Source organism: Lynx rufus, unplaced genomic scaffold, assembly GCF_022079265.1.
Source record: "Lynx rufus isolate CCGP_SWC_20201006 ecotype Redwood Valley unplaced genomic scaffold, mLynRuf1.p SCAF_7, whole genome shotgun sequence".
Classification (NCBI taxonomy): Eukaryota; Metazoa; Chordata; class Mammalia; order Carnivora; family Felidae; genus Lynx; species Lynx rufus.
In genome coordinates this window covers 126354668-126498846 of record NW_025814889.1, presented here as the reverse complement: position 1 = coordinate 126498846, position 144179 = coordinate 126354668, and the positions used below count along the sequence as shown (strand labels likewise).

The window sequence follows — 144179 nt, the reverse complement described above, 5'->3', positions numbered from 1 at the left end:
GACCAGGTTTTATATTGCTCACAGCAGAGGTAATGGGCAGTGGAATGTTCAGGTAGAGCATTTGCCACCGAAAATTCATCAGACATTTTCCTAGCAAGAGCTTAACTCCTCTTCATACTTGAGTGTGTGCTTGGCTTCCAAAGAGTAGGGTATGTAAGGGGGAGGGAAAATGTAAGTTTACTGCAGAGAAACCTTGCAAACTCTACTTCAGCCAGATAATCAAGGTTAACATCATCAATGATAAATCATGTTGATATCCTATACTCTTAATATGATGTGATGAGAATGACACTCTACTTCTGTGGTCTTCCAGTAGCTCCAAACTCCAATCTACAATGAGAAAAACACCAGACAAGCCCCAATGGAGGGATATTCTACACAATACCTGAGCAGTACTTCTGTAATCAAGGTCATCAAAAACAAGGAAAGTCTGAGAAACTGTCACAATCTGGAAGTACCTAAAGAGGCACAACAAGTAAGTGGTGTGTTATCCTGCATGAGATCCTGGAACAGAAGAGGAAACATTAGAAGGAATCTAATGAAATCCAAATAGAGTGTGAAGTTGAGTTAATAGCACTGTATCAACATTGGTTCCTTAGTTTTGTCAAATATATTATGGTAATATAAGATGGTAACAGCAGGGTAAACTGGGTGAGGGGTATACAAGAATGCTTTCTGCTATCTTTAACTTTTCTGTACACCTAAAACTTCTAAAATTAAATCGTTATGGGGGAAATGAAATGATGCAAATATTAGGGAAAAAGTGAGGGTGAATTTCTCTGTTGGGAGTGGGAGACATTTGCTAACTATGCCTCAAAACTTAGACACACTAAAGAAAAAGACATACATCTGGCAAGGTTTTTAAAAACTTTGGTGTATTAATTTGCTAGGGCTGCCATAACAAAGTTCAACTTGGTGGTTTAAACAACAGAAACTTATTTTCTCACAATTCTGCAGGTTAGAGGTATGAGATCCAGATGTCAGCAGGGTTGGTTTCTTCTGAGATCTTCCTCCTTAGTTTGTAGATTGCCATCTTCTCTTTGTCTTCGGATATTCCTCCCTGGTGTCTGTATAAAGACATCCCTCTTTATAAAGACATCAGTCATACTGAATTAGGGCCCATCAATATGATCTCATTTTACCTTAATAACCTCTTTTTAAAAGGTCCTATCTCTAAAAACAGTCACATTCTGGGGGTACTGGGGGTTAGGACCTAACATTAGAATTTGGGGAAATTTGGGGGAAAAAATTAAGCCCATAATAAATTGCATGACAAAAAACACTGTAAGTAAAAATACAAATGGCAAACTGAGAAAAAAATTTGCAGCTTACATCACAAAGGGCTAATGTCCTGGGGTGCCTGGATGGCACAGCTGGTTAAGTGTCCGACTCTTGATCTTGGCTAGAGTCATGATCTCATAGTTTGTGTGTTCCAGCCCCAAGTTGAGTTCTGTGCAGATGGCATGGAGCCTGCTTGGGATTCTGTCCTTCTCTGCCCCTACCCTGCTTGTATGCACTCTCTCTCTCTCTCTCTCGCTCTCTCAAAGTAAATAAATAAACAAAAAAAATTTTTTTAATTAAAAAAACACACACAAAAAAACAAAGGGCTACTGTCTTTAATATATAAATAATTTCTACAAGTAAAAAAGATAAAGATTAAGAATCATACAGAAAAATGAACAAGAGATATTGAATAGATCGTTCACAGAAAAAAATACAAAGGCATTTGAAAATATATCACCCTGGCTCATAATAAAATCTCATTTTCCTATCAGATTGGCAAAACTCCAATTTTTAGATAGTGTTGTGACAACTGGGTAATCATTTGGGGGAAGAACGGATCCTTTCTTCACAGAAGTACTAAAGGGAAACATGAGTGAAAATTTTTTTTATCATCTTGGATTTAAGGAGTTCTTTCTAACATCTAAATTCAGATGCCATTTAAAATTTTATAAGTATGGCTATATAAAAATCTAAAACCTCTTCAAGTAAAAAAGTCATAATCAAGGATAAATAGTAAATGGAAAAATATTTGCAGTCTATATTATAGACAAATGGGGTTAATCGCTCTATTTATAAACCTACTATGTAAAGAGCTGCTGGAAATTATGATGAAATGAAACATCAACACAATACGAATGGGAAAAAATGGGTAAAATGTAAGAACAGAGTTCGAAAGAAAGACACAAGAAAGGAAGAAGATGTGAAGTTTTAAGAGTGTGGGAGAAGGAAACCAATAACAGTTTTAAATGTTATTGAAATACCTAAACTGACACAGCTGTCAGCTTACTTTGCATACTGATAGCTTAAAACAAAACAAAACAAACAAACAAACAAACAAAAATCCCAGAGACCCAGGCACTGGCCCTGGACCACTTAAATCAGTCTCTGGGGCTGAGGACCAAAACTCAGGTGATTTTAATGTGTGGTTAGGATTGAGAGTCAGTGGTGCAATTGTTAAGCTGGCCTTTTCCTGTCACCTAGGAAGTGACACTAGGACCTCAGCTGAAAACTGTAAACTCTAGCTCTCTCCCAAGCGAGGCACTAACAATTGGGGCTAGATCCTAGATTCCTTCAGTGGTGAAAGTGGAAATGCGGTGTTTGTGGGGAGAAGCTTTCCTCTCTCTGAAGCCAAGAGAGAGGAGGTCCCCAAAAATCACTTGTAAATATCGGGGTGCCTAGAGTAAGAGGATAATATCTTATTCCCACTCTTTCATCTGCTTAGAGAAGAGCTTATCCATTGTCTGTCCCTGAGCCTACTTGAGCAGTAAGAAGAGAATGGACAGGGAAAGTTTCCCCCTCTGTGAAGCCAAGAATTGCTTGGAAAGTTGGTTGTGGGACTATGTGTGTATATGGGGAGAAGAGGGGAGTATCAAGAAGTACATGAATTGCACATATCTTTTTTTATATTGTTTATTTATTTATTTTGAGAGAGAGAGCATGAGCAGCGTAGGGAAAGAGAATCCCAATCATGCTCCACACAGAGCAGAGCCCAATGCAGGGCTCGAACCCCCGAAACTGTGAGATCATGATCTGACCTGAAATAAAGTCAGACGCTTAACTGACTGAGCCACCCAGGTGCCCCTGTCCAGATCTTTCAAAACATCACCTCCTCAAGAAAGCTTTCTGTAGTCTCCCAGTGTAGACTAGCTTTCCTTGTCACCTGTTGTCCTGGAATAATTTCAGAACAGAATACTTTGGAGTATTTATTTTATTGTGATTATTTGTCCCCTTCTTCAAGACTGTCAGCTTTACAAGTGTGGTGATCATATTTTTGTTTTTGTTTTTAAATTTCCTCCATTGTATCTCTCCCTGGCACAAAGTAAGCATTTGCTAAATTTAATTGGATAAAGGAATGAATTTTTAAAAGTAAAAGGAGATCTTTTCACAAAAATTATATATTAAAGTACAACTATATATGCAAGAGAAGCATTAAAACTACTAGATAGATGCACCTGGCTGGTTCAGTCAGGAGAGCATGTGACTCTTAATCTTGGAGTCATGAGTTCTAGCTGCACACTGGGTGTAGAGATTACTTTAAAATAAATAAATAACCTTTAAAAATTACTGGATAGATATACACAAAATGTTAACATTGATCTCATTTTACTCATAGGATTTCAAGTTATTTTCATTTTCTTTGTAATTTATAAAATGTCTACAAAGATGTTTAGTACTTTTCTAATCAGAAGCAAGGAAGTCAATACTATAAAATACACCTGCTAGGGGCATATGTTAATATTGGGCCCTGGGCTCAGTCAGAAAGGGCGGGGCTTGAGCTCTGTCTCTGCTACTTACCACCCTTGTAACCTGGGGCAAGTTATTGGCGATTGACTGTCTCTTTCCTCATCTGTAAAGCGGGGATAATCAAAGAATCCCTGCATAAAGGTGGCTATGAGGATTTAAGTGGGCGAATACATGTAGCATTTGGTACTGGATGGTTTTTAGGAGTGGACTATTATTATTATTACTTGGGGAGTGATATCTCTTTCCCTTGGCACTGTAATGAGTTTATACTGTAGATATGTGTGTGAATTCATTAGGTTGTAGTTAATAATATTTAAATACTAAACTTCATCTTTGGCAAAAAATTAAAAGAAATTTAATGCATCACCAACAGGTGGCAGCATATCACAGTTTTCCCACAACATTGGGCCTGCTGTGGTGTTCTTGGGGGACAACTGTGTCTGTTACAATCTGTTTTAAAAGGAAGAGACTTTAGAACTTACCTAATTCATCTCCTTCAATTTGTATATATGGAAATCTGGAAATGAAGTAAAAATAAAGAGCACAACCTATTCATTTGCTAGGAAATAGTGAGATTGGGAGAAGAGGTGGGAAGAACTGTATTCCACTTTGAGTTTGGGATGTTTCCACAATATCCTTTAAGCTAATCAGTAAAATTTAGAATACACAGCAGAAAAAAATTTCTAGTTCTCAAATAGAAATATCACTTTGGGGGTGCGCCTGGGTGGCTTGGTCGGTTGAGCCTCCGACTTCGGCTCAGGTCATGATCTCACGGTCCGTGAGTTCGAGCCCCGCGTCGGGCTCTGTGCTGACAGCTCAGAGCCTGGAGCCTGTTTCAGATTCTGTGTCTCCCTCTCTCTCTGCCCCTCCCCTGTTCATGCTCTGTCTCTCTCTGTCTCAAAACTAAATAAACGTTAAAAAAAATTGAAAAAAAAAAAGAAATATCACTTTGGGGAGTAAATATATTTCTTAGTTATGCAAAGTAAATTATTAGTGAGCCTTAAAATATAGAGAGATTTCCATAGCCCACCTCCTTTTTTTTTTTTTTTTTTTTTTTTTTTTTTTTTTTTTTTTTTAGTGTTTTCCAGTTGACAGAGGCATCACCCTTTGTTATATCAATAGATCCTCATAATCAGGGGTAAGGATTATCATTTCTATTTTACAAATTACGAATTAGGAAAAAGAGGTTCAGAAAAGAAAATACCCTCTTAAGCTGGGAACCATGAATTCAAATCCAGGCCATTCATTCATTTTCTTTGTTCATTCACTGAAAGCAAGAATTTATGAAGTTCCTGGTATGTGCCAGTTCAATGCTACCTGTTGGAGATGCATAGGCTAACCAGGAATATAATTCCAAAAGATCTTCATCCTATTAGGGCTAATGGTGTCTAAACTGCATAAAACCAAATTCCTGCCTTTTCCCACCACATGTTCACAGTGGTCTACACACATAGCAGGTACTCAACAAATATCTGTTACATTGAACAGCGGGGAACATCCCCAAAGGCCCTTGAGGCCCCTGAATTGCAATGGGGTTTTATTGTTGCCAAATATTAACAGGCTCAGAATTATTTTTAAAAAGTTTTATTCAGTTTATTTAGACCTAAAAAACAACAGTTCACCCATTTCTCCCATCTCCTACCTTCCACCTCTGGTAACCACCAATCTGTATCTATGAGCTTGGTGTTTTGTTTTGTTTTTTAGATTCTACATGTAAGAGAAATCATACAGTATTTGTTCTTTCTCTGACTTACTTCACTTAGCATAATGCCCTCGAGGTCTATCCATGTTGTCACAAATGGCAAGACTTCGTTCCTTTTTATGGCCGAATAATATTCCTTTGTATACATATCACAATTTCCTTATCCATTCATCCATCTGTGGAGTTGGGTTGTTGTCACACATATCTTGGTTATTGTAAATAATGCTGCAGTGAATGTAGGGGTGCATGTATCTTTTCAAATTAGTGTTTTCATTTTCTTTGGATAAATACCCAGAAGCTGAATCAATGGTAGTTCTGGTTTTAATTTTTGAGTTACCTCTATACTGTTTCACATAATGAGTGCACCAATCTATATTCCCACCATCAGTGCATGAGGGTTCTCTTTTCTTCATATCCTTGCCAACACTTGTTACTCCTTGTCTTCCTGATTACAGCCATACTAACAGATGAGAGGTGGTATCTTATTGTGGTTTTGATTTGCATTTCCCTGATGATTAATGATGTTGAGTATCTTTTCATGTTGGCCATCTCTATGTCTTCTTTGGATGAATGTCTGTTCAGATCTTCTGTCCATTTTTTAATCAGATTGGGTTTTTTTGCTGTGAGTTGTATGAATTCTTTATATATTTTGGATATTAGCCCCTTATGAGCATATGATTAGCAATTATTTTCTCCCATTTAGTAGGTTGCCTTTTCATTTTGTTGATAGTTTCCTTGGCTACACAGTAGTTTTTTAGTTTTATGTAGTCCCACTTGTTTATTCTTGCTTTTGTTGCCTTTGCTTTTGGAGTCAAATTTTATTTTTTTTAATTTTTTTTAAAAAAGTTTTTTTTTTTTTCTTTTGAGAAAGAGAGTGTGAACAGGGAAGGGGCAGAGATGTGGGTGGGGAGAGAATCCCAAACAGGTTCCGTGTTTGTTAGCAGCATGCTAATAGCACAGAGCCCACTGTGGGGCTTCATCTCACGAACCATGAGATAATGACCTGAGCCGAAATCAAGAGTCAGACACTTAACAGACTAAGCCAACCAGATTCCCCTGGAGTCAAATTTTAAAAGTCATCATCAAGACCTAGGTCAAGGAGCTTACCATCTGTGTTTTCCTCTAGGGATTTTATGGTTTCAGATCTTATATTCAAGTCTTTAACCCAATTTGAGTTAATTTTTGTGTATGGTGTGAGATAGTGATCCAATTCCATTTTTTTGCATGTGTCCAATTTTCCCCAACACCATCTATTGAAGATACTATCCTTTCCCCATTGTATATTCTTGGCTCTTTTGTAGTAAATTAACTGTCTATATATGCATGGATTTATTTCTGGACTCTATTCTGTTCCACTGATCTATGTGGCTGCTTTTATGCCAATACCATACTGTTTTATTTACTATAGCTTTGTAGTATAGTTTAAAAACAAGGAGTGTGGGGCGCCTGGGTGGCGCAATCGGTTAAGCGTCCGACTTCAGCCAGGTCACGATCTCGCGGTCCGTGAGTTCGAGCCCCGCGTCAGGCTCTGGGCTGATGGCTCGGAGCCTGGAGCCTGTTTCCGATTCTGTGTCTCCCTCTCTCTCTGCCCCTCACCCGTTCGTGCTCTGTCTCTCTCTGTCCCAAAAATAAATAAACATTGAAAAAAAAATTAAAAAAAAAAAAACAAACAAAAAAACAAGGAGTGTGAGGCCTCCAGTTTTGTTCTTTTTTCTCAAGATTGTTTTGGCTATTTGGGTCTTTTGTGGTTCCATACAAATTTTAAGATTGTTGGGGCACCTAGGTGGCTCAGTCGGTTAAGTGCCTGACTTCGGCTCAGGTCATGATCTTGCGATTTGTGGGTTTGGCCCCTGCATTGGGCTTTGTGCTGACAGCTCAAGCCTGGAGCCTACTTCAGATTCTGTGTCTCCCTCTCTCTCAGCCCCTCCCTCACTCATGCTATCTCTCTCTCTCTCTCTCTCTCTCTCTCTCTCCCCTCCCCCCCTTCTCTCTCTCAAATATAAATAAACATTAAAAATAATTTTCTTTAAGAAATTTTAGGATTATTTGTTCTATTTCTGTGAAAAACACCATTGGAGTTTTGATAAGGATTGCACTGAATCTGTAGATTGCTTTGTGTAGTATGGACATTTTTAACAATATTAGTTTTTCCAGTTCATGAGCATGGAATAGCTTTTCATTTATTTACATCTTTTTCAATTTCTTTCACCAGTGTCTTATAGTTTTTAGTGTACAGGTCTTTCACCTCCTTGGTTAAATATATTCCTAGGTATTTTATTCTTTTTGATTCACAAATAAATGAGATTGTTTTCTAATTTACTTTTCTGATAGTTTGTTATTAGTGTACAGAAACACAACAGATTTTTGTGTACTATCTTACAATTTTACTGAATTCATTTATTAGTTCTAATAGTTTTTTTTTGATGGAGAACTATTTCTTAAATGTGTAAGGATTTGTTTATATATTTATACTCTCTCATGCTCCAGAAAGCACTTAGGGGCTGCAAGATGTCTGCATATCCAATGAAGTCTTTGTGTTTTAAATAATAGCCCACAGACCTCTTTTTAAATGCTGAAGAAAAGCTGGACCCACATGGTCCCAGTTGGATTGCTAGATGGCAGTAGCAGCACACACTGTTTTTAGATTCTGGTTAATAAATCTCACAAGAGAGAAAGAGGCCTTCGGGAGTAGCTGGTCCATTTTCTTCCATTGTATAAATAGGAGAGCTGAGGCCCCAAAGAGAAAGATACCTACAAGGCTAGGTAGGTAGTTAACCAAATAATCAAAATTGTATTGAGATTGCTGACTTCTGTGTATTTGCAGGGAAAATGTCCTTCTAGATTCATTGGAAAACTATTTTAAATGTTTGGTATAAAAATGTTTTGGGGGAAAAAAGCAGTAGTACATAAGAATAGGAATGAGGTGGGGCACCTGGGTGGCTTAGTCCCTTAAGTGTCTGACATCGGGTTAGGTCATGATCTCGAGGTTTGTGGGTTTGAGTCCCGCACAGGGCTCTGTGCTGACAGCTCAGAGCCTGGAGCCTGCTTCGGATTCTGTGTCTCCCTCTCTCTCTGCCCCTCCCCCAATCACACTCTGTCTCTCCTTCAAAAATAAATAAACATTAAAAAAAAAAAAAAGAATAGGAATGCGGTTAAAAGTAAGTATACCTGTTACTCCAACCCCCTATTCCCCCCCCAGGTGTCCTCCCTGGAAGCCCCACTGCTGCCAAGTTCTTGAATAACTATCCAGAGATATATTTAATTAAACACATGTACACATGCACACACACATGCATACACGCTTGCATGTACCACACACGGCTGTCATGTATTTATAACATCTAAATTTCTGTGTGTGTGTGTGTGTGTGTGTGTTCAGATGAATATAAGGTGTGCATGGAGTATAAAATAATGTGAACAAAAGTGGGAAAACTGTGGACTTCAGGAAAATGTCTCCTTCACCCTCCCAACCTCCCCTAAAAAAAAGGCAGGGGAGGTGGGAGTCCATGAAGTGGTTTCCAAACTCTGGAGTGGCTTTATTTTTACCATTTCTCTGTTGATTTAACAGATTAAAACTCTGCCGGGGACACCTATGGTACAGATCTTGGTAAACCCTGTCTTCTGAAGCTCTCCCTGCTGTAATTAAATTATTGTAAATACAATTAGAAGGCCCCTCTAGGTGGTCTGCATGACACCAGCCCAGAAGGAATTGTCTTGAGATATTTGAACCAAGAGTAAAGAGCAAAGTGGCGGAATCCCCTTAATCTTTAGGGGCCCATCCTTTGAGGATTTGTGGCCATGATGTAACAGGCAGTCGGTTTTATTGCAAGCGGCACTTTTAGCAGTTGTTTTCCTCAACCATCACTGGCCTTCAGGGTCAGTGTGGGGGCTCCAGCCTCTGCTGCCAACTTCCTCCCCCACTTCCCAAAACCCTCCCCCGGTCTCCACCGTGATTTGAAAATTTGCTTCAATCTAGAAGTGGAGAGTCTGGGTAGTTAGTACTTTGCATCCTACACCTTTTTGCATAGGGTTGGGAGCTGTTGCTATGTGGTCCACGTGTGTCTCCCAACAAGCTTAAACTTTGCATAGCCCGTGCTAAACTAATTTGCGTCAATTTGTCTACATCATGCCAACAATCGTTCTGAGAGTCTTGAATAGAACATACAAGGCTGCTGATAAAGGCGCTAGGAGCAGATGCCACTGGCCATTCTGTGGGGCCTCGCTGTCGCTAGTTCTTCACCATGGTTTCTTCATATCCTAGTGACAATGTTAGTTTTTCCACCCTGGGGTTAAAACTTTTTTTTTTTTTTTTTTGAACAATGGACAGCCCTATACAACTGGCACTCCAACTGACTTTTTTTTTTTTTTTTTAAGAAAGACATGGCTGTGACTGCATTCTAGCCCCAGTGTTTCCTAACCATTTTTCCTCCCTCCCAAGTTTCAGAGAAAGCAAGTGGAGTTAAGTTTTTTGGAAAGGGTTTGTGCAACTGTGACACAGTGTTTTTCTAATCTGTCATTGTGTTGGGCTAAAATTTTAAGCCTGAAATCCAATCATTTTTTATGGAAAGATATATTTCTGGTAAATAAGAAATTAACATTCAGACTAAGGACTGTAGAAACAAATACAAGACAACCAAAGTATTTGTACCATATGAACACTAGGAAATAATTTCACATTTAGGAGAAACTTTTGTTTTTTGTTTTTTGTTTTTCAAAGCCAGACCTGGAAATATATTGATTTGGTCAGTTTGGGGAAGGCACCAGAGACCCTGGGAGCTAATTGAATCTCTATAGGAAATCCACTCTGTTCATGGTTTATTCACCTATTTGTGGATTTTGTCATTCTATAATGGCTCTTCCTACATTAACCCATTAAATATGATCTAAAAACTACCCTGAGAAAACTGATAAATGTACAAATGTTTCCACTTAAATATCGTATCGGGAGGACATATAGTGTAGAAGGAAGTAGTAAGAATTTATGCAATTCAGTAAGTCATCACCTAGTGCCTACTATGTGCCAGGCCACCTTCCAGGCACCTGGGATATAGCAGTGACATGGTCTTTACTACTGAGGCACCTAGGAAACAGATACTATATAAACAGACCAGTAAATATGTACCATAACAGGCAATCGGAATGCCAGGTGGTGGAAGGTGCTAAGAAGAAAACTTAAGTGGCGGGGGGCGGAGTGAGGGGCGTGCCTGGCTGGTCCAGTTGGAAGAGCACAGGACTCTTGATCTGAGAGTCTTGAGTTCAAGTCCCACGTTGGGTGTAGAGATTACTTAAAATAAATGAACTTTTAAAAAATAAAAAAAAAAAAACAACTTCGGGGGAGTAAAGTATTCAAAGAGCTACTTTAGATACAAAGAACAGAGAAGATGTCATCGATGAGCTGACATTTGAACAGAAACTCACAGGAGGGAGGGGAACAAGCCTTGAGAATGGCAGTGATCCAGGCAGAGGAAACAGTGGGAGCGAAAGTCCCTTATATGGGAATGGCTTTGCATGTTCATGGCCAGTGAAGCTGGAGACCAGGGAGCCAGGAGAGCAGGAAAGTAGATGAAGTCCCCGAGAGTTGAAAATAAACAGGAATGGCAAATGCTATAGCATCATGGGCATATCTATTATTTAGTGTCTCCGTGAATCTAGACATCAGCAGACTGATTCCTGACCTCTCAAACTATTTTTGCAGAGAATGATAGAGAAAGGTGGCTGGCTGATAGGTCAGTGGGAGAATTTGGAGCTGATTGAAGCTAATAGGCACATGATGAGCTGCTCAAAATCATTAGTAATTGTTATGGACTGAAATATGTCCCTTCAAAATTCCTATGTTAAAATCCTAATTTCCAATGTGATGATATTCAAAGAGGTGGGGCCTTTGGGAGGTAATTCGATCATGAGGGTAAAGCCTTCATGAATTGGATTAGTGCCCTTATAAAATGGACCCTAGAGAGCTTTTTTGCTATCTCTGCCATGTGAGGACACAATGAGAAAATGGCCACTTGCAATCTAGAAGAGGGGCCTCACCAGAACCCCACCATGCTGGCACCCTGATCTCAGACTTGCAATCTCCAAAATTGTGAGAAATTCCTGTTGTTTATAAGCACCCAGTCTATGGTATTCTGTTATGGCAGCCCAAACAGAACAAGACAAAAATGTTTTTAATTTGTAGATTAGAGCAACAGTGAGATATTACTTTTCTACCAATGATCTGGCAAAACCTAGAAAGCTGAATAATGCCAAGTTGGCAGAGACACAGAGACAGTAGAACCCTCATGTACAGCTGGCTGATAGTAGCAGGTTCAGCCATTCTAAGAACAGTCTGGAAATGCTTAAGCAAATTAAATATCTGAGATATCTTATAACCTAGCAGCCCTCTTCCTACTATTCACATGCTCCATGGAAATTCTATTGTGAGAAAAACACCACTACCTAGGAATTTAAAGACAGGACTTTGTGAGAACTGTACTACAGGAAGAAAGGGAGGAAGTGCTCACCAAACAAGGCCAGGGGACACCACATTCCAGATCACTTCCACAGCCTGTAATCCCTCCAAGAATTGCCAGTACAGATCTTATACCTACTGAAGGTCTGGGGCACTTACCTTCTAACAGCAAAGTTGACCACTACTCCTTCAGGAATCAACTCTGTTCCCCAACATGTACAGGGACAACACAAGGGTACAAATGGAGGCCTACATACCATGTAAATATTTAAAATTTATAAATCAAACCATTTAATATGTTCTATCCTTCTACCTTGACATATATACCTTTGTGACAATCTAGAAGGCAATATTTGAAATTCAAATTCTTAGATTCCCCAGAGCACAGAGGAGCCAGGTTCTGGCCTAGAACCTATTCCTCTGCTCTTCCCACTCTGGACTCCAGCCTGTACAAGGAGGAGACTTGAATGTACATGTGTGGATGCTCAACCTGCATTTCCAAGCCTTAATGGGCAGCTGCTGTGGGGCCATCTCTGAGACCAGCAACACTTTTTTTTTCCCCAGAAAGACCTAAAGAACTTGGGCTATCTGAGGTCCAGAGAACCCAGGTGATCATGTCTCCTTGACTCCATGGACTCTGTTCCATGATGTGTGACACAGTCAGAAAAAAAGCTGGAGTGGAGCCCTCTAAAGTGAGGGGACCAGGACACAGGCCCCTCTTGGTTGGGTATGAAGGTAGTACTTTTAGAGAGGTGAGCAGGGCCAAGTTGTGATGGGGCCTTGAATTACATGCTATGGAAAGCAGACTTTATTTCTTGAGCAGTAGGAAACAAAAATAAGTTTAAAGCAGAGTTTGTGATAATAAAACTAGACATGATAGAAGTAGAACCATTCTGACACAATTAAAAGTTAAGCCACCCATGGTACTAAAATACCACTTACTTGCTGTGGAGCCTTCGTGGTTCTGTTCAACCTTTCGTGGGCCTCAGTTTCCCCACCGTAAAACTGGTGGATTAGACAAGATTAACAATCTCAAAAAATCCCACTGTCAGGGCCTCAGTTTTTCTTATGTGTATAACAAGTGGGTTGAGCCAGATCAGGATTCTCAATATTCTCAGGGCTCCACTGAGGGGACCTCTCCCTACCCCCACCGCAAACCATCTAAGTCAGGATCTCATTTTTTTAAAGTTCCCCAGGCGATTCTAACTGCAGCCAGTGTTGAGAACGCTTGGACTTGATGATACTCTCCAAGGTCCTTCTCCTGCCTCAATCTGAATTGCTCCATCTGGAAAAGAGCACTTTGGGCAATGTTATCCATCTCCCAGCCTCTCTTATTTCCTGCTGGGACTTGAGACCTTGGTGAGATCCAGTGATTCAAACAAACAGGGCTTCATCAGAGGAGGAACCACGGCTCTGAGGGAGGCCTTGGTTATGGGGTCACCTGCGTTTGTGTGAAGCAGCAAGCAGGAGCTGGAGTTTGAGGCCTAAGCAGACAGGTGCTGCTCATGAGAACAGGCCCTGCAGACAGGGCTGCCAAGGTTGGAACTTGGCAGAGAGGAGGCCACTTCTCAACCAGCATGAATGGCCTGATGCCTCCTGGCAGCTCCTCAGTCCCACCAGGCACCTGCAGGCCAGGGCTTCTTGGCAGGTGAGGAAGAGCGAGGAGAATAGGGCTTTTCTCAAGCTGTTCCCCAGAACAACATCTCTTGACATCTGGGGAGATGAGGAGTGGAAAAGACAAGCCACTGCGTGTTCCTCTTGGCCTGTGAAAGCCTTGTGGGTGGGGAGGCAGGAAAGGGCATTTGTGCTGAAGTGCCACTTTCCAGCCCTACGTCCGGAGCTTAGCATGTTCCAGGCACCATGAATGAGACCGGCTGACGCTTTGTATCAAATGTAAAGTGGCCTCTTTTCACACGGCTGGCACTGGAGGCCGATGACCACTCGGGTAGGATCCAGCGCTCTCCGGGAGCTTGGCAGGGCTAAGTGTGGGGCCTGAATTGCTGCTCTGTGGGGCAGCAAGGACAATGCCGTCACCGTTGAGCAGGATTCCCAAGCTTCGAAGGAATAACGTTCTTCTGTTAGGGACCAGCAAGTTGCCTCCGCCACTGTCTACGCCTCCTGGAGCCCAGGTCTCAAGTGCAAAGACCACAAATTCCATCTGAGGTGGGAGGTCTCAGATCTGGAGATTGGCTACCAAAATATCAGAATGTCCACGATAATCAGTTTACGTGAACAACAGGAGAGAATCTTGTAATAAGGATTATCTCTGAAAATTTGAGGTTCAAGTTAAAGTAAGACTTACCACTTTTAAAAAAACAAATTAAGCAGAAATTTTACTTCCAAGCTCTTCAAAAATTGTTACAGGGACGTCTGGGTGGCCCAGTCAGATAAGCCTCCGACTTCAGCTCAGGTCGTGATCTCATGGTTCGTAAGTTCGAGCCCCATGTCAGGCTCTGTGCAGACAGCTCAGAGCCTGGAGCCTGCTTCAGGATTCTGTGTCTCCCTCCTTCTGCCCCTCCCCTGCTCGTGCTCTGTCTCTGTCTCTCTCTCAAAAATAAACATTTAAAAAAATGGTTACAAACACAAAGTATCCTTTTCAGAATGACCCAAATTAAATCAAAGACACATCATCAAAGTAAAATATTGTGACATTAAGAATTCTTTTAGGTTGGGACACCTGGGTAGCTCAGTTGGTTAAGCATTTGCCTTTGGCTCAGGTCATGATCTCACGGCTCACAGGGCTTGTGAGTTCAAGCCCCACGTCAGGCTCTGTGCTGACAGCTCAGAGCTTGGAGCCTGCTTCAGGTTGTGACACCTTCTCTCTCTTCCCCTCCCCCACTCACGCACTGTCTCTCTCTCTCACAAATATAAATAAACATTTAAAAAGTTATATAAAAAAAGAATTCTTTTAGATTGTAATATTTTCACATTATTCTGTTTTTAGCCATTTGCAATGTTCTGTAGGTCGTATTTTAAGTATGTTTTATTATTTATTTTTTTTTAAGTTTATTTTGAAAGAGGCAGAGATGGCAGAGAAAGAGAGAGAGAGAGAGAGAGAGAGAGAATTCCAATCAGGTTCTGCATCATCAGCTCAGAGCCCAATGCAGGGCGCGAAGTCACGAAACCATGAGATCAAGACCTGAGCCAAAACCAACTGAGCCACCCAGGCACCCCTAAGCATTTTTTAAAGACATGAAATGATTATTATTTTTTTTTAAAGTACAACCACAGCTATAAAAGAGAGGAACTTAAGACAAGATCACATCTGTTTCATATACTGTGTGAGATAATCTAATACACATCACAGCATTAATCTTCCCAAACAAGTTTGCTAAGAAACAGCTCCCATGTTTAGTGTTTAAAAATAAAATAATCTCATTTAGAAAAACCAAGATGTAATTTGATTAGTAAAGCATATTCTTCCTCCAATTTTATACTAGTCTCCACTTATAAATCCATGAGAAAAGAACAAATTTTGTTATAGTATAAAAATCTTAGGAACAGCAAATTGCAAATATTCAATTAAAAAAAAAAATGTTTTCCTTCCTAAAATGTAAACGTCCAGTAAATAAAACATACATATATTCCAGGTGTAGAAACACCACTAATTGACTTATGAAAGAAATATATTTTCATATGTTTGATGATAAGGCTTTTATTTGTTGAGTATAAAGCACTTCACTGGGGGCGCCTGGGTGGCTCAGTTGGTTAATCATCTGACTTCGGTTCGGGTCATGATCTCACAGTTTGAGAGTTTGAGCCCCGCATCAGGGTCTGTGCTAATAGCTCAGAGCCTGGAGCCTGCTTCAGATTCTCTCTCTCTCTCTCTCTCTCTCTCTCTCTCTCTCTCTGCTCCTCCCCCACTCACTCTCTCTCTCTCTCTCAAAAATAAACAATTAAAAAAAAAAAAAAGATTTAAAGCACTTCACTAAAAGAACCAGACCATTTTTATTTAAAAGTTTACTCCTGGGACCCCTGGGTGGCTCAGTCAGTTAAGCATCCAACTTCAGCTTCAGGTCATAATCTCACAGTTTGTGGGTTTGAGCCCCACATCAGGCTCTGTGCTGACAGCTCAGAACCTGCTTTGGATTCTGTATCTCCCTCTCTCTCTACTCCTCCCCTGCTCATGCTTTGTCTCTGTCTCTCAAAAATAAATAAATGTTAAAAAAAAATTTTTTTAAAGTTTACTCCTTTGCCCAGTTTCCATCTTTGAATGACTCACCAATTTCTGTAGAATTTTGGCTATCATACCAGACCATGGGAAACGTCTGAAATATCTTAAAGTCATTTGGCAAGAGAAAAGTGTTTTCTTGAGTCATGGAGGCAGTCATTCATCACTTTGTGCTAGAGTATTTCTTAGTGAACTTCTTCACTGACCTCAAAACAAAGCCCAAGACCTAAGCTCCTAGAAGGTGTTGCTTCTGGATGGAGCTCTGACCAACAGGGCACCCTTCACGGCAATCTGCATGCAGTACTGTTGTGGCTCTGCAGCAGCTGAGACCTTGAACCTATCCACACTGGTCTCCAGTTTGAGCTGCTCCACCAGTGGTTGCTGGTCTCCCAAGGTGGGTGAGCAAGGCTGGACTGAGCCTTGAAGGCTTCACCCTTTATACCTTTTCTGTGCTGGTTCATCTTCTAAGATCCTTAAAAAAATAGCCTGCAACAGTGTTACGGGTTGAATTGTGTGCGCTCTCAATTTTTAACCCCAACACCTCAGGATGTGACTATATTTGGAAATAGGGCCTTTCAAGAGGTAATGAAGTAAAAATGAGGTCATTAGAGTGGGCCCTAATCCAATACAACTGGTGTCCTTGTAAGAAGACAAGATTAGGACACGGACAATACAGACAGAGAGAGAACCGTGTGGAGACACAGGGAGAAGATGACCATCTCTACAAGCCAAGGAGAGAGGCCTAGGAGAAATCAACCCTGCCAACACCTTGCTCTTGGACTTCTAGCCTCCAGAACTATGAGAAAATAAATTTCTGTTGTGAAAGCTGCACAGTCTGTGGTGTTTATTACAACAGCCCTAACAAATTAAGATATTATTTCCATTTGGTAGTGGAGGAAATGCTGAGGTTTGGGTATGTGAAGCTGCTTGCTCAAGTGTAGAGAGCCATGATTCAAACTCTGCTCTAACACTAAAACCCAAGATTCTCCCACTAAGCTGTGCCTCCTGTAAATCCAGGAAGCAGCTGGGAGAAGGTGTGGTGTGTGCACAGAGAGCTTGTTACTAGAGGAAGACAAGGGTAGGAGAACTTGTTTTGGCTTCTCAAATTGACCAGCTATGGTGACATTTTTGGTGTCTGAGACTTTGTAAATATTGCCGAGGCTTACTGGAAAGTTTTGGAAAAGTAAGAGAAATTGATTTATTTCTGTCTTAATCAGGATGCATGTGATTGCCAGAAATAAAAACTTATTCTCCCAGTTTCATCAAAAAAGGTCAATGTATGGGAAGGAGGTTGGTGCATCTCATGGTTTCTAAGGGCAAGAAATGTAGTCTAGCCTCAGAAAGAATCAGAACTAGAAACTGTGTTAGCCCCTCCCCTTCCCTGCATTGGATAGATGCATAGGGCTTTCATGGGAAGATTCTCCAATTCACCATTGACTGAGGACTCTGTGAACTTTCCTTTGTAGAGACTCCTGGTCTGGCAGGACAGAATCAAGAAAGTGTAGTTCCAACACACAGCTAGAGAGGAAGGCCTATGGCTTTTGGAGCCAGACCAGACTTAGGTTTGCCAGCAGACTCTGCAGCCTACTTACTGGCTAAATTATCTTGGGAAAACTTTGTTGCTCTGAGACTCACTCTGAGACTCACTTTCCCCCATTGGAAAATAAAGATAATAAAGCTTGTTTCAAAGGTGCCAAAGAGGCACAGTGCCCAGCTTAGTATTGAGTGTGCTTTGCTTCCTCCCCCTATCACTTAACCAAGATAGAGGTGGCATCTGCTAGAGAACTCCTGTGGGGTCATCATCACATAGGAGTGTGGCACTGCAGGGGTGACACTGCAGGGATGACCCACCAGCCAAAACTAGGGAATGCAAACTGTTAGGTGGAATTGGTGATGTGAACCACTTTTCTTTGGGTATCAACACTTGTTCAGGGTAGGAATCTACCTTATCTTCTCTTCACCAAAATGGCTTTCTTGCTATGCTTGAAGCCCTAGAGTCTCTGGCTGGACTCTTTGGAGAACTACAAAGTAAAACACCCATCATACAATTTTTAGACATAGGAGGAAAAAAAAGGAGAAGAGGTGGTTTTGTATATTACTCTAATCAGCAAAATCAAGAAGTAATGAAAACCGTAATCTTTTCTAGTGGCCTTCTTCTCTATCATTTTGTGATGCCCAGAAGTGTCCTTATCTGAGCCAAGTGTTACTGGGGTTTTTTTCCCCAGAGGAAGAAATGGGTGCATGGAGAGGCTAACAGGTATGCCCCAAAATAGAGCTAATCAACGGCTATGCAGAGAGAGGGTACATGGGTCCTAAATGCTGGTCCAGTTTCCTGAGTCTACCAATTCTACTTTCTGCTGCCCTCACTCCCTGTACAAGTGGGTCAGCCCGAGCTCTCCAGACTGCTCCCTTCACTCTCAGTCTTCAGGAAGGGACTGATGCTAGTCAGGAAGCAGAGTTACAGAGCTCACAGCCCTGTGAGCACTAAAGGAGCTATCAGGAGCTCAGGGATTTGGTCCAAGAGCTGCCACCCAGGACTTTGCTTTCTGCATCATCTGAAATGAAGTCCGGGTACATCAATGACCAAAACTGGAAGCTCTAGAAAACAGATGAAGGAGAGGGAATGTGAACAACAAGAACTTGCAAACACTGCTATAAAGAGTATAAGTTTATAGATCCACTTTGGAAAACCATTTGCTGTTATGTACACTGTTGAAAATATTCATATGCTATGGTTCGGCATTTCCACTCACAGGTATATAGCCTACAAATTGAGCCCCAAAGTATCAGGAGACCGGTACAAGTATGTTCATAGGAGCATTATTTGTAATACTCCCAATCTGGAAAGAATCTAAATGTCCATCAACTGTGGAAAGGATAAGTTGTTGTAGTCTTGGACTGGAATACTACATGGTGATGAAAATGAACACCCCACAGATACATGCAACACCAAGGATAAATCACACACACACAACATTAAAGGAAAGAAGCAAGACCCAAAAGAATTCCTACTTATATAAAGTTCAAAAATAAGCAAAAGTAAATCACTCTGTTTAGGGATGTACACTGGGATAGCAAAATTATAAAGAAAAGGCTGGAGATGATTATGGTCAAAGTCAGTGATTACCCTTAGGTAAGGGGTGAAAGGTTTACAATTGGAAAAGGTATGAAGGAGGTGTCTGGAGTGTGGGTAATATTCTCATCTTTCGATTTGCAGTTTCACAGGCATGCACTTAATGATAATTCATTGAGCTGTACCTTTGGGTTTTATGACTGTATGCTGTTATACCTCCATCCCTGCCTTGCTGCCCCCACTCTCGCCTCCCCAGCACACAGATTCTTGTACATGACTATGACCAGGACTGGAATTTGAATTTGATTCTTCCACCACACCAGATCTGTTTCTTCCATGGTCTTGGAACCCTCTGTCCAGCCTTCTTGGCCTAAATTTCCTGGCCCCTAGTCTAGGGGTTCTTAACCTGAGGTTCGTGATCCATTTCAGGAGTCTGCAACTCCCCTGATGCTGTTTGTCAAATTGTGTGTACATGTGCCTTTTCCTGGGGAGTGGTTCTTTTTTTTTTTTTTTTAACATTTCTTTATTTGTTTGAGAGAGACAAAGTACGAGTTGGGGAGGGGCAGAGAGAGAGGAAGACACAGAATCCAAAGCAGGCTCCAGGCTCTGAGCTGTCAGCAGAGAGCCCAGTGCAGGGTTTGAACTCATGAACAGTGAGATCATGACCTGAGCCGAAGTCTGACACTCAACCAACTGAGACACCCAGGTGCCTGTCTGGGGAGTGGTTCTAATGTCTTCTTTGGATTCCTAGAGTGATCTGTGACCCACAAAAGGTTAAAAACCATTGCTAGAGCCTACTCATTGGGCTTAAACAAACAAATGGATAGAAGTACACCAGGCCTTGAACAAAGTCCTGAAAAGTCCAGGGTTTTGCAGTGGCTCCCTGGGACACTCCAGAGCCACGGGATCTTTGCTCTCCATCCCATACTGTGTCTGTGCTTCCTCTCTGTGCCACCTGGTTGGGACCAGGGCTGGCAGGCACAGGTGTAAGAGGAAAGGCTCTGAGTGGGGGGGGGGGGGGGGAGGGGGTGGGAGCAGCTCCCCAAGAAGCCAGCATGGGCTAGGCAGGTGCCCGAAAAGTGTCAGCTGCAGCTGCAAGTGGAAGAATGAAGAGCCCCAAAAGCCTGGGATTTAAGGAGATTGTCCTTTGAGCTGGGGTTTTCCCAGCCAATCCCGAGGTTTCCGTCTCAGCTCAATTCCAGTTTTGTAATGAGTCAAATGAGGATCCAGAAGCCCAGGGTGACCGGTGTAGACCTTGAAAGCTTGAACCTTGAACTCTCAGGCCATTCCCACGTGCTCGCTCTCCTTTGGCTTGGCGCTCATTTGCATATGGTTTTGGCAGCAACTTTCCTTTGTTCCACCTCACTGAGGGCTGGAGAGCTGCTTTCCCAACACACAGAGCCCACGCTTCCACTGCACTCTCCCCAGTCCTTCAACATAAAAATGTCTTTCTGGTTTGTTTACACTCACTCTCCTGAGACCTTCATAATTAGGAGAGCCTGAACTAGAGATTCAGAAATGGAGTTTTTACTAGCTAGTTTCCCAACATGAGCTCATCAGGTAGAACCAGAGCTGTGGCACAGGTCGCTGGGCATTGATTGCATCATGTTTGATGATTTTTTTCCTAACTGGCTATGTGCAGATCACTTCTCTGTCACAGGACTGGGTCTTTGAGATTTGTTTCAGTTTGATTCTGTTTTTAATGTTTTTCTGGAACTCAGTACATTGTAGTTTGGCTATGTTATGTACTATTCCCTCAGAGAATATCCTCAGCCCAGGATTTTATAGGTTCACAGTAACTGTGGGAAACCAGTCCAGCTGGACGTCAGAACCACGCAGAACCATGGACCTCTGCTTATCAACACACTTTCTCCATCCCTGCCTCTCTTTGTTGGTCTCATTTTCTCAGATCAGCTTTCTCTACCAGACTGGAAATATGGCTGTTAGCAATCTGCGTGGCTCCTCTCTTTTCTGCCAGAGAAAGATTGAGTCTCTCTTCTTCTCACGTCCACTAAAGAAGTTTTAGGAGTGTATCAGTAGGGCCAAACTAGGATATGCTACAAAAACAAACATCCTCCACAATCTCAGTGCCTTAAAACAACAAGGTTTATCGCAACACATATTGCATGTTCCATGTCTTTTGTGATACTTGTGGTCACGTGGCAGAGAGGGCTCAGTGAGCCTGCTCTTACACTGCAGCCTGCCTGGGGCTGATCCGATGGAGATAAGCACAAGATATACTATGGGGAAAAGACACCTGCCTTGAAGAGTGAGAAGAGAGTGACAAGGATGCTTTCTTAGGGGAGCTGATGCTTGTTTTGAGCTTTATAAGACAGAAGGAATGAGCAAGGTGGAGGTGGGAGGGTGGGTTCTGGCTCAGGTAAATGAAAAGGCACCTGGAAAGGTTTGTATGCATGACAGATATAGAACATCTTGGGGAGAGAAAATTCATTCAGGCTTCCCCAGGCCCTCTGCTGAGGAGATGTGTTATTTTGGACAAGCCTCAGTTTCCCGTTCTAGAAATTAGGGACAGTAATAGTACCTATCTCCCCAGGTTGTTATGAGATTTAATAGTAATGTCTGTATGTCTCTAGCACTATTACTCATAAGCTCTTGAGATATGGTACAGATATGACCAATATTGAGAGGCAGTCAAGTGCCATGGTTAGGACCATGGATGTTGGAACCCGTTCTTAGTTCCTCGGGGTAGTAGTTCCTCAGAGTACAGATAGTACCCAGCTGAAAGGGTTTGTGTGGAGATTCCTTGAGATAACCTATGTGCACCACTGGGTTTGTCTGTGTGGTTGGGGAACGAGTGAGTGATGGATAGAAGATGTCAGCAGGGGCCAATCATGTCATTCATGGAGACAGATCCAAGTTTGTGAGCCCTCATGCTTAGACAGTTCTTGTTACTCACTCTAAGAAAAGGATGTAAAATTATGAATACAAAGTTAGACATGAAAGGAAATGTTTGGTCAGAAGGATGAAAGGAATCACAACAAATATAAAATTTTAGCAGCTGTCCAGTACTGCAAATATCACAAAATTCAGAAAAATACACTATTTTTTGTATTAGTTACTTGCTATCCTCTACTTATAATCATTTTCCTACATTGGCTGCATGCTCTTTAATCACCTCTTCATATTCACAATGCTTTTGTTATATTTTCTATAGACAGAATAGGCAGAGAGATAATCTAGCCCTCTTGTAGTGTGGTTGATCAAAATTTGTTTTTTTTTTTATATGGATAGTATGGAAATATTTATTTCAACCCCACAACAAATGTCGTATACCAGCAATGTTATATACGTTTTTTAGGATTGTTGTCACATTTGAGGAAATATCAAATTCCTGTCATGAAGGAACTATAAGATTTCAGGGCACTTATTCCTGTGGGAGTGTACATCACTTTATCTTCATGGTTGTCTGTATTTCTTGACAAATTAGTAAGAAATTCAGATCTATTTCCAGTAGATCTCTGTGATTCACTTTTCTTCATTAATTAGATCAGTAATCTAAAAGCCTAATTGTTATTTCTACTTGAAATGTGTCTCTTCTTCTAAACAAGGGTATTTCAGATTTTATCTGAAATTGATTTTTTTATTCTTCTCGGTGTCAGAATAATTTCCTTTGATTTCATTGCTCATCTTTATTTTTGTTTCACATGTCATTTTTATATGACTTTTCTCTAGAGGATTTCATAAATATATTTAAATACATTTAAAGATGCATGCGCCTGGGTGGCTCAGTCGGTTAAGCGTCCGACTTCGGTTCAGGTCATGATCTCGCGGTCCGTGAGTTCAAGCCCCGCGTCGGGTTCTGTGCTGACAGCTCAGAGCCTGGAGCCTGTTTCAGATTCTGTGTCTCCCTCTCTCTCTCTCTGACCCTCCCCCCGTTCATGCTCTGTCTCTCTCTGTCTCAAAAATAAATAAACGTTAAAAAAATAAATAAATAAAGATGCATCTACCTTGGGAGTCTGGAAATTTCTCATTTTTTTTAAGTTCTCAAAGCATCTTTCCAAATTGTGGTTAGACAGAGTATTCCCAAATCAATCTCCTCTTAGGAAGACCCCAGAATGCCCTCAGCCAGGACAATGCCACCCGATGGAAGAGAAGTATGATGAAAGATGGAGTGAAAAGAAACAGTGATCTTAACAAATGGCCGTTAAAAATATCTTAATTTTTAAATTTGTTAAAAATATATGATCATGTGACCCATTGCTAGGGTTTTTCCCAGGGCCTTAAAGGGGCTCACAAGCTTAATCTTGATTGAGTTCAAAGTAAGCCGGCCTCTCTCGGGTATCCGCTACATCTCCACTTCCTCCAAGAAGCCCTCTCTGAATGGTCTGGTGAACTCACTGTCATAAATATAGGAGTTGCTTTTATCTTAATGTTTAAATATTTTTAGAAAATACTACAAGGCAATAATAAGTTGATTTGAAACAACACTGAATAAAGGTGCTTCTAATCTTGCATTTATGATTCGGATTTTACTCTGAAGGCAAGAAAGAGCCACTACAACGGTTAGAATGTACATTTTTGAACGCTCTGCGTCCCTATGGTGGAAGATGGCCCAGTTAAGGGGACTGCCTGTCGCACGGACTGTTCGCCACCCGCCACCCGAGTGTCTTAGCCCCTCATTGAATCTCTGGGCGGAGTACTGGGAGGAGACACCTGCCCACACCTGCACCTCACTAGGCCCCGCCTGCTTTCCATGGCCCCGCCCTCTTGCCATCAGGCCCCGCCCAGTCCTCTGCTGGGCCAGGCGCTCCTCTGTTCCTCTGTTAATCTGGGCCCACCAGATTTGGCGGATTTGTGGAAAGCACCAAGACCTGGTAGTTAAGAAAGCCGTGAGCTCTGTCGTCTCCGCTCCTTAATCTCTGTCGGCAACTCCGGAGGGCGGTCATCAAACAGAAGGCTGCCTTCCCGCCCTTGCTGTCTGACGGACCCTTTTGCTTGGAAGATGCTTAGGTGGTGGCTGTTGCCTCGTTTTGGCCGGGATTGGGTTTCTTTCTCTGCCCTGAAAGGGGATGAGCCCAGGAGAGCCACCTGGGGTCAGAAGAGGTTTGCAGAGTTGACCAAGATCCCCGGGCGGCCATAGCGGACCTCCAGTTCTTCCCAGACCGCAGGCGCCAAGACTGGCCCCTCCATGGCCAGCAGGTGGCAGAAGGGGGCCGGCCTGGGACAGGTACGGCGACGGCGAGAGGGCTGGGGCAGCCTGGCCCAGGTGGCTGGGCCTTGTGCGCTCTGGGTTCCCGCACCTGCAGTTCCACTAAGGCAAGCTGGGGGTGGGCCTGGTGGGGCGGGGCGGGGCCTTCCGGTGGGTGGGCGGGGCTCACGTGCAGGACTCTGGAAACTGAACAGTAAACCTTTGCTGAACCCTTCCTGAGAGCCAAGTCCTAAGAATACAGTGGTGAGTAAAAACGCTGACAGCCAGGGAGACAGACAGTAAACATACTCACAAGCATATAATCATGTAATTACAAGTTGTGAGAAGAGTTGTGAAAGGAAAAAACAGGGAGCTTTGTCTCTTGGGGGCTTGGGTAGACTTCCTTCCAGAAGCTTCTTGGATATAGACCCAAATTCTGGCTTTTCCACTTAAAAGGTGGGTGGGCCAGCTGGGCCATGGACTCTTGGGTCAGAAATGAGGCTTGACTCTAAAGCCTTTTGTAAACTGCTCTCAAAGAGTAGTCCAGAAAGCCTGGGAACCTTGGCAATTTCTGGGAATATGTGTTTATTTATATCGCTCCATTCTGTGCCCCCTATGCTATGGTCTGAATGTGTCCCCCACCAAATTCATAGATTGAAATCCTAGTGCACAGTGTGATGGTCTCAGGAGGTGGGGCCTTTGGGAAGTGATTAGGTCACGAGGATAGAACTCTCATGAATGAGGTTAGTGCCCTTATAAAGGAGGCCTGAGAGAGCTCCCTTGCCCCTTCTACCAGGTGAGGATACAAGGAGAAGTCTGCAACCCGGAAGCGGGCCCTCCCCTGCACATGCTGCCATCCTGACTTTAGACTCTCAGCCTCCACAACTGTGAGAAATAAATGGCTGTTGTTTATAAGCCGCCCAGTGTGTGGCATTTTGTTATAGCAGCCTGAACAGACTAAGACTTCCTCCTTGGAGGTGTTTTCTAACCTCTCTTAGAAGCTGAACTGGATTGGAATGCTGTCTCGGTGACTGCACAGTGCTGTGCATTAGTACAAAGTATTTGTTGCACTGTCTCATAACTTCTTGTGGGCCTTTCTCAGAAACTCTAGGCTTCTTGAGTCATGGATTGCGGTATCATCATCTCTGACATCCAGCAGCAGTGGCGTCTTTTCCATCATCATTGTCATCATCACAGGGAACACTGGGACAGTGCTTTCAGTGTGCTCTGCTCCGTTCTAACCTCTTTACGTACAGTCATTCATTTCTGGCCCATTGTAACCACTGTATAAACAAGTATCAAGTGAATAAATAAGCACAATGGAAGGAGAAAAATCACTGATTTTTTTTCCCTAAGAGTTCTTGGAAAGCTTCACAGAGGAGGTGACTTTGGGGTGGATTTTGAAAGCCGAATTCACCAAGCAGAGAAGTGGGGAGTCATCATTCCAGGGTGGCTTGGGCAAGTATGAAGGCACACATCAGGCATTCAAGGAATGGTAATTAGGTAAGTGTGGCTGGATGTTGAGCATAGGGGGTGAGAACGAGGATAGAGCAATATTAGGATTGGAACACTTACTTGGATATAAGACGTACTTGTTAAGAAGGCAGTTTTTGGCTTTGTTTTTTGCTTTTGCCTTTTTAATCCACTATATACATCAGACATCTAGAGCAGTAATTTCTAATGAAGGGGTGGTTTGCATGACTCCCAGGGATGTGCTAGGTGATCTCAGGAGGTGTGGGAAGAAAAATATTGGAATTTCTATTTTAGTTTTTTATCTTACCCTTTAAACATTTCTATTTTGGTATAAAGTTTAGAACAGCACTATCCAGTAGAACTTTTTGTGATGATGGAAATATTTTATATCAGCACTTGAAATGTAGTTAATACAATTGAGGAACTGAATTTTTAATTTTTTTCATCTAAATTAATTTAAGTGTAAATAGCCACATGTGGCTAATGACTACTCTATTGAATAGCACAGCTTTATAGTGTGCATTAATACTATAGTTTATGTGCACAAATTAATACATAAATGAGAAAACACATATGTGCAGCTCAGGTTGTTACCGATGGCATATGCAATCCAAAATGTTTACAGACCACTGGTCCAGAGACCAAAATTAAAGTATGGAGCTGGAACAGAAGTACTGAAAAATTGCAAAGATGGGATAGCCCTAAGGGATTAGTCAGAGATGTCTTAGAATTTAAACATCTGAAAATTGAAAGGGATCTTACAGCTCCTTAGTTTTCCTGAAGACAGTAAGCCTTGGGCCAAGAGGGGAGGGACTCAAACTCACAGTTTCAATCCTACTTCTGCCTGTGACAGGCCGTCTCATAAAACCTTTCTATGTTCACTGCTACCCCTTCACCCGATTCTTCTCTCTCTCTAGCACTTTTCTAATTTGTGACTACACAGTTGTTAACTTATCATTTTTTTATCGTCCGTCTCCTTCCAACAACTAGACTGTAAGTTCCATGGAGACAGTGCCGCGTCTCCTGTTTACCACTGTATGCCCAGGACCTGTCATACAATAAGCGCTCAAAATGCATTTGCTCAATAAATGGTTCGGGAGGTGGGTGGAGGGAGACCCACACTGGGAATGAGAGATCAGGCTAAACAGATATTGGGAGATGGGGACAGAGATTGATGAAGGGCCTTGAAGCCTCTCTGAGCAGTTAGTGCCACTGGCCCAGCCTGGCAGCCCCCACATGTGGCTGGTAACTGTTGCCTAGTGGTGGAAAGTCAATTTGCTTTGAATCCAAGGGACCTGGGTTTGAATTCCAGTTCTATCATGGTAGTATGACATTAGATGATTTACTCTACTTCTCTAAATATTTAGTTTCTTCAGCTATAAAATGAGGAAAATGGCAATACTATTTCTTAGCAGTTATTAGTTGGATTAAAGAATGTAATGTGCATATATATATGTATATATATATTATATGTATGTTTTATATATACACATATATATAAGCAATAGTACATAGACTGTATGTACATAGACTATCTACTGCATACTACAGATACTATATAGAGAGCTTTGTCCAATGTTTTTTTTTACATTTTTTTTTAATGTTTATTCATTTTTGAGAGACAGAAAGAGACAGAGCATGAGCAGGGAAGGGGCAGAGAGAGAGAGAGACACCGAATCTGAAGCAGGCTCCAGCCTCTAAGCTGTCAGCACTGAGCCCAATGCGGGGCTCGAACTCACAAACTGCGAGATCATGACCTGAGCCAAAGTTGGACGCTCAACCGATTGAGCCACCCAGGCGCCCCAGCTTTTGTTGAATGTTAACTGAATGAATGAATGACCTAAATGATACCGTGTATAAACACAGAGTGGGAAAACAGACATGGAATCAAAGGATTGCTATTCTTTGATGAAACAAATTGTCAGAGCCTCAAATGTAACTAGTCACAGAGAAATGTGATGCACTGCACTGTCCCTTGAAAATATAGGGTTCCTTACTGGAAAGCAGTTGGCTGGATGTAACAAAAGCCTTAAGAATGTTTATTCCTTGTTTAGAGTAACTCCATCTCTATGAATCTACACTAAGCAAGTAATAAGAGATACAAAGATTTTCTTACAGAGCCGTTCACTGATGCCATTCCAGGAAGGCCCAAATAATAAAAACTTAAATAGTAAGCAACCTAATCAGCCAGTAATGGAAGAATGCTTATGGACAGTATAGCCCTGTGAAGCAATACCATGTAAGTGACTAAAAACCAAGTGTTTTCAGAATACAATGTTACTGGGAAGATGTTCATGCTATTTTTTTTTTTTAACATTTATTCCTTTTTTAAGAGAGAAAATGTGAGCAGGGAAAGGACAGAGAGAAAGGGAGACACAGAATCCGAAGCAGGCTCCAGGCTCCGAGCTGTCAGCACAGAGCCCGATGCGGGGCTCAAGCTCACAAACCATGAAATCATGACCTGAGTGTCGGACGCTTAACCGACTGAGCCACCCAGGTGCCCCAGATGTTCATGTTATGAATAATAAGTGAAAAGGAGTATATAAAATTCTATACTATATGATCACAATTGTAAAATATGTTAAAAAAAAAAGATGAGAAAGACACAGTAAACTCAGCTGTGATTATCTCTCGTTGCTAGGTTAGTGGCACTCAGGTCAGCCCACTGATGTTCCCATCACTGGTCTTGGCTCCTTGGTGGGGTTCAGCCACCAACGGCTTCAAAGGTCACTTCCTCCATGAGCTCCATGAGGATATCCCGAGTGTCAGCTCTTGGATGCACTCTTGAGACTAGAAGGGACTTCTGCCAAACCTCAGTGTGATTCTTTGAGAAGGCTCATGCTGAGGATGGTAGCCTGGGGGAGAAGGCACAGCACTTGGCAGTTAGAGAATCTAAGTTTAACTCCTGGCTTGGCCACAAAATAGCAGTGGACTTTGGGCAACTTCCTGTGGCTCTCTGCACCTTGGTTTCATCGTCTGTAAAATAAGGGAAGTGGACTGAGGTGATCTCCGAGGTACCTCTGGGCTTCAGTAGTCTGCTCTCCTTTCACTTACCAAGTATTTGTTGAACACTTTCTCTGTGCCAAAAACTATTCCATATACTGGGGATAAATAGGGAACAAGGCAAAGGTCTGTCCTCTTTCTAGTAAACTGTGTCAACCATAATAGAGTTTTAGCAGTATTTTCTGACTCATCATTTCCTAAAATGAGTTTTTAAGTGCCCCTGCCTTCCTGTTAGCTCTTTTCTCCTGGCTTCCACTTTTCAAACTTTTATTTTTATATTGTCGAGACTGGTACATGTACATTATGCTGGGGGGTGATACTTATGTCTTCTGTACTTTATTTGTTGATTCTAAAAATTTTTAATCACTAACTGTTCTTCATCAAAGTCAAGTCATTGCCTGTGATTACATTTCCTTTTGTGCACAGCTTAAAAAAAAATGTTTATTTAGTTTTGAGAGAGAGAGAGAGAGAGAGACAGAGCATGAGCAGGGGAGGGGCAGAGAGAGAGAGGGAGAGAGAGAGGGAGACACAGAATCCGAAGCAGGCTCCAGGCTCTGAGCTGTCAGCACAGAGCCCGACACAGGGCTCAAACTCACGGACTGCGAGATCATGACCTGAGCCGAAGTCAGACGCCTAACTGAGACACCACGGCTCCCCTTTTGTGCATAGCTTTTCATTTCCTGAAGTTTCTAATTGCCTTTCTTTTTTTCCTTATACAATTTGCCTGTCTCGTGTATTCAATTTCAAAAGAAAGGGAAAACAAAAGCAAAACACTTCCTCATGGCAGGTATGGCAGTTAGGGTTGAATGAGGGAGAAGCAGCACTGGGTGTGTCATGTGAGATAGGATTTATCATGTAAGCTGCACCACACTAGATCTCCAGATCTCTCCCCACCACATGTGGGAAAACTACCTGCCTCACACACCCCCCAAACTTCTCTCAAATTCCTTCAACCCCTGCATTCTCCAAGACCGAGAGCCTTGCTACTCAAAGTGTGTGCAGACTAGCATTGTCAGCTTCACCGGGGACTTTGTTAGAAATGCAGACCACCCAGTCCCACTAAATCAGAATCTGCATTTTAGCCAGATTCCCAAGGCATTTGTGTGTCTGGTAAAGTTTGAGAAGCACTGGTCTGGGTGACTTTGTGGAGCCTGCCATTTTCCTCTCAGTCTGCTCCAGTTCCTTGCAATGAAGTCTCCTGTCATCAATGGCCTTACAGCTGTTAACCTTACTGCTGAGGCCTGTCAGAGCTAATATCCTCAGTGCCTGAGAAGACCCTGCCATTGTGGTTATCGATGATGATAATAATACTAGATGCTATCTATTGATTACTATGTGCCTGGTATTGAGCTATGTATTATACATGCAGTGTCTCTTTTCATGCTCAACAAGCCACTATTGCGTGAGTGTTATAATTATCCCCATATACTAGATGGAAAAATGAAGTTTAAGAGGTGAAGTCACTTGCCCAAAGTCACACTGCAAGTAACTGATGCACCAAGGACTCAATTCAAAGCTTATATGACTCTAGAGTCTGTATTTCTTTAAAAATTTTTTCTTTTTCTTTCTTTCCTTTTTTTTTTTTTTTTTTAGAGAGAGAACATGAGAATGCGTGAACACGTGTGAGCAGAGGTGGGGCAGAGGGAGAGAGAGAATCTCAAGCAGACTCCACACTTATTGTGGAGCTCCATGTGGGGCTTGATCCCACAGCCTTGGGAACATGACCAGAGCTGAAATCAAGAGTCAGATGTTCAGCTGACTGAAACACCCAGCACCCCTAGGGTCTGTATTTTTTTTTATTTTTTTTTTAACATTTATTCATTTTTGAGAGACAGAGACAAAGTGTGAGTAGGGGAGGGGCAGAGAGAGAGAGGGAGACGCAGAATCTGAAGCAGGCTCCAGGCTCTGAGCTGTCAGCACAGAGCTGGATGTGGGGCTCGAATCCTTGGACCACAAGATCACGACCTGAGCTGAAGTCAAATGCTTAACCGACTGAGCCACCCAGGTGCCCCTTGGGTCTGTATTTTTAAACCATCAGGATACAATGTACACACAGGCAAGTGCACATCTCACAAATGTACAGCTGCCCCTCCAGCCCTTTTCATGCTCCCTTCCAGGCACTCGCCTTTCAAGGGTAATTTATACCCTGACTTCAACATGTCTACATGCCTAGGTTAGTTGCCTGGTTTTGTACTTTATATAAATGGAACAACACAGGATATTCTCTTTTGTCATACTGGAACTGCTGAATCAAGCCCCTTGGACTTCCAATTTTTGTGAGATGCTGCATTCCCTGGCTTCTTTTGTTCCATGTTATGTTTGCGAGACTCATACATATTGTTGCATGTGGTGTAGATTGTCTGCTCTCACTGCTGGGTGAATATACCACAGTTACTTACCGGAACTACTGTTTATGGGCATTTGGGTGCCTTCCCAGTTTCGGGCGCTTATGAATACACAAACATTCCAGTGCATGTGTTACGGTGAACATATGGGTGTAGTCCTAGGAGCAGAACATGGTATACAGAACATGTATATTGTAGTAAATACTGGAGTGAATGTACCACTTAAACTCACATCAGCTGTGTATGAGAGAGCTGGTTCATTCACTCCTTTGCCAACTTACTTGGTTTTTTGGCACATTTTTTCTTTTTCATATTAGCCATCCTGGTGGCTGTGTAGTCAAAGCCCATGTATTTCTTAACACCTCTTTCGTGGATGCATTTGCTTAGTGGTCGCTCCTGGTTGCCTACCCAGAATTCACTTTCATCCCCTTCTTTCCCGCAGAATCCGATCTTTTCCTCATGTCTGCACTCCTTACCATGGAGTCAGAGGAAGCTGATCTTAGCCCTGGTTCCATGTCATGGCTTTATTTAACGAAAGGTAATTCCTCTCCCCTTAATAATAGTCAACTCAGGAAGGGGCAGGTGATCCAATTCTGTCCAAAGAATCTTCAGGAGGTTTACTGGGAGGATTTGGGAAAAGTCCCCTTACCCTTAAGAGGAGGCACAGGGAAAGATGAGCTTAGATGTTGTCATGTCTGGGTGTGATGTCTGGGACTTCTGCCATCTTGCTCCTAACTTTGAGGTGAAGCGATGTTCTATTTAGCATCATGGAGCTGCGGAATCAAACACTTTGGACTTCCAGTTTGGGTGCGATGATACACCCCATTTGTGAAAATAAAGGAAACCTCGTTTATAATTGAGTCAGAGCCCTGAAGGGGGCACTCTCGGGCAGGTACTCTCCACGCAGCCTGAGTTACCAGCTGGAAGAAGGGCTATCAGAATTATTTTGACAAGGGAGGACATTTTTCTCACAGGTAGCTCATCTTCTGCTTTTAAGAAAAAGAAGGATGATTCCTCCCCACCCTACAACAACACACTACCCACCTCTGGCAGCCAGTGAGAAACCACCACAACCTCCAACTCTTCCGCAACAGACTTACTCAAAATACCCACCCAAGTTTCCTCCTACAACCTAATAAAAGCTGACCTTCTCTTCATCTCTCCAGAATAGCCTATGGTTCACCATAGCTTGCTTGCCCCAAATGCAATTCCTCTGCTATTCTTGAATAAACTCATTTGCTAGAAAAATAACCAATTTATTTTTAATGTTGGTACCTTCTTAAGCCAGAATGAATACAAGTTTCTGTGCCTTGAATCCTAATTGATACGACTCATTTTAAAGTTAGTGCCCACCAACATCACCCTGCAGAGCTCTGAAAACTCAGCTCCTTCCTCCCAGAAGCTTTCCCTCTGGGCTTCCGGGGAGGGAAATCTCTCTCCAGCCACTGGGGCAAACCGCTTCCCAGGAGTGATAGGAAATAAGAGCAAGAACATGAGCTCCAGAGGCAGGCGCTCCTGCAGGCGAATCCTGCCTCTCCCACCTGTTAGAGCAGGACCCTGGGCAAGTGCTTCACCTTAGTTTTCTTGTCTGTAAATTGGGGGCTAAGAATCCCAGCGTGCCTCACGGGGTGTCTGTGAGGCTCCAAGGAGATAATAGAAGGGAAAGTTGTCCTCAGCAATCAAGGGCTGCAGACTGCAGGCCGCAGGACCTAACCCCTCACTAAATTTAGCCAGCTGTGCCAGAGCTGGGAGGTCTTCTGACCCCCCAGTGCAATGTTTTCTTTATCCTAACATGACTCAGCATCTCCTTTTTTTCTGCCTCTTCCCCAAATGCAAGGCCTAAATGGACCCTGGAGGAGGATTGGGGCAGAATGTCAGAGTTTCCTGGGGCATTTCTCTCAACTAGACCCCTGCCCCGGCGGGGGTGGGCTCCCTTGAGCCCAGCTCTGCCAGACCAGGACTAGTGCCGCGGGGGCCGCCTGGGCCTTTGTTGTCTCTGGCGGCACAGCCTCCTCCTCTGGCCACTTTTGCTCATTTCTCTGGGAGCTGCCTAGCTGCAGAGAAAGGCTTTTGGAACCCTTCTCTTTTCAGCCAGGCTTTATTGAATTTCACCTCCATTTTGTTTCCTTTCCAAACAGGAACATCATTTATCTTGGACTTCACGTTGGAATGGTCTCCAAGAGCTTTCTCTTTCCCAGCGGCGATTGTTGACACACAGTCAATCTGTTTCTCGCTTCCCCTCCCCTCCCCCCAAGGCCGCCATAAAGTGTCCACAGCTGTGCCCTTGATTACCCCGCCCTCTCTGTGCCCACAAGGGGGTGGGGGTGGGGGCGAGCTGACATGCAGCGCGGCCGTTACCGCCGACAAAAAGGGACAATTTTCAAACATTTTTGCTTTTCATCAGGGAAGCTGATGGCACATAGAAAGTGCATCATTTTATTCTAAATGCTTTTTAAATATGGGTCACTTGGCCAGAATCAGCCCCGAAAGATGGGAGAAGTTCAAAACCTGAAACAATCACACAGATTTGCAGGTTTCTTTCCCCGTTGCCTTTTAAGTTATGTGACCTGACACTCGGGAAAACGGGGCGGGAGGGAGGGTGTCTCTCTCACCGACCGACGCCCCCACCTGCATCGCCCTCCTCTCCTCACAGTGAGTGGGGAGCGTGGAAATGTTTGCCGGGCAGGAATGGCGGCCTGCAGGCCACGAGCGCCTTTTCACTTATCGCTCTTGTTTCAGGCAGTATCACGATCAGGGGGCCTGTGGGCCGGTGCCTCGGGATGCGGCGACTTCCCCAGCCCCGGCGGAGAGGAACTCCTCGCAGTGTTCGCCGAGGACCCGCAAAGGCGTGAGCCCGCAGGGTTGCGTCCGGCCAGGGAGGCGCGTGCAGGGGCGCGGCCGGGCGGCGCAGGTGGAGGCGCGCCCCTGCTGGCCGGGCGGTTGGGGCCGCGGCGGCGCAGGACGAGACGGAGGACCGCCGGCGGCCGTGCTCGCGCGCACCCGGCGCAGGGAGGAGGGCTGGGCGAGAGGGCCGGACCCCGAGCCGCGGCGGGGACCCCAGGGCGCCGGGCGCGGCGAGGACGGGGCTGTGCGGCGGCGCGAACCACCCTACCGGGCGTGGGGCAAAACCCGCCACCCGGCGGCGTCGCGGGGTGGGGGCGTGGGAGGCGGCGAGGGAGCTCCCAGGCCGGGGCTCACCGCCAGGGAGCGGTTCCCGGAACTGACCCCGAACCAGGAGGCGGGCCCCGGGAGGGTATCAGGGCCACTTGACGACTGGACAAAAGTTTCCCAAGACATTCAGACTCCAAACTAGAGATGGTGTCAAGCGATGCTCAGAAAGCCTCCCTGGGTGAGATAAATGAAGAGGCCGCTCCCTTTGATGGGTTGGGGGGCATGCTGCCCGTGTGCCTTTGAGCCAGCTAGCTCCGCTGCCAGCTAGCTCAGTAACTAATTTTTGACCCCCATTCCCTATCTGTAAGTTGGGAATAATAACAGTGACTATGGCTTAAGGTTGTGAGGACCGCAATGAGATTGATTGAAGCCATCTTGTCAATTCGGATGAAGGAATGGACACACTGGACCTCATATCTGCCGCAGACCCGCTGGACCAACCGAGGAACCTGTAAGGAATGCAACCCCACTAGTTTGCAAGGAAAGATCTGTTTCAGATTCCAACTCTCTTGAGATGGAAAAGACTTCTGGAGGGACCAGACCAAGGGTCACCAGAGCACCTGCTAGCATAACCTCATGTTCGTCCAATCAACTGCAAACACCTTCTCAGGAGACCGCTGCCCCCAATTTTGCCCTTAAAAACCCTCAACTTGCAAGCCATTGGGGCGGTGGGGACTTGTGAGCATTAGCTCCCGGTTCTCCTGGGTGGTGCCAAACCAATAAATAGCTCATCTTTGCTGCAAAAGCTACGTGTCAGTTTTTATTGGCTTGTTGCACAAAGGGTGGACAAATTCTCCTTTGGTTGGTTTACATAATCCTACAAAGCCCTTAGTGTCATGGAGTGAGTACTTAACCATACTTAGTCTAATGACTCTTGAGAATTTAGAGGCGGGAAATGGAGGCTGGTAAATGATGGCTTGCCTTCCCTCTCTTTCCTTCCTTCCTGGACTCCCAGATACAGGGAAGAGAGCCATTGTTGAAGGCAGGTTTAGGAATCAACTGTAAATCAGTTCGTTAGTGTGGTATAGTAATCTAAAACACTATTTGGGGGTCATACAGATAGACTCCGATTCCCTGCTCTGCCAATTCCAGCTTGGTGACATTGGGCACATTATCTTTCTGAGCCTCTGGTTTTCTCATCAGTTAAAAGGTGTACAGATCCTTACCTGGTGTATTGAGTGTGGTAATGTGTGTAATACTTCTATCTTCCTTCCTGGGAGTCTTCCTACCTTGAGTTTCACACTGGAGAAAGTAATAGTGTACAATATAATAGGATACCAACATGGTTGCGGGGGTAGTAAAAGAGAAGTGTGGAATGAAATAAAATACAGATGAGGACCTCGGTTTAACTGTGGGAGAATTTCCAGGGGAGCGAGTTATTGCTAAAGACCTTGTAACGCTGTGCGAGTTTGACCTTTACCGTCGTTCTCACAATCTGGCTCCTACTGTTATCACTTTGCTTGATGATGAGGATCATGATAAGAGCAAGCTGTGATATTATAATTTATAATAAACATATATTTGGTCTTTCTCCACTGCCTGGCTCACAGCTCCTAAAACCCTTGGAATTTCCTTACAAATCAAAACCACAATGAGAAACCACCTCACACCTGTCAGAATGGCTAAATTTAACAGTTCAGGAAACAACAGACGTGCGAGGATGCGGAGAAAGGGGAACACTTCTGCATTGTTGGTGGGAATGCAAGCTGGTGCAGCCACTCTGGAAAACAGTATGGAGGTTCCTCAAGAAATTAAAAATAGAACTACCCTATGACTCAGCAATAGCACTGCTAGGAATTTATCCAAAAAATACAAAACTGCTCATTCGAAGGGGCACATGCACCCCAATGTTTATAGCCACACTATCAACAATAACCAAGTTATGGAAAGAGCCCAAATATCCATTGACTGATGAATGGACAAAGAAGATGTGGTATGCATATACAATGGAATATTACTTGATGATTAAAAAGAATGAAATCTTACCATTTGCAACAATGTGGATGGAACTAGAGTGTATTATGCTAAGTGAAATAATTCAGAGAAAGACAAATATATGATTTCACTCATGTGGAATTTAAGAAAAATAACAGATAAACATAGGGGAAGGGAAAGAAAAATAAGATAAAAACAGAGGCAAACCATAAGAGACTTTTAACTTTTTTTTTTTTTTTGAGAGAGGGAGAGAGCAAGCACAAGCAGGGGAGGGGCAGAGGGAGGAAGAGGAGGAGAGAGGATCTGAATTAGGCTCTGTGCGGACAGCAGAGAGCCAGATGAAGGGCTTGAACTCACGAACCTGCAAGATCATGACCCGGGCTGAAGTTGGATGCTTAACCAATTGAGCTACCCGGGTGCCCCAAGAGACTCTTAAATACAGAGAACAAACTGAGGCTTGCTAGAGGAGAGGTGAGTGGGAGGATGTGCTAGATGGGTATGGGCACTAAGGAGGGCACCTGTTGGGATGAGCACTGTGTGTTATATGTAAGTGATGAATCACTGAATTCTCCTGAAACCATTATTACATTATATATTAACTAACTTAGATTTAATTAAAATAAAACTTAAGAAAAAGAAAAACCCTTGGAATTTCCCAAGTGATGAGAGCTAGGGGTGTCTTTTGTTATGTTAATGAGGTGACTAGGGGGCCACACCTAAGGGTGGGGGCTGGTTGCGGGAATCCGGCAGGTGATTAGAAGGTGGGAACTTTCAGACTCACCTCCCTGACTTCCAGGGAGGAGGCTCAGGTTGAATCAATCCCTAACTGGCGATGATTTTAATCAATTGAGCCTGTGTCCTGAAGCCTCCATTAAACCCCACTAGGAGAGCTTCCAGATGGTGAGCGTGTCTCAGTTCAGGGAGAGTGGTGCCCTCGGGAGCTCCACTCCCTTTCCTGGCTGCTGGTGACTTGTATCCTCTTCCAGCAGGGCCGGTGGACTAACAGGTAAAATGTTTCTCTCCGTTCTGTGAGCTGCTACAGGAACTTTGTGGCACCCAAGGAGGGGGGGGTGATCTTTGGAAAGTCTCACTCATAGCAGATTGGTAGGTCAGAGGCACAGGTGACAGACAGCCCAGCGTGGTGACGGAAGTCGGGGAGGGGCAGTCTGCAGACCGAGCCCTTCTCCTGTGGGGCCTGCCAGCTGTCTCCACCGCCGGTAGATGGTGGCTGAGTTGAGCCTTAGGGCACCCCGCTGGTTGCAGAGAATTACTTGCTGTGGGGAAAGGGCCGCAGGAGTGCTGTGGGTGTGTGGCAGTGCTGTGAGTAAAGGGGATTCGCAGGAGGAGAGCTAGGTTTGCACAAGCTTCAGACACCCCCACCCCCTTCCTTAGTTCTCCTAAGTACAGTTAAGCCTGGTGAGAACTTACCACCTATGGAAAAACCAGGGAAACAATGTGGAAACAAACACAGGAAGCTGAGAAGCCTGAAACGCGAGGGCTTCAGTTTTCCAACCCTCTGCAGCTGGCTTGCTCCCAGCTCTATTTCCTGCAATATTTGCAATCTTTATACCCCGGGCTGAGGACCAGCATGTCATCGGTTTTGAGTAACTGAAGTACATATACTTCAAAACAAAGCATCACCCTACCGAGCTTACTGCTTATCAGATTCTACCTTATTGTTCAGCTCTAGACTTACTTATTTCTGGTTCTTGCTACTCTCTTCTGCTGTTGGAGTTGAAGCCTGTAATGATAATTCATAGTTTTGTAGGAATTTTCTTTGGCTCCCTGCTTTTCTGTTTGTTTTGGTCAGTGTTTTTTATGTGAGGGTTTCCTCAAATGTCTGTTGACCCTTGATTATCCCTTCATATCGAGGGAGTCCATGACCACCCACCTGTAAGCCCTGTGTGCACTTATCACGTATCCTGTAAGGCCGACCTCCCACCCGCTACTCCCTCCAGCCACACTGAACTTCATTTCGCAGGCAGATCAGGTTTATTGTTGCCTCAGGGCCTTTGCCCTTGCCATTCCCACAGCCTGAGAGCATAGCCCCTGGATGTTCTCTTGGCTTATTTCACCTTTTTCAGGTTTCTGCTCAAATAACTCTTTACCACCAAGGCCTCCCCCTGATTCCCTTTATAAAACTTCTACCTGGGCCTACCTCTGCTTTAGTTTCCATAGGCCTTGGGGTCATGTGACATGGCATCACGTGTGGCATGCTATGTTAGGTTTACCATTATGCCGTATTTGTTTGTTGTCTGTTTTTATCCAGAAGAGTCACAGTGCCATGAGGTCTGTCAGGATCTTTATTTTGTTCACTAATGTGCTTAAATGTGTGCTTGAGGAAGGAGTGAGTGAGTGGTGGCCTCACTGAGCGTGAAAGAGCCAGGATTGGGCCATTTCGTTGGAAGATCCTTAAACTCCAGTCTCTTTAGATCCTTCTTTTGGGTTAGTTTTCTCAACCCCAGGAGTCGGAACTGCCAGTGTTCTTGGAGTTGATTGGGAGAAGGTCTCTTATCTGATCCCCCTGTTTATAGCAAAGTACCCCTGTCTTCTGTGCCTGAGCCCTTTGAATTAACCTCTTCTGAGCCAGATCCCTGGCTTCTCCTGGGAAGCTGAATAGGAATCGCTTGCTCATATACAGTAGGAGCAGGTGGGGGAGAGGAGATGGGCAGCAGGTTTCAAACCCACCCACACCTTTATTCTCAGAAGTGCCCTAAGCCACTCTGGGGTGCTGCAAGATTTATCCCAGTGATGTGCTGGTAAAGTTTCATTGGCCGGCCAGGGAGAAAAGCCCTGATGTGGTGTTGGCGGCTCGTTCCCATGGTGTAAATCCTCCCGCCATAGCTGAACTCCGCTGTCTCTGTCGTCACGATGTCGCCGAACACAGACTTGAGAAGAAATGCTCTAGTAGGACCCCCAGTTTTCCACCTTCCAGACACAACAGACGTGAATGACTCTAAGAGCATAGGTAACAGTAAAACCTAGAAACATAATTAGGAAGTGAAGAATTTTGAACAGTTATTACCTTTGTTTTATTAAATATGATTGAAATTTACATAATTTTATTTTTCATAATGGTTTTTTACCAGCTTGTAAATTTCCTAAACATTTGACAACCGGCTCTCATGAGCTGCTGTAAGCTGGTTCTAGCACATGTCCTTTTGCTTTTGGATTCCCTTGCCGGCTTTAATTTTTTTGATACCTGGTATCTTTTTTCTATGTCAGTTTTCCCTGGTTCATCTAATTTCCAGTCTCCAAAATTTTGTCAATAGTGCTTTTCTGCTTATCGTCTTCTTGACTTCATTCTCATGGTCCTATTGTGCATAAATAAGCCTTCCTGAAAACGGCCACGTACTGCCATTTTAATCCATTTCCCTAAGCCGGTCAAGGGAAATGCATGCGTTCAATGTGCTTTTTTAACCAGAATTGTTTGCAATTAGAATCACTTTTCACTTATTGCACATACATGGTTAAAAATATACTTTTAAAAAATACTTTTTTATTCTTTGGCTTACATGGATTATCTTTTTTGTTAACTGTTGATCAGTTGGTAACCTTGTATGGGTCACATAAATGTTTAGTATGAAATTTACTTCATTAATTTCCGTTGCCTAATGTGCTTTTGGTGTGCAAATGGTTTCAACACTATGGAAGTAACTCTTTTAACCACCTAGAAATCAGACATTAACCATAGTCAGTTTTTAGTTTCAAGTTTTTGGGTAACATGAGGTAGTGGTGCTTAAGTAGGTTCCACGCCCAGCATGAAGCCCAACGTGGGGCCTGAACTCAGGACCTTGAGACCAAGACCTGAGCTGAGGTAGAGAGTCAGATGCTTAACTGACTGAACCACTCAGAGGTAGTGGTTTTTAAAATCTATCAATATGTACAGAATTTTTCTTTCCGGAGTTTGACTTTATTCCCAGTGAGCTTCTCTATAGTGAGGTAGAGGGTAGAGGAGAAGGGAATTAGAATTGTTACAGCAGGAAAGAAAAAAATTCGTGTTTAGGGTTTTTTTTTTTTTTTCACTTTGAAGACAAAATAATAGGCTTAAAAGTCACTTACCGTGAGAAAAGGATTTTATAAATTCCTTTCTCCTCCTGCACTGTAACAGGACTCGGATTTCAGTTGTAACTGAGACCCCACGACACCTCTGTTCTTTCCACAGCTTGGTTGTTCACGTCCTCCCTCCTTTGCGGAAAAATACCCCCGTGTTCTTTCACTACTAAGCTAGTTTATTTTGAGTTTCTGTTACTTGTCGCTAAGAGGCCTAAGTCTTTCCAGTTTTGAGAATTTTTTTTTTTAAAGCTTGAATTTTGTGGATCTCCATTCCACACGATAGCTGTTCATTATTAGCATTATTTTGATTGAGAAAATATAGCCAAGACAGATGGGCGCAAGGATACAATGAATTCAGTAATGTTTACGAGTGAACTTTTATTCGTCACATCAACATGTGTACGTACAGTGTCTGCAAAATAGGAGTCCCTGTCTGTCCAAGACCTTGCTTACTCCGCGTGGAGATGATGCCTGGGGGGACCATACAGATTGGCAGATTCCTTGATAAATAACTGGCAGCTCCACCCGCCTATTCCCAGACCCAAAGATACTTCGTTCACTTGCTGGCAGCCACTGCCTTAGCGACCTTCTCCCCAAAGTCCTTCTCATTGGAGTTGAAATGAGCTCTTCTCTCTTGTCTTTCTCAGGCACCAGAGTGTATTTATTCCAGCTCCTAAGTGCCTCCTGACTTCACCCGTCTTCTGTACCTACGGCCACTGCTCTGGTCCAGGCCCTGCTTGCCCTCACAGGCACTGATGTGACACCTGTCTGTCTGGTCTCTTTTCCTACTGTCTGTTCCTCTTCACTCTGTTCTCTGTACTGTAGACTTTTCTCACTGTGTCCTTTCCTTGCCTGAAATGTCACTACTCCTGTGTCCTGTCATGAGAGCTAGGATACCTTTGTTTCAGTCCTACTTAACTGCTAGTGTTCTGCAAACACATCCTGGGCCTTTTTCTATGAGCTTTTGTTTGAACCAGTTCTTTTGGCTAGAACAGTCTTTCTCCTATGCATGGCAAGCTCAAACTCCACTCGGACGTCGCCTATGAGATTTTGTTAACCCCCACAATCCTCCTGGCCAGTGACAGCCACACTTTACCTGGCGTCCTATAAGCACTGGGGTGCAGGCTTTGGTGATGGACTTCTCACACGGTGGGGAGAGGAACAGTTAGTAACGTTTGTATATCCAAGTACCTGAGACAGTGCCTGGTACATAGTAGGTTCCCAGTAAATATTTACTGAACAAGTTGATGTGGATTGGTATGCTTATGAGTACAGGTCCCTTGGAGACTAGCTCCTGAATGGGATCCAATGTATTTTATTGTAGAGCTATGGAAGCGGAATGAGAAAAACATGTTAAAATTATTTTCCCAATTCTGTTTTTTTTCATTTAATTCTCCTTTGACACTTTTTCTCCCAAATAATACTTTATTTCATCTATGATTGTAAAAGCAACACATAACCTAGCATTTACATGGACATCAGACAGGCTTGAGTTCAAATTTTGCTACTTAATGACTGTGTGTTTGTACACAAGTAATCGATCTCTCTATGCCTTGGTTTTCTCATCTGAATGGTTATTATAATAGTTTTTTCATAAGATTGTTATGGCGGTGAAATTAGAAAGTGTATGTAAAGTGCTTAGCACGGTATCTGGCACAGTGATTGCTCAGTACATAAATATACACAGCTGAAATCATGTTCGATGTAGAAAAGATAAAAGTCTGTGAGACCAGGATATAGCTGGAGTCTTTTGTCCCGGATCTTCACGGCGTTGCATTAAAAGAAAACCTACATCTGACTCCAGAAGCTTGGATGATAATCTTTTCTTTTGGATAGCCTTTCTCAACCATGGTTCACGTGAACCACAGAGCGCACAAAATGACCAGAATCTCTTTTTTCTCCCCTGAGGATGGTACCTAACTAGGCCCACTCTAGATGCGCGGGAGAGCTCATGGTGCAGTAATTGCTTCAGGGCACCGAGGCTTGGTCCTCTCCCCACCCCCTCCCCCTTTAAGGAAAGCTGCTCTGGTGCTTCTAGAAGACCTGGTGCAGGGCTCAGCATAGTGCTGCCGATCCTCCCTGGAAACGTTCTCATTTTCTCCAGCCTTCTATTGACAGCTGAAATCTTTCCCTCCCTCGCCCGTGTGATTTGTTCCCAGAACACCATTCATTTGTTCCTACTCCATATTGTGCTCGACACATACTCCGTGGTTCTGACAGGTATCCTCTTTTCTTGAAAGAACAGTCGCGCGTCCGGTCCTTGTGCGCTCCCTCTCCTCTTGGATTGCTATGAAGCACATCACCAAGAAAATGCATGCCCATATCTGGACTATACAGCAGTAAACGCTGACACTTCATATGCAGACTTCTTTTTTTTTTTTTTTTTCAACGTTTTTTTTTTTTTTTTTTTTTTTTATTTTTATTTTTGGGACAGAGAGAGACAGAGCATGAACAGGGGAGGGGCAGAGAGAGAGGGAGACACAGAATCGGAAACAGGCTCCAGGCTCTGAGCCATCAGCCCAGAGCCCGACGCGGGGCTCGAACTCACGGACCGCGAGATCGTGACCTGGCTGAAGTCGGACGCCCAACCGACTGCGCCACCCAGGCGCCCCCATATGCAGACTTCTAAGAGCCATCTGGATACCTTGCTGCTGCTAAATGCCTCTCCTTGACTAAAGCTGTAGAAGGATCTGGGCATTAATCTAAGTGGGCCGTGATTTGTGCTGCTAAGGCTTTTGCGGGACTGGTGCTGTATGGTGGAGCACATTTCCTCTTCCTGGAGCCGTTTCTATTTCCAGCTGCTCTTCAGCGCTGGCAAGGCTCATGCTGCCTCCCAGTATGGGAGAAGGCACCAGTACCTTTTTTGGGGGACAGGGCATGACGTCTTCTGTGTTAGTAAGGAAGAATAATATTAGGTAGGCAGTTAGCAGTGTCTACCACAACTCATAGAATGGAGTATCATCTAGTCATTACTTTTTGAAGAATATTTATTGATGTAGGAAAATGCTCACAATATGTTAAAGAAAGCAGGGCACACATCTGCAAATACAGTATGATTCCAATCTTGTAATAAAATGAATTATATACGCATAGAAAAAATACAGGACATACACTAAAACATTAACAGGTGATTATCTCGGTGGTGGGATTTGGGTGGATTAACTTTAATTTTCTGCATTTTCCAAACTTTAACCAATGAACCTCTATATTGCCTTTACAATGGTGGGGTAGGGTGGGGAGAAGCCCATACAAGGGACACCTGACACCTAGTACTGGGAGGCGGCCAGACTGATGTGATAAAGGGATACTCAGTACTTGCACTGCCTCAGGCAGTGTCTCCATTTATAAAGGAGGGAGAAGAACCCCTGTCTGTCCACCTCCCAGGACCACTGGGTGAGTGAAAGGGCCCTACGCGCCGATGGGTTGCTACTCCAAAGCGATGGCTCGAGTGCCTTACTTCAGGACACACACTTCCTTACCATGTCGAAAGTCAGGAGGGCTGTGGGCACTCAGACCATAGAGTGCGGGTGGCCAGCGTGTTCTCACCATCCCCACTGCGGGCCACCGTGGCGAGCATCTGTCTGGGGAAAGCTGGCAGCCCACGTCTCTAACCCAAAAGATTCCAGGCCCTTGCTTGAAATCCAGTCCTGAGCAAGTTTCCCGCTCACAGTTCAACTCCAGGTCCCCTCCCTGCTTAGAAAGTTCCTTAAACTGTTCTGCTGAAATGGTTATTGCTTAAAGTGGCCTGAGAATGCCCTCTGTCCAGCATTCCAGAGCCCTGGGAGGCAGAGCGAGGACCTGGGTGGTCAGGGTGGGGAGGCGCAGGAGGTGCCGGGAGTCGGGCCGGCCAGACTCGGACTCCTATTGCTGTGACACTGGGAAACTGAGGCCTTCCAGAGATGGTCTCCCATATGAGATGCGATGAGGTTACATGTGAGAAGAGACACAAAAAACCCAGCCCATAGTAAGCACTCTGCAGATGTTCGTTCTCTTTCCGTGAGCAAAATGAGGTCCCTCGTCTCCCCCTGCAAACGCTCTCTTCAAAAACAGAGCTTAGTGCCTGGCGTGGGGAACCTCAGAGAGAACCCAAACTCCTTGAAAGCACGGGAGCACAGCTACTTACACAGGACCACTCGGACCCTCTGCATAAGCTGGCAAGATGCTAGTTCAGGAGACACGTCTTCAGGCCAAAGCTATTTGATTGTAGAAATTATAAAAATACTCTAAAAATGCATTTGTAGAATCAAGTAACAAAAGTACTTTTTTCTAAACCTTTCCCACATAATCTTATGAATTACCGAGTTTCATTTTATTTGCTGTTAAAACGTGGGTTACCCACCACTTCTCTAACCATCAGGATGAAAATCGTGAAGTGGGTTGTATTCTTCCTAGCCTTTTATTCTGGAGTATTCTGGATTTACTCAGTTTTTAAAAATAAACTCTGGGTCATCTCTATGCGAACTTGTCTATGGGCTGTACTGTTTGTACAGATCTTTCTGGGTCAACCAGACTGTCCTTTGGGAAACAGACTGTCCCAGACTGGTGATGCCTGGAGTGGTGTTCCTCCTTCTCTCCGCCTTCCCGTCCAGTTTTCTGTTGACCTTCGGTGGCTTTCGGTAGACCTGTCTTCCATCTGTCCGCCTCCTTTGCCACTTTTTATGGGCTTGAAAGCCAGAGAACTAAACCTGTTATAAATGTATGCAGATTTTAGTAAATAAAAAGATTCTTGAGGATCTCTCCTATGAGTAAATTGCAAGAAACTCTAGTGACCTCTTTTGGTAGCTCAAAGGCCTTTTAAAATTCCATCCTTGAACTGTTGTTTTGCCAGAGAAGAGACTTCTGGCTAAATGACATCTTTCACTAATACTCCGTGTACTTTACCTATCCTTAAAAAGGCTCTTGTGGTAGGTGAGATAATGGATGTGAAAGCACTTCAGAGAAGCACAAATTCTGGGATATTGTTTACCCCAGGTAATCTATAAAGAAACACACAGAGATGGCTACATTGAATCAACCCCAATGTTTTATTTAATTTAAAGTTTTAAAAGGCAGTGGTTAAGCACATCATCTATGTGTATATATGTATGTATGTGTGTGTTATCTACATACATACACATATAAAAGGAAACCGACCCCTTTAGGCTTTAGCCACTGACTGACTAGGCCCGCTGTCTACTGCAGGATCCATTTTCTACTTCCTCCTATGACCAATTCTAGAAGTAAAAATAAACAGCTTTAATCAGTTTAACGGTAACTACTTGTGTTTCTTTCTCTTTTTTTAAATAAATAAAGTTACCATTAAACTGATCACCTAGGGTAGAAAGGCTGAACACACACACAGGCACACACACAGTCCCCAATTTAAAACCTGTGACATACGAATGACCTGTATGTACAGATGGGTGCCGCTGACTCCCTCTACCCCCGGCAGAGGCCACACAAGAACCCCCAGGACTCGGGGAGTCCCCATCCCCTCTGCTGGATCGGAGGATGTGTGTTCCTGGCACCCTGGGTCAGAGCTCAGAATGCACGCTCCCATGCAGTGATACAGACGGGGCAGGGGCGGGGGGGGGGGGTTCGGTTCTATGGGTCTAGTGTTAAGGTACATAAGGGAATAAATAGGCATTTGTAGCTGCCTCAGAACTAAACCATCATTTATAACCCTTTATGGGGAGAAATGTATTCTGAAGTTCTAGATAAGCGACATACAAACTTTCAGAATGTAACCAGTTTGCAAGTCTGGGGCTGTGTGTGTGCGTGTTTGTGTGTGCACTTCCACATCTTTATACAAAATTGAAATGAAGAGTGGGGCTAGGTTCATGGAGCAGCTGCTTGGCTTCCACGTGGTCAGTCCTGATCTAAGAAGTCGCTTTCCTCAGCCCTTGTTTATTAGCAGCTCGTTCTGCTTCTCACGTGCCGCTGTCTGCTGGAGAGATTCAGGAGGGCAGCTTTCACCGGTGAGAGGAAGGACGCGACTCTATCTTCTAAGAACCTTGGCAAACAGAACGGCCAGATTCAACCAGGGCTGCTTTGCAGAACGAAGTCCTTTCAGTTCCATCCTGATGAAATGGAATTACTCTTTCTCTGTGTTTTTAGCCCCTGCAACTCCATCTAACTGCAGCTCTGTACGAATGCCTCGGTATCGCAAAAACACAGGATCACCTCTTAAATATGCTGGATTCTCAATGAGTAAACCAGTTAATGTGTTTCTAGCCAAAGCAAGGGCATAAATGTTTTAGAGAAAAGACTCCCCTGGAGCTACAGAGAAAAGATGCTGATAAAAGCAATATTGAGAGTTGGGCAGGTGACGCTTTTAGTCTGTGTCAGAGCTGGTCTCTTCGATGACAGAGTACTGGTTGAGTGCTTCCTCCAAAGGCGTTATTGTCCCATCAGGTTTTAGTCCCATTGGTTTAAGCAACTCCTCTCTGGAAAAAGAGATAAAAGAGAGAAAAAAAAAGTATTCACCAGCATCACACACACACCCCTCCCCCCGCCCAAATCCACATCCTTTTAAAAAGAAAAGTCTTTAAAAACCAAAGTATTTTTCCTCAAGCTCTCTGTGTGTTTGTAACAGGAAAGATGAAAGGGGCATGGAAAGAAAAAGAGGGAGATCAAAGACTTCATTCACACAGGCCAAACCTACTAAGCCAATTAAAAGTATGAAAAGTCAAGGTCTAAATGGGCTCAGGACAAGGAGCAGGTCTCTTCTGTTTTTAATAATTAACTTTTTTTTTTTTTTTCCTTTTGTGGATTCGTTGTTTTAGTGAAGTTGAAGCTGCCAAAATTTCACGGGTCCCAGTGGGCCAGGCATACGATCAAGTGGCTGACTTGATATGTATGGATTTCATTCAGTGGAATAAATCGGTCAGATTTGATTCTGCCTCTCCAATCTACAGCAATACATAAGTACTTCTCAATCCAATCCAAGTCAGCTGGCCTTCCCCACCCTTCTCCCTCCCTCTTATTTTCTTCTCTCTCTCTTTCCTCCTCCTTTTTTTTTTTTTAAACACCATTGCTTTTGTTTGTGGCAGTTTAATTATGGGATTGACAGCCATTTTAATCTCTTCAAAGCTCCCCAACTGCCTCTTTTCAGCTAATCCAATTATATCTACTCCACGAGTTACAGCCTCATCTAAAGATGATTAATTATTGATTAAGTCAATCAAAAAGCATTAGGAAAGATTTATTTAATCTCTTCATAGGCTCTTATTTATTACATGGAGATTATGGCAAATGTACCTGTTGAGTTGCTAACTCTAGCCCTCCTCCTGCCCCCAAAATGTCAGACTTTACAAGTAGCCTTGAAGAGGCACATGAGCTGCTTCAAATTTATTTCTCAAGGAAATGGGCATCACCCCCTGAAAACATATATATAACCAAGAACCCACATGGCAGCAGCTTAATGTTGATGGGATCTGGAGTAAAGGGAAACAGTAAAACCTGCTTTCCCTCTGCCTCCTTGCTGTTGGCCCTTAGGCCGGCACAGAGGAGGGTTCCCGCCTGGGGAGGGTCAGCCACACAGCAGTGTTAAGTGTTGGAGGTGCAGTGACACTCCCGGTGGGGGGGGGGGGGGGAGGGAAACAGCCCAGTGGTCCCTGGATAAGCCAACAGGAGCCTGAGCAAGCAGCTCTGGCTAGTACCACAGACTACTTCTGAGAGTCTGAAAATCCACTTGAGTAATGGGGATGGCTGCCTGGCTATGTTGAGGCTCCTGAGTTAAAAGGGAGGAAATGCAGTTCCTGGTTCAAGAAATGGGGTCAGAATCATAGAACTTAAAGTTGAAGGGGCTTCAGAGATCATTTAGTCCAACACCCTTGTTTGCTAAATGAGACTGAGTGACTTACCCAAGGTCACACACCTAGGGCCAAGTTGGACCTAGGACCTAGGGCTCCTGTGCTCTTTGCAGGGCTTCACATCTGGATTAACTGCTCTAACTGCGTTACAGGAGCACACTGAGTTCAGCTGCTCAATGTCCGTTCAATACCTACAGGCCAGGAGCTAGGTCATACACCAGGCAGGGAAAGGAAGACTGGGCACAACTGTCCTTGAGTGGGTGAAACATGTATGAAAAATAACTTAGAACGTAATGGGGTAAATGCTGTCAGAGGATCACGAACAAAGAACTGGCAGCTCCCGAGATGAAGCGTAGACCACACTGCCCGGGAAAGGGAGGGACGGCAGTACAAATCAGGTACAGGTATCCAATGCTGGGCAAAGAAGTCACAGGGCCTTAGAGGCAAAGGAGACGGTGTACAGGGCTCGGTAGGGTCCTGTCTACTGGTGTGTTTTGTGTACTTTTTTGGATTGTGTCAATTTCTTCTCTATGTGCTCTCATGAAGCTGCAGAAGGGCCCAGTGTTTGGAAAGTGGTGAGGTTTGATGAAGAGGTGGCCGGAGGTAAGGCTGCAAGGGCAGTCTGGGGTCTAGTGGGTAAGTGTCTTCAATGCCAAGAGGCTCAGGTTTGTCTGTAAGGGATGTCACCTCTGTTTTATAGGGCAGTGTCTCTGGCAGCAGTGTGAAAGGCACACCGGACCAGGGGGAACCTGGTGGCAGAGAGACCAGTCATTAGGATGTCACTGTACAGTGTATGTGACAGGACACAGGACACTGGACTCGGGCTGTGACCCACTGGAAGGGCTGAAGGCTGGTGAAGAAAGACTAGGAAGTGGAGTATCCCTGTGGCTTCCAGCTCAGGTGACCGAGAGGATGGGGATACAATCCACTGGAGCAAGAACACCACAGATGAAGTAGATTTTGGTGGGGAGATGCTGACCTCTTCTAGGACATGAAGAGCTTGAGGCCCTTGCGTGACAACCAGGTAGAAATGTTTACTGGAAAGCTAGAAAAACAACCTGTTTCCATGAAAACTTCTCTCTGGCACTAATATACACCACGCACATATCTACGTTTTTACAACATAGCTCCCTAGTTCTAAGTGATTGTGCTAAAGGATTTTGTGACATTGGACACTACTAATGACGTAAAAGGACAAGGGGACAGCCTGCTGGGAATAAAACACTGAGAGATAAAGTTCAAAGGTCTAAAGGGGCTTGTGGAAGAGGGTACAGTAAGGGGTAGGGAGTGAAGGGCTGGGGTAGGCGGAAGCAGGACCCTGGATGGGCCTAGAGGAATTCTGGAGAGATCGCAATGGGACGCTGGGTGGATACACCCCCGCCCCCAAACCACTACCAACACGACTCCACTTCTGTGACAGCAGGATGATGCTGGGCTAGCTACCAGCTTGTCCAAACCTAGGAGGAATATTTTCATCTGTTTCATCCCTACTCCAATTTTACGATGGAAGTAATTAAGAACAATCCAAACGTCTCATGGCCAAATTATAGGATAATATAGGTCTGTGGGATAAAGGGCCTCATATTTTAATTCTCACTTATGAACTATTCTTCTCAAGCATTTATTTTTTGGGTCCTTTGTATCACCCCTCCAATAACATGAAAACTCCTCTGAGGGTTCCGTTTGATGCTTGGACTTCTAGACACCTCTGTAGGAGAGGTGTCTGTGATTAACTGGCCACACAGTCATGCATTTGTGCAAATGAATTAAGGCAGCAATGTGATATAGTGTGAAAAAACAAAAAACATCTGGGGTCTGGAAGTCTGTTTGAAGGCCTGGCTCTTCCACTTACCAGTTGTGTGATCTTGGGTAAGTCTGAGTCTCAGTTTCCCCATCTGTGAAATGGGGATAATGATAATACTAGTTCTACCTCCTTGCCAGCAATGATGTAAGAAGTAACCGTAACAGAACTAGTAGGGGTAGCAATAACAAGGGTGTAGATCAAAGAGTTCTGTGAGCTGCAAAGATGTCCTACATATTAGTTGTTATGATTGTGGTAGAGTGAAAGGTACATACAGGTTTTGATGGTGGACAGACCTAGGTTCTAATCCTGAGTCCACCAGTCACTAGCAATAAGACCTTGAACTCTCTTCAATTTCCTTATCTGTAGAACTGGGATAGAAATACCCACCTCACTGAGTTGTTCTGAAGGCAAAAGGTCACTATATGTGTAAACTGTAGTGTAATGGCTTGGAATGTGGTTGGAACCGCAAGTTGATTTTCCTGTCTTTCTGTGCTTATTGGAGACTTCCCCAAGCTTGTTAGGGGGCTCTGGGAATAAGTGGGGGCTGAATATGCAGAAGCAAATAAAAGACATGGTCCCTGTCCTCAAGAAGCTTTTAGTCAGTTCAGAAGATAAAACACACACACATTAAACAATATTAAAAGAATTACAGAACAGCAGATCAACAAGCTTGAGATGATTAACAGGCAGAGCCCTGCTTTCCCTAGCTTGGCAGTTCATCAATTCCCCCCCTATTGTAACTGAAATGTGTTTAAAGGAAATTTCTTGCCCTACCTCGGAGTGAAAGGAGAGAGGATCTCTCACAGATATGGGACTTTTTTTTCTGCTGGACTCCAGGCTTACTTATCAAACTCCCATCTCAACGTTTCTGATCTTCTTCTCTGTCCTACAACTAACAGCCCACAAATACCCAAATGAAATCTTTGATATAGAGACTCACTCCTAAAAGGTCTGATGAATGATCTGGTTATATACTAGACTGTTTCATTTTGTAAGATGTTATACCTAGATCAGCAAGATGTGGATGGAGAATGGGAAGCATTAATGAATGCCACAGAAATGTTGTTCCACCATCAACCGGGCTATGTATGTGTGGGAAGGACACAGAAGGAGATGGGGCCTGATCACAGGCTCCTCGCAGGAGATGGACTCAGGGCCAGACTGTGATGGCAGCGATGGACATAGATTGATGGGGATAAAGCCATCCTAGGAGCAGAAGAATTAGTCAAGCAAAGGCACAGAAGCAAGAGTTAGTTGTGTGCAGAGATTGGCAAGCAGGCTGGTTTGGCTGAGGTAAAGGAAAAAGAAAGCTCAAAACAGATATGGGATACAAAGGAGGATCTGAATGGAGACTGGAATCCTAGGCTGACAAGTCTGGATGATGGTACAAAAGGTATTTTTGTCTTCGATTTCAAGGGCCCTACATCTAAGAATATTAAAAAAAAATAATCCTCGTTACAAAGTTTGAAAGCTATGAAACGGTATTGCCCTGACATTTAAAAGGAAAATGTTCTATGCTCTAATTATTCAATTTTCATATCCCTATGTGTCTAGCACAGTGCCTTGCCAACAGCAGGTCCTCAGTAAGTGTTTATGCACTAAATTTAGTTGTAATTGATATTATCTTGCACTTTCACAGAAAGAAAAGGTATAGTGTCTTATGGGACTCCTAATAAAAGAACCATGATCAAGAGAAAAGCTAGATCTCTGCACAGAAGACTCATTTTCATCATCATTTACAGAGTTAGGAAAGGCATTAGAATTCTACAGGAAATTCTGCAAAATGCTTTCCAGGGATTTCTTGTTTTCTGCTAGACGGTGAGCAACTTGAGGGCAGGGTCCATGTCTTATCTAGCTGCGATTTGTAGTATCTAGTATAGGCTGGGGGCACACAGTAAGTGTTCAGTAAATGCTTATTAAAAGGATATAATGCATGGGTCATGTCATAAATGAAGAACAGTAGAGAACCATTTATTAAGAATCCTTCTCATTATTTTAACTATTTTTATTATTTTCTTGCATCAATGTCACTAGACATTCTGACCGTGCAAAAGTCAGGCCCCCTTTGTATCATACAGCCTGGAAACTGAACTACTGATTGGTGTAGACGCAGCTTCTTATATATGGGGCAGCGAGAGGTCTAGATTCTAGTCTCAGATATTCCTCTAACTTGCTGGGTGTCCTTGGGCAAGTCATTTCCTTCTCTGGGCTTGAGTCTCCCCATCTATAAAATGAAGGGGTTGGACAAGATGATCCCCAAGATTCTATTCTAAGAGTCTCAATATTAGGCTACTAAATAATCTTGATCTATTTAAAAATCTGCAAGGTTTTTAAGACACTAAAACTCAATGCTGTTAAACCTTTGTTTCTAATCAAGATATTCTAAGCCTAAGAGTCAAACACGGCATCCGACCTATAATTGACCTACATCAAAAACAGAAATCCTTCCTGCGAAACCACTGGCAGATGATTAGAATGATTACAAAAGTAAATCACAGCAGTGGCAAATGTTAACAAGGGAGGATCTAAATTCAGTCATGGCCCTCAATAAACAGGCCATGAAGAGTTACTGGCACTAAAAATGAAGGTCACATCTAAAAGGAATGGCTAGGTGTCAGATATATGTACATTATGGTTAAACGGAGATACTGTATATTGAAATGTGCATCAGGATTAAGATATTCACATAGCAACAACTCCTTCATACTTACCTTCAATGCTATACACAGGCCTTAACATAAGTTAAGACTGCCCTCGTTATCATCAAAAAGTACAGTGATGTCTACTGGATAAAGAGCCCATTCTAGGCACTGTGACAGTATCATGGCGGGCTTCTCATCTGATCAGGCATCTGGCCAGGGAAGAGATAAGCCTCCAAGAATGTTCAACTGGAACGAAACATCATTTAGAAATTTGATCTTACTAAACGATAAGGAACCATAATCTATAAGGGCTTGGCCAGGCACAAGGACATAGATAAAGCAGGTCCAAGAAAGGAAACCCTACTTTGCCCCAGCCTAACCCTTGGAACTGCTAATGGAAACCAAAAAATACTTTCTTAAAGATTTAGGGGTGGGAGATTATGGGATTTATACCATATTTAAAAATTTCTGGTCTGTTTTTTTTTTTTCCCCCAGATATATTTTAACATTTTCCTGAGCCACCATTTCCCTGTAAGGATGGTCCTCTGGGATGCCTGGGTTTCTGTAACTTCTCAGAACCTTAGACAAGGTTCTACTTTTTAGGGCTTCTGGTTCCTATGTAAGACTTTCCCCCAGAAATGACAGTGCAAAATTGGGGCTCAGACACTAACATACCCAATCGCACATTATAGAATAGGCCAGATGTATATGTGTATAAAACACCTTACTTGACCTGGAAGCAAGAGAATACTCTTGCCCACAGCACATGTTTTTGTGCAATACAAACAAAGCATTCAATTCAAGTGTACTTGTTGAAAAACAGGACATAATTAAGCAGTTGGTAAAATGCATTCTTGTTTCCCACTTGCAGATCTCCCAAGAGTCCCTTCGAATTTACCTATACGAGTTTCAGCTTCCCGCTTGCCACTTAGCTTGATAACGACTCAAAAATCATTCCCTTGTTTTCAAGGGCTCTTCTTTCTTGTCTGCTCTGTGTACTACAGGGCAGTATTGACACATGGAATTAATGACAGGGTCTGTAATGAAACAACAGTCATGCAAACACCAGTCTGCTCTTTTGATAAAACAGCATGTTAGAGACCTATTCACCTCCCTCTAATTGAGTACTGCATAATAGTTCCGATCCTTTTATGTCATATATTTTGTTCTATGATTAGAAAAGAAGAAAAGGGGGAAACCTGTGAGGCACTGCTTCCTTCAATCGCCCTCTGATTAATTCCCTGTTTCTAATGAGGGTGGCTGCTATTTAGGCAGGTTCTGTTACATACTCGTTTTGTTGACTTCTGTACAATGTATAACAAAACCCAAGACGGGATAATTGGGAACCATTTCTTTGGCACAGGGATTCCTGCTCTTAATGTAAGGTTTGCTTGGAAAAAAAGAACCCTGACTTTTTAAATTAGCCATTTCATATTTAATTCCTTTTCACATTTGAAAGGGTGAGAAACTGGTAAATACATAAAACATTTTTAATGAACACAGAGCTTTTCAAGAGATGCCTGCTAGTGTGGAGCCTGTGCTAGCTGGGAGAAAGCAGCTCTGTGATCTGTGCTCTAATCCCAAGTCTGAGAGTGCATCTTATTTCAAGATTTCAGCATCACTGCAATGGTCCATACTCCACCAAAGTTCAACGGACTGCCTAGTAACTTGTTGATATGCTTACAAGTGTTTATAACCCCTTTTTCTCATAGGAATAATATTATAACCTTGGCCATTGCTTAACATGTTCAGTTACATACTGGGAAAAAGTGTCCTTTGGGCTTGGACCCTGATCCTTCATCTTTCATGGTCTTTCATCTAATGACTTCCTAGTCCTGACTGGGTACACTGATTTTTCACTAAGCCGCTACCCCAGGATTTTTGGAGGGGTATGGTGGCTTTTTCCACAGCAAATTCAAAGTCTTCAGGCTGTATCTTTTAAAACAATTCTGGGATCTTCCCTGAGACCTCACCATTGTGCTTTGGGACTGGGTACAATTAGGAAGGTGAATATGTAGCATAAAAAATATCATTTCCATGACAAATGGACACAGCATATCATCTATTTTGGATTTCTTTCTGTTTGTAAAGGTAATTGGGAGTTGCCTAAACAGTCCCATTGGGAAGCCTTTCAAAAGTTAGATTTTCTTAATGTGGTTGCATTAAATATAAGAATTTGTTAGAATACCTATAATCATTCTCTTTTTAAAATAAAAAACTTCTATTAACAAAGAGTCATAGCAGTTTCACTGGTTTCCTTCTTATAAAGGTGTGTGTGTGTGTGTGTGTGTGTGTGTGTGTGTTTGATATAAACTATTTACTTTAGCACCTCACCTGATCTTCGAGAAGATCTCAACTACAGAATGAAAGAGCAGGAATGTGGGTTTTCCAAATCTTAATTCTCAGGTAAATATGCTTACAATCTTTGCACTTTGCATTTTTTTAAAATTTAGGACATCTTATTTAAAATCAGATGGACACATTTTTGAGAGCTGTTGGTCATTTTTCAAAATGACATAAGATCTGGAGTGTTAAGACTGAGAATCGAGTCCTGGCTATGTCATCAACCAGATGCCTGATCTTGGGTCAGTCTCCTAATCATTGGTTCTGTTTGTTCTTCAGTCAAACACTACTTGCCCTAATAATTCACAGGGATGCTTTAATGATCAGTGGAGATAATATAAATGGAAACACTCTTTAAACTTTAAAGCACTATATAAATATTAGTCTTTTACTATTCTCATTTCTGTTAGAAAATCACATGCAAAGTTTCTAAAAATTTGTTACCTACCTCACATTAAACAGCATGGTTAAAAAAATATGGAGAAAGAGGTTAGGGACAGTGCTAAAGAATCAAATTCAGTTTTATCCTTAAGTGAAGGCATTCTTATTTTTTGATAATTTCTCCACAGGAGTTTTCTATCCTGTTGTCCAAATTAGTAAAATAAATAAGAGGTCAGCGTGCCAACTGACACTGTTGAGTATAGCAGCAGAAATCGAAATTCTTACATGCTGTCCCCAATCAGAAAGACTTAAAAGTTGAAGGAGGGTAGCTAACAGCACAAACAGCCAGGGGACATTATTCTTATTTGAGGTTTCTCTATTAGAAGCCATTTCAGCTAGTGCTTAAACTAAGAGCTCAAAGTAGTCATTCCTTCTACAGAGCTTAAAGGACAGTGACTACCAACAAGCAATACAAAGGGAGCATGACATCCTACTCAGAGGTGTCTAGCCAGTGAAGGCCCTCTATAACCTAAAGATACACAATACCAACTTTCTCAAATTAATCCTCCCTTGCCACTTTAAGGGCATATTAACTTAACTGGATCCAAGTTCCCTTAATTGAACTTCCAGGCAACCTTACAGTGTATTTTAATGATATCAGAATAGTGTTGCCATATGTAAATATAACATAAGCCATATATGGAATCTTAAAATATTCTAGTAACCACACTGAAAAAGATAAGTAAAACTGACTTTGACTTTAATATATTTTGTTAACCCAGTATATAAAAAATATTTCAACATAAAATCCATATTAAACAATTGAGATATTTTACATTTCTCTTTTTATACTGAGTTTTTGAAAGTCTGAGTATTTAACCCTTATAGGACATCCCAATTCAGATTAACCACACTTCAAGCTCTCAGTAGTATATGGCTGGTGGTTACCGTATTGGACAGCACAGATCTAAGAGATTTTCCGATATAAACAATTACAATCTTTACACTTTTGAACCTACAGTAGATCTCAAAACACTTTAAAAACTGCAACATGTTTCTGAACCATACCTGAAAAGCACGTCCTTGACTAACTTATCATAAAGGTGGATGTGATCACAGGTTTTTTTTTTTTTATGTGAGTAGAGTAACTTATTCATAAGGAATAAAGTTATGTATTGCTTTTCAGTCATTGATTGCTCGTCCCAGCTTTAGTAAGTCTAAACAGAATCCCATATTTGGAACCTGCATTAATTAAGAAAGCCATGTCCCAAATACTACACAATGGCTGTAAAAAATATATATATGATATGGAATAGATAAGAAATGGGAAAATTATTTAAATGTAAATTTTAGATTTGGATAAAATATATAAGCAAAAAAGCAATCAATGTACATTGTTAAATGTTGTTAAATGTGACCGGGTAAGGGTGGGGTAGAAGACTAATCAGTGCCTGATTCCAATTAAGGAACTAAAGGGGATTAGAAAATCAAAACAAAACTGAAACTTGAAATATTATTTCCTTTGGTTCGTTTACGCTTAAGCCAATCAATCCTCTCTCCCTTCTTCTGGAGGAGGCGTCATTATTACACACGAGCTGTGTGCTGTAGCTAAGGTGGACGCAATTGTATTAGCCACACTGGACTTGCGTATACACACACAGTCCCCATTCTAATCCCCCACTTAAGTTGTGGGGGCTTATTTTTTTTTCCAATTCAAAGAAGGAAAGAGCAGGTGGAGAGGAAGGCAAATTTCATTCCCTTTTTCAGCTCTGCTCTCACATTATAGAAAGCTTCATTTGACATTTTTAATTTCCTGCCTCAGGCCTTAATGCTTATGTTTGTTTGCTACATATTACAATGATAATTTTAGAGAAATTATGTACCCCAAGATTCAAATTAGTCATTATATCTGGCCAAGAAATGGAACTGACAAAGGTAAAGTTTAAAGTCTTAAACCACATAGGGTATTTTATAGAGCCAAAAGCTGCCCAACAGATTTGGGGATCAGCTGTGTTCATTATTTCCTCATCACACACTAGGGAAACCACAGGGTACAAGGCACTGTACTAGCTAGACATGATGGGATTTACAGGGTTCAGATTATTTTCAAACTCTTAAGACCTCCAGGTCTACTGCCAATCCCCTTACCTACATCTGTCACAAATACAATCCACACACACACACACAAAATCACTAGGAGTATTACTAAGTCAGCTGGTATTCAACGGGAAGAAAATGTTGGAACACGAATCTCTCCAGTGTCCTTGGAAATGTAGCTGTGATAAAGCTGCCAAGGTGGTGAGCTCCTTGTGGCAGTCACTATGTCCAGCATGGAGGCAAAATGGAAATGTGACTTTAATTTTTGAATCGGTGGTTTTACAGTTTTGGTAGTAGATGACATCTACACCCTACACCAGGCTCAGTAACAGTACTTGGCATGACCAACCTTAATCATCACTTTGGTAAGTGCTTTGGCACGGGCCACTGTTGCTAACCACCATCCTGGTGCGGGTCCTTCACATCTGCTCTCCTATGGACGGAAAAAAGGAAGTGTCTAGTGTCCATTCCTTGGCCACGTCACCTCCAACCCTATCCTTTACTCACATGCCTTTTACTTCAGGCCCAGGAGAAAATGATTCATTTTGGAGAAGGAAAGTTAATTAGACAAAGCTACAGTACACTCTTAGCACAATGAAGACTTGGTGGGATGCAGAACATCCTCAGAGTGACGGTTGAGGGAACTGACCAGCAGCGCAATGCTGAAGAGGATGATTAGGAAGTGTTCGGGCAAACACCAACTCTAACAGACAGACACAGTAGCACAGTGGACAGAGCAAAGGTCTTGAGTTCTGGAAAACGAAGTTCCTAATCTCACTTTGTTATGAAGCTACAAAGAGAAGGTATGTGAAAGTGTTTTGTAAACTGTTAAAGGAAATGTATCATCCTGTCATTAGCTTAGATATATTCAGGGGTAATTTCTTTGAGCCTCACTTCCTCCCCAATTATAAATCTGATAATAGATTTCTGATAATTAAATAATGATAAAACACCCTGAGTCTTTTGGAAGAAAGATGTAGTATGTGAATACCAAAGGTTTATCTTATTGACAAGAGTAAATGTCCCTCTACCTGGAATGAATGGTCATTTCTCCACTTATCTATTAAATAAATACCTTTTAAACCTCAAGAATCAGCAAAAATGCTGTATCTTCCCTGTGAAACAGTCCCTGATTCATCCAAACAGAATGAACTGCTCCTTTTCCTGGGTATTTACAGTTCAATATAGACCTTATTTTATCATTATTTCCATCTACCTTGTATTTTAGAATATCATAGCCATTTCCTTCACTAGAATGTGTGTTTTCCAGAGTCTGTCATGTTCTCTGAATCTCCCTCATCTTCCTAGCACAGTGCCTTGCACAGAGTAGCTGCTTACTAAATGTTCCCTGAATTGTACTGAACTTAGTCTACTTTGGCTTTATGCCATCTCTTCTACCTCAAAAAAACCAAAACCCCAAAATCAACAGTGAAAAGAGAGCAGAAACTTAAGACAAACATGTAAGATGCATAAAGAATGGCTTCATTCTTTGCATTCCTGCTTTGGAATGCCCACTGCTGATCTCCATACAATTTTCTCACTGATCATTAGTAAGAGCAAATGTTAGGAAGCACACACACAAAGGCAGACAATGTAAAAAACCCACCACACGTCATGCAAAAAGTCTGTGGTTTAGAACTGTTTTTAAAGTTGCCTTTAACTTCAATTTTAATGGCAGAATCGGTACCATCAAAACCAACACAAGACATATTTGCTTTGCTTTATACATGCAAAAAGGAGTATCACCTTCAGATTGAGTTGGGTATCTGCTGGGTGATTCTGGGTGAGTATGCATCTTCTTTGAGGCATAGTTTAAATCAAGTGGAAGAAGCTTGGCAATTTCAGACTTGACATAGCTTCAGGCTATTTATTTGTTGGCAGCTTCTAGAAATGTGGATTCCCCTGGGATTAAAAGGAGAAGGACCTAGCACCGTTTTCTGTCCCTTGCATAGGGATGCCTTATGGAATGGTCTTATCTCTTTCAGTAAGTCAAATACCTGGAATATAATGGAGTATTTTAGGCAGTCCTTTCCCCATCTCCCACTTTCCTAGCTTGGAGTTTACTCATCTAGGGTATATAGGCCAGTTGAACAGCATCTGTGTTATATTTTAAGAATTCATATGCAGCAAAATTTATGAAATTTGTTTATTGCTCTAACACACGGATATGCTCCACATAGGTCCTTATTAACATTTTCCTCTCCAGCTTCTACTAGATGGATTCTGTTAGTTCTCATCCTAACTTCTGTACTTAAACCACAGTTTCATTAGCTACGTTCGATCCTTTTGGAAGTAGCCAAGCACAAATCTTATGTTTCTGATTTCATTCACACCTTGTTATTCTGTTTCCTATAGGTTTGCCTATAAGTGTCTTCTCTTTGCTTATAATTCTTTCAGTAAAGGAACGTGTCAATTCTATATAAAGGTATGGAGAATGTCATTTGCAAACAAAGGTCACTTGAAGATTGTGTGCATAGTTAGTTAGCTGTAGATTCTACCCTCTTTAGGATAGGATGAAAACTTAAAAGGACTATCTGGAAGTCATTAAGTTCTAGTCCTATTAGCTTTGCAGATGATGAAGCTATTTTTATATAGCTTCTACCACATCACCAGCATCATTTGCAAAAAGCTCAGACTCTGCAGTGTCTACCCATACTTGTCACACTCCCTAAGTCTGAAGTCCGTCAGCCTCCTGCTCTGCTTTTAGCCTCTACTTGTTTCTCTGTTACACCTTTTCCTATAGTGGCTGGCTTTCTGGCTTTCCCCATTCCAGTTGCTACTTCTCCTGACTGAGGGGATACTAGCCTTTACATAGTTGCTGTGAAAACGAAAATGATCAGAAGAAATACACCTTTAAGTGGTAGCTGCCACCAACACACAGAAGCACTCATTCAAGATGGCTTAAAGGAGACAGTGACTCAATGTATGACTAGAAAATAGAGCAATTCAGGCAAGTGTGAAAGGAATTAATATTTTCTAATAACTCCTCCAAGATGACTCGTTGCTGATTAGTACATATTTGACTTAATTATTTTCAAAACTGGCTATTTTTGGAAGGGAAGGTGGTATGAAGCAAGGGAAGGGGAGATTGTCTTTAGAACCCCTAATTAATACAATCACTTGCTTTCAGAAAACCCTTAATTTGAGCTATTCCTTTTCACTTTTTCCTGTTGGGTGCATGGCAGTTTAGGATTCTTGGTTTCAGGAGCAACCCAAAAAGACAGAAATTGCCAGCTTGCACATCAAAAATGGAAAAAAAAAAAAAAAAAGCATAATGATTTGGAACAAGAACCAAAACAGACTAAAACAAAAATACAAGAAGCAGCAAAATCATTGAACCTAACTCACAGCATCTTTTTGAAGACAGGGAGGTTAGTTGGTTAAATACCACAGTGATCTAGTAGTTCCTACCCTAGCTTTGAGAGTTTAAATGTTTAGAATGCACATCCAGAAGCGGCACACGTAGAAAAACCATGGTAGCCGAGAGAGGTCTGAACTACTGCTGCCCGGGCCACCCTGTTCCAATTCACATGGATTTCCAGAGTTGCTGTTCCATGGTAACTCTCAGTAAGAGAGACAAAGAAATAGAACATTTTTAGAAACCAAGCAGAAAATGGATGGGAATACAATACCTGGAGAGTTTATCAAGCATGTTGACAAGTTTCATGGCTTCATATTCTTTTTGTTCTTCTGTCATTTCATCTATGGGGTTTGGCATTGGTTCCTCTAAATGACCAGTGATAAGATTAATGCTACAAAAAGAAAAAGAAGTTATGCTGTATGTTTTAAAATTATGCTCTTTCTATACTCTCTGGTCCAAGTTGTAAGTTATAATAAGAAAGAGTATAATAGCCAAAAATGGGCAATAATAGCAATTTTATAGTATGGAACTGCTATAGGAATTTAAAAAAAATTACTTTTTCTACTAATTTGCTTTGGGAAATGGGTGAGAGTTTTACTCTTTTAAAAAAACAATAGCTAACTTGCCAACTTTGTTTTTTTTAACGCCTGGCTGCTTTTTAAAAATATTAAATTTGATTGGTGCCGTTAGGATAAATATCCTTGGATGCATAGTTTATTAATTTAAAGAAAAAATGATTTCTGAGTAGGAGAATCCATTTTGTGATACAGCATAAAACAAATATATGTCAAAAAAACTGGAAAAATGATGACAGAGAGGCTGAAATCTGAAAATGAAAGCATGCCGATTTATAATCTCAGGAAATTAGTCCATTAGTGAGACCACAGAAGGCAATGAGTGTTTAAATAATAAAAGATAAAGCAGAAGAACAATTGAAATTAGATTTGACCTGACCTGGATTAAAAAAAGAAATCTAGCCTACCAAGAGACAGGTATACCATCTGGCTTTCTGGAAATAATTTAATAAAGTACTTAAAATGAATATGTTCCATAAAGTTTGTACAAAGTTGTAATACCACACAAGCTATCCTCTTAACTGAAAGCCACACTATTTTTTTTTTTTTTTTGAGATGAAAGAAAATTCTTTCAATGGCTGCTAAATATCTATAACCTAAACATGTTTCTGGAAAAGCAGACAAGAGGTTATGGCATTTTGTTTGAGCCAAGTATATAGACAGTTTGCAGGGATATTTCATTTGATCATTAAAAACATAGCAAACTGTTAATTGTTTTCTAGGGTCTATAAACACAAATACTTTCAGTGGCCAGGCCTTCAGGATAAGCAAATGAGTGAACTGGTCAAGTATAAATAATGTGGAGTGTTGAGGACTGGGGTAAACTTGAGAACAGTGCCTGTCTAAAGGTGGCAGGAGGTAGAATCCTATGGGCCAAAACGAAGACTGTGATCAATTGGGTCCTCTGGGGGCTAGCTTGCAAGCTGTGCTTTAGACTTTGACTTGGGCAGTTTAACTTTCTTTACCAATCAGGGATTTCTCATTTGGAGAAAATCATTACTATTCATTACTACTACTACTATTCATTACTACTACTACTATTCATTACTAAAAGATCTCCTTCTCTTTTTTCTACATTCCTTGGAGGCTACATGATATTCAGATTCTTGTGGAAGGACTCAGTGCTCAGCATTCTCAACAAACATATCTAAAACCTCTGTTTTGTCATTCTTGCATAAGACCGAAGGCTGTAGCCATGATTAAAAAACTTTTTTTCATTCAAAGCGGTGGACGGACCACCAACCTCCCCCTGCCTTTTTTTAAACAAATGAAATCTACACAGAAAGCCCACATATAAAACAGACAAAGTGGAACCTCTCTGGCAGAAGAGGGGATGGGTGACCAAGCAGAGTGGAGGCCTAAAGCCCCTTCTGTTGGTCTGTACTTACTTGCTTCCTCTTAAGGTAGCCCCTGAGGCACTTTTAGGAACTCTAAGGAAACAGTCTGAAAACTCATAGGCTTGTCAGTGATTCTTAGCTTTGGCTGCACATTAGAATCACTTGGTAAACTTTAAAGAAAAGGCTTAGGCCTCACCTGAGACCAAGTAAATCTATATATTTTATTTTCCTGGTGGTTCTGATACACAATGAAGTTAAAGAACCACAGGGCCACAGCGCCTACTTCAGACACTCATTGTGTGCTACTATTCCCTCCCCCCCCTTTTTTTTTTATTCCCCCAGGTGCTATAATAGGAGAGAAAAAGGCCTCTAGTTAGTGGCCATTAACAAAAACATTGAATGCGGTCAACATATTTCCCAAAAGTCAAGAACAAGGGGAGCCCAGACAAGGCTTCTAAGAACTATAGCATTTTAAAGATGAATCCAGATGCATACTAAAAATGTAATTCTACCATCCATCAATTATTTCCCTGGGCATATAGCAACAGCACATGTTTTCACAGTTCCTTTTCTGCCACCTGCTAAATTAGAAAAACAACTAGTCTTATAAATAAATTAGTAAAGGTACTTATTAGAGGTGTATACCACTTCCCAAGCAGACAAAGGAAATCAGGTCTTAGAAAAAAGTACAAGGAAAGGTAGATGTACTAACTATGTAGAATATGTTCGATTTGTCTCTTGAAAGAAGGCTCTTCTCAAGTTCAATGGAGGGGTGATTAAAGAAATGACATCCACAGACTGTTTTGGAATATAATCACATTAGGACAAGCCATCACGTGCCTCAGGGGAAAATGTGTCAAGAGGATACACTGGTAAGCTCTGTGGTATCCACACTATAAGGCCAGAACATGAATTTCTGAATCAGGGTACATTTGATTCTTTTCTTGGTTCTTTTAAGGTTTTAGTACAAGTGATGTCCGCTTTTAATAAGCTGACCTCAAGCCCTTTGCTGCTAAAATGATTTAATAGCTTGCTCTGAAATTAGCTACTAACGTCACAAAATCTTTGCTCACTGAGTATAAAAGCAGTAGCCAGAGATTCACTTACAGAGTAAGGATTTATCATCTTTTACTCATGTAATACCCCACCCCCAATATGTAGAAGAATGTACCCGGTGCCACAGCAAACACAAGTTGGGGCACTGAACTGTGCCACTGTTTTACGGGAAAAATGCCAATGTGTTGGGGACACTGCCGCCCCTCCTGCTCCCCACATCAAACCAGCCTCCTGTGGTTTCCTTCCCAAGAGAGGAAAACAGTCACCATAACAACAATGATGTGAGATTTCATAAAATGGATTATTTTCAGTTGAACAATCACTACAACCTTAAATAGTATAGTCTAAGACTTAACTTTCTAGGTTTTAGGATCTTAACACTGAAATTTTGAGGGTAGTTTTCTCTTGTTCTAAGACTGAATCTTAAGATGCTTTAAGTACACTAATTGTGGTAGATATTGTATTGGGTAATTTTATGGTACGATGTTGTCCCACCTTGCCTTCGTTCCCCTTCCCCATCTTCCCAGCCCTCCAATTCTATGATTGTATATGTCTTTCAGTTAGGTGACAAGAATTATTTAAATACCTATATAAAGCATCATCGAGCATTTCGTATTATATAAGGCTACTATCTATGAACTGACTGCAGTTATGGGCCTGGAGATGAAGGGATTAAGACATAAAAAGGTATGAGCAAATGAATATATACATAAAAGCTGAAATATATTTCAAAACTTTTGCTTTTCGAGTTATTGCTACATTTGGTCAACATCAACAGTACTAGGTCACTTTACAAAAAAGAGCCATTAAAATTTCCATGAGCTATATGAAAATTAACTTCAATCTCCTAAGAAGTGTAGATTAAATTTCACTCAAAGCATTCTGGTTAAAGAAGGGGCTATAAAGGCAAATTCCTACAGGGGCTAGGCAGGTAAGGTAAATGACAAGGATATATTGTTAAACCAGAGGAGCTCATGCCTGGTATGGTGGGCACCACAGACCCTCCACTCCATCAGCCAGTTGCCATGTGAAAATGCAGGCTTAATGTTATTAGAACTTATTAAAAAAAAGTTCAAAATCCAAATTTCCATCTGAAATATCTGAATTCTAAATGTCAGCAAAATATTATGTAAAACAGAAAATGAAAACACAAAACTAAACCAATGAATGCAACATCAGGTAAGCCAAGCAGAACTTACTTGTGGGCTGAATCTAGTCTATGAGTGGACAATTTGCAACCTCCAGGAAAGGGATCAGGGTTAATAGGAAAAGGCTTTTGTGAGCTCAGAGCAGGAAAGAAGAGGTTAAGTGCAAATAAGGCTAGAAATATCTTTCCAGGAAAAACTCCCCAGAGTACGTGCCCCCGCAAAACAATAAAGAGTCTTCTGTATAGTCTCAATATATGGTGACAATTACAATGGGACTTAAAGCAACAAAACAAAATCTTGACAAAGAATAAAAGTCTCTTGTCTCATTCTGAAGAAATTACACAGCTGCTGCCACAGCTACTGCTGAGAGAAATATAGTCAAGAAGGAAACACCCCTGAGTTGCTTAGTACAATGATTTTAAGCTTCTGGGTGTGAATATGAACTAGTGTAGGGTATTAAGAGTATAAGGAGTTATCCTAGAGTTCTGCCCACTTTGGTCACCCCCTCCTTTTGCCCTCCATCTAGCAGCCCTTTAAAGATACCTCTTTGGACCCCTAGGCTCCTATATACCCATCTTGAAGGCCACTGGTCTAAAATGAGCCAAATGTCATCAGGTACACATCTTTCAATTGATGTCTGGAATGATGTACAAACCACATTAGTCACTTATACCACCTGTATGGTCAAGGGGCCTCCATGCTCTGAGGCATAAAAGAAACACGTAGGTATATAAGTTAGAATTTGGAAATTTTTCTCTTTGATTCAGGACCAAAGTTTATCTGAAAACTTTTAACAAACAAGGCTAGACTTACAACACAGTGTGTGTGGCATGTAACTTGATTCTTTGACTATATTTCTGCTAATTGCAGAAAGCCATTTCCAGTCCATTAAATACACTTATTTTGACACAAAAAAGATTGTTGTGAAATTAACTGTCTCCTATAGCCTAAATGTAAGCTCCACACAATTATTGGTTTCAGATTCCACTAAAGGATTACAGGTTACCTTGGTGCATCAATCAGAATCCACTTACATTTTTGACAACGGAACTAGGGCCAAGTGGATAAAGGGTAATTTCTCTGCTTCTGCCCAAACTAGCAACTGTTGTGAATAAATGCATCATAAGAAAAGCATACTGTGATCTTGGTGAAGGGTAATCAGATGGTAGCAGGGAAAGCAATCCTTTCAGGAGCTGACTTCATAAGCCTGACTAGATTGGTAAAAAGTTTTCATGATTTTTGGGGAAAAAGTTCTTTCAGTTCTGTAGATCACTCCCCAGAGCATAAGGAGTTGTCTTGCTTGCAAAGTATTTTGTTCACCACCACTTCCACAAGGACCATTTGAATAAATATTTTAAATTAACTAACAAACATCCCACTACAGTGTTTTATCTGAAAGAGGGAAGATGTAAGAAAAAAACAGATGCAAATCTATCTGAAGGGGAAAGATGTAATGCTTGCTAGAAATATACACTTGTAATGACCAATGTTTAAGAAACACAACAAGATTTCACAATGGTGACTATTCTGACCACACTAACACACCATTCCTATGAACCCTACAGGCCAGGTCCAAAGGCTGAAGAAGATTCTAACAAAGTATGCAGGCCTAAGTATGGACTCTTCCAAGCCAAAACAGTAACAATACCAAACATCATGGTCTTTGATTTAAACAAAAGGTGCTCTCCTGAAATCTAACATCACTTTCACAATATAACACATTTCTATTTCCCATGCTATTAGAAGAGACCCAGTGTTCTTGTATTTCCTCCAATTTCTTGTTATAGTAGTGTTCTGGTGCTTGTGAGATATGTGATCATTACTATAATAGAGTCATTCACCAAACAAAATCAACAATACACATTGATATAATGACATCATTCATCCATGAGTATTCCAAGAGTTTCTATCTTAGTTGACTTGTCTGCATAACTTGGGACACAATGAATGCCTAATGTAATTTCTACCTTTGTTTAAAAATATGAGACTTAAGTGGTATATTTAATGTCTCAAATGAAGAGAGAGAAAAAAACTGATATGGAAGTATAGTTTATGGAATGGAAAAATCAAGAGCTAGCTAGCAAGACTAATTTAGAATGATGACTTCTATGATTAGGAAAAGATTAAAGTATAATTCCTCTATCTAAGCTTCAGTTACTTGATAGAGACGCCCAATTTATAGCATCTAAATGGTAGCAGTCTTAAGAATGTATTGGTTAGAGTCACTGCTAGTTTTATTTTCCCTGAAGCCTTTTCTTTCTAGGATATACTCTACAAGATCCTGCTGCTGAGACTGAAAGCCCTAGAAATATTAAAAGTAATAATGCTACCTACTCAGGCCTGATTTGCCAAGGAATATAGGCCATATATGTCTTGTCTGATTAGGAAATGATCTTTGCTGTTACCTTCTGATAACCTACTACTTTCATGTTAACAGGGCACAGTCTATCCTTTAAAAAAGAAAAAGCCTAATTTTGCAGATAATGATTTTCTATCCTTTATCAACTACCACATGATCCCCATTACACTCTAGAAACCATCAGTAGGAAACCTAACATGTCAACATCATCGATAATGCCAAAAGGGATGGATACACCCTTTTAATATTCATTAATGGAAACCAGAAAATTGAGCTCAAGTAACTCCTAATAAGTGGAACTAAGAAATTTACCTGGGATGGGGTTAAATGGGGGAAAAAAAGGATGCGGAGGAAACAGAGGAAGTAGAGGTGGTTTGTTTTGGGATAAGAGAATTAGTGTGTCTTTGATTTCTAAGCACTGATTCAGGAAAGACATGATAGTCTCTGGTTTGCCTATTCAAAGCAATAATACATCTGTTAAAAGATGATTAAGTGTTTGATAAAACTTTACTGTGGAGCTACACTTCCTTCCTTTTGTTAGTAATGTACCATTTTATTGATTCATAATGGCTTTTTTGCAAGAGGGAAGATCAGAATTTATGAAACCTATGTTTAGATTTCTGAGAAAGACTGAACCATCAAATAACCAGCTTAAATCCTTGGTCTTGGTTGTACCTTACACAATCTCAACCTACGGAAAGGAAAGCAAAAAGTAGCCAATAATACTTTTTAAGTATATGATGGTAAATGTCTAAAAATACCATCATTCCAAATTCTTAGGAGAGGATAATGAGCATGCAGCAGAACATTTCTTGCAATATTATCTTTCCTTAATCATTTGAAGTCACTCTCTAAGCTACTAGCTATGAAATTATCTCTAAAAACACTATTAAATGGAAAGCTTCCAAATCCACAAAAGAAAGGAAACACTTGGAAAATGAAAGACAAAGGAAGTGAAAGGTAAATAACCAAATCAAAGGCACAGGCATAGGTGAAAAGAAACTTGATACTATACTTTGGTTTTGCATTTTTGTATTCTTCAGTGTCTGTGTCCTCGTCCTCTGAGTACCAATTATCTCCTCTTCCTCCAGCCAAGAGGCCCCTGGCCGCCAACAGTCCTGCAGCATTCCCATAGCCAGTGTATTTCAGCAGGCTATCCACTGCAAAAACAGAACAGGTTTTTAGACAGGAATCCTTGGGTCTTGGGTGCTCACTGTCATTGCTGACTATTTACCAGTACAAGGAAGTTGGAGATCTATACGGCAGTAAATCTTAAAATTGAGAGATTTTCAAAGTGTGTTAGTGGTTATACTAAACTACCCATAAATTCTCTTGCATGCTCTGAGGACCAAAAGTCTTTTTTCAGGTATCAGAAATTCAAGTGGAGCTGTTTGGAATATACTTTGTAGCAGGAGTGGGGCTTCTGTGACCACAGGGCCATTAGCAAGAGTGGTGTTTTAATTTTCTGGTCACAAATCTTACGTCTTTATCCGGTTTTGGAGAAACGATGACTAGAAACTGGAGTTAATGAAACCCAGATTGGAATTTTACCAATTCAGTCATTATCTAAAATATTTCTTATACCCTTTATAGGAATTGTCGGCAATAACGAAACTTAGGGATATTTGCAAATAGGATAGGCTAAGTTACTACTTTTTCAAAAAAGTCAGCAATAATACATAAGCACATGAGACCCACCAAGAAGGTAGGCCCAGGAGTTAGACTGGCTGGATTTTAGTAATGGCTCTACCACTTACTAGTTGGTTGACTTGGGTAAGTTATTTTACAGCTCTGTATCCCACTTCTTCTAATCTCAAGAATTGGAATAATATCTACTTCACAGGTTAATACATGCAAAGTGCTTAGAAAAGTATCTGGCACAAAGTAAATGCTCTTTCTTTTTCCCTGGGAATATTAGGTAAAATGAGAATTTTAGACTTATCTTAGTCAACAACAACAACAGCAGCAACAGCTCAGTGAACCATCTGATGCAGGGCAGTATTACCCTGTTATCAGTGCAAGGTGATATCTCTAAGACAAGCAGACACATAAAACTTTTGCAGGGGAACCCTGAACTGTAGGATTTTTTTTTTCTTGGAAACTAAGCAATCATTAGCAGCTTTATTGAAGAGTACTTTCCTTTCATCAGGTACAGTTTCAAGGTGAGCACCAAAATATTCAATCTATCAGTCTAAAAATAAAAATTTTATTTAAGGCTTTCAATAAAATGTCATTCTAAAGACAACTGTAGGAAACAAACCAAACACTATCTTATTCATGTATAAGGCTTTAGTGAAACCTGCATCTGAAATACTATTATAATTCAGACCACTTACTCAAAAAAGACAAAATAAAGCTGAGAAGATTCAGAGGGCAATTAAAATGACTTTGGGACCTGAAAGGGGCAGTGGATAGGCAAAAAGGTGGGTAAGGAAAGGGGACATATATGATCAGAGATGAAATCATTAAAGGCATGGATAGGATGAATAATCCAGGGTAGAGTTGTTCATTAACTTTTCAAATACTTGAACTAGAGGGTACCTTTCTTGACACTGAAAATAGGCAGTCTGGGGACAAATAAAAGGAAGTCCTACATTCAAAGGATATAGCAAACTGGTGAAATTTGTGTGAAAGGAGACATGGATTAATAATATAAGTAGATTAAAGTTTGCATGATTCTCTTTCAACCATTTTCTACCTTAAAACCTATTGGTAACTATTGTCTCCTTGGTAATAATTCTCAATGGGTGCTAGATAGAATCATATTGGAATTCAGTGAGGGATCACGGTGGTTTAATTTGAAAGCCCTTGGAATAAATCTGAATATGCTCCCTTTGCTGACAGGGCCTCTGCAAGACTGGAATGGTTTGGATAAATTAATGAATTCTTAATGGACTTTTAGGGATGTATACAGGTGTTCTTAATATTCACAGAGGTCAGACATTAATGACAGGGTCAGACACAAAGTCAGAGAGGCGAAGAATCATATATCTGAATCCACATGGCACTGATACTCTCATTGTGTTTTTGATAAGCCTTACTTTTTAACCAATAAAAGTGTTTGGTAGTTCCAGAAAAAATACTGACTGAAATTGTGGAAGTCTAAATTGAGAAATGAATATAATTAAAAAAATAACAATAAAAAAGACATAAAATGTAAGTAACCACCTACAATGGCTAAACATTAAAATAGTTTAAGAATGCAGAGTTTACTGGGGCGCCTGGGTGGCGCAGTCGGTTAAGTGTCCGACTTCAGCCAGGTCACGATCTCACGGTCCGTGGGTTCGAGCCCCGCGTCGGGCTCTGGGCTGATGGCCCAGAGCCTGGAACCTGTTTCCGATTCTGTGTCTCCCTCTCTCTCTGCCCCTCCCCCGTTCATGCTCTGTCTCGCTCTGTCCCAAAAATAAATAAAAAACGTTGAAAAAAAAATTTTAAAAAAAAGAATGCAGAGTTTATGAAAAGCCAAAATAGGTTAAAAAGTAACCTGAACACTAAATAATCTGCTATCTTAAGCAGAAAATCTTCCTGGAAGTTAGTTAATAGTAAGAAATCCCTAGCACTTTTATGAAAATAATGCTTACTGTTCATTCACTGGAACAAGCATGTATCAACTCTGTGACAGTTTGGGTTACAAAGGCTATTTAAAGACTTGCTTTGCCTTTAAAACAGATAAGGCTATAGCCAATAGTTTCAGAATCAAATGAACTTTTGTTAATAGGATAAAATATTTTAAAAATAGGGGTTGGGGAAGGGAGATGACAAATGGACTACAAAATTTTCACAGTGAGAAATATTTTCTTTGTGAAGTTCTGATTGACATCATTTCATGGAATGTTTTATAACTACTTTTTAGCTATTTTCAAATAACACTGTAAAATATCCTATTCAATACTGGGAAAGTAGTAAAAAGAAAACAGACTGAACTTGGATGTTAAAGTGAGCTGTGGAGCACCTGGGTGGCTCAGTTGGTTAAGCAACTGGTTCTTGACTTTGGCTCAGGTCAATCTGATTTCACAGTTCAGTTCATGAGTTCGAGCCCTGCATTGGACTCTCTGCTATCAGAGCAGAGCCAGCTTCACGTCCTATGTCTCCCCCTCTCTCTGTCCCTTCCCTGCTTGCACTCTGGCTCTCAAAAATAAACATTTTAAAAAATAAAGTGAGCTGCTAAGGCAAAGAAAAGGTTTTCTGGGTGGCCCTTAAATAAAAAAAAAAAAAAAAGAAAGAAACAACATAAAAATTTATTTACGGGTACCTGGGTGGCTTTGTCGGTTGAGCGTCTCTTAATTTCAGCTCAGGTCATGATCTCATGGTTCATAAATTTAATCCCTGAGTTGGGCTCTGTGCTGACAGTGTGGAGCCTGCTTGGGATTCTCTCTCTGCCTCTCTCTCTGCCCCTGCCCCACTCGTACCTTGTCTGTCTGTCTGTCTGTCTCTCTCAAAATAAACAAACAAACGGTGCACCTGGGTGGCTCAGTCGGTTGGGCGTCTGCCTTCGGCTTAGGTCATGATCTCGCAGTTCGTGAGTTCAAGCCCTGCGTTGGGCTCTGTGCTGACAGCTCAGAGCCTGGAGCCTGCTTTGGATTCTGTGTCTCCCTCTCTCTACCCCTTCTCCGCTCATGCTCTGTCTCTCTCTGTCTCTCAAAGATGAATAAATGTTAAAAAAAAAAATTAAAAAAAAATAAACATTAAAAAAAATACTTTTTTTTGTCCTAGTAATCAACCATGCAGTTAGGTAAAACTGCTGCAGAAATGGGACAAATAAACAGTCAGAAAGTTGCAAAAAATATTTCACCACTATTTTATCAAGATGCTAGAGGTACTATGAACAGAGGAAAGCAACCATAGTAGCATACTGCAGTCAGAACTGCACTGGTGGTAATGGTATTGTAGCTTACGCAAACGTAGGTTTTATCACACTCTGTCATGAAAACAAAAAGAGGTTTTGCTCTTTACCAAGGAGAAAGAATGGCAGAGCCAGATTCTACCTAGAGACCAATCCCCTTTCTCTGTTATATAGAGAAGGCTTTATAATCCTTTTCCTTCCAAATACTGCAACTTTTAGAAATCTTATACTAATAGCTTCCTCTAACTAGTCTCCCTATTTTCAATCTCATGTCCCTCTAATTCCTTGTTCCATACAGCTGCCTCATAGATCTGTGTAAAGCAAAAATTTGTTATCACCTTCCTGTATAAAACCTCTAAGATCTGCTTCATTTTCTGACCCCTGCCTTCTTTTCCCAAACTCATCTCCTATTATTCCTGCACATCATGGATTCTTCACATCTTGAACTAGTCTCTTTCCTATACATACCAAGGCTGTTTCCCATTTCTCTGCAAAGACTTTCTCTGACCATCTCCACATAACCAATCATTCCCTTTTTCAGGCTGCCACAGTATCGGGCACATTCCTTTCTTATAGTATACTGAAATTATTCCTTTACATGAAGAAATCCATAAGACTATATATTAACTACACTACATTCAGATAGCAGAAATGTTTGCTCTTTTATTATTATCTCTAAGGTACTTTGTTAAAACTGGAGATCCAAAAATGAAGACAACATGATCTCTGACCTAAGGAAACTCAATGGCTAGAATGCAAGTTCAACAAATTAAGAGTTAGAATATAGCAGATGTCAAAAGTACTAAAAATGGGTGCAAGTAAAAATGGTACAAGGAAGACAATGATTAACTCTGCCTCCATGATCAGACAAGTCTTCACAGAGATGATACTTAAGCTGATCTTCAAGGATAAATAAAGCTTGCCATGCAAATGAAGACACTGCATGTAAAAGGAACAGCATTTGCCAAGTCATGGAGATAATGCCAAGAAATGGTACAGTATGATCAGGCGAGAACAAAAAATATAGCATGAGTAAGCAAAAAGTATAAAGTAGTAGTAAATTTATAATTAGTAGTAAATTTAGAACTTAGAAGCACAAAAGGCAGGCCATGGAGGCATCTAAGAAAATTTGGATTTTACCAGGTGACAGGGAGTCACTGAAAGTTTTACAAGGTGGTAGTGATGAGATTATATTTGTATTTTAGAAGAATCTTTTTGCTAATCACATGGAAGACAGACTGAAGAAAACCTAACCAGAAAGGAGGGATATGACTTATTAATAGTTTATATTAAGAGATACACTGAATTGGGAATCCCAGCCAATTGGCTGAAGCAGAAGCCAAGTAGAGGATAAGATCACTCAGGGGACAATGTAAAATGAGAACAGGGGTCAGGAGAGAACTCTAGGGAACACTGGCAGTTCAATGTGGGCAAAGATAGTTGTTAACTATGATTGAAAATAAAGGTCAGAGGAAATCTAGGAATGTATGGTAGCACAGAGATAGAGTGGCCAATAGTGTCAATTACAATGATAGATGCAGTAAAATGAAGGCTAAAAAATATCCACTACTTTTGAAAATTAGTTACCTTGTGAGCTTACTAAGAGCACTTTCAGAGGAATCTGGGAGGTAGGGAAAGGCAGTGGAAAGCCTAATTTGCAGCAAGTTGAAGCCTGAGTGGTAGTTAGGATACTAAGAGGAAAAACAGATTAGTCATTCAAGAGGCTAAGATATAAAGGACTGTGATGTCGAGATGTGTACAGGTTGAGGAAAACACATAGAGACAGTTAAAAACAACAACAACAACAACAACAACAACAACAACAACAACAGCAACAACAAGACAGGAAGAGAAAAGATCAGAAAAGGGAGACTTCAGCTACCAGCTAAACAGACACCTACCTATTCCTCAGAGACTCAAATAAAGGAGACGAAAGTTTCCAGTTGTGAGGCTATGTGCTGAGGGTGTTTAAGCCTTATTTATCTTTGTAATTCAGCTCCTACCACAGTGCCTAGCACACACTGGTAATTAATGAATGTGTTAACAGGGGGAGGATTGTATTACAAATTGTTTTCTTAAAACACATAAGGCCTCTCTTTAGGCCCCCTGGACAAAGTACACAATTGCCAGAGCTGGTAACGTAAGTTTAGATTTGGCTCAACAAGTTGGTGGGCACGAGCACAAGTTAACCTGTGGGCCACTGTCAGTTGGGGATATAGTTTAGCCTGGCACAGATGGGTATTGATGACCCTTGGATGACTCTTTCTGTGCCAAGGCTGCCATGAAATTTTGCCCTTTGTATCTTGTCCCATTTCAATCTTCCTTCTTAATTTAGTTTCTGTGTTCCTAACCCAATTTGCTGCCTGCTGTTTCCACTTAGTGGTCTGACTTTTAAGACTTCATCATGATACCTTCACTTCAAACTTAGCTGAATGTCCTTAAGAGGAAAGTTCAACATTGATGAATTATCTGAAATTTATCTCATTTTAGTATAGTTTGCATCCAAACCCAATCCAAACTCCAAAATCTGATGACTTACAAGTTGGATGTGGACTACAAACTTTTTCTTTTGGCTAGATAGTTAAAAAAAATTTTTTTTTAACATTTATAGTAATTATTTTTGAGATAGAGACAGAGCATGAGTGGGGGAAGGGCAGAGAGAGAGGGAGACACAGAATCTAAAGCAGGGTCCAGGCTCCGAGCTGTCAGCATAGAGCCTGATATGGGACTCAAACTCATGAACTGTGAGGTCATGACCTGAGTCGAAGTTAGACGCTTAACCGACTGAGTCACCCAGGAGCCCCTAGATGGTTTTAAATTATAATTAGTTGATAGCATTTAAAAACTGGGAGATTTTATGTAAAAATCCAGAATCCTGGCTTCTCCTGAAAAATCTAGAAGACTGGGTAACATTGCCATATGTTTCTTCCTGATAACAACCAGTTGGAGCTAAGTAGCAGCAATATCTTCTCTCCAATCTCGCACAATCTTCTTGTTCCCCTACTCCCAACCCACCATCTTCCCACCAATGAGTTAAGTGTCAGTTTTCATTCACCTTCTTATGTCCAGTCCATTTTTATTACCAGCCTGGCACTTGAAGGCATGTGAGTTTGTAACCCTTGATAAGAAAGTGATATGAGAACAGAAACCTTGTTTATCTTTATACTTCTGCATTCCGTGGCTATAGCTCAAAAATTATGAGTAAATGGGTAAAGTTTTATTCCAAAAGAATGTATCTACTAAACTTAAAATCAGATTGGAAGGAAGAGCAGATGAGCATACATAGGATTGCTAAAGGTCAAGTGAAACTGATATACTTTTGCTAATATGGGTTGGCTTTGGGCTCAAAGTTAGGACTATAAAACCTCAAATGTAGGGTTCAAGAGGGAACAAAGCTAATACTTTCAAATGAAAAACACTGAACAAATTCATATATAAATGCATATGCCATATTTGCTATGACATTAACTCTTAGTAAGGTGATTATATTTAGATATGTAATATAATTTATGAAGATCTGTAATTATAGAAGAAATAAGCTTTAGTTTTCCTTTTTTAAAATTAAAAAAATTTTTTTAAGGTTTATTCATTTTTCAGAGAGAGAGAGAGAGAGAGAGAGAGAATGAGCTGGGGAGGGGCAGAGAGAGAGGGAGACACAAAATCTGAAATAGGCTCCAGGCTCCAAGCTGTCAGCACAGCCTGACGTGGGGCCTGAACTCATGGACGGCGAGATCATGACCTGAGCTGAAGTCGGAGGCCTAACTGACTGAGCCACCCAGGCACCCTAAATTTTTTTAAAAAATACAAGAAATGCATGCTCACTGTAGAAAAATTACAAAATACACAGAACTAAAAAAAGTCACCAGCCATCCTACTACTCAAAGGTAACAATGGATAAGATGTTAGTATGTATTTTGATAAACCTCTTTTGATGGATAGATACATAGGTATGATTTAGATTTATGTATACATACATAATTATACTTTACAAAAACAGCTCATTTCTTATCTTGGAAAAATTGATTCAATTCAGCTTACATGTGCAAGACACTATACGAGTCACTTAATCCTAAAATGCTGTATCAATCTTTTCTCAAAGTCATGAAAGAACTGAATTATTTAAAAGAGCATTTGTGATAACAGCTGAAGATAATTAAGTAAAGAAATGTGGCAGAATGGAAAGAGAGGACTCAAATTTGGGCTTTAGCCCTTAGCAACTGTACAACCTTGAGTAAATTACTGAAACACTCTCAAGTTTCAGGTTAATTCATTTATGACACTGGAATAATAATATTTAAATTATAGGTCCTTATGAGAATTAAATGAGATTATGGCCTAGGATGTTTGGAACATGATACCCCAATATATAATAGCTGTTTATTACTATTGTTATATTGATAAAATTATGTTGCTAATATGCCATCTTAACAGGAACTGAAGTGGCTGAATCAGTTAGAAATAAAGTTTAAGAATTCAGTGGGTACAACTCAGTAGCAAAATCTCTAAATAATTTTATTTAAAAAATGGGCAAAGGGGCCCTGGGTGGCTCAGTCAGTTAAGCATCAGATTCTTGGTTTTGGCTCAGGTCATGATCTCATGGTCTGTGGGATCAAGCCCTGTATTGGGCTCTGTGCCAACAGCATGGAGCCTGCTTGGCATTCTCTCTCTCCCTTGCTCTGTCCTTCTCCCACTTGCACCCTGTCTCTATCTCTTTCATAATAAAAATAAACTTAAAAATAAATCCTGCTTAAACAAAAATGGGCAAAAAACCTGAAAAATGTCATATGAATGGCCAACAGGTCTTTTTGTGAAAAGATGCTCAACTTAACTAATCATTAGGAAAATGCAAATCAAAACCACGAGAGATCACTGCACACCTATTAGGATGACTTTTATCAAAAGAATAAGAGATGAAAAAAAAAAAGAGATGATAAATGTTGGCAAGGATGTGGCAAAAAGGGAACCCTTGCACACCATTGGTGGGAATATAAATTGGTGCAGCTACTAAGGAAAACAGTATGGAGTTTACTCAAAAAATTAAAAACAGCAGTTTTTACGATCCAGCAGTCCAACTCTTCGGTATATATCAGAAGCAAACAAAATTACTATCCCCAAGAGCTGTCTACACTCCCATGTTCACTGCAGCATTATTCACAATAGCCAAGATACAAAAACAAGCCAAATGTCCAATGACAGATGAATGGATAAGGGAGAGGTGGTACACACACACACACACACACACACACATATGTAAATATGTAAATATATATATTTCAGCCATGACAAAGAATAAAATCCTGCTATTTGTGACAACAAGGATGAACCTAGGGAACATTATGCTAAGTGAATAAGCCAGAGAAAGACAAATACCATATGATTTCACTTACATGTAGAATCTTAAAAAAAGAAAAAAAAATAAAACTCCTAGAAGGAAAGAGTAGAATGGTGGTTAGGGACAGGAGAAATGAAATTAACTATAGTTAATAGTATTGTGTTGTACACTTGAAATTTGCTAAAAGAATAAGTCTTAAACATTCTCACCACACACACACAAAGGAACCATGCAGGCAGCAGACATACATAAGTAATTAATTGTGTTAATCACATCACAATACACACACACACACACACACACACCCCAAATCATGGTGTATAATATACTTTAAATATATACAATTTCACTTGTCAATTATACCTCAATATAGCTGGGTAAAAAAACAAAAGAGAATTGAACTTAATATTTTGGGAGAAGTGAGTGAAGTTTTCTACCTCCAAATTATGTTTCACAAAACTGAGGTACTTTAAAAAAGTGGAATATAAAATCTGCTTAGATAGAATTTTTATACTACTACATTTTTAAATTTTAATTAAAAAAATTTTTTTTGAAATTCTTATTTTAAGTAGGCTCCACACCCAATGTGGGGCTTGAACTCATGATCCTAAGAATAAGAGTCTCATGCTATATCTACTGAGCCAGCCAGGTGCCCCAATATACATATAAAACTAGGAGCTGAAGAAAGAAATAGGTAAAAATATCTGGATAACTTAAAGTTCCTTGTTTGAAGAACTTGATTTTGCAGGGCAAATAACCCATATAATTTTAGGAAATATTTAAAATTGTTAGATATATCTCAGAAGACAATCACTTTATATATGCTTATAAAATGGTGTTTATTACATTGTAGTATAGTTACTTTCAAGTTTCTCTCTACTGGGGCACCTGGCTGGCTCAGTCCGTTGAGTGACTCTTGATTTCGGCTCAGGTCATGATCCCTGTGTTGTGGGATCAAGCCCTGCGTTGGGCTACGTGCTAAGCTTGGAGCCTGCTTGGGATTCTCTCCATTCCTCTCCCCCTTCCTCCTGCTCGCTCGCTTAAAAAATAAAAAAATTAAAATTAAAAAAATTAAAATTTCTCTGTACCTCTATCTTATCCTTATCTCAAGGGTAAGGGGTATATCTTAGGCATTTTGTACTTTCCATCTTCCATTTTATATTTCCATAGTATATGTAGCTCACATTGAATAATTATTTATTAAATAACCTAGGGAAGAAACCAAGACTCCAACAGTTTTAATTCCAAGAGGAATTACAAAAGGGAACTAACCCAGGGCTTTGCCTGGTTATCCAAACAGTAGCACCCTGGCTCAGTTGGTAGAGCATGCAACTCTTGGTCTCTCAGGGTTGTCAGTTCAAGCCCCATGGTGGGTGAGGAGATTACTTAAAAAAATAAAATCTAAAAAAAAAAAACCAGAATAGTAGCACCTGAATTACTTAAGCAGATTTTCCATAATGGCTCCAGGTCCTCACTCATCAAGATTAAGAAGTCTGGGTTAAGAATACAGAAGGCAAAGTTTAATGTGAGTGTGTTTATACATCTTAATGACTTCAGAAGCATACAGAAAATTTTTTAAATTATTAATTTTTAATATCTCCTCAGGCCCTCTAATAGAACAGATAGGAGTAAGCTCTGAAAAGAGTGGAATGAGACGGCCACTACTAACAGAAAGATTTCTTAAGTTCCCTCGGAAAAATAAAAATGTAGAGAGCAAAGAGAGTTTAACCTACCTCTCTCTTTGCAAAGGACAAAAAGGAATTCAGCAGCAATCTGCTTGACTCCAAGGTCAACATGTGTCATGAGGCGCACCAGCTTATTTCTCACAGTTGAGCCAACTTCAGGACGATTTGTCACATCCCTCAATGGTGGTAAAACCTAATGGCAGAAATGCAAAACCATCATCAGTTGTGGGTACTAGAGTAAGTGAGGATGGCACCATGCAACTGGTCAGTCTTATAATGTCTATGAGCTCAGTTCTCTATGAGTGGAAAAGCTTTTTAAAAATAAATAGGTTTGCTTTCAAATAAAACTAAACAACAACAACAACAAAAATCCCACCTCAAATGATTTCAAGTTTGTAATTAAATTTCATTTGAAGAGAAACACCTCTTCACTGTACCACCATGATATACTCAAATTCATTGCTGGGTTTTTATTTATTTTAGCGTCTGGAATGCCTTTGCCTGCTTCCATCAAAATCCATTTTAAAGCGAGGGTCAATCTATCTTCTCTATCGTCCATGGGGCCTTTCTTAATACTCTCATTCCTATTGATTTTTCCCTTTTTGTAACTCCTGCAGCATTTTCAGTATTTACTAAAAAAATCTGTACTTATGTTTTCTTGTTGTTTTATAATAAAAATGGCTACTAATTATTGAATACTTTAAAGGTGCTAGTTCCTATAAGAGAGGATATACATATATATTCTCTATACTTGATCTCTACAGTAACCTTGCAAAGGAGGCAGTAACATCACCATCACCCTATTTTATCAATTGACCTGCAGATGGCTTGCTTGGTTTGTTTGCTTGCTCACTCACTTCACCCATCCATCCACCCAGCCCCCTCCCTCTTCAGGTTCTCCTATCTCACTGGCTGCTTCATCTCAGCCTCTTCTGCCAATTCTCTTTTCTCCTCTTGTTTTCTAAGTGTTGGAAAATTCAAGGGTTGTGCTCTTGGGTGACATTCTTCACTTAATCTATTGGTGATCTCAACCAGTTTTTATGGCTTTATACAGTCTCTATATAGTGATAACTCCCTGAATTATATTTCTATTTTAATTTCTTTACTGACTTCCAGACTTTTAAAGCTTTCTCAAATTTAGCATGTCCTAAACAGAAGTCTTGATGCTCCCACCAAAGCTGTTCCTTCTTAGTTTTCCATCTCATTAAATGGTAAATCTATTCTTCCAACTGTTTAGTACAAACACCTTAGAAACAGCCTCTTCTCATCTAATCCACCAGCAAATTATATTGTTTCTACCTCTGAAATATATCCATAATTCAACCAATTCTCACTACTCCCTCTAGTATTACCAAATCCAAGTTACTGATATGTCTCGCCTGAACTGGTTATTACCACAACCTCCTAGTGGTCTCTGCTTCAAACCTCGCCCTTCTATGATTTATTCTCTACAAAGCAGCTAGGGATCCTTTGAAAGTCAGATCATGTCATTCCTGGTCTCAGTCCTCCAGCTTCCAGGGCTTCTCATCTTACTCCTAGTGAAAACAATGTCCTTACAACTCCCTTAGGTTTCACATAATCCAGCTTCCTGCTATTTTTCTAACTCCAATTTGACTACACTTCTGACCTATGCTGCTACAGCTGCACAGGCCTCCATGGAACTTCTTAAAACACACCATGGTCTTTGCATTTGCTGCTCCCTCTGCCCAGAAACACTTTCTCTAGAAAATTGTGTGGCTCATTCCCTTCACTTTAGGTCTATGTTAAAATGTTGCTTACAGAAAGGCATTTCCTGACCACCCTATATGACTAACCTTGAGCATTCTTTTCTGTGCACCCCCACCCCCGCCCGCCACTTTAATCTTCCTCACAGCACTCATCACCACCTGATACAGTGTATATTTTTCTTTACTGTTGGCCTTCTTCCACAAGAGTCACTGCCATGGGGGCAGGGACTTCTTTCTGTTTTGTTTACTGCTCTCAGTGCATGGCATATTACAATGTTCCATAAGTATTTGCTGATTGAAGGAAGAATGAATGAATTCAAAGATCTTCTTTTTAAAGATTTTATTTTTAAATAATCTCTACACCGAACATGGGGCTCGAATTTACAAAAGAGTTGCATGTTCTACTGACTGAGCCAGACACTCCTCAAATACCTTTTTAAAAGTGCCTTCCATAAGCTAGGCACTAAGGTAGTAAATGACAATAAAAGCAAAGTCAAATAATAATTTACTGTGCTGGACCCTTCATATGTATATTATTTTATTTAATCCATTCAACTGACTTTCTTCTTTTCTCTCCTTCTACACTGAATGCCTATCCTGAATCAGGAGGTATTGGAGACACTGGAGATACAGCTGTGAACACAAACAGAAACTAAATCCCAGAAAATTGAATAAGCTACCAAAGTGTTTACAGAACCCATATTCAGTATTTCTGATAGGGTAGAGCACCATGATTTCTGTGCTCTATAGGCACAAAGTCACTGCACAATAAATCCTTATTTGATTCAGCAAACCATATTGAGTTCTATATGGTCTCTATACACTGAATGTAGAGAAGAATGAGACATCTAACAAGTGATTTCATGTAGTATGCGCCTACTGTTCCAGAGTAAAGAATCTATTAACAAAGGTTATCACCCCAAAATTTTGTTACCAATGTTTTGGGTTTCTTAAAACAAAATTTTTTAAACATAAGTTTGTTGCTTTCATTGTTACATACCACTCCCAAACTGCATTTGTATAGACTCATTCTATTTCCTCCCAAATACTACCCTCCAACAAATTTTTTATTTTGACAAATCTTGTCCATCTCTTCTCTCAAATCCACAGATTCCTCATCTCTTCTGTAAACCTCTCCACAGACTAACCCAACCTGGGTTGGTACTTTCTACCATCTGTTCTCTTTCTACCTGCCTCAATACTTAAGACCAATTTCCTTTGGGTAGGCATGTGTTGGGTTCAATCAGGTAATAATGAAATAGGGTGTAATAATTAACTAGCTGTCATTCCATTTACACTATTACCAAAACTAACCACCTGTTACTTTATGTTCTGCCTTTCTTAATCATCATAGTTGAGAGTGCATCTTTTTCAGGAAGAAAGTGGATTTTTGTGTGTGTCTTGTATCTTTAGTTATCTTTACTTGTCACGTCTCATCTCTTTATACTGTAGTGCCTCTTTAAGGACAAAAAGAGGGTCTCATAATCTTTGTTTCTACATAATATGTGGCTCAAGAGCTTCACATAGAGAAGTTGTTTAACAAACAGGTTTTTTTTTGGCTCTTCTGGCCAGAGATCTAAACTCTAAACAGTTCAGTTGAACCTGGATCTCCGATGTGAAAAAGCTAAAATATAGAAAACTTAAAATATTTTTCATTTATTATTCACCAACTCCTCCTAGTCACAGTAGAATGTCTTAAAATAATCAACTTGGAAAATGACTTCAATTCATTAATCAACTAGTTTACTTGGCTTAAATGATTATTCATGCTTTCAGGGTACTACTCTCTTCTTCCAATAGACTGTAAATTCCTCAAAGATAGAGTCTCTACTTTCTAATTTCTCCTTAGCAGCAGTATCTATTAATGTACTTCACGTATGGTAAGGTGCTTACTAAATCTTGATCATAAACATAAAGGGGGGGAAATTAAGCTGGTTCATTTAACAAAGGAAATTCTGTATGGCAAAAAATGAGCAGTGGAGTGAATGGTTGTACCATGCACCGAAATGTGGAAAGAAGGAAAGAAACAGGGTGAAGGGATGGGAATCAAGAGCTTAGTCGGGTATGTGTTAAAACTTAAGATACCTACTATACATCTAAGGGGAGGAGATGAGTAGGCAGCCTGTTATATCAGTCTGGAGCAGAGGGGACAAGTCAGGGCCAGAGACATAAATTTGGGAGTCATCAGCATACAGATGATTTTCAAAACCATGACTGCTGAATGAGATCACCAAGGGAGTGGAAATGGAGACCAAGGCAATATTGCCTCGGGGCACTCAAACATTGCAAAAAGGTTCCCTATTGTGTCCTAGAAACCAAGTGAAGAAAGCATTTCAAGAAGGAGAGAATACCGCATTACATTAAAATGCACTGGGGAATTAAAGAAAAAAGGTTTGAGAACTATTAGATTTGGCATTACTGGGTTGATGATTTTTGATGAGTGCCTCTGCAGTGGGGTGGAAAGCCTAATTACAGCGGGTGCAGGAGAGAATTAAAGAGTAAAAAGAATAGAGAAGGTGAGTACAGAAAAGTGTTTTGAGGAAAACTGCATTAAGAAGAACAGAGTAATGGGGAGGCAGCTTGAGAAGTGGAATTAAGAGAAGGTTTTTTTTATTTTTAAGATGAAAGATGTGTTTGGATGAAGACAGAAATGACCCAGTACATAAAAAAAAAAAAAAAAGGATTAACATAAGCAGAGAGGAAATAAATGCAAAAGCAAAGTTCTTGAGAAGGTGAGAAGGAAAGGGATCTAGGACACAAGCGAAGAGGCTGGCCACAGAAGAAAGCAGGGACAATTCACTCATGATAGAAGGGGAGACAAAGGTTATATGACACAAGCAGATGAACAGAAAACACAGTGGTAGAAAGAATCCTTATCATCAACTCTACTATCACCCTACTCCAAACATTCACCATCAGCTCTCTTTCCAGCTGGCCTCCTTGCATCTACTCACATTCCCCTAGTCTATCCTACATATAGTAGCCAGAGTATTTCAAAATATAAACAACTACCCTTCATTCAACTCCCCTTCTCAAAATGGTCCAATGCTTGCCCATCTCACTTAAAAGAGAACCAAAAGTCCTATACAACCTCAGGCTATTTGGTTCTTGCTTACCTTTTTTTACTTCATCTACCACTCTCCTTGTCAACTTGGTCTAACCTCCTTGCTCTTCCATAAGCACACCAAGGCATCCTCTCACCTGAGGAACTCTGAACATGTTCTCTCTATAGTCCTCTTCCAGATATTCTCAGAGATCCTTTTCTTATTTATCCAAGTTTCCGCTCAAATGTTATTTTCTCAGAGAGGCCCTGCTGATTCTCCTAAATCTCCCCTTCCCCTGCTGTCTTTCTTCAGAACACATCACAACTTGCCATTATAACATATTCATTTACTTTTTGTTCTCCGACTATAAGGTAAACTCCACAAGGCAAAGACTTCATCTATCTTTCAGTGGTTAGAACAATGCTTAGAATACAGCACAAAGTAGATCTCCACTATTAGTTGAATAAATGAATCAATGACTCAGAAAAATACACACGATCACTTTTTTCCCGGATTAGGAAGATTTCAAAGATTAAAACTAACTTTTCTGAGTTTCTGATTTTATGAAAGTAAACCATTATGAAAGAATGCAACTCATTAATTCTATTTTTAGAAACTGCATATAAGAAGATTAACCATGAGATGTAATATGCATTAAGCAGTTACCTGATCTTTGAGAAATTTTCTGATGTTTCGATGGGCTCGGGAACATTCTGTTAATAAGCTGAGAACCGGAGTTAGACCTTCTCTATAGCTGCTTCCCTATAAAGAAAACCAGACATACTACATTAGTTTCTAACAGTATTACTTTCCTCTATATAACTGAATATATTAATACTCCTTTTTTGGTGGGGGAGACATTTTATGTTACCAAAGCTTTACAAACTATTTAAGAAATTATTTTCCTAACCATGTCTTCATTCTACCAGTTATCTTCATTTTTATTAATGCCCATTTTTATCCTCCCTGGATTTTCCTACATTTTGTGGGGTCCTCACTGGCTCAACCAATGGGCTTAAATAAGGCAAAGGTTTTGACAACCTACCCATTCTACCCTGCTGCCTTTTAGTATAGCTACCAGACAAAGCAAATGACAGACAAGAGAAAATAAGCAGCTCACAACTAATGAAAACTCGATTATTTTTAAAGATAGCTTTTAGGTATTATGGAAAATATTTATCTTCAGGTTTTGTGGGCAGATAATTTTTACTTCTAGGTCTTAAAAAATACCTACATGGAAAAGTCATTAATTTTTCCTTCACTTGCAGGCACTAGTCACAGTTTTGGTGTTGCATTAACACATTTTTTGTCTTTAAACAAGTAAATTGACTTGTTTTAGCAATTAATCGTATATTGTAATAAAATGATTTCCGGGGCATAATTATGCAGTATGTCAGCTATAAAAAAAAAAAAAGATTAAATTTAAAAATCATTTCCTGTGATGTCTGTATATATGGCACATTTACATTCTTTAGAAACATCTTCCCAAGGCCTCCATTTTATCAGCCTTACCTTGTCTATTCTCTTCTCCATAAAATTGAGTAAAACATGAATGGCTTCCATATTCATACCATTGTATACCATGGTATTGTTTTTCAAAACAGTTTCTTTCTCAGCTGTTTTATCATTGGGCAGTTCATCTAGAGTCGTTGCCTCTTGGGCTGTTTCTTCATGGGTTAATGGACAAATGAGAACATCCAAACAAGAGACCGGAACATTGCTTAAAAGGTTGACTGCATTGCTGAAAAGCAATTTAAAAATACAATATTTTAATTTCATTGAATAGTCCTTTAAGATGCAAACATAATAAGAAGTTCAGAAATGACTTTTAGGAGTCAATTAAAATTTTTCTATTTCAAAACAAGCCTTTAATATTACTTGGCATTTACTGACTAAGAGACAGAAAATAAAGAGAACAGTTTTAAATACACATATGAGAAATTAGAAAGAACAGATGTTAAATGGACACACACAATCACATGATGTCCTGTCACTTTCTGAAATGCTAAAATAGGAATTAGTGAGCTTTAACACCATCTCTTTAATTTTATTATGACACAATGCTAGCTTTTTTTTTCCTTGGGGTTTTAAATCCTTTTGTGGAGCCACTGGTGTTTTATTATTCCTTAGATTACAACATAAAGCATTTGAGAAGCTGTATATAAGCAGCTTATCACAGAGGCAACAACATTAAAAAACCAAATATTATGGGATTAAGTTTTGTTCTTTCTAGATGTAAAAAATACAATTTTTGGATCATCTAATTTTTAAAATAGTTTTAGAGGTTTTCATTATTTATTTATTTTTTATTTGTAATTTTTTTCAGTTTATTTATTTTATTTTTTTTAAATTTACATCCAACTTAGTTAGCATATATATCATCTAATTTTTTTAAAAGACATTATCAGAAAATAGGTAACGGTGTTTTTTTTCCTCCTTTTCTCATCACCAGATCTCTTTAAAAGAGGTCCACATAGCCATTTCAAATCTCTAATCCCCTAGGCCTTTTCACTAAGGAACACATGCACCTGGGATGCATACCAGTAGGGGGAACCCAAACCTTGTGTTTTTGATGTTCCCTAAAAATCTTGTTCTGTTGCTCAGCGTGTAAGAGATTAAAGTGACACTAATAATTTAAAAAATTAGACATGTTCTCAATTAACAGATTTTCCTTCAAGGATTATTTCATATTCTTTCATCTAAAAGGAGAGGCAGTGTTCTCTGCTAACTGGATATTATAAGCCTGTGCCTTAGAACTTCCTGATAAACAACAATGGAAAGACAGGCATTACATTTCCTAGTGACAGAGAAGCAGATCTAAAAATAACCACATCCTGACTAAAAATAAACTCTTGCAAATGCAATTGAAAAGTCTAACCACTTGGAAACCAAACTCAGGGCTGATTCTATCTGATGCTGCCTTAATTTAGACCACAGTAGTTCATTTTAATTTAGATTATAGCGACACCCTCAAAAATAAACAAAGTAAACACCAACAAAACAGAAATAAAATATAAAATTTTTTCTTTCCTTACTCTGAAGTGTGGCTCTCATTTCCCCAAGAATGAGTATTTCCTTCCTTTTTTTTTATATTACAGAAAAAATATTTTAAAAATCAAAGTTTAAAAATTAGACAATGTAGAACAATGAGTAGTGATGTAAACGGTATCAAAAAAATCTGAACCAAGAACAAAAATAACAAGTCCTACCAATGAATGGTTCTTGGTAAAATACAAGTTACTTGGAAGTCCCCATTAAAAATCTGTCACTGCTTCTGTGATTACTACTGCTACTGTTAAATAAAGGCCCTCATTTTGATTATTTGTAAATGATCACAATTGGTTGAAATACAATGCTTTTCCCACAAACTTTCACTTAAAAATTTTTGTAAACATCTGTAGTTCCTTGAGTTAAAAATGTTTCCCTTCTGACTTAAGCATTTGGAAACTGTTATTAAATATCACAGATTCACTGGGGATGAAAACAAACAAAAGAACTCTACCATAGAATTACTTTCTTAAAACCATGTAAGTATTGTGAAATGTTAGGATTTTTTTTCAACACATAGGGCAACAGGCACAGGAGTCCATTGATAGGATGATTTTCTAAATCTACCATAGAGAACACACTGAAAAGTTTAAGACAGTGCATTTCATTACAAAGGAATGTTTTCCTTTAAATTCATTTAAAATAAGTAGTTTCCAGGAATCCAGTAAATTTAAGAAACCAAATGCTGAGTTTGATTCAACAAATATTTGGAGCTTTTAGGCTTTTCAAGAAAAGTTCTCATTTTCTCATTTCTTATTAAACAACTGGGTTTCCAAACAACTACAAAATTAATTTTCTGGCTCACTGTGTTTGAGCTATTCTTTTTAAGTAAGGAAGGCCAGCTTTTTGAGCTCTGTCACTTCTCTGACAGTTTTATTTGTGGTAGAAGAGTGTATGAAATTCTCCAGCTACCAGGAAGTCAGTGACTATGCACAGATCTGCACAATGGTGTTTGCATTCCTACTCCAGGGGGTAGAAATACTGTGTATATTACTCTCCCCTTTTCAGCTTCCTAGAGATCATTAATCACTGGGACATGACATCCTCCCACTCATGCTCCCAGCCCCCTCCTGATATGCAGATTCAAAAGCAAAGCCTATTTAGAGCTCCTTAATACCCTGATTAAAGCCTTGTTAGTTGTGAGAGTGGGAAGGCAATCTAAAATCCAGTCCTGTATCAATCACTGGACTAAACATAATTTAATACCAAATGACAACAAGAAGCATGATAACGGTACATGCAGACCTACAACCATTAACAAATCTTTCCTGGTTCAAACGTATCTTCTTTATACTTGGGGCTCACATATCTTTTCTTCATGGCTACAGAATTTACTTAAATGAAACTTAAGATCTCCAAAAGACTTTCAGATGTAAATTCCTACCTTTACTCTAGCTCAATTCAGTAATTATTAATTACTTGTGTCAGGCATTGTTTTATGAAGAAAAAGACAAATCCATGTCTTAATGGAGCTTATTTTCCAGCATGGAGAAAACTGTCAGTAAAAAGTAAACAAAACAAATAAGATGAATGAATAGAAGGCACAGAGAAGCTCATAAGTGGCCTGGGGTGGGGGTGGGGAGGGGACCAGGAGGGTAAGATAGACAAATGTAGGTTATAATTTTGAATAGAGTGGTTAGGGTAGTCCTCACTAAAATGGTGTCATTTAAGCAAAGACTTAAAGGAAGTGAGGAAGTGAGCCATGTAACTATGGGGGAAAGAGCATTTCAGAAAGAAAAACAAGAGCAAAGGCCCCAAGTCATGCAGCAGCATGACTGAAGAACTGTAAGAAGGATGGTTTTGCTGAACTACGATATAAAGGAAAAGGAGTAGGACAGGAGATCAGATAGGTATAGGAGGCCAGATAGGTCTTGCAGGCTATTATAATTTAATTTTATTCTGGAGTGAAAAAGGAACCACTATAGGGTTTTGCATGGTGATATACTCTAATTTATCTTAAAAGGGTCACTCTGACTATTGCATTGAGAACAGATGGTAGGACATCAAAGGTGAGAAGAATCAGGATGTTACTATAATAATTTAGATGACTGAACATGATGATAACAATGAAGTGGCTACATCTGGATACATTTTAAAGGGCATTTCTTGTGAATTGTGAACTGTAAGAATTCAAGGTTCTAGCCTTAGCAAGTGGAAAGCTAGAGTTGCCATAAACTGAAATGGGAAGTGCTGCAGGAGAAGCAGCTTTTTAGGGGAACATTAAGAGTTTAATTTTGGATATGTTAAGTTTGGGTTATCTATTAGACTTCCAAGTGGAGATGTTGATAGGAAGTTAGCTGTAAGAGTCTGGAGTCCATGGAGAGAGATCTGGATTAGAGATAGAAAGTGAGGAGTTTTAGCATGTGGATGATGTTTAAAGATAAAAGATGGGATCAGATCAGTGAGGGAATGAGTGTGGACTGAAAGACTTTGAGGGCTGAACCTGGGCCACTCTGTTGTCTGAGGCTGAGTTGAGGAAATTACAATTAGTGAGGTAGGAGGAAAACCAAGATAGTTTGGTGTCCTGGAAGAAAGCAAAAATGGAGCAACCACCCTGTCAAATGATGTGGACAAACAAGCAAGATGACAAATGACAAATGTCCATTGGATTAGCACCACAGAAGTCACTAAGAGCCATTCCAGTTGAGCAGTGGAACTAAAGCATGAGTTGACCAAATTCAAGAAAGAACAGTAGAGGAACCAGAGAGTCCACGACTGGAGGAGTTTTGCTGTAAAGAGCAAGAGAAGACTGGAGTAGCAGCGGGTGAGAAGTGTCAAGAAAACATTGGATAAGATATGGATGGAAAGACCCCTGTATGCTGCTGTCTGCAAAGCATATCTTTTTAACACACAGCAACCTAGTCACTGTTCTCTAAATGTGCCATAGAGACATACTCATTTCTGTATTTGACCATGTTTTCCTCTTGCCTAGAATGTTCTCATTCTTTAAGACTAGCTCAAACTTCCCTTCATTCTCAACAAATATTTACTATGCCTACTATGCTAGGTGCTAAGTATACAGTATAAAGCAAAGGATAATGCCTCTAAAGGAGGGGCCTTAATAAGCAATGAAAGCAGAAAAGTACATGTATGTGTGCATGGAGTGGGGTAGGAGTGTCATAAAGGGGATTGCCATGAGATGCATGTTATGGCCAGATGAGTTACTGGTGACCTTAAACCGGAGTTATTCTGGCAAAGAGGAAGGTGCAGAAGCCAGGGAAACAGATTTCCCTGATAAGGCTACAGATCATTAATAAATGCAAAATAACAATAGAAGTTTGCTCTGAAACATAAAGACAGAGGGGAACCCTGAGGGGATTCTAAACAGAGATTTGCTTTTCAAGAAACAACTCTTGCATGCAGTAGACAGGACGGACCAATCTGTTGGGTTAGTAAAACTGTCCCACAAGACTGAGCAGCCTGAGTTTAGAAGTGGAGAAGGTGGGTGGTCTGACAGATCTGGGGTTGGGTGCTTCAAGACTGACAGGACATGAAAATGAAGGTGTACAGACAGGTTGAAATGATGAACCAATGCTTCAGAATAGAGAGAGAAGAAAGTAAGCCTCTGGGGGCTTATAGGTAGAAGAAAAAGGAATAACCAGGAGACCAGAGGTCTGGATGAGGATGGAGAATAGGTACAGTATAAGTAAGAAAGACTTTCTTCATCATGCTAGACCACAGTGAGCTTGTCTTTAAACTCTATTAGCAGTTATTATTTGGATAATTAATTCACTGGAATACTACTCAAAATCTTGTGATAGCTCTTCTATTATGGTCTTGAATTGTTATTTAACTTTTCCTAATATTTATGTCTTGTCACCTCATTTAGACTCTATGTTCCTCCAGAGTATGCACTGTGGAGATCTTCAAGCACCTAGCATGGTGCTCGGTGATAGGTTCAGAAAATATCTGTTCACCTACATGTGTTATTCACAGTAAGAAGTTAAAGAGCTAGGAGGTTTAATAACAAAAAATAAAATAAAATAAGACCCCCTTTCCCTGATCTCTCCAAAGTAAACTCTCTTGTTTTCTGCATTCCTACATAAGCTTGCTCGTGTCTGATGCAGCACTCATCAAAATAACTGCACTTATTTACTTACATGTCTGTTTTACCCCTAGTTGGTGAAGCCCTGGAGAACACAGATTGTACTGTATTCATCTTTGTTGTCCACGAGTTCAACATAGTGCCTATCATATAGTAAGGGCTCAGTTAAAAAATATAAGCCAAAATGAAATCCAATTTTCAAACTTCTAAAAACAATCTTTATTGAAGTATAATTGAAATACAATGTTACATTAGTTTCAGGTATACAACAGTGATTCAACAATTCTGTTACTCAGTGCTCACCAGGATAAGTGTAGTTAGCACCTGTCACTAAACAACATTATTACAGTATTATTGACTATATTCCCTATGTTGTACTTTTCATCACTGTGACTTATTTATTTTATAACCAGAAGTCTGTAGCTCTTAATCTCCTCCACCTATTTTACCCATTCCCCCATCTTCTCTCCCCTCAGTTTTCAAACATTTATTGAAAGTCAGCCATGGGTAAGGCATTATGCCTAGCTAATGCTGTGGTGGTAATCGTTTTGTAATGTAAGTGTATCAAAGCAACACCACTGTGCACCTTCAACAATGTTATATGTCAATTATAGCTCAATAAAGCTGGAAAAAAGGGCATATGCTTAGCATTGTAATAAGATATCATTAGGTACTTCAATATGTGAGATAAAGGGGCGCCTGGGTGGCGCAGTCGGTTAAGCGTCCGACTTCAGCCAGGTCACGATCTCGCGGTCCGTGAGTTCGAGCCCCGCGTCAGGCTCTGGGCTGATGGCTCGGAGCCTGGAGCCTGCTTCCGATTCTGTGTCTCCCTCTCTCTCTGCCCCTCCCCCGTTCATGCTCTGTCTCTCTCTGTCCCAAAAATGAATAAAAAACGTTGAAAAAAAAATTAAAAAAAAAAAATATGTGAGATAAAATAAATTGGTCTAAACAAAGAAACAACAACATGGGGCACCTGGGTGGCTCAGTCAGTTAAGCATCTGACTTGATTTCAACTCAGGTCATCATCTCATTGTTCATGAGATCAAGTCCCACGTTGGGCTCTGTGCTGACAGTGTGCAGCCTGCTTGAGATTCTCCCTCTCCCTCTCTCCGCCCCTCCCTCACTCATGCTCATTCTCTCTCATAATAAATAAACTTTAAAATAAACAAAGAAACAAAAAAGGCAGGGAGGTAATCACTACTTTTAAAAGACACACCATGGAATACTACATGGCAATGAGAAAGAATGAAATATGGCCTTTTGTAGCAACGTGGATGGAACTGGAGAGTATTATGCTAAGTGAAATAAGTCATACAGAGAAAGACAGATACCATATGTTTTCACTCTTATGTGGATCCTGAGAAACTTAACAGAAGTTCATGGGGGAGGGGAAGAAAAAAAAAAAGAGATTAGAGAGGGAGGGAGCCAAAGCATAAGAGACTCTTAAAAACTGATAACAAACTGAGGGTTGATGGGGGGTGGGAGGGAGGGGTGGGTGGGTGATGGGTATTGAGGAGGGCACCTTTTGGGATGAGCACTGGGTGTTGTATGGAAACCAATTTGACAATAAATTTCATATTTATAAAAAAAAACAAAACAAATAACAGATCAAAGTTTAATTGCCTGTTTGAAATGTACAAGTAGAACTGATAGTATATTTCACACCAATAAAATAACATAACAATAAATTGAAAAAAAAAAAACAAAAACACACCAGCTCTTTGGGTTCAAAAAAAAGAGAGAGAGAGAAAGCATTTTGTAGATGCCAGCGTGCTAACTGAAAGAAATTAGACGGAGAGGTTAAAAGAAATTAAATCAGATCTGGTCCTTCCCTCCCCTCTCCTCAACTATCCAGCATTTAGGCCAGCCCCATCTTTCCCCTTCTAAAATAAAATGAAACCACAACCACATCCACATGCAACTGTTTTTGGCTGTTTATGTATAAGCTTGCTGATTATGGACAAGAGGGCTGAAAATACGTTCAGGAAGATAGCAGAGAAGAACAGAATTAGGATGTGTTCTTTAAAGTAGCAAAAAAGATGGCTCGAACCAACAATTTACTTGTTACTTTAAGTATAGACAAGAGGAAATGAAATAGAATAAATAGATTTTTAAAGCTATCTCACACGCTGATTAGTGGAAATAAAGGTTAAGGTCAGCTGCCCGTGTGAGCTAACTCATTTTATCTCAATGTCCCTGTCCTCTTCATTGCTCTGGGGGTGGGGAAAAAAAGGGCACTGTCTTACAGAGACAGCACATCAGAAAAAGCTGTTGCCAAGGTATTTTTTTACTCACTCGTTTCCTGGAGGAGCCTAGTAGGCTCATGACACGTATGTATGATAGACAGAAAAGCTTAGATGATTGGAAAATAGATTTCTCTACATGATCACAGGATATACACAGAAATAAGTTCCTAAACAAAATATCAAAATCAAAAACCAACTTTTAAAAGCTGGAAGAGATCTGGAACTAAATATTGGTTCTAAAAGCCAGTATGCTTATTACAATAATAGTTACAGAAGTGGCAGTGGCAGCCTTCCCACCTGCCAAGTGCTTCCTCAGTGCCAGGGACAATAGCTCTTTATTAATTTCTTATTGAATCATTACTACAACTCTTTGAGTTTGATGATAATGCATAATCACATACTATTCAGGTTTACCTATTTCATCGTATTTGTCCTTAAATCGAAGTGTCAAAAAGAAAAAGAAAAAACCAAACTTAGAAAATAACTTAAAAACTGAAACAAAATATTACTTTGAAAAACATTCTGATTTTTTTGTTTTAACTTTGCCTTAAACACACACACGACTTTCATGGCCACTACAAATAAGCAGAATTTAGTAGGTATTACAATTCTAGTCAGTTTCCTAAAATAGCTCTTTGAGGTTAAAGCAATTTTCTCTGTATTTAAATGGCTTAGCCTAGAGTCATTATTCTCCAATGACACTAATCACTTTAATTCTGATTAAAGGGACATGCAGGGCCTTTCCAGATAAACTGTCAAGTCAGCCACAACCTCAATCTCCTGGGAAAGCCTCTGAGAAACTCCTATATCCTGTTTGTGGCTCTAGGGATATCCCTTCTTATTTACAGTGTACCTAATAGAAATTTATCAAAGCAACTTTTAAGATAAAATCAAATTTAAAGAAAAGTATCTTTAAAATTTATTTAAGAATAAATATTTAAAGCAAATAATATTAGGAAAATAAAGAAATCTAATTACTTTTTAAAAAATCTGATTTTTAAAACTTCTCTTCTTGCTCTCTTTTGACAAATACTGGGTGCTGTGTTAAAATATTAAATTTATCAGGGGCAGTTGGGTGGCTCAGTCAGTTAAACGTCCAACTCTTGATCACATGGTCATGGGATGGAGCCCCGAGTTAGTCTCTGTGTCGCCAGCATGGAGCCTGCTTGGGATTCTCTCTCTCCTCCTCTTTCTCTGCCCCTCCCCCACTTACGCACATGTGTGCTCTCACATCTAAAAACAAATAAACGTTTTAAAAAATATATTAAATTTATCAGAGAAATCTTTGGCAATGTTTTTGTAACTAGTGTAACAATTCCCCACTTTCTCCTCACATTCTTTTCCCTTTAAGTTTATTTATTTTGAGAGTGAGACAGAGAGGAAGGGGCAGAGAGAGGGACAGAGAGAATCCTAAGCAGGCCCCTTGCTGTCACCACAGAGCCCTACGCAGGGCTCATTCTTACGAAATGTGAGATCATGACCTCAGCTGAAATCAGAGTCAGCCACTAAACTGACTGTGCCACCCAGGCACCCCTCTCTTCACATTCTTGTATGAATACCATTTAACTTATAATATGTGATTTCAAAAAAAAAAGCCACCAATTTACTCCTGGGCTTTCTATAAATCCATTTTTTTTAAGTTTTAGTATCTACAGTGTCTCTTGATTATGAAAAAAATTATAGTAAGTCAAAAACGCTTAATAAAATCTTTTTAGTGGTTATGATTTTTGCACTTAATCTCATTATTTTTTTAATGTTCTTATTTTATTTTTGAGAGAGAGAGAGAGAGAGAGAGAGACACAGAGTGTGAGTGGGGGAGGGGCAGAAAGAGAGGGAGACACAGAATCCAAAGCAGGCTCCAGGCTCCGAGCTGTCAGCACACAGCCTGACACGGGACTTGAACCCACAAACTGTGAGATCATGACCTAAGCCGAAGTTGGACGCTCAACTGACTGAGCCACCCAGGTGCCCTAATCTGATTATTTTTTAAAGGCACTGACTCAAAAAAATTAAAGGAACTTTTGATCTCTAGCTGAAGGAAAAAAATCACACTTTTTAACTGTGAAGAAAATAATCTTTTGAGGTTTGCAGGGTGGGGTACATAAAGATAACCTACCAACAAACTCAGCATAATATCAAATAATAAATTGCTGATCATAACTAAAATAATATGAATTTGATTAAAAAATAACAAGGTTACGTTTCATTTTTACACTCTGGTTGTGTTTCTATTAAGTTTTACTTAAGCCATATTTTAGAAAAAAGAATACTGTAAATGCTCAAAAGCTATGAAGAACCCAATTTTAAGTTTATTTGTAAAAGAGAGTTAACACCAAAGTTATTTGTTTGCAGATTTGAATTTATTTGAGTTGTTTAAAATGCCATTTATATTCTTAAAGAATAAAGCACCCTAAGCAGCCTTATGTTAAAATTGTAAGTGTTGTTAATACAAATCTGATCTAGAATAGAAAGTAAAAGAAGGAGAAAAATGTATTAACTCAGTTCTCAGAGAATGATACATTTTAGTAGCTGTCCATTAATAGCTCCAACAGGCAAGACACAAAACTTGAACTATTTTTTATATATTAATACTTGAGACTATGACCCAATTCTTATAATAGGTTTTTAAAATTTAATTAATCCATATTGCTTAAGATACACTTTTTGGTAAATACTCTTACAATGAAATTAGTGGAAACATTAGTTTGAGTGTAGTAATTAAAAGCAGGGTTCAAATACAAGCTCTGTCACTTAATAGAGCTGTGTGATTGCAGAGAAATTGCTTAATCTTTCTATGCCCCAATTTCATCATCTATTGAAAGGGAAAAATAGTACCCACTTGATAAGGCTGGTGTGCTGATTAAGAGAAGTTAATCTTTATAAAGCACTTAGCATAATGTCACATATAGTATTCAATAACTTAAAAAAATTTTTTTTAATGTTTATTTTTTTTTGAGAGAGAGAGAGAGAGAGAGAACGAACAAGGAAGGGGCAGAGGTAGGAGGGAGACACAGAATCTGAAGCAGGCTCCAGGCTCCAAGCTGTCAGCACAGAGCCCGACATGGGGCTTGAACTCATGAACCATGAGATCATGAGCTGAGCTGAAGACGAGCACTTAACCGACTGAGCCACACAGACGCCCCATTATTCAGTAACTATTGAACTGTGCTATTATTACTGTTGTTTTGGGTTTTATTGTTGAATGCAACAAATGCCAAATTGTCTCCAAAGGGGACAGAATGAAAATTTGTCATCAGGACATGGTAGTGATTTCTGACTTACCGGTTACTTGATTCACTAGAATATTTTCACTTTCCTGTGCTCATAACAACTAAAATTAGAAGCATAAAAACATCGAGAATTGATGATGTCCTTTACTGAGATATCAACACAGAAGTTACCTACCTGTGCAGCTCTTCTGTTTTGTCTTCAGTTGGACCTACGATTAGTAAACAATGGCGAAGGACAGCTGCCATGACACGGAACTGATGAGAATCACTCTACAGCAAATAAAAAAGACAAGAGGAAAAATTGGGGATTGAATGCCTTAGTGAAGGAGTCTGGTGTATTCCTGCATCCCTGGGAGCCATCTTATGGACCATTTGTCCCCCTAAACAGTCATTCTTATACCATAAATAATAGAAGTCAGGACACTGTAGACAAAATTCTCAATACTAAGTTAATAGTTACTGTCTTATATGAACAGCCACCTCCAGAAGTGGCTGAAAACCAGAAGATGCTGACCTAGCCACTCCCTTTATGGCATGTCAGGCAAAGAGAGACAAGATCAACAGCCATGCATTTCCTACTCTCTTTTACCTTAAGACTCAATTCACCTGAGGATCTTTTCCATTTTCAGAAAGTCTATAGATTCTTTTGATAGTATACTGTTAGAGTTTACTAGTGGTTATAAAAGTTCAAACAGATGTAATGCTATCAGATATTTTAACAGTGGGCTGTACATACTTAACTGCCTAATTTCTTATTTCAAAAGCAATAAATTAAAAGGTATAATCTGTCAACTTCATTAATGAGTCTTCTTAATCTCCTAGTTCCCCCAAATCTTGCTAGTTCCCCCAGAATTACCAGCAAGTGATGAAAAACAAGTCATCTGAGTTTAATCTCCTATTTTTCCAATGTTTACTCATTGTTATTAAAGACACAGAGAGAGTCAGAGGGAAGAAGGCAAGCAGTAGGAAATAAGCTAAGTTTTGAATAATCACTTAGTTTACCTCCTCTTCTTTTAGAGATTTTGGGCCTCTTCTTGAGATTTTGGGCCATTATAATTTCTTTAATTACCTGCATCAAGGTCATATCTCTCTGCTTCCAGATTTTTAGTAACTAAGAAGACATGTAAAATAAATGATAATTATAATAGAGATCCTGCATATGCTATACTTCAGGAAGTCTCCGATTACTTCAAAAACTATTTAAAATTTTAAAAACTTTATTAAAAATGTTTTAAATCTAAAAACTTCAGTTTTACATATAATCTCAAGTCTATATAAAGTGAAATATACTCAAATATTGTACATATATTCATATATATAACTCAGCTCTCTGAGATGATGTCTCCTATAAGATCTAACAAACAATAGAGCACAACTGCATTACTCATAATGCAGATGACAGTATTTTAAGCCTAACACCATCATATGTTCATTTGGAAGAGATGAAGGCCTCAGTAGCATAATGGTAAAAAAGCACTTCACTTGGAGTCTGGAGTCTAGGCTGTGACCTTAGACAAGTCATACAGATTCTCTGAGCCAAAGTTTCTCCACACATATCTCCACAAATATGAGACTGGTAGGGTTATAAAAGGATTAAAGAGGATGATACACATGGAAGTGCTTAGTACTTGGAATGAAACATTTGAAGGTGAGTGGAAAGGATGAGGGAAGAAGGAAACAAAAGGTAAGTAAGACTGATAGAGCTGAAGTGAGTGATAGTAAAATAATCATGTGTTGGGGAAGGAATAGAGAAAAGGGGAGGGGGGTCGGTAGAATGTCAGAGACACTAGGATTGGTAGGGTTGAAACGAACGCTGTCCCATTCACTGTCCATTTTCAAATGCCTGGATCAAAATTCTCTAATATGTAAATACACTTTTGCTTACCCCAAATTACATGAAGCACAGGAAACACATGTAAAATTCTTCCATTTCTTAATTCTTAATAAGATCATATTTTCCTCGGTTTTGAAAATTAACTAGGAATGCACTTCCTTTCAAACAAGATTTTCCTTTATTCTAGATATCACAATCATTTCTTCCCATGCTGATGTTGACAAGCCTCTTGCAAAACTATCCATTGTGGTCTTTCTATTTGCAACTGTAAACCAAAATCCTACTTCTTTCCATCCCATTTCCTCCTGTCCCAACTTTTATAACACCAATTCCCAAGTTGTACCTATATCCTCAATGTCCTCTTTTACTATAAATCCACTAAATTCCCTTTCTCTACTCAAAACAACTGTCAAATCCCTGGATTGTTGTTTCCAATCTCAGCATCACTGATTCCTTTTCATATTCCAGGTCTCAGCTAAAATATTTCATTAGAAAAGACCATTAGAAAGACCATTTCATTAGAAAAGACCTACTTAGACCATATCTAAGTAGGTTTCTTCTTTCATTATTTTCTATCGCTGTATCTTGTTATGATTCCTTTCATAAAATCATTAATTTGTAATGCCACATTTATTTACATACTGGCAATATCCATTGTTTTCTCCAGTACTCTATTACCTTTACAAGTTTAGAGTGCATGTGTTTAGTAGATGTTCAATAATTTTTAATGTAAATGGTAAGTAAAACAAAAAAAAGTCCCAGTCATAAGTGGGCAGCCAGATAAATTTTCATAAAATGAGCACATCCATATAACCAGCACAAAAATGATCCAACACTAAGATTAAGAACTCCAGAATTGGCCTCTTCAAATGACAATCCCCTGATCCTCAAGGGTAATCTGAATGTCTAACATTGCAGGTTAGTGATTTTTTGTTTTCACTGAATTTTACTTGAATGATATCATAAAATATAGACCCTTTGTGTATGGTTGTGAGATTCATTCAGGTTGTCATGTGTATTTAGGTGCAGTGTGTTCATTTTCATCACTTGAGAGCAGTAATATTTGAGATGTAGTCTGTGGATCACTGCTGGTCCGCACCCTGTTTGCCACTGATCTGCAGTGTCATGAGTGCAGAAGGTGTGAGCATTTAGGAACTTTTCCAGTTTGACATTGTGTGTAATATTGCACTATACAAGAATTTCATTCTGAAAGCAAGCGCAAAAAATCTGATCCTTCACCAATTTGGTTAAGAAAGCACTGCTAAATACAATGAATATATCACAATTTACTTATCCATCCTACTCTTGATGGGCACTTGGATTGTTTCCAGTTTGGGACTACATTGAAGAGTACTGCTGTGAATGTACTTTCTTACATTTCATTTGCTGCATCACAGGTCATATACATATGTCAAACTTCAGAATATACTGCCAAATAGTGTTTCAAAGTGTTTATACCAATTTATACTCTCACTAGTTGTTCTACAGTTGTGTCAACACTTGGTATTGTCAGTCTTTTAAAATTCAGTCATTCTTGTGGGTGTGCAGTGGTCTCATAGTTTTATTATGCATTTCCCTGATAACTAAGGAGTTTTCATGTAACTACTGGTCATTTGGATAGCTCTTTTGTGAAGTGCCTGTTCAAGCCTTTTGACTATTTTCCTACTGGGTTGACTGACTTTATTTGTATGGATTTGTATGGATTTTAATGTATTTGGGATACAATCCTTTATTTATAGATGTGTTGCAAATATCTTCTCCCATTTGGTGGCCTGCTTTTTTTACTTTCTTCTCTTGATGAGTTCATTTTAATGAAGACCAATTTGTCAACTTTTGCTTTAAGATTTGGTTTTTATTTTGTCCTATTTTATAAATCTTTGCTACTTAAGAAATGTTTGACTTGTTTAGGATAAAGTCATGAATATAATCTGTTTTCTTCTAAAAGCTTTATTATTTTACCTTTTTTAATATTAAGGTCCTTATCCATCTCAAATTAATGTTCTATGTATGGTATAAGGTAGGGACTTAAATTTGTTTTCCGGATGCCTGGGTGGCACAGTCGGTTAAGCGTCCGACTTCAGCTCAGGTCATAATCTCACAGTCTGTGAGTTCAAGCCCTGCATTAGGCTCTGTGCTGACAGCTCAGAGCCTGGAGCCTGCTTCAGAGTCTGTCTCCCTCTCTCTCTGCCCCTCCCCCACTCATGCTCTGTCTCTCTCAAAAATAAATAAACATTAAAAATAAAATAAAATAAATTCGTTTTTCTTCCATACAGCCTTTCAATTGATCCAGGGCAACTTATTAAAAAGCCCACTTTTCCCCCACTGCACTTCAGTGTTACCTGTATCATAAACCAGTTGACTATATATGTGTAGGTTTATTTCGAGACTCTTTATTCTATTCCATTAGTCTATGTCTCAATAAATATTGGTTAAATGAGTGTTATCATTAAGAAGTCTTATTTAACAAAGGTTAGAATGGATACTATACTATTAGTCTGCTATGTGACTTTCCGTAAGTAATTTAAACACTCTGATCTTTCGTGTCTCCATGTGTTAAATGTAGTTAATGCTGCTGTATCACAAGGATGCTGGAAAGATTAAATATAACTGTTCTTTATAAAACATTATACAAATACAGTTTATATAACTATAATTTACTTGCTTCATCTTAATTTTGGTATCTTTAAGACATCAATATTCTCTCCTCTGAAATCATATTATCTCCAAAGATTGAGAAGAAAAAAGTCACCAAGGACAAAGGGAGGAGGAAGAGAGAGAAAGCAAATAGGCTTGTTGTGATAGTGGAAATCAAAATGAGATAACAACACTCAATTAAAAGGCAGATAAAAACTCAGAAAATTCTTTGGGATCTCTATACAGGCTTCACTTCTTAATTACAGATTCTACTACGGTCCTGTTGCTTTTTCCTTCTGTGCAAACTGTGGAAGATCTCACTTTTATTTGGTAAAGGTGTCAGTTTCCTCACATCTTTTCATTCAAAGTGTCAACTGATGTAAACAATGCCTAAGAAAGTCTGAAGGGAGAATACTGCTCACCAACCAGTCCTGATCTGGTATTGTTACCCCAGGATAGTTGTAATTTCTTCAAGAAGGCTTAGGAAACCTGTCCTGTGAAAATTTAATTTCAATCCTATAAAAAGTGAAACAGACACTCAGACACAGACACACACATACACACATGCACACATACAAATGTATGCATGCTTACCTAGAAATACAGCTGTATCCCAGGTAGCATTTTACCCTATGTTTTTTACCCTATTCCTTTTGCTTACCTCTACCGTGGTTATTTGTCCTACTAAACTGTGTATATTTAAAAATCTCTATCTCTTTACAGGTAAAGATTATGTATTTTACCTCTGCATCTTTTGCATCTAACATGGTGATGGGCATAAACAATGCTTTTTTGAATTAATTTGCAAGGGGAGATATAAATGTTGTAAAATAGATAGTGTTAACTCTAAAAAGGCTAGAAATTACTGCTGTAAATAATGTTATTAAATGTTTTAGGCTCCTAGAGAATTTTCTAAAAGCTTTGAAAATTTAAAAGGTACCATATATTTTTCCTCCCTCCCTGCTAACTTTGGGCTTTTTCTCCTATGTATTTCTGTATATCACATTTTATTTTTCATTAAACAAAAATTTGCTGAAAGTCTACTCTGTACTGGGTATGTTGCTAGCAGAAAGACTATCCCAGGGAGGTCAGACATACCCTCAAAGATCTAGAATATATGGCATTTGAAACATCTCTGCATTACTGAGGTGATTCTTTCCTGTTTTTAAACATATAGAAAATATAGAGAAGAATAGTATGTAGCAAACAGTCGTATATTTATCTGTGTTTATGTGTCTGATTTTCCTGTTAATCTTTTAGTTCTTTGAAGGCAGTGATGATTTCTTCATCTTGCATCTTGTATACCCAACATAGAATTTGGCATATACTGGGCACTCAATGTCTACTCAAAAATGATTCAGCAAAAAAAAACCAACCCAAAACAAACAAACAAACATGACACAGCTTGAAGCTTTTTAAATTAATATTATGTCCTTTTCCCATATTTCCTTTAAAGTCTCTTAAATAATCATGGAACTAACCTCTTCTATGACAGTGTGACATTCCCAATTAACTTCTATGGACATTCACTATTTTCTGTCACTCTAATACATCCTTTGACTACACAGATAGTGGTACTACTTCCCTGCTTGCACTTGGGTGTCTGGCTCTAACATGTTTGTTGGTCCTTATGTTTTCTCATTACATTGCACTGATGACCTGGGAAGCAGTGCAGAGGGAAAGTGTGCTAAGTAAGGGATTTCCAGAATAACATGCTTTCCTCCAACAAAGAGATTTAGCAAAAGTGTTAAAGCAGGAGGAAGACAAGACCATTTCATTTAACTTTTCTAGAACTGACTTCAGGTCCTGCTAAAGGAGTCTTTTGACCTCTTAAACATACTATCTTTAGGAAAGGGAGGGAATGAGAAAGGGAGGGAAAGAGGAAGGAAGTGAGGAAGACAGATGGACACCGTGTGGCAATAAGGCCAACTACTGAATAGAAAGGAATCTTCAGATTCCTGATGGTATCAGCAGGCAGGCAGGCAGGAATTTAACACATGAACCTAAAATGAACAAATGGCACTAATCTGCTAAACCTCAAGAAAAACCTAGTCATTAATTTTCTGTTTTTAATGAATTGTAAGTGAACAGTGATAGAAATACCTACTAAAACAGTTAAAACCAAAACCAAACATCTGTATTTTCTCTAACGGTTGAGCTGTGGTCATAAAGATCTTTAAAGGTGCAATCCCCAGAGTTTGGAAAGGTATTAACTAGCACTAATCTTCTGAAGGTCAATTTGACAATACATATTAACAACCCTTAGGGTTTTAAAAAAAAAAATCCTTTGACCCAACAATTTTAGGAATTTATCTACAAAATTTTACAATAAGAAAATTCACTGTGTTACTATTTACAATAGTAAACAACTGCAAACAATCTAAATGCCTACACATAGGGAATTTGTTAAAGGTTGATAAATCCTTATGAAGGAATACTCAAGTATAAATATACCTATTAAATATAAAATTACTTATGAAGGGTATTCCTTCATAAGGATTTATCAATCTTTAACAGGAAAATAAACTGGTACATTATTTTTTGGTTGCAGAAATCTTTTTTTTTTTTAACGTTTTTATTTATTTTTGAGACAGAGAGAGACAGAGCATGAACGGGGGAGGGTCAGAGAGAGGGAGACACAGAATCTGAAACAGGCTCCAGGCTCTGAGCTGTCAGCACAGAGCCCGACACGGGGCTTGAACTCACGGACCGCGAGATCATGACCTGAGCCGAAGTCGGCCGCCCAACCTACTGAGCCACCCAGGTGCCCCGTTGCAGAACTCTTTTTATCCCCAAATAATATCTAGTTATAACCTAAATTTATTTTAAAAAAATGTTTTTAATTTTTTTCATTTTATTTAGAGAGAGAGAGAGACAGCACGAGTGGGGAAGAGGAGCAGAGGGAGGGAGAGAGAGACAGGGAGAAAGAGAGAAAGAGAGAGAGAGAGAATCCTAAGCAGGATCCACACTGAGCACGGGGCTTGATCTCACAACCCTGGGATCATGACCTGAGTGTTCAACCAACTGTGCCACCCAGGTGCCCTTCAACCTAAATTTAAATAGAAAAAAACAACAGCAACAATCAAAGATACTCTTTTGAAAGTGAGGGTGGGGAACCTGGAACACTGTCCACCCATCACCAGAGGCTACCCCTAGGAACTTTATGGCTTCAGGGAACATTTTGAAAACTACTACTCTTCAAGAACATTTACTGAGGAAAAAAAGATTATAAAATTACTGCATTTTTGTAAAAAGAAATTATACATGTTTATATTTATATATTCTACAATGAAGAATAGTTAGAAAGATATATGTTAAAACACAAACAGTGCTTATCTTTGAGTGGTAAGCTTATAGGTGATTTGTACTTATTGCTCATATGCAATTTTCCTCTAGATCTACTACAATGAGCATGCATTTTGATTAAAAGAAAACAATATTAGTTATTTTTAACACTATTTTAAAATTGGATTCTTCTGTAAGAAGTAAGTTTTTATTATCCCTTTATTTCAGTTGGTATTTAAAGTACTAACAATTCTTTAGGTGCTTGCTCAATTGGAGAAAGATGCCATGCATCTGACAATCAAGGAATTATTAAAATGCAAGTAAATGGGGGCACCTGGGTTGCTCAGTCGGTTAAGTGTCCAACTCTTGATCTCGGCTCAGGTCACGACCTCACAGATCAAGCCTCGTGTCAGGCTCTGTGCTGACAGTGCAGAGTCTGCTTGGGATTCTCTCTCCCTCTCTCTCTGCCCCTCCCTCACATATCTCTCAAAATAAATAAATAAACTTAAAAAAAAATCTAAGTAAATGGACTCTTATTGGCAAGTTTCTCTGCAACTTTATTATAGACTTTCTTTATGCTAAGTTGTGGGTACCTCCCTAAAAGGTACTCTATGTTCTGATTTCAGGGAAACATCCATCTCCCCAATCTTCAAACAGCTTTATCATTCTCAGTCTTCCTATCTCAGGAGACACCTTCATGGTCTTCTCTGTGCTAAGTATTTTCAATCATGAACACACTGTTTCTCTCCTAGCACTTAACACAATTTGAATTATATATTTGTTTACTTACTACCTGTCTCACCAACAAAACTGAAGGCAGAGACTAGGTCTACTATTTGCCAACATAGTACACATGCCAGCATGATACCCTGTAACTGGCCATAAATATTTATTGACTAACTGAATGACTGACTAAATGTTTGCTAAAATTTGAATTTGGAGACCCACAGAGATTCAACTGGTTTAAAAATAACCTTTCCCACACTCCTGCCTAAATGGGTTGGCAAGATCCTACTTTCACTAACTGTTTAAATTTCTGATAACTTCAGTAATAGCCCAGACTAACATTAACTGGGCACATTTTATAACGGCTTCATCTACTGAACCACAACTCACAAGAAGCCCTTCATCTGCTGAGAAGCCTGCTTCAGGACTACTGATCCTTTCTCATGTATCTTTCGGAAAATAAACTTTCTATGCCACAGAATGAGTATTTGCTGCTTCAAAATCTTCTAAGGCTTCTTCCAGCCCCACTATTGCTTCTAACTGAAGCACACTCATGAGGGCTAATCTCAATTTACTGATACATGTTACATGTCATTCCATACATATACTGATAAGCAGTCATTGACTTATACACCCTTTTGTTGGGAATCTGAACAGTGTGAACTACTATTTTGGGCACAATTTAAATAACAGGGCCTCCCAACAATGAAAAACCAACAGTCTCAGAAGAGCTCTTGCAACTAAATGGAGAACTTAAAAACACCAAAACAAACAGTGTAAGAAAAATAACCATAGAAGGTACCAAATAAGCATAGAGACATAATATTTTAAATACTTCCAAATATTTGGTTTCAAAGCATAAATGGAGCATGTGGGCTTTCCACATGTTTTCCTGCCAAGTCTCAGGAAAAACTGACCATACTACAGTCATCTAAAACAGCTGTTAGGACTGATCTTCAAATATTTGGTTTCAAAATATAGACCTATTTGCACTTTAAAACTCAGATGCCTGCATTCTCCCACTATAGCACTGCACTGAGATAATCTTCTCAAAGTAGGTTGCTGGCAAAAACAGATCGGTATTCATGGTGAGAACTGTTTCAAATGGACACAGCAAAATGTTAGCCCTAGGTCCTAAAGTCAATTGTCAGAAAAGATAATTTGCTCTGGCACCAACATACTGCATTTCTTTCTTCTTTTCTTTTCTTTCTTTTTAAAGCAGGGGCTCAATTTCCCTCATTATTTAAGGTTAAATAGGGTAAACGTGAAATGTTGAGATTCTAGAAGCAAGGAAAAAAGTTTGTCTACTTCATTTACAATTGTCTTCTTCCTTAAACTAACTTTCTTGTTTAGCATATTGTTCTTGTGGGTACTTAGATATAAACTATCAAATCTGCCTCACTTTTGGGCTGCTGTATGGTCCAAGCCACAGAAAAGGATCTTAGTCTAGAAAAAAACCTTTCTCACATATTAGTGTAATTACATTTGTTTTCTAGGACTGTGTACCAGCCTGGATATCTAGTTGTAGTCCTACATTTCTGATAGTTATCTAATACTATAACACTCTAGGAGACTGGGATGATAGGTGATAAAGCATCTTTTACTCTACTGAGCAGACATCAATTCTGATTGATCAGTTTTAACTGGCCTGATTATCTTTTCTTTAAGATGGCAGTCATCATAAATGCCTGTAACTTTATGAACCACATTGTTTTATTTCCCTTCAAATATTATCATTTAAACCTTATTCCTCAAAAAGGCATTAAAAAAAAAGACATGTGATGGTACAACTCAGAAAAGGAACTATATTTGGCATCTTACAAAATAATAATCCATATTAACTATATTGGAATTACATTTTTTTAAATCTATAAAAAACAAATAAAATAAAATATTTGTTTTTTCATCTTCATCCTATTTTTCTAGTAAGTGTTACACAAATGTCAACTAAAACCTTACAGGCAGCTCTAGGGATGCCCTGGACCAATTAAATAATAGGTAGATAAGAATATTCTTCTCAACCTTACCTCTTTATGTGCCTTCCAACTGTCTACTGTCACATTGAAGAGAGCTTTGAGGGCCTCGATGGCACAGTCTGTCTCCTGAGGTGAGAGAGGAGGTCCATTACGGTCTATGGCCGATTCATACTCATCGGTCCACTTGATGCTAAAGGCACTTTCCAAGATCTGGGTTAGCAGCGCTAGTCCCTGAAGCTCATAGCGCAATTGTGACCTGATGTCGGTGTGCAAAAGTGACAGGAGGAAGAGCAAGCGCAAGTCAAAGCATTTAATGTCACTAATAAACTTTCGGTCCTTGCACTTTCTCAGGAGGTTACAGAGCTTTGCAGCAAGGTTAAGTTCCAGGCTGAGCTGCTGTGCCATCTGACTGTTGAACACTATGTTACACAGACATTTTAATGACTCCACAATAACTGGGAACTCGGACACCTTCTCCAAAGAATCATCCGACTCATTTAGCTTGGCTAGTCGCAGCAGTATCTGCATATTTTCCTTGGTTGTTACAGGAACTAAAACCTTTTTGTCTCTGGAGAGAATGCGGAGAACTTCCAGGCAAGACACTTGACATGTTGTTGGGATGTCCTTTACAAGGACTTTAAATATACCTTCACAGAGTTTCTGAAAAACAAGAATGAGTATGAAAAGTCATTATTTGGCTTAAATGATTTAAAACAGAATACTTCTCTACCAATGTATGTAATAGCAGTCAGGTTCTGGCTAGAAAAGATTTTTACTTTAAAAAACATTTTTTTTTTACATTTATTTATTTTTGAGAGACAGAGAGACAGAGCACAAGTGGGGGAGGGGCAGAGAGAGAAGGAGACACAGAATCTGAAGCAGGCTCCAGGCTCTGAGCCGTCAGCACAGAGCCCGACGCGGGGCTCGAACTCACCAGCTGTTGAGATCATGACCTGAGCCGAAGTCGGACGCTGAACCGACTGAGCCACCAGGCGCCTCGATTTTTAATTTTTTAAGTCACAGAATGTTAGAAGTGAAAGAGACCTTAGGGGCACCTGGGTGGCTTCGGCTCAGGTCATGATCTCAACGGCTGGTGAGTTCGAGCCCCGCGTCGGGCTCTGTGCTGACAGCTCAGAGCCTGGAGCCTGCTTCGGATTCTGTGTCTCCTTCTCTCTCTGTCCCTCCCCCACTTGTGCTCTGTCTCTGTCTCTCTCTCCCTCTCTCAAAAATAAACATTCAAAAAAAAATTTAAAAAAACAAAAAAGAAAGAGACCTTATATTTGCTGCACTTCTTTCACTTACAGATATGGAAACTGAAGGCTAGAGAGACTGAATTAGTTGTACAGGGCTAGAGTGAATCGGTCAAGTTTTATATAGCTTTGTTCTCAACAGATTTTTAACACCAGACTACATATAATACCAGGATAGAAGGCAATTAGTCTGAATCATAGCTGTTGGACCCAAAGTACATATTATCGATCTTGCATTTTTTGAAAAATAATTATTCCTGTCATTGCTAAATTTAAGAACCACTGTTCATCTTTCAAAATTCAATATCTAGCTTTCTTCTCCATAAACTGCAGGTCTGGGTCTCTCAAGCTCATGTCTTATATGTGGAACAAGTAGGTATAACTATTTTACTACTGACCATTTCTGTACCTGTTGCATTTTATAAAAACAACAGCACCAACTAGGACTGATGTAAGATTTTACAAAGTTTGTATTAACCTAGCATCAGACTTTAACTCTTTAAAAAGAGGCTATTCATGGGTCAAGCATTATGATCTTGGCAGGAATCCCAAGCTGTGTGTACCTTCTCAGGTACATCCTGGTAGTACAGCTATGGCAATGTCAACTTTAAATGTACAGTTGACCCTTGAACAACATGGATCTGAACTGCACAGGTCCACTTATACATGGATCTTTTTCAATAAATACAGTATAGTACTATAAATGTATTTTCTCTTCCTTGTGATTTTAACACTTTTCTCTGGCTTACTTTATTGTAAAAGTATAAATCCAATAATATATAACATACAAAATATGCGTTTATCGACTGTTGATGTTATTTGTAAGGCTTCTGGTCAACAGTAGGCTCTTAGTAAGTTAAATTTCTGGAGAGTCAGAAATTATACACAGAATTAAAAAAAAAGATTTTTTTTAACATTTATTTATTTTTGAGAGACAAAACACAAACAGGGAGGGGCAGAGAGAGAGGGAGACACAGAATCCAAAGCAGGCTCTAGGCTCTGAGCTGTCAGCACAAAGTCCGACGTGGGGCTCAAACCCACAAGCCGTGAGATCATGACCCCAAACTGAGCTCGGACGCTTCACCAACTGAGCCACCCAGGTGCCCCATATACACAGAATTTTTTTTGACTGTGTAGGGGGTTGGCGCCCATAACCCCCACGTTGTTCAAGGGTCAACTGTACTGTTTTCTCTAGATGGAGGTGGGAAGGAAATTAACTTGACAAGCTGAAAAAAATTTGATAATAATGTCAATTCTACCTGCCATCCCTGATGACTAGAAAGGACTTTCATTTAATGTCTTACTATCATCATTAAAGCACTTAAAAATTTTTTTTGAAGTTTATTTATTTATTTTGAGAGAGTGAGCGAGCAGGGGAGGGGCAGAGAGAGAGGGAGAGAAAGAATCCCAAGCAGGCTCTGTGCTGTCAGCACAGAGCCTGATGTAGGGCTCAAATTTATGAACCGTGAGATCATGATCTGAGCCGAAACCAAGAGTCAGATGCTTAGCCAATGGACTGAGACATCCAGGCGCCCCAAAGCATTTTGTTTTAAAAATGAACATAAGTTTGGGCAGTGGGGATAAGTGTAATGTGCCCATTATAAAAATACAAAAAACAAGGCAATTTTTCTCTAATTTCTGATCTTTCATATCCAAGATAAAAAACAAAACAAAAAAAACCCAAAACAAAACCAATTCTACATACTGTTTCCTATGTGGTATATTTCTGGGGGTGAAGTCAGATAATATTTGCACCCACATAACTTTATTCAAGAGAGAACTCATCTACATTCCTGTTTAAGAAACACGTAATAAATAAGGTATTATAAAATATTATATATGTGAATTTGGAGTTCTACATATCTAGTAAAATAGACATCTTTACCTCCTAACTTTCTAAACCAAAAATAACAACAGCAACAAAAAAATCCCCCCCAAATCTATAGACAATATGATTCCTTTCTTGCTCTACCTTCAGACTCAAGAAAGAAAAAGAACAAAGTATGAATACAAATAGGAAGAGACAAGGCTATAGACCAAATGGACTAAAACACTGGGACATAAAAAGGCTACATGAAAGAAATTAGAAAGCCTACAAAATTTATAGTTAAAAACTACTTCTGGGGCACCTGAGTAGCTCAGTCAGTCTGACTGAGTCAGTCTGACTTCAGCTCAGCTCATGATCTCATGGTTTGTGAATCCTCTGTCACCCTCTCTCCTTGCCCCTCTCCCGTTCATGCTCTTTCAAAAATAAACAAACATTAAAAAAAAAAAAACAAAAAACGACTTCATTTACAGGTTTCCTGGAGATCAACTGGCAACCAAAGACAAGAGTTCTAATTTTAAAGCACAGTTTTTGGTTATACTTGTTCTTAAATATGCCATTTCTCATTATAGACATGCCTCACATAATGACTGTTAGGTGGCTTTTTATTATAATCATAATGTATCTTGAAAATCAAGCCACTTTCTTGGATCATGACTCTTTCTTCTCTGCCTTTTTTTTTTTTTTACTATAATTCAAAAAATAAAATCAAAGACCTACCCAAAATACAACAAAAGTGATATTTTATAAACACACCTATTGCTGTACTCAATATAATCATTTCTATTCAGAGAATATCATGAAGACCAAATTAATAAATCAGGTATATTTGGATGAATCAGAAAAATTTTGCTTTGGCGGCACATGGATGGCTCAGTTGGTTAAGCATCTGACTTTGGCTCAGGTCATGATCTCTCAGCCTGTGAGTTAGAGCCCCATGTCGGGCTCTGTGCTGACAGCTCAGAGCCTGGAGCCTGCTTCCGATTTTGTGTCTCCCTCTCTCTCTCCACCCTTCCCCACTCATGCTCTCTCTCTCTCTCAAAATAAATAAACATTAAAAAAAAAAAAAAAGAAAAATTTTGCTTTTCATATGTACACCAAGCTAGAGAATTGAAGAGGGAGCATTCTTTACACTTTGTCCATCTGTTGAGTGCATGCACTCCTTCTGTGTTTCAAAGATGCTCTTGTATTTCACCTTTATTTTGCCCGAACAGTATTTTTCTATGCTGTGACTATTTTTTTTCAGTTGATTTTATGCTTCCTAAAACATGCTCTGCTCTCTTCAAACACTTTATATAGCCCCTTGATGCCCACAGGACATATCTGGAATGAGCCTAGTGATCCTTTTCCTACTGCTCTGTCACAGACACTCCCCACTTTTTCTCAAGTGCTCCAAAATGACTCCCAGTCCCTTGACATCTGTCTTGAGCTCCTTCCCTGCTGTTCCTTCTGTGGCATGAAAGGACATGCTACCATGCCCTCTAGTCAGGAGCCCCCTCTTTTTCTCAGCTTTAGTTTGAAGACTGAGGGGTCTATAAGCTTCTCTAGTCACTCCCTCTTTTGATATTTGTGCTTCCAACAAGATCTTAGTTTTTGCTTTTGTATAGAGTAAGTTATTGGAGCATCTCACTCCTTCTCCAGGCTCCTAGAGAATAGGCCATGTTTTCTGTAGCCCTGTGGCTGGATCAGGTGTGCTATACCTATTTTTAAGTGCAAGATAACCACAAATTTCTAACCTTAAAACTACTACCACCTGACTCTCCAGCATCTTCCAAAGAATGACTCCTTTGTATTCCTCCTCCACCAGCCACCACTTACTATCAAGTCTTCTCTTCCTCTTTTTGCAGGTACAGTAAACTGTCATTACATTAGAGGTTAGGTATAGACTATTTTTATTTACTATTTTATTTACTTTCAAAATTGTTTTCATTGTTCAACTGATATATATTTTTCAATCTCAAATTATTTTGGTACCTTAGATAATTACAAAACACATTTTTTTTTCTATCAAAATTAATGGAAATATTTTCTGATTTAACAATTCTCACTTAGAGTTTGGGTTCTCTGTAATGAACGAAAGTCAGAAAGCAAAGTTGAGGTATGCTTACAAAATATAATTACTAAGAATCAAAGAGTCTGAGAAAAAGCCCTTTTAAAATGCTTACAAGCTTAGCAAGCCATGGCTATTTCTATAAAGTTACACTGTGGACGCAGGAGCAGACACTCAAGAGTAAGATCCCAAATAGTTCCCCAATGTTACTATCAGTACCGCCAAAAAATTTTAGTAATTTTCTCCTGAACTGAAGTCCCAGAGTCTACTACAGCAATGGTTGTCAAACTTCATCATGGATCATCATCAGCTAAAGGGATTGTTAAAATACATTGTTATACTTCACCCTCAGAGCTTCTGATTCAGTTGGTCTTGAGTGAGGTTCCAAAATTGGGACTTTTAACAAGTTCCTAGTTGCTGCTGCCAATTCAGAAGCTACACTCTGTGAACCACTGAACTATGGTTAACAATGGACTGACACAACTTGGATGTTAGAGGACTGGGGTTAAGTGAGAGCAATGGACCAGATAAGCTTAGAAAAGTAGGCTGAGTTGAAAGCCATTAATACAAATAACCTTAACTTCTCTTTGATTATCCTCAAGATGAACAGGGTGTCACTGTCTGGTCACATTACCTTTCTTAAATATTAAAAACTACTCTTAAAAAACTGAGAACAAACTGAGGGTTGATGGGGGGTGGGAGGGAGGGGAGGATGGGTGATGGGTATTGAGGAGGGCACCTTTTGGGATGAGCACTGGATGTTGTATGGAAACCAATTTGACAATAAACTTCATATATTAAAAAAATAAATAAATAAAATAAAATAAATTAAAAAAAAAAACTACTCCACGTATGAAATATATTACTTGTTTAAGGTCAATGGTCCTGGGCTTGAAACTTGTTCAACTTACCATGGACTCTAGAACCACAGCAGTACTGTGATGAAGGCAAAGGTTCTGGATTTAAACTCCTTGTATTCAAACCCTGGCTCTTCTACCATCTTCTAACAGTGTGACTGTGGCAACTTACTTGGCCTCTCTGGGCCTCATTTACTGTAAGAGCTAAATGATATCCCACATGTATAGCTCTTAGAATAGTGCCTAGAAAGTGTAAGTGTTCAGTATAGGTTTATATATTATTATAAAATAAAATCTCAGAGTCCTCAGTTTAGCATTTAAGATCTCCAACCTACTTTTTCAGGCTTCTCTTTCATACTGTGCTTCTATCAAACCCTCCTCTTTAGCTATATTCCTATCCAAATTACCTTACACTGAGCCACGTGGAGGTTTACAGTCCATGATAAGGAGATTAGACTTTAAATGCTATGAAAAGTCACAAAAGGAGTTTAAGCAGAGACATACAACCCAATTAAAACTTTTTAGAAAATCACACTGCCTGGGGCATCTGGGGGGCTCAGTCAGTTAGGTGTCAGACTTTGGCTCCGGTCATGATCTCACCGTTTGAGGGTTCGAGCCCCACATCAGGTCTCTCTGCTATCAGCGCCGAGCCTGCTTGGGATCCTCTGTCTCCCTCTCTCCCTGCCCCTCCCCAGCTCATTCTCTCTTTCAAAAATAAACATAAGAAGAAAAAAGAAAAGAAAACCACACTGGCTGCTGTGTGGAAAATGGATTGGAAGGGAACAAATACAGCTTCAACTAGAATGGAAGCAGCAGAGACAGAGAAAGGTAGATGGATTTGATATGTATTTCTGACAAACAGGTTTTGGGGAAAATTATGTATAGACACATTAAGTTTGCAATGCCCACAGAGATGTCAAGTACAAAGTTGAGTATGTGGCTGAAGCCCTAAGCAGCCATCAGGGCTACATCTTCTCTATGAGTAAAGGTGCTTGGAGCTATAGGAATAGATTGCCTACAGTAAAATACATAGAAAATAGAAGGAAGATGATAGAGCCATGAAAAATGCCACCACTTAGAGGCTGGGAGGAGGAGAACTTGATAAAAGAGATTAAGAGTTACAGCCAGAAGCAAGAGGAAATTTAGGAGTGTGGTGCTCTGGAAGACAATACAGGAAAGAAAATATTTTATAGAGGGAGTAGTCGACTGTTTCCAATGCTGATGAAAGATCAAGTAGTGTAAGGATTTGGCAATGCTAGATCACCAGTGACCTTGATAAAAGCAGTTTCTACATAGTATTTGGGAAATGAGAATGTGCAGATAGACGTACATACCTTTCAAGATGTGACTATAAAGAAACAGAAATTGAATGGTAGTAAGAGCAACTATAAGATAAAGAGAGGTCATTTATTTTTCTTTTCCTTTTTTTTTAAAGAGAGGATATACTAGTCCATGTCTGTATGATGAAGAGAATAAAGAGTTGGAATTAATCCAGAAGGAAATGGGGAACTTATTACAAGGTATTAAGCAGGGGGATGACATTAGATTGTGCTTTGAAATTATCATTCTGCTATAAACAATGGGGTACAAGGGCCCCTATGCATCAGCACTCCTGTATCCCTGGGGTAAATTCCTAGCAGTGCTATTGCTGGGTCATAGGGTAGGTCTATTTTTAATTTTTTGAGGAACCTCTACACTGTTTTCCAGAGTGGCTGCACCAGTTTGCATTCCCACCAACAGTGCAAGAGGGTTCCCATTTCTCTACATCCTCTCCAGCATCTATAGTCTCCCGATTTGTTCATTTTAGCCACTCTGACTGGGGTGAGGTGATATCTGAGTGTGGTTTTGATTTGTATTTCCCTGATGAGGAGTGATGTTGAGCATCTTTTCACGTGCCTGTTGGCCATCTGGATGTCTACTTTAGAGAAGTGTCTATTCATGTTTTCTGCCCATTTCTTCACTGGATTATTTGTTTTTCGGGTGTGGAGTTTGGTGAGCTCTTTATAGATTTTGGATACTAGCCCTTTGTCTGATATGTCATTTGCAAATATCTTTTCCCATTCTATTGATTGCCTTTTAGTTTTGTTGATTGTTTCCTTTGCTGTGCAGAAGCTTTGTACCCCAATGTTTATAGCAGCACTCTCAACAATAGCCAAATTATGGAAAGAGGCTAAATGGCCATCAACTGATGAATGGATAAAGAAATTGTGGTTTATACACACAATGGAATACTACATGGCAATGAGAAAGAATGAAATATGGCCTTTTGTAGCAACGTGGATGGAACTGGAGAGTATTATGCTAAGTGAAATAAGTCATACAGAGAAAGACAGATACCATATGATTTCACTCTTATGTGGATCCTGAGAAACTTAACAGAAGTCCATGGGGGAGGGGAAGAAAAAAAAAGAGGTTAATAAGAGACTCTTAAAAACTGATAACAAACTGAGGGTTGATGGGGGGTGGAAGGGAGGGGAGGGGAGGGTGGGTGATAGGTATTGAGGAGGGCACCTTTTGGGATGAGCACTGGGTGCTGTATGGAAACCAATTTGACAATAAATTTCATATTAAAAAAAAGAAATTATCATTCTGATGGTAATATGGAGAATGCACAAGAAATGGGACAGAACCAGAAAAAGTTAATGAGATGAGAAATGATGGTTATGTGAACTAAGCAGAGAAGTAGAAAGCTAAGAGACTGTGAGGGGCATCTGGTTGGCTCAGTTGGTACAGCATGTGACTCCTGATCTTGGGGTCATGAGTTCAAGCCCCACATTGGACACTGAGCCGACTTAAAAAAAAAAAAAAAAAAAAAGGAAAGCTAAGAGATTTTAAGGAAGTAGAACTGACTGGATGATTGGTGGAGTGGTCATCAGGGTGGAGAAGAAAGAGGAGACAAGGAATGTCTCAGATTTCTAACTTGGACAACTTGGTTGACAGAGGTCTTAATCATTCAGGAGATAGGGAACCCATTTTCTAAAGCTGGCAGCAAAAAGAGAATGATATTGCTTGGTAGACATTTCTCTTTAATCGCCCCACAGTGGACACCTCAAATAAAATACATCTAAACTCATTATCTAGGAAGGGGTCAGATCCTCCTCCAACATATATCCACCTTTCTAAAACTCACACTCAATTTACTGTCACATTATCCTTGATCTGGGCTGAGAAACCTACTCTCTACTATCTATGTGAACATATGTGCCTTTTCTCATGTTACTTCCTGTACATAGCATGTCTTCTTAAACCCTGACCTTCCGAAATAATTTGTTTCTTCAAGGCAAATGTCATCTTTGTAAGCTTAGAAGTAACCTCTTCTATCTCTACCACTTTTATAGCACTTAACACCTTTGACCTTGAATTATATTTATGGAGACTTCTTATCTCTTTCATCAGTTTTGGGAGGCAGGATTTGTCTGATGTATTTCTTTTTCTTCCACAGGTACAAAGATGCTGTCAAATATGTTGAATATGTACTTACAAACATATACGAAGTGCAACATCTTCAAAGCACTATATGCTAAACACAGAGTTTTATGTCCACATAGGCCATTAAAGTTCTGGGCTTAATTCCTAGGTACCACTTATTTGTGTGATTTTTAATAAATTGGTCATGTTTTTAAATTTCCTTATCTGTAACATGGGTATGATGGTACCTACTCATAGGGTTGTTGGGGGAATTAAATGAGATAGTGTGCATGTGCTGTTCTCAGATAAAATAAATACCCAATAAATGTTATTTAACATCATAACTACAATGCATTACCATATACTTTAGTAAAAGGCTACATGCTATAATAAAGAATATGACTTCCAGAGTCAGTCTTCACTTTGCTGTATTTTTTACCTGCGAGATCTAGGAAGTTACTTGATTTTTCTGAGCTTTAGTTTCATTATGTTTAAAATGGGGATAATATGTATTATGGTGTTGTTTTAGTAAATAAGATGCTGGTACATAGTAAGAGCTAAAATTGTACACTTCCAAGAACAAGACCTATAATTAAAGATCTCAGCCAAGAGTACTATCTTGAAGGAGGCTTATTTTTATGATTAAAATAATATGCCTATATGTAGGTTTGACATCTAGTTTTCTCTTCAACATCAGGGTTTATCAAAAGGATGTAATGAGCTGAGACTTTTAAAAGTCTTTACTATTATTTGGGAAATTCAAGTAAAGATTTATATATTAATTTAGAATAAAAATGGGGCAATAATTGAATAATTAAATCAAAATGAAACAATAGTGAACAGAGAAAGTGAACATTGCCAAAGACATGCACGAATGTCTGTTTTATTTATAAGAAACAGGAAAATGCAATAACTTTCCAGTTTGAGCTGGAAAGAGGGGCAGGGTACACACACAGCACAGGCACAGAGTTCAACTTGGCAGTAACCCAATGATAACTACAGGCCAGAAAACAGCTGAAGAGCCAAACAAAATGAGTGTAATTTACAGAATCAGAATATTAAGAGTTAGAAAGGGCTATAGTGACTATTTAATAATAACAAGCACTAGCAGTTGCAAAAGGTGCCATAAAAAAGTAGATATTGGGGAGAGTAAGTCTGAGAAACTTATAAAGCTTATTAAAGTATTAAAGATTCTCAGATGTACTATGGAAAATAAACCTGTTTAATTTTTTAAAACTGCTATTTCATTTGTTTGACCACAGAATCCTTTTAAAAAATAATACCTAATAGGGGCACCTGGGTGGCTCAGTCAGTTAAGCGTCCGACCTCAGTTCGGGTCATGATCTCACAGTTCATGAGTTCGAGCCCCACATCTGGCTCTGTGCTGACAGCTCAGGGCCTGGAGCCTGCTTCGGATTTTGTATCTCCCTCTCTCTCTGTTCCTCCCCTGCTCACACTCTGTCTCTGTCTCAAAAATAAATAAAGATTAAAAAAAAATTAAAAAAAAACCCAAACCTAATAATATACTCAGGACTTGGGAATATTTCTTTTATTTTACAGACATGAAAACTGACTCCCAGGGAGGCTAAATTATGTGCCTAAGATAGCACAGAATGCTAGAATGGGAAACTCAGATTCTTACCTGTCAGTCCTACTCTCTTTTCATTCTACTGGCATCTGGTGATGTGTAAGAAATAAAGCAAAAATGGGTGTTCCAACTTTGAAAGCAATTCAGGGTTAAGCTAGGCCTGTGAAAGGAATTATTGAGGACTGATTTTTTTTTTCTCCTTAAATGAACAGACTTAAGTCCTTAAACATGGTTCTACTTATTATCACTTTTTTATTATTAATGTTTCTGTTCTTCTATTTTCACGGAACTGAATACCTATTCTCAGAGTCTACTACTTTCTCTTTAATAAGAATGGACTCCTGCCCACCACACTTTTTGTCCATTATGTCCACAACATTAGCCACATGTTTGATTTATGCTCTTGCTCCAACCAGTGCTCCTATAGTGATGGGATAGGACCCTGCTCTTAAAATAGACTATGCACATTCATCTGGGAGATGTGGCACAGTGCCAGGGATACTTAAAGTCACAGGGCAATCCTAGTACATCCTCTTTAACCACTGGTTTACTAAAAGATTTAGTGGGGGCAGGGTGGGGAAGAATTTCTACATGAAAGTAAATACATTAAAACTCACAATACAAAAAGTCACATGAATTTTTGAGATTAAAAAATAAGATATAAAAGGAATATTGTAGCTAAGGCAGGATCCATTGAATGATACTTCCCTGGCCTCTCAAGGTTGTGCCTACTCTCTCCTCTGATGGATGTCACTAGATATATATTCCACAGGGATCTAATTTTAGTTCATAACTGGACTTGAAGGTCAGCCACCTAAATCTGATAGTTCTAAACTTTTGCCCTCTCTGTACAGCACGTGTGTGTGTGTGTGCGCGCGCGCGCACGCAAGCCAGAGAAAGACAGAGAGGTATTAAATTCTAAAATAAGCTTACTATAATTAACAGAACAATGTTGTCAGTTCTACAAGACAGACCTATTAAAAATTTGTATTTTACAAAAATGTTAAACAATCACTGACTCACTGCCAGAATTCTAACCTGGGTTTTTAGTAAAGGTTGGAGAAAGGATTCTGAAGGTCAAATTTAGAATTTCTTTATAAAAAGATAAAGATTAAATTTTCTAAATGAATACTCATGCAGCTGGGTCTATATGATATTTAACTTACTATTATTTCTATATACTTGTGGGTTTCTTTTCCCTGCTTGTAGTATGGGAAGTGATGGTACTTCTCACTTTTTATGTAATGGATACTGTCCTTGTGAATAAGGTTTATCTCACTTCCTAAATTTCACCTCTAGTTTACCTTACTCCACATGTACATTTTTCAGTAAGACAATCCTTCTGGCTATGTTCTATACCATGGTAATCTTGCTAAAAATATTGAAGAGAAAGTGCAGACAAACAACAATTATGTAAGTTTGGCTCAGGTTTGTTTGCTAATTAGCAGTCCTGAGAAAGACATGTTGCATCATCAGGAGTTCATTAAGGGATAGCAAAGACTGCTTAGGTGCAAATGAAAACTCACAAAATCTGCTGCCCATCCTTTCTCAACTGAGGGCAGAAATGGGCATGTCAAAACTTTTTATTTCTCTTCAAATACAGTACCAGCCAACTCTGCTTCTCTTACTATTTAAGAGTCTTTTTTTTTTTCAGAAAGCCTTTTTCTCCTATTAAAATATAGTTTAGTATTTTAAGTTAATATATCAGCAAATACAGAAGTATCATCATTTGTTGTTTATTATAATTTACCAAAGAAGGGCTCATTATCTCATTAACCTTTAGTGAATTCTTAACATAAGCTATAGTTTGATCACGCAGTATACTAACAAGGCTGGAAGATGGACACTATTACAACACATACCTGCTATCTTAGTGGCTAATACAGATCAAGGTCCTACAGATCTCTATAGCTCCTTTGCGTTTTTGCCTAAAAGTTTATCCAAGTCTTTCCTATATAGTCTCTTTAGGATCTCCCTGCTTTGTCTCCAATGCCATCTACCCCACAACACTCAACTATTCAGTCTGTACTAGTTACTCTATCTCTGAATCTAGTTCCCAGCTCTAATGTCCCAGGTGACAGAAGATAGTCAGGGGCTCTGATGGTAAGCTGATGTTTACCATGATGTTTGTGTCCCCATTAAATTCAGATGTTGAATCTCTAACCACCAATATGTTGGTATTTGGAAATGGGCCTTTGGGGAGGTAATTAGGGTTAGATGAGGTCATTAGGGAGGGGCGCTAGTCCAATGGGATTAGTGCCTTTGAAAGAAGAGACCCTGGAGAGCTAGCTCACTCACACTTTCCCTCTACCCCTCTCTGCACAAAGAGATCATGTGAGCGCACAGTGAGATGACAGCCATTTACAAGCAAGAGAAAAGGCCTCAGGATGAAATCTGCTGGCATCCTGATCTTGGACTTCTTAGCCTCTAAAACTGTGAGAAATAAATTTTGCTGATTAAGCCACCAGTCTATGGCATTCTGTTAACAGCAGCCAGAGCAGAATAATACAGCTGAGAACAGGGACAAGAGGGAAGTTAAGTTGTCCCAATGAGACAGTTGTGAGATTTTAGGGATCCTCAAAGGCACAAGAAGACACTAGTGATACAGCAAGAAAAGCACAGAACAGACTATTTAGATTCCCTCTAGTCCCTAGCTCTACTATTTTCTGAATTTGGATCTGGAGCAATTTTCTTAATCTATCTGAGGCTAAATTTCCTCATATGTAAGATAGAAATATACCTGTGTCACAGGGTTATTTTAATTATTTAATATAGAGAGCATCTGAAAAAAACATATTGTAAGATGTAATTCACTTTATATGTTACTTATTGAGGGCTGTACAATTGAAGTGAGAAAAGCACCTGGCTTTAAGCACTAGGTTTGCCCCTTATGGTTATGTGATCTTGGGCAAATTTCTTGAAATCACTTGTGTCTCATTTCCTCATCTCTAAAAATAGGAATAACATTTAGGGCTTATAAATATTAAGTGAGATTATATATTTAAAAATCTTTAGCTTGGGATAGAGTAGAGGCTAATGCATCTTACATCATAAAGATGGCCAGATGGACAAACAGATCAAGAAACATTAACAGGCATACTCTACATAGGCACAATACGGCTAGGAAATTTTTATTTGTATGTGTTTTAATGGCAAAGCCACTTGAAAAAGGAAAATGCTGATGCTATAAAAATATCATGGCAATTATGTATTAATTTTATCAATTCTATGATGTTCACTTGGAATCTATAGTACCCATTACTTAGCACTTGTGTGCTCAGCCCCCATACAGGCACACAACTCAAAATGTTCCCAACTTAAAATTCAAGTACATGCAAATTATTCAAGAGAAATAAATTCTAAGTGACAAGAAGTCTATTTTGGGTTGGGGAGTTAAAAAGCACATGACTCAAGTTATTTATAATATTAGGAAGACTGAACATGTAAAATGAATGAATAAGGAATGTAAGTGTATTTCAATGTATAGCAATTTAAAGTTATATTAAGAGACTGAAGAAATAAACTACAGAGAATTCAGCCAGGGAAAGCTTTTTGATAAATATGAGTGTTAGGCAATAAGGGGGGGGGGAGGAAATGATAGAGATGGAGTGGCAGAAAGGAAGTAGGAAGACAAGCAAAACAGTGGACAAAGGTAGAGACAGAGAGGGATATGGGTAAGGTAAGAGGATCAACCAAAGCCGACTTAAAGGAGTTCATACACGTAAAAGCTTTCTAATTAAAGCTATCTGACAACAGAGTGGCTGCTGTGAGCTTCCCATTACTGAAAGTATTTCAGAGTGTGATGTCCCTTTGTGCAAGATATGTTAGAAGGAATCACTATACTGGAAGATACTTGGTGCCCTTTACTATACTGTGAGTTCCCTGTGAATTTCCTGCAAATATGATCCCTGAAGGCAGAGAAAGAGACAGAGGCCCTGGGTTGAGTCCTAGCTCTTCCATTCATTGTCACTTTGGGCAAGTTAACTTCTCAGTTTTTCATCTATAAATGGGGAAGTTGGGAACATTAGAGATGTCTGTACAGTCAGTAACTCTTCCATGTCCCTAAGATAAGAGTTTAATTAGTCAAAGATATACATACATGTTCTCCCTTTTCCTTAGTACATGATCAAACTTTGTAAGGAAGAGCTAAATGCTGAGAAAAAGAAACCGTACATTTTTGGCAAAAAATAAATAATCATAATAATCATAGGAATCCAAAAAAAAAAAATCTGCAACATGCCTAACTAACTCCTATGGTCAAGTACTGCACTGCTTATGGAGAGCTGACACTACATATCCTCACTGGCTATCCTATGTGGTCACACTGCAAAGCATGCTCTTCTGTTTAGTGTCCATGCTGATAATTAGCTCAGTGTCAAAGCTTTGTTTATGCTCTGCATCAAATCTCAAACTTTAGATGCCTAAAATCATACACTGAATACAATCAATTCATAAGCTGTACAACAGGTTGATTCAATTATTAATAAATGGCAGTATGGTGAACAGGGGTTTGGAGCCAGACTGCATGGGCTTGAATCATAGCCTTAGACTTCACTAGTTTAGGCAAGTTATTTCCTGTATGCCTTAGTTTCCTCATCTGTAAAGCAAAACCACAGTACCTACTATATAGACTTGTTGTGAGGATTAAACGTGTTAATATTTCATACACTGCTTGGAATGATGACGGACACGTAGTGTATGTTACCTATTGTATTTACTAACAAGCTTTACTGAGATATAATTCATGTATCATAAAGTTCACCCTGTTAAAAGCGTATACTCATTGGTTTTTAGTATAGTCGCACTGTCTAATTTTAGAACATTCTCATTACCCACCCCCAAAAAATCCAATACTCATTAGTAGCAACTCCCCATTCCCCTCTCCCACTAGCCCCTAGGTAACAACTAATCTACTCTCTGTTTCTTCGGATCTATTTTAGACATTTCATATAAATGGAATCATATATTATGTGGCCTTTGTGTCTGGCTTCTTTCACTTAGCGTAATGGGTTTAAGGTTTATTCATGTTGTAGCACTTATCAATTTCTTTATTCTTTAATTTTCGGCAGAATAATATTTCATTGTATAGTTAACACGTTTTGTTTATTCATTCATAAATCGATAGATATGTGAGTTGTTTATACCTTTTGGCTATTATGAATAATGCTACCGTAAACATTCACATACGAGTTTTTGTGTAGACATATATCTTCATTTCTTTAGTGTAGATACCTAGGAGTACAATTGCTGAGTTCAACCTTTTGAGGAACTGCCAGACTGTTTTCCAAAATGGTTGCACAATTTTACATTCCCACCAGTAAGGTATGAGCATTCTGATTTCTCCACATCCTTGCCAATACTTGTTATTATCTGTTTTTTTTTATTCTAGCCATACCAGTGAGTGTGAACTTTAATCTCACTGTGGCTTTAATTTGCATTTCCCTAATGATTAATGATGTCAAGTTATTTCATGTGTTTACTGGCAATTGCATATCTTTGGGAAAATGTGTATTTAGATCCTTTGCCCATTATGAATTGGGTTGTCTTTTTATTATTGAGTTCTTTATATAGTCTAGATAGAAGTCTTTTACCGGAAATATAATTTGAAAATATTATCTCCCATCCTGTAGGTTGTCTTTTCACTTTCTCTTTTTTTTTTTTTTTTTTTTTTTAAATTTTTTTTTTTCAACGTTTATTTATTTTTGGGACAGAGAGAGACAGAGCATGAACGGGGGAGGGGCAGAGAGAGAGGGAGACACAGAATCGGAAACAGGCTCCAGGCTCTGAGCCATCAGCCCAGAGCCTGACGCGGGGCTCGAACTCACGGACCGCGAGATCGTGACCTGGCTGAAGTCGGACGCTTAACCGACTGCGCCACCCAGGCGCCCCTCTTTTTTTTTTTTTAACATTTATGTATTTATTTTGAGAGAGAGAAAAAGGGAGGGACAGAGAGGGGAGGAGAGAGAATCCCAAGCAGGCTCCACGCCCAGTGCTGGGACCGACATAGAGCTCAATCTCACAACTATGAGATCATGACCTGAACAGAAATCAAGAGTTGGAGGCTCAACCAATTGAGTCACCCAGGCACCTCTAATGAGTTAACTTTTGTATACAGTGTGAGGCAAAGGTTTAACTACATTCTTTTATATGGGACTAACTAGCTGTCACAGCATCATTTGTTAAATGACTGTTCTTTCCTCACTGAATGGTCTTGGCACCTTTGGCAAAAATTAGACCCTTTTTGACAAGGATCTTGGCACCGTTGTCAAAAATACACCTCTATATACATACATTTATATTTAATCTATCCTCATGCCAGTACTACAGTGTCTTGAATACTGTTGCTTGGTAGTATATTTTGAAATCAGGAATTGTAAGCCAAGTTTGTTCAAGATTATTCTGGCTATTCTGAATCCCTTTCAATTCCATATGAATTTTAGAATTGGCTTGTCAATTTCTACAAAGAAGCTACCTGGGATTCTAAAGGTAATGCATTAAATCTGTAGATCAATATGGGAAGTACTGCCATTTTAGCAAAAGTCAGTCTTCCAATCCATGGGCATTGAGATGTCTTCTCATTTATTTAGATTTTATTCAACTTCTTTGAACAATCCTTTGTGGTTTTCCTAAAAACTGAGTTATTTGAGTCAGAATTTCCTTAGTTGTTCTCAAGGGCTTAGTTAGCATACACATCTTATCAGAATCAGCTCCGGATTAACTTAATTCCAATGAGATACAGAAACATTATTTCTATATGATGCTATTCCTTTCCCCTTTTTGTGGCATTATTGTTATATATATGTATAAATGTTGCAAACCCAACAATATGTTAAGATAACTATTACTACTTTATATAATCTTGTCTCTTAAACACTCTGGGGAGAAAGGAAAACGAGCATATACTTACAGCTTTTGTTACATTAGTTTTATTACTTATAATTTCTGCTTCTCTTGATTTGTTCTTAAGGATCTGAATTACTATCTAGAGTCATTTCCTTAGTCTAATACAGCTTTGTTCTCATCCACCTTTGTGCTTTTTTGGCAAATGTGTTACATTTCTGTATGTTATTGGCTCAACAATACATCATATGTGTATATATACACATATATACATACACACATGTATTTTTTATATAAATGCTTTTAAAATCAGTTAAGAAAGGAGAATTCTATGCACTTACATTGTCTTTTACAATTACATAATTACCTTCACCAGTGCTTTTTGTAAATTCAAATTGCAGTTTGGGATCACCTGTTTTCAATCTAAAGCACTTTTGGTATTCTTGTAAGGTAGGTCTGGAACAAATTCTTTCAGTTTTTCATTTATCTGGAAATGTCTTTATCTCCCTTGCATTATTAAAAGAAAGCTCTGTTGGTAATAGAATTCTTGGTTGAGTTTCTAATTTGAGCTATTTGAATAAGTTATCCCACTGCCTCTGGCCTACAGGTTTTTGAGAAGTCAGCTGTATGTTTTGTAGAGGTTCCCTTGTAAATGAGGAGTCCTTTTTCTCTTGTTGCTTGCAAGATCTTCTCCTTGTCTTTGGCTTTTAGCATTTTTAGTATGATGTACCTGTTTGTGGATCTCTTTAACTTTATCCTGCTCAGAATTATTAAGCTTCCTGGATGTGTAGGTTGTTTTCCAATAAATTTGCGAAGTTTTCAGCCATCATTTCTTTTAACATTTTTTCTTCATTCTCTTCTCTCCTCTCCTCTCCTGGTACTTCCATCATATATCTGTTGGTACATTCATGGTGTCCCATATTTCCCTGAATCTTGCTTTACTTTTCCTTACTATTTTTCTCTCTGTTCTTTACCTTGTGTACTCTCTATTGATATAATCACCAAATTATTCTTTCTTCTGACAGTCTCACTCAAATGTTGAGCCCCATTAGTGAATTTTTATTGCAGTTATTGTATTTTATTATACCTTTCAACTCCAAAATTTCCATTTGGTTCTTCTTTTTCCTTTTAACAATTTCTATCTTTCTACTCATATTCTTCATTTGATGGGACATTGTTATCAACCCTTGCATTATTTTTAAATCATGGCTTCCTTTAGTTCTCTGAATATAACGGCTACTTTTAAGTCTTTGTCTATTAAACTCAACAACTGGTCATTCTCACAGTTTCTGTCACCTGCTTTTTCCCCAGTGTGTAGGTCATTCTTTCCTGTTTCTTCACGTCTCATATTTTTCTTGGAAATGACATTTTATATAATATATAGTAGCAACCCTGGATACTGCCCATACCCTCCAAAACTTGCTATTGCTATTTGCTTATTTACTCCATGACTGGATGAATTACTTTAGTTCAGTATATTCTTCCCCTCCTTCTCTACAGATGTTCCTCTTCAGGGGGCTCACCCTTGGTTATGCCACAGTCATCCTAAAATGACAGTGGCTTTGGCTGGCCTCTCTTTGACCTTCTTTTTCCTGACCACACCCAGTTGGCTAAGTTCCACTAACTACCAGCTGATTGATATACTGTCTTCAACAATGTCCTGGGCATAAATTGTTCCACAAACTGAACCAATCTATTAGGGCTCCTTTGAAGGGATAGTCTCTGAGGTCAGTATTTAAGGTTTGTTCTAACCACAGGAGGGTTCCTCCCAGCTGTTTCTTTCTCCTTTTCTCTCTAGAAAACTAGCCCATCTTCTGGCTAGCCTATATGTCCAATGAATCTATCAATCTCCCTCCAATTCCTCCTTTCTCCACAACCCGCACCCTTAGGCATGAACTTCACACTCTGTTGCAAATGATGTTGGTTCCTTTGGGGAGAGATTCAGAGATCTCTGTTATAAGATCTGCTTGTTCCTCTGGGTAAAATTTTGGAGTCCTGGTTCTGATGCCGGGACAAAGACAATGTCATGCTTTTCCCTGGGTGACACCTCCTTGGGAGCTGATTTGAGGGGATAGGGGAGCAGCAACCCCAGATATCCTCAGCTTGCCTCTCCCAGAGTAGAATCTACATCCCACAAGCCAAGGCCAAGGGCAAATGGGGCTCCTCTATTTTCAGTGGTGCCATATCCATTGTATAGACTCTGTCCCGTGAGTGTGGGCTGGGTTAAAGGAGGGGGGACCCTACCTCTCAGCTGCCCTCACCTAGAATTTAGTTTCAGCAACAGGTAGCAGGGGCAGGATGAGAAATGTTAATCGTACATCTCTACTGGGAAGACAGCCTTCTACCTGAAAAAAGAGGAAACAGGGAGCTCTATATTCTTGAATGCATCAGTTTAGAGGACAGTTTCCATCTTGCTCAGCTAATAGGAGGAAGGGAGGGAGGTCTCAGTTTAAATACCACAGACTTTCACTTTTCTTACTAAGTTTTAGTAAATTTTCTTGAATATTTCTTCAATGACTATGCTCTGTGGACTGTTTCCAGGGACTTTAAATGGTTGTTTTTTAAAAATAATAGTCACCCATTTTAGTGGGAAACAGGTCTGTAGAACTCCTCACACTGTCATCACTGGAAGTGGAACTTCTGGATGAGTTTTTCTGGTAAGAGAAAATGAATCTGAAACTCTTAAGTACAAATTGAGATATTATTATTATTCTGAGAAATAAATCTCAAAAAATGATCCAAAGATCATGTATGGGCTGCCACATCTATGGCTTGCTAAGTCAGAAGAGCTGTTTTGTTCTTTCTCCCTACATTTAGTCTTTCAATGCCTTGGCAAACATCTAAAATAAAAAAAGGAGTCTGAAAAGAAGTTTAAATTATTTTGAACTACTATGAGGCATTCACCCTGGTCTATGATACAATTCAGCCCTTCTAGTAAAGTTTTATGCCAGATTCCAGCTGGACAGGAACTTTGAAAAGTAAAAGGTTTAGGATGCTTTTGGTTGTGTGTGTGAGAGAGTTTTAAAGAAATCAAGATGTTGAAAATGATTATCTTTAAAGTTACTGTCTTCTAAATAAGAACTGTGCTTGCATCGTGTATCAAAGTATTCCCTAAGGTGAGACATCAAAATTTGAGTCAAATTTACAGGGCATACAAAGCTCATTCTGCTTTAGTGAAAACTGGGGAGTTTAACAATTTCAAGTAACTAAAATAAGTGTAAAGGGCTTTCAGAACAAGCATCCATGTCTTGAGCTATTCCTAAGCAGGGATTCACAGTATAGAACTGCTGGTTCTATCTTGGTACATTTTCCTTAGGGGACTCTAATATGGAAATTTACCTGCTCATTTTCTAGAGTCTACAATGGCAATCTTCAGTATGCATCTGTAGCTGAGAAAGTGCCAAACCACACACCATAGGCAAATAGCCAATTTAGCAACCAAAGTCTAACACAGGACTTGGCACACAGGAATTACTGAAAAATTATTTGTAGACTACAGAGATCTCTACTAATATGCCAAGTACATCCAATTCTGGGGTGGGTGAAGTAAAAAGAAGAAAATCTCAAATGATGGAATGAACTTTCATGTTCATATAAATTTATTTCATACCATAAACTGGCTCCACAAGCAATATTATTTCCAAACCAGTAACATTTTTTTATGTTCCCCTCCAAAGGAATATATAAGATAATCAAGAATGCTCAATTTTATAGAAAATAAATGATTTCGAAAAAAGTATCTATTGGTCTTTGCTTATGCCACTAATCACATTACTACAGAAAGATATATAACATATGTTATATAATTATAACATATTTTATATTTTATTTCTTATTTATATTTAATAACATCTATTTTTTTAAATGTTTGTTTATTTTTGAAAGAGAGACAGAGTGTGAGCAGGTGAGGGGCAGAGAGAGAGGGAGACACAGAATCTGAAGCAGGCTCCAGGCTCTGAGCTGTCAGCAAAGAGTCTGACACAGGGCTTGAACCCACAGACTGCAAGATCATGACAAGAAACGAAGTCAGATACTTAACCAACTGAGCCACTCAGGCGCTCCTATAATTATCATGTTATTAAATCATTATAATCTATAATAGAAAAGTTTAAAATACAGAATAGGGAAAGAAAAATGTCATCTACAATAAACAAGAAAAAAGTTTAAAATACAGAATAGGGAAAGAAAAATCAGATAGCCACCATTTAGCAAATTTCTTTATAGTCATTTTTCTTTGAACAGTTTTTATTACTTTTGCATGACTGTGATCATCCTGTATAAATACTTTTATATCCATTTTTTTTCACGTTAAACATTACATTGAGATTCTGCTGTATAATTAGGAGAATATCAAATTCAAAGTCAAACAATATTGTACAAGTAACGGGAATTCTGGCCTCCACTCAATCTCCAAGTTCCCTCCATTTATTTAACAGGTGTTTACTATAGGTGCCTATTTTATGCCACATGCAGTGTTGGGGGCTGAAAATATAAACAAAACTAAGCCAGAGTTCTTGTTCTCAAAGAGTTCTCAACTCAGCAATTATCCTCTGCCATTATAGAAAATGGGCTTATCTGTGTGAATTTAAAGCTAATGACATAAATGCTTGAAATTTGGCTATTTTCAACTTCACTCTTTTAAGGAAAATCACTATATACACAAAGATTTATCTCAAACAACAACTGAGGTTTTCCATATTTGATATAGCTGTATTCTTATCTTTCAGGTAAAAGAGCTGCAATTCTTTTACTCATTTTATGACATGTATTTTTCAACATTTAGTGCAATTAGCACTCTATTGGACTTGAGATCAGTTGTGTTTTAGAAGCCAGTATAAGAGCTTTCATTTCCTCTGATGTAAATTTCAGATTATTCATCATACTTCCCCCCATCCTACCTATTTGCATGATTGATATATTTGTTTATGTGCAAATAAACAACCACAGCCTAGAGGTAGAGGAAGGAATGCAAATACTTCAATAAGTACAGATGCTTATAACCAAATATACAATGATCCACATGCACCTGGAACTATTTACATTATATGTAAAATATAACAGTTGTATCTGACTTTACTTCTCTGGAAAATCTTAAGCACTCCTTTTTGCTAATTTTCTTTGCTACTTTCCAATTTAAGTCTAGTTGCCTAAATGGTGTCTCAAAGAATTAAATAAGAGATAAAACAAGGTATTGAGTCATAATTTCAAACCTTCTGAAATATACAGTCAGAAAATCTATTCTCTATTTGAGGATCCACTACTTACTAGTCACGGGAGTGTTAGCAAGGTGTCATTAATGTAAGCCCCAGTTTTCTTATCCATAAAATAGGGATGGTGATACTCACACCATACTTACAGTATTAGTGCATTACTGTTGCAAAGCAAATCTTTGTAAAAATGCAAACACTACATAAGTGTTAGCAATTAGGTCTAAGGATCATTAATATATAACCATTTCTTAAAAAGCTCATTATAACCAAGTTTTATTTTTTGAGAGGCTCTGTCTGTTCCCTTACATTTACTTCTAAGTTGTCATAAAAGTTTTCAGACGAAAGGTATTGCGTTTTTCAGGAAGACAGCACCTGTAGTTTATCGAAAGGCATGCTGCTATTACCAAAAAGCTGTTGGCAGAAGGCTCCAGAGACATGCTTAGGAAAGAGGAAAAGAGAACTAGGGCATCAAAACAAACTGGACAGTAACTTGAGTTCCTCCAGGGTTAATGTGGAGGCATGCCTACTAGTCAATGTCTCTCTACACTGAGAACCTAAAAAGCTGTTAGGATGTGGATCCTTTAGAGCATTTCAAGTTTTTAGGGCCTTAGACATGAAAAAGTCACTAATGATTTTAACGCTTGGAGACTAAAATGATTTTCTTTACCTACGCTCTGCCATAGCTAGCTAGGTCCCTAATTTGATTAAAAAAATTTTTTTTTAATGCTTATTTATTTTTGAGAGAGAGAGAGAAAGGGAGAGCGAGCACATTGTGGGGGAGGGGCAGAGAGAGAGAGGGAGACACAGAATCTGAAGCAGGCTCCAGGCTCTGAGCTGTCAGCACAGAGCCCTAAACGGGGACCCACCTCGCCACTGCAAAATCATGACCCGAACTGAAGGCAGACGCCCAACGGACTGAGCCACCCGGGGGGGCCCCCTGGATTTGTTTATTATCAGACCTCCCAGGAAGCAGAAATCTACATACTATCACTGCAAGTAACAGGAGTATAGGAGTTACTGTCTCCAAAGACCTAGCAGGCAGTAAAAGACAATACTTTGAAATGTTAGGTTTTGCTACTATCTTACAGAAAATACACATGCTTTATTAACAACTGAGTGGGAAATTATTCTCCCTCAACTGAAACTTATATGAAATGGGGGGAATCCCTGTCTTAATGTACTTACTTACTTATTTATTTTTAAAGTTTATTTATTTTGAGAGAGTTCCCCACACCCCTCCCCTTGATGTGCACAGGAAGGGGAGGGGCTGAGAGACAGGGAGAGACAGAATCCCAAGCAGGCTCCACACTGTCAGCACAGAGCCTGACTAGGGGCTCAATCTCACAGACCCTGAGATCATAACCTGAGCTGAAATCAAGAGTTGGATGCTTAATGACTGAGCCACCCAAGCACCACCTAATGTACTTATTTAAACCAGTAAAAGTACTATCAAAGATTCTAGTGTCAGAGCCCCAAGACACAATGAATCAACAGATATAGTATGGATTCTCTCAAATAAAATCAAAATAGTAGCTGCCTCCCTCACCTGAATACCTATCATGAGTGTGTAAAAAAAAATAGGTTAACACCTTGCTTTTTTCCCCCACTTAACTCTCTGTCCCATTAACACATACCTGTCTCTCTCCTTCTCCCCCTCCCCTTCTTCCTCTCTTTCCTACAGCATAATATTCCATTATGCAGATGCACCCTAGTTCTTCAAATACTCCCTGATTTCTGGAGACTTGTTTGCTTCTAATCATTTGCTATTATGTATAGTGCTTCAATGAAGCTTTGCTTACCTGGTTCTACCTATCCACAAAATAGATTTCTAAAAGTGACATTGCTTGGTCAAAGGGCAAAATGCATCTATAATTTTGGTAGATAGTGCCATTTCTGTTCCATATGGATTGTGGCCATTTTGCACTGCCACCAAATGTGAGCACTTATTTCCTAAAGATCATTTATAAAAATATACATGCCTGGATTCCACCTCCCAAATTCTGACTTAGGAGATAAGGAGTCAGGCCTGAGTAGGCCTATCTTGAAAACGCTCTCCAAACACCGTATCTCTAGTTGAGAATCCATTCTACAATGCACTCTAGTCTTGTTTACATTGTTCAAATCCAAAAGAAAATGTTTAACCTCCAAAGTTTATACCCCGTGTCACTCATTCAATAAATACTTTTTGAGTACCTATTATGTGCTGGGCACTCTAGATGTCAAGGATATAAAGATATATAACAGTATCTATCATTAGAGTTTGCAGGGTGTAACAATGAGAAATGTCAATACATAATTAAGAGACAATATATAAGTATAGTGTTAGAGATATACATAGAATTTTATGGGAACACTGGAGAGGTACTTCGCCCTGACAGAATGCTAGAGGAGGCTTCCTGAAGGAGGTGCTCCTAGAGCTGAGTAAGAATTAACCAGGTAAAAAGAGGAAGAGGTATACAAGAAGGAGAGGGCATTCTAGGTAGAAAACAACATATACAAAGTTAGGAAGTAAGAAACAGAAGGGATGTGTATGTATATACAGCTGAAGCATATTGCTAAAGCACAAAATACAACAGAGAATAGTAAGCAATAGGCTGCAAAAGTGGGCAGAGATCAGATCACTGCACATGTAGTATACCATGTTAAGATACTTGACCTTATTCTCTAGGCAAAGGAAGTCACTCAAGAGTTTTAAGGATGGGAATGACAAGATCATGTTGTTTTAGAATTATGGACAATGGACTGAAAGGGCATATAACTGGAAAAAGAACGATTAGGAAACTGGTACAGAACTCAGATGAAGGCTTGCATTAGGGCGGAGATGAAGGAGAGAGTGTACTAAAGGAATCTTAAGAGGTAAAATGAGCAAAATGCAGACATTAGGTAGGGGTGGAGGTAAATAAAGGGATGATTTCAAGGTATTATCAAACCACTTCCAACAAAGTACTAGATTTAAGCTATTTTTTCAGCAGCAGCGATAGGTTTACACTCAATCATGCCCTCTCACTTGGGTCTTGACATTTGTAAGGTCAGGGATAGATGTATGGGGCTGAGCAAAATGCTCGTGGGGAATTGGTAGCCTTCTCCTTTAGCATCATGCTCTAATCAGCTAAGTAAAGCAACCACAGGCAACCCCAACCGGCAAACATAACATTATATGACCATATCTCAGATGCACCCTTTCTTATAATAACTCATCTACTGGCAAGTCTCTTGACTCCCATTTTTCTCTATGCCTGTTAAGTCAGTGACTGAGACAATTGCTGACAACACAAATAACTGCCAGTACAGGGAACAACGTGTAGTTGAGGGGCAGCAGCATCAACAGCTGCTTTCCCAAAACTTAAGCCAAAGCCAAGTTTCACAACATCAACAACACGTTTTGGGCAATCTATAGGTCTATTACCAAATAAAGTCAAGCTCTGGAGGTGAGAAGATATGGAGAGAGTCCCCTTTGAACTGTTCCCATTCCCCTGATTTACGCAAGCATAATGGTCCTGTGGAGATGGAACAGGAGAAAAGTTGTGTGTAATCCATACTAACCTTGGAACTTGTCTTTTTCTCAGTTCCTAAAAACAAACTGAAAGGAACCCAAAAACTAAACAATCATCAGATAAAAACAAGTTCACTGTTTAGAAAGTCCATGAATGAAACACACACATACCCCCCCCCCCACACACACACGGTAACACCAAGGCTTACCTTTCTTTTATCTTCATCTGTTGATTCAAATTTGAAAGTAGCCCTATGCTGAGGGGGGGGGGGGGGGAAAGGGAAAACAATGTCATTTTAAATACACAGAGTTTTAATTGCAGCTATATTTAAAAGGTATCTTTGTAAAAATCTTGCCTTTCCATATCGTATTTCAACACTCGTACTGAAGCAAGAGAGATAGGCATGTAAGCAAATAATTATAAAGCAGTGTGAAAGACTACAGCAGAAAAACAGACAAAAGAACATAGAGTACCAAGCCACTAACTCTACCCAGGAAAATCTGGAATGCTTTGCATAGAGTACAGAGCATCTGAACTGGACCTTGGGGGATGAATAGGAGTTTTCCAGGAGGCAAATGGAAAGCACTCTAGAGACAGAAACAAAGACTCAGATATGGTGAAATGGTATGATATATTTGTGAAATAAACAGCTCTGCCAGAGTGAAATATAGGACATGTGAGGGGATGGGAGAGTAGAGAAAGAAGAAAATGGAAAAGTAAACTGGACAGAAATTTGGAAAGGTCTTCCAATGTTGCTGAGTTTGTACTTTCTTTTTCATATGCACTAAGAAATGATCAGGGAATTGTAGACAGGGAAGAGATTTGATAGACTGGTATTTCAGAAAAGTAATTCTGTAAGAATTAAGGTTTAAATTATGGCTCTACCACTAACTAGCAGAGCAAGTTACAAAATCTCTATCAATGGATTTCTCATGTGAATAGAGGGGATACCTAGTTCTCTGAGCTGCTGTTAGGGTTAAAACAGCAAAGGCATATATATATATACCATCTCAGTGCCTGGCACATAGTAAACACTCAGTAAATATTAGGATTATAATGATTATGACGCCAATGATATTGAGGAAAAAAAATAACCAGAAGCGAACAAAGTGTCATGACTCTCCTGAGATGAATGGCAACACTATATTTTCCACTCTGTAGCTTAAACAGAGGATGGAGTAAGTTGACTTGCCCACAGCCACAGAAACAGTGATAGGACCCAAAAATTGAGCACAAAATTTCTCATTCTTTTCTCAAGTTTTATTCAGGGGAACCTAGTGCTCTTATGAATCTTGAGTTTTCCTTTAAAAGCAATCTCCACTGAACATCTTTGTTTTGTCTGTTTTTGTATTTTTCTCATTGGTCACACTGACATTTATTAGCAACTCATCAGGAGTTAAGTACACAAAGTACTAAAGATATCATCATTACAGGTGGTTCTGTGTCGTCAGCTTTGCAGAAGAAGCAATTTTTGAAATTAAGTGAGATGGAGAAATGCTGACAGAGAAGTGGTTCTGAATGTGAGAAATGGTCAGAGGGAAGACTGAGGTAAGAAAGAAGGGTTGTTTGAAGAAACTGAAGAGAGGCTGCTTCACATATGGTTTGCAAAACAATTAAAATAGATGATGTTAGGTGGTTAGATGGCTTGGATTTAAAAATTTATACCTAAACTGGCAGACAGGTGATAGGCAACCAAGGAAGACAGAGGTAGGTGTGAACAGTACAGCATTCTGGGAGAATAATTTGGCCTGTTGCTTTCAGGCCAGATCAAAGGAGAGAGCAAGACTGAGGACATAAAGCCTTCTAAGAAATGGGCATCAATAATCCAGGTGCAAAATTGCTGGCAGCAGTATAAACTGACATAAACTTTAAAAGGGAAAGTAATTTGGCAACACATACAAGAAAACATGAAGATATTCACATCCTTTCACTCAGAACTTCTACTTGTAGGAATTTATCTTAATGAAATCATCCAGAAGGAGAGTAAAGTCATATATGTAAGCATATTCACTGCAGTGTTATCTAATATTATGGAAGAAAGAGACAACTGAATATCTAACAACAGGAGACTGATGAAATAAACTGCTGTGCATCCACCTGATAAAATATTATATCGCAATAAAAAAAGATGGCTAAAAATCTCTGTTAACAACATGGAAAATTACTTATAATGGCATCAGTGGAAAAATAGTAAAACACCAAGCTAGATGTCTACAATGACAGTACCTACATATGTATACGGATGCATTAAAGGCTTGAGTGTTGAAATGCAAAAATAAAAGCAACTGGGGGCACTTGAGTGGCTCAGTCAGTGAAGCGTCTGACTCTGGATTTCAGCTCAGGTCATGATCTCACAGTGAGATCAAGTCCTACGTTGGGCTCTTCGCTGACAGCACGCAGCCTGCTTCAGATTCCCTCTCTCCTTCTCTCTCTGTCTCTCCCCTGCTCATGCACACGCATGCGTGCTCTCTCTCTCAAAATAAATAAACCTTAAAAAAAATAATAAAAGCAACTGTACAGTGGACTATCTGGTGATTTTTTTTTGACAAAATCATTGTTGGTGCAGTATTTTTATAATTAAAAGGGAAATATTAAAAATAAAAGATAAACCAATGAATGAACAAGGAAAGAAAGAAAGAAAAAAGGAAGAACAAGTTGTAAATCTGAAGGCTATAATTGGGGAATTTATAGACATGAGGTTTAGTAAAAACTAACTCTAGATAAAAGACAAAGAAACAACAGACATCAGGCTAAGGTTGTAAACTGAAGCTTAGTAAAAGTCCAATACAAATGAAAATAAATTGCACTCAGAAACCAAAAAAGCTATGGCTTTTTTGCCATTATATGTGAAATATTAATTCCATAAATTATCTGCAATAAATGAACCTAGTCGCCAATACAGTGGTTCTCCTCAACTTTTTCTGGCATCTATGATAAAGGCATAGAGAAATAAATCATCTTTTGGAAAGATCTTCATTAAGTTATAAAAATATCTTTTAAACAGTTTCTACGTAGAATTAATCTTTCATGGTGAAAAAAAAATTTTTTTAAAGATTTAAATGTTTATTTATTTTTGAGACAGAGAGAGACAGAGCATGAACAGGGGAGGGTCAGAGAGAGAGGGAGACACAGAATCAGAAACAGGCTCCAGGCTCTGAGCTGTCAGCAGAGAGCCCGATGCGGGGCTCGAACTCACGGACCGTGAGATCATGACCTGAGCGAAGTCGGACGCTTAACCGACTGAGCCACCCAGGTGCCCCTCATGGTGAAAATTCTGAATAGTACCAAGGACTAAATTTTCTGTTGCTTTTAAATGCAAGGCTGATCCTCTCATAAAACCACAACGTAGACAGACAGACAGACAGACAGACAGAAAGAAAAGAAAGAAAAGAAAGAAAAAGAAAGAAAAGAGAAAGAAAGAAAGAAAGAAAGAAAGAAAGAAAGAAAGAAAGAAAGAAAGAAAGAAAGAAAGAAAGAAAAGCTTTCAAAAGCCCTAACTAGCATGAGGGCTTAATTTAATTAGAAAATATACTGGCATGTGAGGCAATACAAATTGAATTTTGAATGTGCCAATCTATTCAGAAGCTCAATCCCCCAAGATTGTTTGGATCCAAAGATGTTGGCTTCTCTAAGGCTGGTTTCTTTTATACAACTTAGATCATACCTAATCTATTCAGTACTTCTAATCCTTACTCTCTCTCCTTTCTAAGGCTGAAAGAGAAGGGAAGGGGAACTAGCATTTCTGGCTATAAATACCTTTATAGAACTGCCAGCCAACAGTCAACCACCTCACCTTCTTTATGTGCTTAATTTCCAGATGAACAGGAGCAACAAGTCAAATATAAACTAAAGAGTAAAACCATTGTTCAATTTAGAGACCAAGTAAACTAGGAACAGCTCAGTGACACACCAGACTCACAAGGACTCCTCCCCATAGGTTTTTATATCCTATGAGTAGGCTCTAAAAAGCTCAGGCTCAGGAGGCAGACAGCAATGGGTTTGAGTCCAGTCCAGCTGCTTACTAAAAGTGTGACCTTGGTCAAGTTATTCAACTTTACTACCTGTCAGAGTTTCCTTATCTTTTATGTATGGCACCTTGCACATAGCAGGTGTTCAGTAAGTGGCCACTATTGTTATTATAGCATGGCCTATGATGTGGCATCTGGCCAAATACCTATTAGAGAACTAGGAGTTATTTCATATTTCAGAAGATACACTCAAAAGTACTGATACAAGGGAATTAGCCTAACCGGGGTGGTGTATGTGTACATGTTGTGCTGTATTTCACAAATAGAGGTTACTTCTAGAACTAAACACCAGTAACTGAGGTTATAGAATTTCAATCTGGAAACAAGAACAAGGTATAACAAAGGAACAGCTCACTAAACATGCTCCTCTGCAAAAATGTGTGGAATGAGCTCAGACTCGGAACTCAACCTCAAAGCGGAAAGCAAAAAGTCTTCTTACATGGTCCAGTATATTTACATACCCTATTCAAATGTGTAGACTGTATTTCTAGAACTGTCTCAATATTAGGTCCCGATCAATCAGGTTCTTCTAGCACATAAATGAAGACCTCACTGCTTTCAGTGTTATCTTCCTCTCTTATGAGGACTACTCTTGGAGACCTATCTGATTGTATCTGAAATAACTTTTCCCTTTAATTTGGCCATAAATTTGCCACATTTCCAAAATGAAATCCTGTTGGAGCTTGTTATAAGGTAATTATATGCCCAGGTGGCTTTTATGGCTATCAAGCCATCTCTCTGGCTATCATTATAGTTGATGACTCTAGGCCTCAGTTTCTTCACCTATTAACTGAAGGGGATAGATCCAATTACCTTTGAGAGTCCTTCTAGTCTAAATAACTTGTGATTCAAGGAACTAAAATATTGTACACCTCAGAGCCCTTGATCACTGTTTGTTGTGATAATCATAATGATGGTAACCAATCTCTCTATTAAATCTGTATCAGAGCAGGCCCTGAAGGAGGAGGAGGAGCTTGGACAGCCTAGACTAGAACAATACATACCTCCCATAATTAACAGCTCATTCTATAACTAGAATGGAGGTGATTAGGACCCAACAGTAACCAAAGAAAGTAACGTACTGGTCCTGAACACCTTTTGCTCTTCTGTGCTCAAAAACACAGAATAGACAGGGTAAAGGCAACATGAACCCACTTCTAGCTATGTGCCCTTGAGCTCATAGTCACCTTGTCTTTATGAACCTCAATTTCCTATTCCCCTTGCAAAAGAGAATACTTCTATCTCCCTCGTAAGTTTTGATATAAGAGGATTAGATGTGATGATATGTGAAAGTGCTTAGGACAGATAATACATAGTACATAGCAAGCACTCAATAAAGGTTAACAGGTGAATTGAGACAAATGGAAAAGATCAACCACTCTTCCTATTTGTTTTTTAATACTTTTCTATGTTGGGTCAACTTGTATTATGCCCTCAAGAAACAGACAAGTTTAATTTTTCCTGGGATAGTAGATCTTCCCTCTCCCCAGGATAACAAGAGTCAGTAAATGAAGCAAGAAGGCTCGAAAATTACAGTCTCTTTAACACAGAAATTAGATGTTGTTACCTGGAGCCAGATAGGTAACTGTGGCTCTAAACATGGTACGAGGTATTTTGCTACCCATTAGAAAATGTAAGGGTCAAGGAAAATGAGAAGTTATGGAGTATACTCCCCAATTATTTTTATCAGGCTAAATCAACTCAGTGCTACATGTTTAATTCCGGCCTTTGTTGTTCTAAAGTTAGGGGTTCTTCTTCAGTGCCAGGCACTGTTTCAAGGGCTTTACACATATAACTCATTTAATCCTGACAACAAATCTATGATGTAGGTACTATTATTGTCCCTGTTTGACAGGTAAAGAAATTGAGGCACAGCAAAGTTAAGTTAACTTGTCTGAGGCTACATGGATGGTTAAGTTGAAGATCAGAGTCAGGCAGTCTGGCTCCAGAGCCTGTGCTATGGCCACAAGACGTCTTGAGTACCTTGATCTATTAGAACTATAACTCACTGAGTAAACGCCTCCTAGGTGCCCTGTGCTCAGTGTGCAGCATTAAACTTCAGTTAATTAAAGGTGCATAATAAGTTAGGTAATATTATCCCTATTTTACAGATAAGAAAGCCATGACCCAGGCTTAAAATAACAAATCCATAGTCATAAAACCAATAAAAGGCAGATTTGAACCAAGATTTATCTGACTCTAAATTCTACCTTCTTTCCACTATCTTGTGCCATTAAACATGCTCCTCTGTGGGGCGCCTGGGTGGCGCAGTCGGTTAAGCGTCCGACTTCAGCCAGGTCACGATCTCGCGGTCCGTGAGTTCGAGCCCCGCGTCGGGCTCTGGGCTGATGGCTCGGAGCCTGGAGCCTGTTTCCGATTCTGTGTCTCCCTCTCTCTCTGCCCCTCCCCCGTTCATGCTCTGTCTCTCTCTGTCCCAAAAATAAATAAACGTTGAAAAAAAAAAATTAAAAAAAAAAAAAAAAAAAAAACATGCTCCTCTGCAAAAATCTGTGGAATGAACTCAAAGAGTCAGAACTCAACCTCCAAGTGGAAAGCAAAAAGTCCTCTTACATGGTCCAAGATATTAACATATCCTATTCAAATGTGTATACCATATTTCTAGAACTGTCTCAAATTCCAGCTTTATTAGAGAAATAAAGTAGCATAAAGAACCTCCTCCCCTAAACAATGACCCACTCACTTTCTCTGTACATGATTCATTTCTGTTCTTGGTTGGACTCCTCAATGCCCCACAATCACCTCTCATTCTAAACATTTCTCAAATCCATTTTTTCCAGGTAAGAAAAACGAAGCGCACAGTGTTCAGCTACTTTTTCAGGATCTCAGACTCCATATCCCATAGAGCTGGGCAATTTAATTCCACCTCCCCATTCTTACTGCCAGACCACCGCAATCATACTTTCCCTTCCTATTCATCTGCCTCCAAGGTCTCTCTCGCCTTGAGGAGCAAAGCCCCACCAACAACATGAACCTCAGCTATTTTCTTGGTATGCTAGCCCTACCATAATCAGCATTAAACAGGAGCGCTCTTTTCTGAAGGAGCTGACTGACCCGGTTCGCATCAAGTCAGAGCATTCTGAGGCTTGGCCCAAAAAGTACTTCAGGAATAGCATCTTAAATAATATACACTGGGCATTACAACTCTAAAAACATTCCCAGTGTGAAAGGGGAGCTGGAGATGTCCAGAACTTAAGCTCTGATAGCAGTTGACCAGGAGTGGTGTGCAGAAAGCAACCTGGAGGGAAATCAAGGAGGGGAAGAGGTAGACTCAAGGAAGCAAATCTGGAGTTCTAATCAGTTTAGTCTTGGAGGGAAGGAGAAATATTGAAGAAGGTGGTAAGATCCAGTTAGAGGTTTTTCCTCCTCCCGTCCCTAAAGAAGAAAGTTCCTACTGATTGCTAGATATCTGGCATATAGTAACTGCAAAATAAATACTAGTTGATTCAACACTATTTCTTTCTTTTGAGCATTAGTTTGTAGCTGCCTCTGATCTTTTTTTAAATCAAGTTAAATGAATATCATCTCCGTAATATGAACACCCATGTATCAAGTGAATTTCTCCCAAATTAGGCAGATATGCAACAATAAAGCATATTAGAAAGTGAAGGAGATGGGGCGCCTGGGTGGCTCAGTCGGTTAAGCGTCCGACTTCGGCTCAGGTCATGATCTCACGGTCTGTGAGTTCGAGCCCCGAGTCGGGCTCTGTGCTGACAGCTCAGAGCCTGGAGCCCATTTCAGATTCTGTGTCTCCCTCTCTCTCTGCCCCTCCCCTGTTCATGCTCTGTCTCTCTCTGTCTCAAAAATAAATAAACATTAAAAAATTTTTTTAAATAAAAAAAAAAAAGAAAGTGAAGGAGCTAAGATACGAACAGAACTGAATCCATCCATCCATCCTCCCAAAGAAAGTAGCACAGTACTGTAGAAAGAGCAATTAGAAAACCGAGATTGGAATCTTAGCCCCATCTCTCAACGGCAACATTATCCTAAATGTCATTTGTGAAATGGGGAATACCACCACTTCCTCACAGGGTTGTTGGGGAAGGTTCAATGGGAATGAAGGTATCTTATTTTGGGATCTTCTCCACCCAGAGCAGAACTGGCACCCTGGCAGGTCAATCGTACAAAGTGTAATAAAGCGCAGTGGTGGGCACACAGCAAACACAGAAGCGGAAATTAGGAGTACAAGTCAGTCAAAGGAAGAAAGGTGCTGTCTCTAGGGTAAGACTTGGTGTTGAGTGCGTTTTCACAGAAGTGAGTAGTCAGTCATCCCTATAAAGTAGTCTTCTAAATGGAAGAATAAAGGTGTGGCGTGCTACCTTTTGAAGTGACCACGTAAAATTCCTGCAAGAAAAAGTAATGGAGAGCTAACGGTTCCTGGAGAAACATTCAGAGAAGTGGCTGGGATTTACAACAAGATACCTTTTTACTGCAGAGCTGTAAAGTGGAAAGAACAATGAATGGTTTGAAGACCTAGGCTGGAGTCCCAGCTCCCAAGTATGACCTTGGGCAAGTTACTTAACTGATACAGAATCTCAATTGCAAAAGGAGATAAAACCTCACAGGACTGCTGTCAAGATTAAATGAGATACTGGATGGGAAAGCTGTTAACGCGATACAAAGAATAGCTATTGCTAGGAGTCTGAATCTCCCCCCACTTACAACATAGTATGCCAATGACCTTGGCGTGATTTCAGTTCTTAGCACCTCGGTTTTCTCATCTATAAAATGGGGAGGATGACACACTCTACCCCGTAAACGCTCTGAGAATCAAGTTAGACCATATATGAGACCTCAAGCTTTGAAAACTATATAGTGCTATAGGTATAGAAAGAACTGCCACCGTGGCTGATGCGTTTTATGCTTAATCAAGAGCCGTGTTTAAGCACGGAAACACAGATTTTCATGCCATACAGGTGAGGAAGCCTCGCGTGCATTCATGCATTCAAGAGTGGGACACAGGGCACAGACGCACATCTACGGATTCTGGGGGTGTGACTTGCATGCTTGGGGGGGAGAACCGTGGGACAGCCGGCTGGGCCGGAATCAGAGGAGTGGGCGCCAGAGTGGGGGCAGGGGGATGCAGGATGCACGCACGGGAAAGGCTGGGGGCACAAACACGCATGCCCAAGCCGGAAACGTTTTCTGGGGGGAGCAGCGCGCATCCCCGGAATGAGGGGGGTTGGGAGGGATGCGATGTGCAAGCCCCGAGGGCGGCCCGGGGGTGCTCTACCGCACGCCCGGGGCCAGGGCGCTTTACCTTATCGCTGTAATCCCTCAGGACCCGCTCGATAGCCCCCGCCTCGCCGGCCCGGACGATGTAGAGGGCGCGCTCCTCATCCATGGCCGCAGGTGCGGGGGAGCCGCGGCCGCTCAGCGCGCCCAAGCCGCTGCCTCCAGGTAAACGCCTCGCGCCCCCGCTCGCTCGCTCGTTCCCAGCTTCCTTCCTTCCCTCCTTCCCTCCCTCCCTCCTGCCTCCAACCCGCCAGCCTCCGCCCGGGCAGGGCCGACGTCACCGCCCCTCAACTTTCACCCCGCGACGTCACCGGTCCCCCAGCAACCGGCGCCTCGCGGCCGCCCCCGACAAGGCCCAGGACTCGATGGAGGCCTGACGAGCGGCCTGAGGCGAGGTCAGGCCCGAGGCCTCGCTTACTCTCCTGCCTCTCCCTCCCTCGCGGAAGAGTCCAGCCTTTTAAGTGGGCTTTCGCAGCCAGAACTGTTCTCTCCTGACCCTCCTCTATGAATCATTCTCCTCAGCTGACGAGAGCGACCCGGCTCTTCCCCGCCCCTCTAAAAGCCAGCAGCTAAATGGACTACAATTCCCTGCGCTCATTGGGGTCATTCCACTCTTCCATCTAATTTACTGGAGTACCGAATGGCATGCCGGGATTAGTAGTCATCCAGCGGGAAAAGACTTCCCGCCAAAGGCATGCTGGGAGCTGTGGTCCGGTCAGGGCCGGAAACGGGAGTCCCGCGGCAGCCAGAGGCCAGCGGCTAGCGACCAAGAGACCGTTAGGGGGAGGGTGTAAGCGTCTGCTCTGCCTCCTTTTTGTTCCTATCAGAGCTGGTTGTCCTGCTCGAGCCTTGGCCGGTCGGACAGGTTGACAGTCGGGGAAACTAGCACCCCTTGGTGGGAACTGTCAAACACCGGTTTAATTCCCTCTTTTTCTTGATTAGCGGTTTCGGTCGCTTTGAAATTCTTTCCTTCCTCCCCTTGTTTGCGGTCATGTTACGTATTCAGCTACAGTAATGTGGGAAATTGCAGGCAGTTATCTGGAGAAAAGGGGATTTTTTTTTTTCCTTAGTAATAGTTGCTGCCACGTATCGCGTGCCGCGAGGGCTCCAGATTCATTCAGCGTTAGGTCGTTGCCATATAGCTTCTGATTCTCACGACGTGGAGATTTTTCTGGAACCAAAGGAACCAGCATAGGTTAAGTGATATGTCCTGTGTCACAAAACTGGTAAATGGGGAATTAGATTTGAATCCGGGTCTTTCTCCAAAGGTGACTGCTCTCCATCTGCCAGTCACATAATACCGATGTGCTAGTAATGGTAGTGATGGGGATAGTGAAGATGGAAGAGGTTCACGTTTGCTGAGTGTTTACTACGTGCAAACATTTTGTTACATACTGTGCCTGTGTCCTCTCCGTCAGTTTCTCACAACGTCAGGCAACAAGTATTTGAGAACCTCTGCTGTGTCTGGCACTGTTCAATATAGTTCAGTACTGTCCAGTGTAGATGCAGTGGGCCTCAAAGTCCTTGCCCTTTATGGAGCTCCCATTCTAGT

General features: G+C 39.9%; 1 protein-coding gene across 3 annotated transcripts; it reads right to left on the bottom strand.

The window, feature by feature from the left end:
- Nucleotides 1-45326: 45326 nt before the first annotated feature.
- Nucleotides 45327-142830, bottom strand: RIC8B (RIC8 guanine nucleotide exchange factor B). Of its 3 annotated transcripts, XM_047066705.1 has the most exons (11): nt 142653-142830; nt 133555-133602; nt 106876-107484; nt 96545-96639; nt 85313-85541; nt 84467-84562; nt 79078-79222; nt 68185-68329; nt 60966-61085; nt 57683-57766; nt 53379-53549 (listed from the first exon to the last, which is right to left on the bottom strand). In XM_047066705.1, the coding sequence occupies exons 1-10, from the start codon at nt 142734-142736 to the stop codon at nt 57727-57729; spliced, it is 1611 nt and encodes a 536-aa protein (XP_046922661.1). In that variant the 5' UTR covers nt 142737-142830; the 3' UTR covers nt 53379-53549; nt 57683-57726. The 3 variants fall into 3 exon arrangements, with proteins under 3 accessions (XP_046922660.1, XP_046922663.1, XP_046922661.1); XM_047066704.1 differs by lacking the exons at nt 53379-53549; nt 57683-57766 and adding an exon at nt 45327-46698; XM_047066707.1 differs by lacking the exons at nt 53379-53549; nt 57683-57766; nt 60966-61085 and adding an exon at nt 45327-46698.
- Nucleotides 142831-144179: the final 1349 nt, after the last annotated feature.

Bases quoted from the DNA above. Each gene is read 5' to 3' on its own strand.
- RIC8B (XM_047066704.1), bottom strand. From the start codon at position 142,736: ATGGATGAGGAGCGCGCCCTCTACATCGTCCGGGCCGGCGAGGCGGGG. The intron at 107,485-133,554 runs GTAAGCCTTGGT...CTTGTTTTTCAG, and splicing joins CAGATGAAGATAAAAGAAAG to AAACTCTGTGAAGGTATATT. The intron at 79,223-84,466 runs GTAACTGCTTAA...TTCTGCCATTAG, and splicing joins GAAAATTTCTCAAAGATCAG to GTTTTACCACCATTGAGGGA.